The 144,179-nt window shown below is 41.0% G+C and overlaps 3 protein-coding genes across 3 annotated transcripts; all 3 read right to left on the minus strand.

Annotated features, from left to right (window-relative positions):
• Window positions 1–20,552: 20,552 nt before the first annotated feature.
• On the minus strand, window positions 20,553–76,554 carry LOC135486229 (uncharacterized). Its single transcript, XM_064768890.1, has 4 exons — window positions 76,310–76,554; window positions 56,261–56,389; window positions 55,887–56,029; window positions 20,553–20,701 (listed from the first exon to the last, which is right to left on the minus strand). The coding sequence occupies exons 1-4, from the start codon at window positions 76,513–76,515 to the stop codon at window positions 20,613–20,615; spliced, it is 567 nt and encodes a 188-aa protein (XP_064624960.1). The 5' UTR covers window positions 76,516–76,554; the 3' UTR covers window positions 20,553–20,612.
• Window positions 76,555–77,670: 1,116 nt separating this feature from the next.
• On the minus strand, window positions 77,671–92,828 carry LOC135486686 (uncharacterized). Its single transcript, XM_064769698.1, has 7 exons — window positions 92,554–92,828; window positions 91,843–92,394; window positions 91,532–91,724; window positions 81,732–81,980; window positions 81,365–81,536; window positions 81,007–81,153; window positions 77,671–77,881 (listed from the first exon to the last, which is right to left on the minus strand). Coding segments are annotated over exons 2-7 (1,164 nt in total). The 5' UTR covers window positions 92,245–92,394; window positions 92,554–92,828; the 3' UTR covers window positions 77,671–77,880.
• A 36,054-nt stretch (window positions 92,829–128,882) lies between these two features.
• LOC135486754 (uncharacterized) lies at window positions 128,883–130,074 on the minus strand. The gene is made up of 3 exons (XM_064769852.1): window positions 129,783–130,074; window positions 129,404–129,566; window positions 128,883–129,270 (listed from the first exon to the last, which is right to left on the minus strand). Exons 1-3 carry the CDS (start codon window positions 130,072–130,074, stop codon window positions 128,883–128,885), a joined length of 843 nt encoding a protein of 280 aa, XP_064625922.1.
• Window positions 130,075–144,179: the final 14,105 nt, after the last annotated feature.

Below are 144,179 nucleotides of genomic sequence, written 5' to 3' on the forward strand. Positions count from 1 at the left end.
TCTAAAAATAGAACAGGATTCGTAAAAAGACCATTAAACACGAGGAACAGGCAGATCATAGAGCTAGCTCCATTGGCAGTTGAAGATGATATGGTCATCTAACAGCTAATAAACCAGGATTAGTTAATGAAAAGGTTTACTTACTCGCACGTTCTGGGGAGCATGGGCTCGCAGTTCTGCAATAACTTCGCCTTCAGCATCCAAGCCCCTAAAGTTGACCTCAGCTGGTAGTTTTCGTCCATCGCTGGAGACGGCCAAGGTTACCGTGCATCCAATCTTCCCGTTCCCTCTTGAGGATCTGATGTCGATCGAATGTGATCCTGTTGTAGCCATTGTGGTTTTCGGCACCATGTCAAAGTTGACAAATGTTTCATCCATGTTGATGATCACATGGAAATTTCCATTTTGGATGATTTGAGACGTTTCCCTACGATAGACGGCCGCTATTTCCATAGCGTTGTCGGGGAGGGTTCGCGTGTCCTTATTCTTTCTTCGATGGCTTATTCTTTTTCTGAAAGGAAAAGGAGACCACTTTTAGCTTTGAAAAACGTAGCTTACTCCCCCATTACTGTCCATTTCTTGGTCATTGGGCCCATTATTCCATTATGGCAGAACAAAAGTTGTGAGAGAACCCAACCCAAGTGAGATACCAATTTACGAAATGGCTTCGTTGTTTTTACCTTTCTTTGAATCGGGTCAGCCAGTGATCTGACGCTCGGAAATCCTGATTGCGAGGCCTTTGCGCTCTCGTCTGCTGCCTTTGTTCCTCCGTCAGATTAGTCCACCATTGTCTGTATTCTCTGGCTGCTTGTGACTGGAGATCGATCCCGGATACTGGAATTCCATGCTGACGGCGTTGAATAAACCAGTCGTTGAGCTGATTTTCCATGTCTGCCCAAAACGCTGAAAAGGACAAACGGTAGGCCTATCAAGCAGACGGTGAAGGGATGAATCGGAGGGGGAGAAGAGTAGAGTATGCCTGAAATCTAAGAAGAGTCCCTGAATAATGTCGAACTATGGATAAAACCTCATTTCACAGTGAAAGCCTGAACTCACTGTCGCGCTTTTGCGCCGCGTTTTCACCGAGGCGCGGAAATCAATTGTTATTCATTAGGTGAACAAAGGATTCCCCGCCCGGCGGTGAAAATGCGGCGGAAAAACGCGTCAGTGAGTACAGGCCTTAATCTTATGGGCCTACTTCACTTAAAATTGTACATCTTTCGTAAATTCCTGACAAAAATGAGTTACCTTGTTCATCATTGCCATGCTGCCGAATCCTCCGCCGTCTCCTCTCAATTTGGGTGCACCTGTCGCGGCGTTCCGACATCTCTTCATACTGGTCTAGCCATCTTGAGAATGTCCTTGGATGGATGCGGTGATGTACGGCAAAAGAACGACAAGACCGGGCATGCGCAATGCCCATCGCATGGTGCAGCCTAAAAGTATCCACGTAGTCCAAACGCTGATTCAAGCTGTAGCCATGAAGATGTCTCCTTTCTTGGCCTTCGTTAGCCGCACCATTATTACCTCCGTCGTCACCACCATCACCATGCCCACCATTACCGCCACCATCACCGTCGTCACCGTTATCCATCGAATTCACGACCCAAAATCCAATGGCAAAGCAAAAAATCCAAAACAAACGCATCTCGTCGATTAACAAATCGAACCTCTGACAAAAACATCAATGAGTACACAAGAACTGTCCAACTTCTCTTATACTGTTTTGGAGAATACGTAATTGTTATGTCACTGAGGTCATCCGTAACCTCACCCGATTAGGCCTAGTGTAATTCTTTGCCAGGCTCTGGGGTGTGACAAGGAAGTCGACAGAACAATTATAATATTGATCCAGGGCATTCTGTTTCCGACCATACCCCACCCCATTTTATTGGACTTAGGATTTTCTGATGATTTTCCGGGTTCAGGAATGGGACAGGTAAGTGGGAGATTAGAGTATGTGAGGAGTGAGAAAGTCGACATGTCTAGTAAGTGAGATGATATCTCCTTACATCAATGAAGAATCTCATAACTTTCGTTTCGTATGAGAAGAAGCATGCTATGGTGTTAAAGTTGAGATGAAATACAAAGTTGAAATTACAATCAAGTGAAAAAAAAATCAAGCGAACCTCTGGCGTGGCTATGAACGGCCGTAAGTTAACGCTTGGAGGGGCCCCCTTTTAAATTTTATCAAACAAGTTTGTTATCACAACATCTGGCTTTGTTATGGAGTTTAAAAAATATTATGAATGCTGATCACCGGAGCACGACCAGCCTTTAGAAAGTTTCATGTGAATGGTGTGGGTGTGTTCACGTGATATTCGTTTGTTGCTGTTTTTGGAGTGGGAAAGTCGGGAATTTTTGCGATTTGGATGTGGTGGATTTGGAGACTAACGTTTTTGGAGAAGGAAATGGTTTTGCGGACTAATCTGGACCTATTTTTGGGAAATTTAGGATTGAGATAATTCAGTGTTTTTAGGCTTAACGGTGAGGTATAAGGAATCAGCGTTGCCTAAAGTATGCCTTTGGAGTATGAAAAGTGGGATCGGCGACCGGATACAGGGGTAGATTATCATTTTTTTCAATTAATCAGCAGGCTGGGGAGGGGGTCAACGCTGATTCCTTATACTGTGTGGGAAAGGATCTGGGTATTCATAAGTCCACAGTAACGAAAACTTTTGCGAAGGTGTTACCGCAAATACTGGCAAAAGTAGATATAAGTAATAAGTATGTGGATAACATTTCCCTCCTACCTCTACGACATAAGAAAGGCACAAAGAGCATGGCAAAGCAGATTCACTATTCCAATTGCAATTGGTGCACTCGACTGTACCACTGTAATAATTATGAAACCAGGCGGAAGAAGAGGACACGCAGATAAGCACATTAAACGAAACGGTGCAGCTTTCCTCTAAGTTCACGCTTGTTGGATCTTGATTTGATGTCAGTATTCATATTGCTGATCTTTTGCTATGCTTGCTTCATGCTGAGCTCAAGCCAGTTGCTCTCTTGTATTTTGTTATCAACGTTGGCATTTATTTGGCCTACTTCTCTTTCACACTTGGTAGCATGATAGTCTATCAAACAAAGAGTCATGCAACTAGGCAACACGCGGTTTCAACATCAAAAACCACCGCCCGTTTCGAAAGACGTGTACTGGGACAGGGATCTCTGGGGTCACACGTTGACCCAAGCCAATCCCGCACAACTAGAACTTGAACAATAATTTTATCAGCTGAACAAGGTCATTTACAAATGCTCCGTTTTAAAGCAAACGCCTGCTTCAAATTCACCAATTTCTATAAAACTATCCAGATCTAGAGTCAAAGACAACATTGATATGAACAGCGATATGTTTCGTATTGACCATCTAAGGGTATCATATTGACCATCTAAGGGTATTATATGGACCATCTAAGGGTATCATATTTTTCCATTTGTTGTCATCTAATGGGATATTCATAGCTCATCGATTTTGACCGATTAAAACGAGTTTTATAAAAGGTTTTAATTTCGCGTTCTCGGTAAAAAACGAGAAAAAAATATGAAAAAATGCAAAACGTCTCGACTTTTTCTGGTCAAACGTTCACATATTTGGAAATCACATGTTTAGTTTTCTTAATTTTTTAAAAATTTAATGTGACTGTTATTGATTAATGGGAAATTAGATAGTTTTGTGATTTTGAAGCCAAGTTTCTTGGTTTTAAGATTAGAAAACGGTTCATTTTACCATCGATGAGCTTGTTTTGGTGAAGTGGTGTGAGGTATACCGTTTCAATATTGTTTAACATGCCATTTGGCTTAAACCTTGCATACATTTATGATATGTAGAATTTGAGTCATCTCGTATGATACAACAGCATATGTGCCTGTCACGCGTTTGCCTGGGGGGGGGGGGGGGGGATATTTTGAAGGGCGGCTAGCATAAAGCCATGTTCAGCCCTGCATGTGGAGAAGGTTTAACTTTGAAGATTGGAAGTAGTACAGTCTGGACAGTGGCAAGGAGGCAAAGGGCTCGGTGTGTCAATGTATGTACATGTATAAGCAATTTGTAAATGTGCGTATTTGCATTGAAGTCTTTCCCCATTGTGTAATATGTTGTATTTACTTTGTGGTTTGTTATGGTAGTGTTTGGCTGTGTTTTTTTTATATTTTATTAATAGGCTGTGTGTGAATGATGATTGCATTGGTGTGATGAAGGGATTAACCTGGTGACTGGCAACAATCCAATCAACCAGTTTCCCTGAAATGAGTGCTATTTTTTTTAATCCATGAGTAGTGCTTTTCCAATTGGTGTATGGCGCAGTGGATCGCGGAGTTTGAATGGAAGTCTGTCTTTAGCTTGATTGATGAGGGCTTGAATTGACGGCGCGCGTTTGTTGTTATTCACGTACTTTTTGGCGAGATGTTCGATTCGGGCCCTTGGCGTTTCGTTTGTTGGCATAGAATCTGCGACGTATCGACTGTGAAATGATTTTGGGATACCGTATGCGATTTTATAACTCCTAGTTCGTAGGTTTTCAAGCCTGCCGTACTCGTCGTTATCGAAGAAAGTTAGTGCAGTTGGACAATACTCCATGATTGGCCTGATCATAGTTTTATAAACACGTAGAGTTATCTCAGGTGGCGCGGGTGGCTTGTAGTATGAACCGGCGATGGCTTTCAGGAGTGGAATGCGTTTGCAGACTCGGTCGTACATCAGCTTGAAGTGTGGTCTCATGGTGAGCCTCTTGTCTATGGTGATGCCGAGGGCGATGACAGTGTATGTAGCATTAATGCGCACGTTGCGGACGTAGATGTAGGCGGCGTATGGATTTTGGAGTTCACGTTTTGATATAGCGATGAATTGCGTTTTAGCGGCGTTGTATGTAGTCCTCCATAGGTCACTCCAGACGGCGATTTGATCGTTTTGTTCTTGGAGCATGTCCCTAGCGACGAAATATTCTTTATGAGCGGCCCATGCGGTTAAATCGTCGGCGTATTGTTCCTGACCGTTGTTTCCTGGCGGTGGTGATGGAATGTCATTGACCCAGAGAAGAAATAGCGTAGGTGAGAGAACACTTCCCTGAGGTGTCCCGGCTGGAATTGGGAGTCTAGCACTATGATGTTGTCCTACTCTGAATCTAGTTGACCGATTTGTGAGAAAGTTTCTGAGGAGACGTATTAGACCAGTGGAGAAATTTTCGTTTGCGCTAATTTTATAAATTAGGCCATCGTGCCAGACTTTGTCAAAAGCCTTTTCTACGTCATAAAACGCAGCCATGACGGTGTTTCCGCGGTGGATGTGATGACTGGCATGTTGTAGGAATCTCGTGATTGGATCTGCTGTGCTGCGGCCGTTGCGGTATCCCGATTGATATTCATTTAGTTTACCATTGTCCTCCAGGTGTTGTCGGAGCCTGATGTTTATTATGCGTTCCAGTGTTTTGCCTAATGCCGGGAGGAGTGTGATTGGACGATAGTTCTTAGGGTTTGAGTGGTCTTTGTTTGGTTTTGGTAGGAGGATGGTTGTGCCTTGTTTCCACAGTGTTGGGAAATATTGTGTTTGTATGCATGTTTGATATATTTGAGCGAGGAAGCGTAGTGCATCTAGCGGCAGATATTTGATGTGCGAGTAGTAGAGACCATCTTCGCCCGGTGCTGTATTTCGCGTGCTTTTGATGGCTGTCAGAACGTCTGCTGGAGTAACCGTGGTGCTGAATTCCGTTATCTTGCAGTGTTCAGCTCTTGTTGTTTTCAGCGAGTTGATGAACATCTGGACATCCTGGTTGAGTTGTTCTGAGAACGGCCTTGGATCTGAGATGCTGTGTATATCTTTGTAGAGGTCATAGAAGCAGTTAGACTGTTCCTCTGGTGTGGTGAATGTATTGTTGTTGTGATGTAGAGTTTGAGTTGCTGGGTGTTGTTCCTTTTTCATGAATTTACGGACTGTGTTCCAGAAAGTTTGAGGGTTTTTGTGTGTGAGATTTTTCCAGCGATTTTCTTCTGTGATTTCTCGATATTTGTTGATTTCGTCGTGAATCAGGGATCTGAGTTGGTTGATACGTTTCTTTAGGGCTCTATCGTGATGTAGTTGGAACCTTCGTTTGAGATCTTTGCGTTCTTTGATGAGCTTGACAATGTGGGCTGGGATAGGTTGTCGACGGCGTTGGAACGTCTTTGGGATGTGGTTTTTGTCCGCGGCTTTGATGATGTCTGTGAGTGAGCGAATTGAAGCATCAACTGAGACTCTGGTTTGGTTGACAGGTGGAAGTGATCGGATTCTTTCTGAGATCTCGCGTTTGTAGGCATCCCAGTCTGCTTTGTCGAATCTTGGCTTTGGTTTGTAGGTGGCGCTCGGCTTGAAGGGGGCTGTGGTGATGTTTGCAAGTATTGGACGATGATCACTGGCAACTGGATCCAGAACCTTGAAATCCGTTATACGTGGGTAGGTATCGTTTGTCCCAATGATGAAATCAAGCACTGATGCGATTTGCTTGTCACATTGTGAGTACCTGGTGGCTTGACCTGGGTTGACGCTGTGGATGATGTTATCCGAGTGGAGGTAGTTGAGGTAGCGGCCATTTTGGTTGACTGTGCTATCACCGAATGTAGGATGGCGGGCATTAAGGTCGCCAGTGAGAACTGTATTTGGGTGGTTTGTGAGTTGTGTGCTGAGGAAGTTGTATGGGAGTTTGGCCTCTTAGGCATAGTGTGTTATGATGCGTAATGGTGTTGGTTTGGATATGAGGAGATCTACAGTGATGCAGTTTGGAGGGTAGTTTGATGGTATGCCTGTACCGGTGAGACGTCTGGCTGGAATATTTGATTTGACGAGGAGTGTTGTCCCAGCTTCGCCGTTGTAGTTTCTTGGTACGTGGTGGGCGGTGTATCCCTGGTACTGTGGTTGGGATGGACCTTGTCGCCGTGTATCCTGGAGGCTGACGATATCTGGTTCGTGTTCCTGGATGTGTAGGTCCACATCGGGTTTCGCTGTTGAGAATCCCTGGCAGTTGAGGTGGAGAATACTAATCGAGTCCTTCATGATGTATTAGCTGCTGTTTGGTGTAGGTGTTGTGATATGAGTTGGTGTTGTGATATGAGTTGATGTAGTTTACTTGGATGGGGCCTTGGTGAAGTTAGCAGTGGCTTTGCCTGAGACGTTTAGTTTTGCTTGTTTGCTCCTTGATGATGTTATATCTGGGGATCTCTGTGCGGGTCGCTTGGCCGGGTTGGGTGTGGGGTTTCTTGATGATGTTGTTGCTTTGGGAGTTTCTGTGGATGTTTCTTTGCGTTTACCAATTCCCATGTGCTCCATGATGGCTTCTAGGGTGGATGTTGTGTTTTTCTGGAATTCCTTTAGTTCTCTGATTTGAGATAGTGCTGGGAGGACGTGCTTGGCGAATGCTGATTCCACTGTTTTATGCAGTTTAGCGTCGAGCGTTGAGAGTTCTGTTTTAATTTCTTCTTTTAGTTCGAGACGAAGATCTTCGATGTCGTCCTTGACCTTGGCAATGTCGCACATGGTGGCGGCGTTGACGGATTCACCTTCGACTCGTATGGTAAGTTTTTCGTGGCTGGCCTGGAGAGATTCAATTTTAGTGTGTGTTTGTTGTTTGAGGGTGCTGACCTCTTTTTGTAGGCTGCTGACTTTGTTGTTAAGTGTGAGCACGATGTTTTTGTCTGTGTGTTGGCTAATGCTTTGTTGTTTTGTTACCTGTACCTTGATACGCTGCGTGGCTTGATTTTCCTTAACCTTGGTGATCAAGGCTGGGCATTCCTTGCTGTAGGCTGCGTGAGGTTGGCCGCAGTTTGCGCAGAGTTTAGCTTTAATTGGGCATTTAGTGTCTTTTGGGTAGTCCTCGGAGCAGTCGGGACATCTACGCTGGTTCTGGCAGGAGCTAGCCCGGTGGTCAAACCCTTGGCAGTGAAAACACCTCGTGGGGAGGCTGAATCGATGTGGCTTTTCCGTCGGGAAGACTAGGGCCCGGTTGTTCAAAGCCCCCGCTAAATTAGCCGGTCGCTAGCACTAGCCGGTCGCTAAAAATGCTATCCGGTCGCTAGTTATCCGGTTGCTAACTTTGAGTTGTTCAAAATGCTTTTCATCCCCTCGCTAACTATCCAGTGGCTGAACCCTTGCTATCTCCCATAATTCCCCAAAATCTCACTTCCCATAAAGCAAACATGGCCGATTTAAACAAATCAAACCCCCTGAGCTCTGCTCAACAAAACAAAAAAAGGGCCCGATCCGAGAATTGGAGCCCTGATGAAAAAGCTCTGCTTGCGGAGATGGTTGAGGAGAATTTCGGTATCCTCCTTAACAAAAAGACAAATGTGGAAACCAATGCGAAAAAGCAGAAGGTGTGGGAGGGCATTGCCCTTGCTGTCACTGCACTTGGGACTAGCACCAGGACCTGGGACCAGTGCAGGGACAAGTGGCACAAGATGTGTACGAGTGGGAAAGAGTATATATCGAAGAAGAAGAGAGCGGCCAGTAAGACTGGGGGTGGCCCAGCTATGGAAGAGGACACCGAGGACCCTCTTTTGGAGAAGGTGGGTGCCCTCCACAAAGGCAATCCATCTTGGCATGGCATTCGAGGAGGGAGTGAGACTGGCCCCACATCATCATCATCAGCAACAGCCCTACCAGCACCTCGTCCAAGTCCACAGGCATCAACATCAGCCACTGCAGCAGCCAAATCTGGTGAGTTTCTTCAGGTTTTTATTAAAATTGGCCTGCAAAAGGCTAGCCAATGCATGCATTGAACACTTGAAATACATTGCCGTGTACATGATGTATGTAGCATGTACAGTGCAGTACAGTGACAGAAAGCGTCTGCTATTTTGACCCAATTATAAACATTGGCACAGAGCCATAACCTGGCAGACATGGCATGGCCGCCTCCATTTTCACAAGCATGGGCTGTTCAACTGGCATCCAAAAGTGAGCCGTTGCAGCAGACAATAAAATCATGACAATCAAGTATCAACATCACTATGATCACCTGACTCTGCTTAAGAATATCCACTAAGTCATGATCCATGACCAACACCATTTGAGCAGAAATATCACTTTTATGCGACCAGTTTTGGGCACACACTCAGCCATGTTGCAACTGGGCGAGATCCGCTTTTATTTCATGCATATGGGATGCCTTCAAAGTAAAAAAAATGATAAAAGAAGATCTCACCATTTTTTCAGAATATGCCTACTATCAGAAATCTTTAAAAAAAGAAATCGCAAATGAATGGTATCAGGTCCCCTCCGGATCATGGGAGGGGACCTGATAACATTCAGTTATTGGCGGGGGCATGTCCTGGGAGGGACCTCTTAATTACCATGCATGAATCAGCTTTAAAATTCACACAATTCTTTATTTTTTATTTTCAGATTATGTTCCCGTGTGGGAAGTAGGCGACAACTTGGATGAGCTGGAGAGGAAGTGCGCCGAATTAAATGCCCAATTCTCCCCTGTGACAGCTGACAAGTTTCATGTCGACTTCCAGCAATCTGAGCTGAAAGATCGTGAAGATGATGCCGGGGAAATGTCAGCAAGGGATATGGCAGCGTACATTGAGGGCAGAGGGTCAAAGCTGAAGTAGAAGAAATCAAAGAAGTCAGCTAAGAAGACCAGCAATGCCAAAAACTCTGAAAGTGACATGGGGTGTAAATGCTATTGCCCGGTGCAGCATGCCTTTCTCGTACAGGAGCTTAAGAACGCGAAAATCAAGGAATTACTTTTGTTGGCAGAGCTTGAGAAGATTCGGGGGAAGGACAGCATGCAAGTGAACAATGAACAATGAACTGTTATTGAAAGAGTTAAAATTGGTTGATAAATATTTTATTAATTGACTAGAGTTTTAAGCAAATTGTAAATACAATTAAATGTTGATCCATCAATTTATGCGATAATATCCCATTGCTCAAAAGAATGTGTTTGACACATATTCCCTAGTGGCTCGTCCATTCTGATGTCCTTGATAGACCTCCTCCTCATCACTACTACTGTCATTGCTACTGCTGCTGTCACTATCACTACTGTCCTCTAGTATGTGCAGCCGCCTGTCTACACAAATATTGTGAGGTACCCCACAAGCAACTATTATGTTACACACCCGGTCTGGCTGCATGCGTATCCCCCCTTTTAATACATGGAATCTGCGTTTCATAATCCCAAAGGTCCGTTCGATTATATTTCGGCCCCTGATTTGGGCCCTATTGTACCGCCTCTGACTTGGGGTCCCTGGGTTGAGATATGGTGTCAGCAAATATGGTTTACATGGGTACCCACTGTCCCCCAGCAGATAGCCTTCACGTGGATTCCTCTCTAGGTGCTGGGCAATCTCACTCTCTCTGAAGATATGGCTGTCATGGGTTGCCCCTGGCCAGCGCGCTACTATGTTGGTGAGCTTTTCTGAAAAGATAGATTGAAAACATATTGTCAGATTAGCAGCAAAAAGTTTCAATTATGTTATTTATCCAGCACAATTAACATTAATTGAAAAAAGGCCACAGGGTGCATGTTACTATGTGACACTCTGTATATCATATTTGAAATTATTTCAATAAAGGCACCCCATATGAAATATAGGTCATGCTGGCAGAATTGATGATGTCATCATTTTGTACTGTAAACAACTTTATAAACTTTTTATGAAGTACCACTTTTCCAGTTGAAATTCATCAGTTTATTCATTAGGTACACCCCTATTGAGTTTGGTGAGGGGTAGGTTACATACTAAACCCAGACCTAACCTGTCATTAATTTGAAATCAGTGAGTGTTGTGTTTTTGGCTGAAGAGTTACTCAGTCAGTCACTGATCAGCCACGCAGTTGATCAGTACACTACAGTGTACTGTGTGCTGGCCTACACACACTACAGAGAAACAAACACTGCCGACAGCAGATATGATGATAATCCATGATAATATAGCACTACAACAGGCCAGTCTAAAGACAGTGGCTTAGAAAACTTTTCTCTCTCTCTCTCGGGGGGGGGGGGGGGTAGCTATAGGATGCTACTCACCTTCATGATTGCAAATGCCCTGTACATTTATTGAGTAGAAATGCTTCCTGCAGAAAAAGGCAGCCTCATACAGCATTGGGTGAGCCATGGCCTCAGCAACTTCTCTTGGTGGATAGGGGGCTTGGATTTTGATGTGGGTCCCATCCACACATCCAATGACGTTTGGAAATCTGTATTTCTCCATAAATGTTTGCCTGATGTGTCTTCGCTCCCCTGCATCAGGCCACCTGATGAACCTGTCTTTTTGTTCCACCAGGGATGCAGCCACCGTATGGATGATTCTCGATACAGTCCCCTTATCTATGCCAAAAATGTCACCAACATCGTCCAGAAAAGATCCGGATGCAAAGAATTTGAGGGCGACCAACACCTGTGTTTCCACATTCAGGCTGTGATTTCTGTCCGTGTCCCTCATCAAATCATCCCTCACCAAGTCACAGATGAAATGTATGCCTTCAGAATTGAATCTGTACTTTTTCTGCAATTTTATCTCACTAAATTCCTCCAACGGCAATGGTCTGTGGCGGAAATTACGCTGAAATCTGCGATTTTGGTCTGGAAAGTCCAGGAGCAGCATCCTGTGCGCAGCCATCTTGGATGATAGAGCAGACGACAAATGCTAGCGGTGGCTTAGCAAGGAGATATCGGTGCCCCCTGGGCCCGCTAAATATGACCAGATTTAGCAGGGAGATAATGACCCGCTAAGCAAAAAAAAAATTTGAACAACCCAATTAGCGACTCGCTAAAGTTAGCAGGGGTTTATCCTGTACCTAGCCAGTCGCTAAGAGTTAGCGGGGCTTTGAACAACCCAGCCTAGGTGGTTAACTTTGATGTGTCCGGCGGTTAACATGGAGTCGGCCGTTGACTGATTACCTGTGTATACCTTGCATAGGTATGTGGGAATGTTAGTTTTTCTGTTGTGGATGCGTTCTATTTTTGTTATGTTGTGTTTGCAGTGAGTTTTTATGTGGTCAAAGAGATATTGGGGATCTATATCTGGGGCTTCATTTTTGAGGATGACTGTATTTTGATTTTCGGTATCTCTGGATTTCCTGCGAGGTGGTTCTAAGCGGGACCCTTGTATTTGACCCTTGTAGTGCTTTAATGCAGAGTTGGTGTGCTGTTCTGAGTGAAAGAGGATACGGTAAAGCTTACTGTTTAGCTGCGTCACCGTGTTGATTCCGTTGTCCTTCCCCAGGTGGTGGTTGATCTCGTGATCAAATGCGATGGCGTTGAGCGGCGATTCCAGATGCATGAAGGCTAGGCAGGTTGGCTTGGGCTGGATCTTGTTGAAGCTGGCCATGTTGAGTTGAGGAAGAGCTGTGGAAGAGTTGTGGAAGAGTTGCGGAAGAGTAGAGGAAGAGTTGAGGAAGTTGTCGCGGAAGAGTTGAGGTAGATGAAGTCGTCGTTGTCAATCCAGATGCACTATTCTGAGAAGAACTGTGAACGTATGACGATAATCCTTTGGATGTATAGCAAGAGTTCGTAGTAGTAGAAGGCCTATGCTCTGGTTGATCAATGAAGGGCGTACAATGGCAGTGTGGTAAGCGTCGTGGACGTGGTCAATGAATGGAATGAATGATGACGCGTTTGCCATTGATTACAACATAATTATTGTTTTTGCAAACCAATGAGTGAGTGCATGCATATTAATTGCGGTTTGATAAACCCTTTGTTAGGCAATTGGCAGCTAATAGAAATTTACACATTAGCCGAAATTGTTAGATGGTTCAAATCATAGTAAGTCAACGATTTATGTTGTATGCATTCGTAATCCGATAAATCATATCACATGTGCAGAGTATATTTTTTCGTTAAATTTGTGGTCGCTCTATTATTGGTTTGCACCTCAGTTCAGTTTGTAGCTGAATTAAAATGGGCTTCATCATGGCTTCCAGTTAATTGCCAGAGAAAGCTGTGGGATCAAAGTAAACTTGCCGTGACCTGACTCATTATTTGAAAGACTGTGGTTGAGCACTCCATGGTGAAACCTTTGACCAAGGCCTTTTAAGTGTCAGTCCATGATACCACCATGCAGAGGGTGGCAAGGTGGGGGTCAACCGTTTTTAACGAGATTAGGTATGCAAGATCCTTCCACTAAGACATCATTACACAGCAATTGATGACTCTCAAAAATCACTAGCAACCGAGTTAGGGGCAGGCCTAGTTAGGGGGCTTGTTTTAGCTTTTTTCCCCCTATTTTTTGTGTATTTTTTTGGTCAATGTTGGGTACTCCTGCAGAGACTAAAAAAATAGCTGGATTTTCCCAATTTTGTGATGGAAGTATTTGATGAGATCTTCCATTCTGCAACAGGTCATTGAGTAACACTTCATACTTTGGTCGTACTAGGCCTAGTAATTATGCATACCTAAGGGCAGTGCTTAGGAAGAGCTCTCTATCGACGCTCATATCTCCAACACTGCAGGTCTTTGAATGTTGTGGCTTGCACATGATAAAGGTAATGATACCTACTTTCAAAATCAGAAATAAAATTTCCGGCCGCTTTTACTGTTTTCCCAGGATAAACCAAGGAAAAAGTGCTATTTTCCACCAAAATGACACTCATTGGCTAGTGCTGCCACCTTGTGTACACTTGATGAATTATAAAATAAATGCATAATGAACACATAATTTATGCTTGGTGCTGGCCATGAGGATTAGTAGTTACTGTCAACCACCATGATCACCCCCCCCCCTTATGCCTAGGCCTACTAACCTATTTTAAGTAGGCCTACCGGTAAATAACTCCACTTCCATTTTTCCCCCCAAAAAAGAACAAGCTCATCACTACAAATTTGCCCTTGATGAAAGCCCTTTGGGGAATTGGGCCCCATAGGTCCTGAAATGCTGATTTGAATTTCAAATAACATTTCGGCCTTGGCCTACCTGATGGCAACGTAATTGAATAAGCTACATGTAGGCCTTCTTACAGTCCGAAAACCTAAAGAAACCCCCCTGTTGGTGAGGATGCTAATGTTGACCCATTCATTAGCCTGTGTCATGCTGCCAGAGCATGTTGTAAGGGTTGGACCCCCCCCCCCCATGGCTAAGGCACCTGAAGGGCATGTGGTATGACCTACTAATACATCTTTATCAACCCATGCAGGGATCATCCTGTTCCTAAGAACCTTGCAGAAGTGCTCATTTCACATACTAGTAACACCTTCCATTGCTAAGGAGCCAATTGACCAAAGGTGCAGTTCCTACTGTAATTACTGTTTGATGAGGACAACCCTGCAGTTGGCTGCACCGTCAGAGTACTGCTATTGGAAGTTTTTAGCTCCTTGGTTGGCGGTGAAATGTTCTCCTGGAGTTGCTCTAGCATTGGCTAAATTGTACATATACATGTACTGGAATGGAGAAGTTTTTCATGAACTGAGTTACGGTACTGTCCAGTCCCTTAGGAGAGATCACAACTTTCCACATGCTACACTTGTACCTGTCTGCAGAGGACAGTGCTGCCACCTAAGAAGCAGGGACACTTTTTTTTTTACAAATGGGTGATTTATTTACAAGCTAATATAATGATACATAGAAAAAGGCTATTTTGCAGACAATAGCCAAACCACTACTAACCACTTCTAGGGAGGGACCAATACTAGTAACACCTCATTTACGGTACTACATGTCAGGCCCAAGTGCAGGATATTATCAGGAGAGAGTCCCACTTTCCAGTAGCAGGTTTGGTTGTTCAAAACTGACATTTAGCGCTACTAAGTATACTGACATTAAAAATCTATCTTGGCATTTACAATTGTTTACTGAAAGCCAAAGTTCAAATTTATCCCAAGATATCGCTATAAAATCACTTTTTAACCAAGCCCCGCATTTTACCTGATGAACCATCCGCTAGATATACTAGAACATCAAATCTGGATGTCCTTCATATTGCATGTTATGTTAGTCAAGGGAGACAAAAACACAGCATGTAACAGTTTTAGGAAATTCACCATGTATTTTTTTTAGAAAAAGAGAGATGTATTGTAGAATGCGAACAATGCATTTGCAATCAATGGCGTGGAAAATCTCAGGTCAAGCCTGATGAATGTTCATCCAATAAAGTCGTACCCTTTCATTCTAAATCAAGAATTCTTGATGTGTAGCTGACAACTTTCACTGGGCTAATTCTGCCCAGTCATGACACAAAGACCAACATTTCAGAAAATCTGTCTCCACCCTCTTATCATTTCTCTCTCCCAGCTCAAGAGTGCTTGACCAGCAGTCCTTTATGATACTGTTGCAACAACATTACCCATCAAATTTGCCCTTCTGTCCCGTCTGCTGGGTTTTCTAAGGCGTCGGCTGGTTGAGCAGAGGAAGAGGCAACAGCGGACTGAAAAAAGATATTGATGGAGAATCCTGTTTGGCTTAGAATCCCTCATTGCCAAGGAGATGGGAGCCAGAATGGCATCAAGGTTTTCAGCTTAGTCCCTCCTCTCTCATCAGTGACCTTCTTACATGTAAGTCAGTCGCTGCAGGCAGAATTAACCAATATTCACTTTGGCTTGCCCCGAATCTTCTCCCCTTTTTTTTCATTCAACTCACCTCTGTACCCATGGGTGCTGGTTCTACTTCTGGTTCTACATTTGCCACAGATACTCGATGTTTAGCCTCACATCCTTTACACAGAGCTGAAAAGGCACCAGATTATGGGGGTAATGATAATATGATGTGCAATATAATAGTGTGAGGACATGATGATGATGATAGACTTGTTTTGATAATGCGACCGGCCATGCTGATTTTGTACGGCAGTGAAGCATCACCTCCAGTGGCACTGGCAGGGAATCATAACTGGGACTTCCTGATCATCAAGCCAAGGCTCCAATCAACTTTCTAGGAAGAACACAAGTGAAGTGGTAAATCGTTATCACTCAATTGGTTTTGCACCAAAGTTAGGTTTAGTCAGAGTGGGTATCATTACAGGCCTACTGCTTCTTTTCTACTTCAGTGATTTTGAGACTGATCCCTTACCTGAGCCAACTGGGACAAAAACTCCCCACTTGATGTATATTTCCCGAGACATCACTCGATGAACTGAACCACCATCTTTTCTGGGCTTCCGACTTGTTTTAGAGGGTTGATGAAGTGGGTGCTGGCATCTCCTTTGCTGATTCCATGATAAACTCAACTTGTATCGGTGGTTCGGGCATATTGTGGTGTCCAGAACTGCAGAACTCATATCAAACACGCCAGCACGAAGTGCTATGAGCTCCCATTCACTTTTGACTTGACTGGCTTTCCTGGAGGACATCCAACGCACCAAATGGGAGTGCACGTCCTTCTTACATTGTTTCAAGGGGATCACACTCTTGTCATTGGCCATTGGGGTATGAAGCGCCAGTACCACACTCGATATCCTTGGATATGACAGCAAATCCACATTTCAACTGTGATTTTTCAGGTTCCATTTTCAATAGACTATCACACAATGTACACGTGCATGTACACAATGCATTGTAACTGTAACTGTTGTTGTTGTTGTTGTCGTTGCTGGTGTTCGTTTCCGCCTAGACCGCTAAGCCTCCACAGGGGTAATAAAGGCCTCTAGGTTGTTTGAGGGAGTGTGTGGGAGGGGCAAGGGAGAGGGGGGTTCACTAACATCTAAAAATGTAATTTTATTTGGAAAGCATGTGTATTTCGTCAGTTATCTGAGGGAATGGGCAAAAAATGGGCACCAGTGAGAAGGGCGCGACTCGACCCCCTCACCGGAAAACCGTAAGGGCGGCCGGATTTTTTTCTTTTGCAAATTAAAAAACAGCATTCTGACTTCCTTACCTGGAAGTGGCATCACCTAAAAAACTGCAGTGTTGGAGCTAAAGAAGAGTTAAAATTGCCTTTTTACTGAAATTTGAGATTGCATTGTTTTTGGGACGTACTGTACCTGTCATTAAAATGTACCTGGGGCAAAACAAAAGGCATGAAAAGGTAGCTCAGATCATGTACTTTTAATTTCAATAGGCGGTGTTTAGTGATAATTCTGTTTGATGCACGAAAATTGACAAAAGTCTTAGCCTATTTTAAGGGATAATGCATGTTTTTTTAAAAGGAAAATGAGTAGGAAATGGTTAACAGCCGTACCCCAAAACTGTGGGGTTATTTTCGAAACCAATCCACCAGCCTTCATAGTACCCTAGGACAGGTCTGTGGTAGAAATTACAACTAGTTCTGTTGACCCCCCACCTTGCCACCATTTGCATGATCCTGCATGGTGGTATCATGGACTGACACTTAATATACAATGTGTGTTGTATTATGTGCGAATGTATGTGATATTTCTCCCTTGCAGAGGTTACAATCAATGAATAAATAAATGAAATAATTAGGTCTTCATCACTATGAAATCATACCATGTATACGTCATCAATTAAAATGACGTGTGTGTAAAATCCTGGTGTTTTCTCAGATTCCACCACAAAGTCTTGTTCCATGTCATACATAAAAAAATCCCAGATATATTTTCCGTTAGTGTGCCTAGTCAAGATATGATTGGTCGCCCACGGTTTCATTGTATGTGAATTTTCGGCCGGGTGTAGAAAGCGCCTGGTTTTGGGTCTTTAGGGATGGCTTCTTTATGGAAAAGTATCGATGAGTGTTTCGAGCTTATTCTTAAATGACTCAATGGAGTGATTCCGCAAGCGAGTATAGCACTAATAGGTTCATCAAGTTGGCGGTAGGCTTCCGTCACGTAGTCAGCTCTGTCCATGATGACCATATTGCTACCCTTATCCGGTGGTTTGAAGATCATTGTCGGATAGAGTTTCAGGTGTTTTATGACATTACGTTCCTTGGTAGTGAGGTTGCATTGTGTTTTTCCATCTTGAGGTTTTCTTTTTCGGTTCAAGGATGGTCTCAGTAGCCGCAATCGACACCTTACTGTTAAAAGTTTACGACCAGGACTGGGAGTCTATCTTGAGGGTTTTTTTTCGGTTGAAGTAGGGTCTCTGTAGGCATGTCGTTGTTGTTTACGGCCTCATTTTTTTTCTCGGCCGTAACCGCCATCCACACCTTACTGTTTGTAGTTTCGATTTAAGCCTTTTGGCAGTTAATTCGTTAATGTTCGACCGCGTCGCATCAAATACTGTGTAGGGTTTCGAATCTGAAATTTGAATATAATATTTCGGACAGTCGGGCTAATAAAAATTTAAACTGGTAGCTGTGCACGGAAATTTGTAGATAATGGGACAAATTGGTACACTGATGATATTTCGACCCGTTTCAGCCAACTGGCGGAAAAAATCTCAAAACCAAAGCCAAATTATCAAAAATCTAAATAAATGTTTTCATCAAATAATCTCGTTATACTGTAGACTTGCCACACCAAATATTTTTTCAATGCTTCTCCAAATATGCACATGACAGTTACATACTCGCGTCTAACTCGTTGATGCCGCAAACCGAGTATACTCGGTTTTGCATTCAGGACGCTGTAGAAATGAATGAAGTTTATAAGATTGGATCACAGATGTCACTGTTGTTTCACTATATGGTCTGGGCTAACCAAGTTTGGGACTACAGACGGCATACTTTTGGAACAGCAAGGGGTTGAATTGAGGGTGACGGCCGCCCCGCGGGGGTGCAAAAATAGGGGTAGCTGTGAAAAAAGTGAATAACTAAGGAAATAGATAAGTGTTTTTACCATTTGTTTTGTAATTGTAATTGTAATTTGTTTTGTAACTGTAATGTGTAGAGAAATTTGAGGCAAGTTGGACGACTTTCAATCCATCTGTGTGAATGAATTGGCCTGGTTTCTGCTGAAAAAGGGTATCCGCCAATTAGCGGGTTATTTTCAGGGGGGCGGAAATTATCGATTTTCAGAATTTTACAACTCAAAGATGAACAGAGCGATTTGGAAAAACAAAGTTGCAAATCAAAGAGTTAATCAGTATCTCTCTATATCTGCAGTAAAAGAACATTGGATTATCAGTTCTTTTTTTAAAATCCAGAAAAAGGCTTTTTTCAGATTTATGCCGCGGCGTCAAATAGTTCTAATTGATAGGTCTTGATCCTCCTGTCTATAAATATGCAATGGTTGTCTTGTATCAGACTGCTGCGCTTTACTAATCACTTATCTCACGAAGAAATTACCAATTTTGTTATTTTTAAGATTTGTCAGACTATCGATAAATTAAGAAAGGAATGCATTGAATTTGGGCAGGTTCAGGTCCCGTGTCTTGTTACTTTATCATCACTAGCAGAGGGGAGTAGGAGTCACCACTCTTCGATCATCAACGCGTTATAATGACGTCGTGACGTTGTGAGTTAAATATTATACTGCATGGCAAGATATTCTAAAATACCTTGGTACCGTAAAGTCAACTTTTAAATGGAAAATGCATAAGCCTCGTTCTGAGAGCGGAGTGTTTTGGACACGCAACCAAGATGCTCTACCAAAGTTCCCTCGGGTTGCACTAAAATGTGGAACCATGCACACGTCACGTCAATGGAATTTCGGCTCACTTCAGAAGTTTGAGGCTCTCAAAACACTGCTTCAAACACAAATCAGTCAAGGAAGCATCAACCACCCTAAGTTTTTTAATGAGCACTACACATATTTGCCGAGAAAAACGCTCCAAATAGCCCATTTTAGCATCACTTGAGCGAGCCGATGCGGACTTCCTATGCGCGCTGTACAAAATGTACATGTCTCATGTTCTGTAACGTTGCCGTAACATAATGTAAACAATGGCGCTACCGGCGCTCCGGCCGGGCCGGCGATGGATGGAATTTGCCAAATTCGCACATATTCAAGTTATTTTCGTGGCCTATCTTTTTAAGTTTGAGGTATTTTAGAATAGAAATTGAACCCTCGGCTTCGGACCTTGGTTGAGTTACCAAGACACTCTCGGGTGGAGCTAAAATTTCGTCCAAACCCTCGCCTGTCGGCTCGGGTTTGGACTGTATTTTAGCTCCACCCGAGAGTGTCTTGGTAACTCAACCAAGGTCCTCCGCCTCGGGTTCAATTCCTTAAATCAAAACGTTCCCGATAAGTGTCGAGCTGGTGACTTCGGAAGATTTGGTACAAACTGATTTTCTTCCCAATTCTATTTGTCACTTACTGTAGAACGTAAAAAAATCGCGTGCTGGATATTTTCGCGCATTTCGCGAGTTGGTCATGCTCGCGAAAATATTCTGCCACAAAAATGTCTTGCTCTTCAGCAAGAAATTCAAGTCATTGTTTCCACGTCTCCACATGCATTGCATCCATTTCGTCTCTCTCTAAGCTTACTTAACCATTAAGAAGTGATTAATTAGAGACCATGTATACCCCTTGCAATTATTAGCGAGTATATCATTACACCTAACAAACACAAATTCCACACCTCTTCAATGACTTTGTACAGACACGTACACTTCAGCACCAACTAGTTATGATAAGAGGTTGTTGCTACAATCTTACGAATTGTTTTACGATGCAGTCCATAATTATGAGTGCGCTGCTTCAGCGTGGTACTCCTCCAAAACATACGCATGCGCCATATCTCATCATCGCAAGTGCCATAGAATTGCCAGTCAAGTTTGGAACAGAAAAAGAGGTGCACCTGTTCATTATTTAGAAATGTATTTATTTGTTTTTTGATGATACATTACAACTGCGATATTTCCTACAGGGTGAATCCGTTTCCACCCCCAATAAGACCAGCATCGATTAGCTCTTTCAGTGTGCCAATGTTTTCCCCGGCTTCCTCAAGACCTGCAAGTACAAACATTGAAAAACAAGTTACAGTAACTGTATGACTGATCAATAAGATTTGTGAGAACCTTTGGTACCGACGCGCACCTGGTCGGTCCACATATACCATAGTTTCACACAGCCAGGGATGCCCCGTTAGTTCTTAAAATTTTCCTCAGATCCCAAAGGCCTCCTCACACCCGAGGAACAACTGCAATTAGCACCAAGAAGGTGCAAATGGCATGTTTTACAAGCCTTTAGGTGACGAAGTTCAGTTGGCGCGGGCAGTTCGACGGGAGGATGAATAGTCAAATTAGTCAATCATTAGCATGGTTGTCATGTTGCGGAATGATACAGTTCCTTTGAATGTTAAAATTACAAAACAAAACCGACTATCTTAGCTTTAAGGCTCTATAGGGAGGTCAGTAGGTGGCAATATCGTGATATAGGTACCCATTACGTTTTTTCTGATGATGACGTCATCATTGAGCATCGTTAAGTGAAATAGACATAAAATATGATAAAATATATATACGACTGTGTTCCTACAAGGTATGGGACTTCAACGAAATAAAGAAGTTCGCAGATGATTGATGAAATTCTATCAAACTGTTCATATACTATCAATCCTGGCCCTGACCTTTTATATAGGGTTAGGATTATAGGGTTAGGGTTTGGGTTAAGATAGCTATAACCCGAACCCGAACCCTAACCCTGATGCCCTTAAATATGAAATGCAAAATCCTAACACTTTGAACGGAATAAGCGATAGGCTCATCCACACTATATTACTTATTTCGTTAAAATAACACAAAACTATCGAGCCATAAAATATATTGAACGATAATACATGTATTAACAATTCAAAGGCAAATTCAAAACACCCACACACAGAATAAATTATAGTAAATCAGTGAGTGGGAATAGGTCAAAAGGTGATGGATACTCATTCCCTTATCCAACAGAAACGATGATGGTATACTCGTGAAATAGGTACTCAAACCTGATCAAGCATGATTTCTAATCTTTCACCCCTAAACAATTCCAAGTGTTAATATTCAATGTATGCTCCCTGATGGACGTCAGGAGGAAGAGTGTTGGGAAGAATATTTGTGTCGTCATGTAGTTTTATCAGCGAATTATCAAGTAGAAGTACCCCGATACGTTTGTAGAAGTTCTCCTGAGCTGGGCAAATATGGCGCGCAATTCTCTTCAGATGTGGCATGGGTATAGTAGCTATCAGCTAGTTTTCGGCAAAAACCCGGACTTGCCGAATGTGATGTCAGAATAACTTCCTGCGTTGCAGGGTACTACAACTAGTGAGGTTCTTGCAAAGCACTTTAACGCTCTTCATGCTAACAGGCAGGCTTCCATCGAGTCTGAAGTCGAGGAAAGAATTCGGCGTGCTCTGCGAAACAAAATCCGTGCATCTGAGCAGGTGTTTCGCAATAGAGATCGAGTGTTCTACAAAAGAGAAGGCCAGGAACGACGGCTAAAACCAGGGAAGGTTGTATTCCAAGACGGCCGTGTAGTGTTTTTGCGACACGGTGGTACTTTTGTTAGGGTGTCGCCGCATCGGTTAGTGCACCGCAAGTGCCAAACCTACACCGGTGGTTTCGGAGAACATTGACGGAGCCAGCCAAGTTTGCAGGTGCATGGTGAATCTAATCTGAAAAAGAACTCGAGGATACAATATAAGATAAAACCTGAGAATGACTGGACAATGGCTATGGTAAAAAGTAGGGCGGGTAAACTCAGTGGACTATACAGTGACCGGTACAATGTGCGCGAGGATAACAGTGAGATTGATTCCAGCATTGACCTGAGGCAAGTATACACTTGGGGCAAACTGGACAACTTTGAGAATGTGAATGCGGCTATGATCCTTAGGGCAAAGCATAAAGATGAATCTTGTGTTACAGCCAAAAAGGAAGAATTACATTAGCTGAGAGATTTTCAAACATATGAGGAAGTCGATGATGTTGGGCAACCTAGAGCCTCTACCAGATGGGTGTTAGCTGAAAAATCTGGCAAAGTCAAGGCCAGACTGGTTGCCAGGGGCTTTGAGGAAGACGAATGCGTACAAAAAGACTCCCCAACCGTCTGCAAGTGATCAGTGAGAGTAAATTCTTGTTGCTGCCGCAAGTAACCAATGGGCTGTTAAAACGACCGACATCAAATCTGCGTTTCTTCAAGGTAAGGCTTTGGATAGGGAAGTGATTCTAGAGCCCCTAAAAGAAGAAGCTCGTGCGGAAAATTTGGCGGCTCAGGCACTGTCTGTACTGGTTGAACGATGCTGCTTGGCAATTTTATCATAGCGTCAGGAATACTCTCCTGGGGATCGGATGCCAGCAGTCAGTGCATGACCCTGCCGTATTTATCCTGATGAAAGATGGACGGCTACTGGGTGTAATAGGGAGTCACATTGATGACTTCATCCATGCAGGTTGCCTTGAATTTGACACGTTGGTGATGGACAAATTGCGTGAGCGCTTCCTGGCGGGTCGTATTGAAAACACAGCATTTACATATGTTGGGTTCAATCAGAAGATAGAATTCTGTTGGATCAGAGCGAGAACACAGAAAGTGTTGATCCGATAGAACTTGCTGCTGAAAGACAGTGTGGATGAGTTGACTAGCAAGGAGAAAACAATGTGCAGAAGTGTTGTAGGTCGCCTAAATTGGGCTGTTCAGGGCACTAGGCCTGTTCTTGCATTCGAGATGATTGATCTCAGCACAAAATTCAACCAGGCTAAGGCGGTTGACATATTGCAGTTAAATAAGGATGTGAAAAAGTTAAAATCAGAAAGATCTGAGCTGTAGTTCCCTACGTTGGGGAATCATAGAGAATGGAAGATTGTGGTGTTCTCGGATGCAGCTTTGGCTAACCTTGGTGACGGCATCAGCAGCACGGCAGCGCACATTGTTTTTCTGGTAGGAAAGGACGGAAAATGCTGTCCACTAAACTAGTCTGCTGCTAACAAAATCAAACGGGTGGTTAGATCTACAATTATTGCTGCTAAGGCGCTAAGTTTGCTATAGGCGTGCGATGACGCTGTGTATCTCAGAGATCAATTGCAGTATATTTTGGGACACAACTTAAAATGCGAATTGAATGCAGTTGTTGACAACAAGAGTGTAGTTGCGTCATTGTGATCAACAAAATTTGTTGATGCTAAGCGTTTGCGCCTGGATGTAAGTGCTATTCAGCAGTGCATCAAACGAAAGGAGATTACCAGGTTGCAAACTGTGTGACGAAGAAAGGCGCATCCGCTGAAAAAGTTGTTGAATGTGTTGAGAACAGAAAAAGACTACTGAGTGAGACAAAGTGTCAGTGAAGATTAAAGCGTGTAATAGACAATGCCTGTGATAGACAATGCTTTGAAGTGCTGTGTAATTGATTATTCATTTTAGATAACGTGTTTTAGAAGTTTACTGTTTTAAAATTTTAGCCTGCTTCACTTTCTGTTGTCAGTTCATTTAGTGGTTATGTTGTGCGCACGTTAATATGTGTTGACTTAAAAAGAATGGAAAACGAAATTGTTATAAATTTTAATGTTTAATGTATGCTCCCTGATGTGACGTCAGGAGGAAGAGTGTTTGGAAGAATATATGTGTTGTGTCGTATTTGTGTCATAATGTCATGTTTTATCAGCGAATTATCACCAAGGGCCTATTGTTTAAATCCCTCCCCAAAATAAGACCCCTTCATCGCAACAGAAACATTGACGGAGGTTCCTCGCTACTATATATACTCGTGAAATAGGTACTCAAAACGTAGCAAACAAAATTTCTGATCGTTCGCCCCCAGAAAATTCCAAGCCCCTATTTCTAAAATCTCTCCCCACAGTAAAACCCTTTCATCGCAACAGAAACATTGATGAAGGTTTCTAGCTAAACTCGTGAACGAATCGGTTACGGAAATTATTGACGGTAGGTTCATCGCTACCATGTATACTCGTGAAATAGGTACCCAAAACTGGGCAATCAAAATTTCTAATCTTTCACCCAATATAATTCCAAGCCCATATGTTTTAATCTCTCCCAAAAGTAAAACCCTTTCATCGCAACAGACACAATAATGAAGGTTCCTAGCTATAAAACTCGTGAACGGATCGGTAACAGAAACATTGACGGAAGGTTCCTCGCTACTATATACACTCGTGAAATATGTACCCAATTCGGATCGGGAACAGAACCATTGATGGAAGGTTCCTAGCCACGACATAATACATGTATACTCGTGATATTATAGGTACCAAATAAGGCATCGGGTAGAGACATTGATGAAGGTTCCTCGGCCTATTGACGATATGAAGGGCACGTTATGTATATGATCGACATGGCATTTCCAAATCATTCATTTTGAACCTATTGAGGCCCGTTTGAAGATTGCACGCATCATGCCATTTCTTGGTCAATTATTTACCATTCTCAGGATCCAAGAGGTGTCAGAGGTGGCGCAACCTATCGGTGTACTTATGAATAAATGAAATGAAAATGCTGTAGACTTCTTCTCTAGATTCATACGAACCCAGAAATGTATATATTTTGGTGCCTGTGATGTATGATTAGGCCTCAGCAGGAAATGAAAGACTACTTTTCACATCTAGACAGAGATCGGACAAGAATATGATTCTGTTCTATTATGAGATTAATAACGGCATCATCTGAAAATATTTTTCGTGATATTTTGGTGATGTGATATTTGCATTTATTTAGTATGCAATTCCATTTTGTTTATTTATCATTAAGAAAAGTGTGTTTAAACTTAAGGTCATGTATTAAACTGAACAGTAGAACTGCATGTATATGAACACGACATCGTATAACCCGTCACTGTGCAGAAGTCGGCACCTGCTAGAAAGTCACGTATAAAGATGTATGAATTGATTTCATAACTGGTCTTACTTCTAAATCCTTATAAACATGTTAGTCCCAAAGGTGCCGAGTTCCGCAAGTTTTACGTTTTTACTTTATTTCACTTTTCGAGTTTTTGGTCTCCCAGTAGCCAAGTCGAGAATCACAATGGACTAAAATTTGTTGTAGAGATCCACTAACCTAGTTAGTCACGGTTAGAAAGTCTTAGCTGCTAAGAAACGTGCCATAAGGTGCCTTTTAAGAGTTTCCGTGGATTCATCCGCCCTGTTTCTAGAAAATGTTTGATTTCTTGCTGCCTATTACATATGGCACTAATCCAGCACCTGTACGGGTTGGGACATGTCATACAGACTTTCAGAAACCGGGTGCACTGTTTAATAATGAAGACATTATCGTAATGATTAGGCGTATTTTTCTCTATAATATCCTGCTTGAAGAACCTTATTACCAGATGAACACAATAATATTATTTCGTTTAAAGACCCCAACAACACAGTTTTTCTAACATTATTGAATAAATTTTCCTTTCCCAGGACTGGCAACTGGAAGGTGTGATAAGATTCTCGGCAATCTTGGGACTTGATTCACCAGGGTGGTCACAGTGTATGTCAATTGACCTCTGTGACATTGAAAACTAGATCAAATCTAAAACACGTATGAGATGTGTTGTATCCTTGCTTGGAGTACCTACCAAAAACCTATTATCGACAACAAGTCACTACTACTAAGCGAGATATTGTACTTTTTTCCTTCGCAGTTTCGACCCCTAGGTGGCCTTGTGGAGCATCAGGTCGGACCGAAAGTCGGTGTCAGAGGTTTTCAGACGTACGACTCATTTGTTTCGAGTTCATGTACACAGCTTTAGCTGTTAAGAAATGTGTTATAGTTACATTCCGACGGGTAATTTACCCCATTTGAACTCTGTGACCTTGAAACGTAGGTCGATTAAAAACCCTTATGATATGAGATGGATCCTTTCTAGTAGCACCTAGCATAAACGTTGTATCGAAAAGGATTCACTAACAAGCGATACATCGCACTCTGTATGATTTTACATATCGCCTCCTGGTGACAAGAGACGGGGATGGATCAATGCTTTTTAGGGCGTTGTGCACATCAGTGGAGGAGTACAAAATATGTGGCAAAATTTCAAGTTGGTACATTGAACGGTATTGGGGGGAGATATTACTTTCGGACGGACCGACAAACGGGCCGACTGCCGGTCTCACGGCGAATGGTGATACAATACCTCCCTCGATCCTCAGGAATAGGGAAATGAAGAGCTCGGACCAACGCACGACTAGCACCGATTTCCAAGCCTTCTGGGGCGGGTCGGTTTCTTTCGGAACGAACGTTCAACAACGAAAGCCGCCCGTCGATCACCCACCTTACCTCCCAGGTACTCCGTTCCGCCTCTTCCCAAATCAAACTGGAGGGAAAGGGGCCTCACGTGCTTCTTTGATGTCATCACTTTGGAATAGTTAGTATCTAATGTGATTGGCCGTATTCGTCTGGGACCCGAAGGGAAGAGTTGGAGTGTCACGTGGTATTATGTCATATTTAAAATGTCGTAGATTTACTATCTCCTGATTGTCGAGTAAAGGTATGTTAGTTCTGTTGATTTAGTTTGAAAATAATTCATTTAAACTAATACGATGGTCCTTGTTAACATAACTATTATCAATTTTTACGAAAATGTACTTAGTTTTAGCCAATGAGTAAAATGAAAAAAAAGGCATAATTCTCTTGGTCTTTGTTCATCTTGTCATGTGCTCCCACTTACGGTCACGTGACTTCCTCGGATGGGCTCCTACCGTATTTGAGGGTCGAGTACGCATGGCAAATTTATTTGAAAATGACTTCGCGAGACGTGAATCGGGAATAAAATAGCCCAAATTGCTCATGCAAAATTAAACATTCAGTACTCAAATTTCATCTTCAATATTAAACCGTTATCTAAATAGTAAAGTTAGTTACGTTTGGCTTTGAAAAAATCCAACATACATACGCAACAGTGTTCGTACCGATCCGGGGACCCGGTCCGACTCTTCGCGCCCAAACTCGGGTCATGGCCGTCAAGTGCAGTCACGCCTCGGTCTTTAGGAGTTGGCAAATTAAGAGCTCTCCCCAACTGCCGTCCTAACCCCCATGGGATTTCCGTCTTGGCTGGGCAGATGCTACCGCAACAATTTATAGTGTGCAGTCTATTACACCCAAGTCTTCTCAACTCTACAATGTGTACAGGAAGGATGTACTGCGCGATTGACCAATTCAGAGTCAACCATTCGCTCCATGCCCGTCGTCACTCCCATCGCTCGCGATAATTCCTAACACTCTCACCAAACACACGGTATTAAAGTTATTTGATGAGCATGCGAAACTCACTGAGGCAACAGACTTCTGCTCAAATTGTCAATCAATCTTCCGTCCAGTTTTCTACACGATATTGTTTCCTAATATAGCCTTCAATACTTGGCACAAACAAGAAACAACTACTGTAAGGGTAGACCCCTATATCCCTGCCTTCCACGTAGATTCAATGGTCCTCTAGGGTCGATATGGCTGCCCCAGAAGGCAGGCTGAATACTCTAAACATATTTAACTCGTGTAAATCTACTCTGCATAATAATGGCCGAGTTTCCCACAGAAACCTGAGTTGTGATCTCTTTGTGCTTTACTCCTTGTCATGACAAAACCTCTTATGTGCAGCTCCGCCTCTGTTAGTGTTACTTTGAGTAACGGAGTAAAACACGAAAAAAACACAGTTTTCATTACGATAATAAGCCTTACGCCCAGGTCAACCGTCGCGAAAGGGTTTGCGCTGACAAGTGCACTCGCGAGATTTAAACAGGTAATGCGGCAGCCATCTTGGATTTTGAGGCGTTGACCTACATTTCGATAGGGTGCTTACTAATTCTTATACGTACCCACACATCAAATTTGGCTTTGATACATCGCTGACTTCTCTAGATATCGCTCTCATTAATTCTACTAAAATCATTTAAGATAGCTTTAAAGAGTTTCCGTGGATTCATCAACCCTTCAACCTTTAACCGTAGTTCCAAAAAAACCCTTTGGATTACCTGTTGCCTATATATCACATGTACGAGTGGGGACATGTCATGCAGAGTTTCTGAAACCGGGAGCACTGTTCAATAGATTGGTATAAAGAATGAACACATTAGCGAGCTTTCGCACCGGCACGGTTAATAGCCAAACGACTGCACTTAGGTCATCAGAATTCACGCTCTAGTAACGTGTACACATCCGCTTTTCGGATAGTCTATCCGCAAATAGCTCATTATGCGTATGTGAAAAACGGATAATAAAACAAGAGTAAAGCTAGAATTACATTTATACGTTTTATAGTCCGTATATCGTATGCGTTTAACGCATCCATCCAACGAAAATTTTTCAACACATGCTTAACCATTTGCGCATTCACATATCTCCGACAACTGCATAAAACGGGTGCGTTTAAGCGCATACGTTGGTCGAATCCAACGCATCCGTGCTATCAGGTACGTGAACGGATAGAAATTCCTTTGAAATGACGTCATTTTGGGATATACTTTCCTTGAAGTCGACCCTTGTCTACGAAACCATGCCGAGGAAGACAGGGTTGAAGAAAAATTTCGTGGAGGACTTGGTGAACGCTGTCCGAGATCGTCCGTTCCTGTACAATCCGAAGCATGCTGATTACCACGATTCAAAAAAATGCTTTAATGCATGGAATCTATAGAAAAGTTTTGCCCTTAATAAAGCGCTCGATATTACGTATAAATGTGTATCAGAAACTCGGATGCTGGAAATGGAAACGCATCACGCATCCGTTTCAACGTATACATGTAAATCTAGCTTAAGGTCGATATATTGGGGAATGTACGAGACTCATGTTCGACATTATACACGAACTTGATAAACGAAAAGAGGTTTAATTCTCTCTTGAATTTTCAGAGGGCCTTCGACACTCCTTTGTAATCGAAAGGGTACAAGAATATTTCAACTTTTGTGTAACTGTAGAAAATTGATTTAAATATTGTCATTACCTTTCTAGAGCCTTTGATCCTGATTCGGTTTTTATTTTATCTTGCCTCAAGATCTAACTTTGTTTCCGACCGAAGCGTGAGCCTAATTCCTCAACCCCAAAACAAAGGAAGGAGGCTGTTCCATAGATCAGCCTCCCTCCTTATTACTGATCCAACAGTAGGCAGCAGGGTTTAACGAATCTAGGTAATAAAGGCACTGGAAAAAAGGCACTGGAAAAAAGGTACGGAAAAAAAGGCACTGGTAAAAAAGGCACTGGAAAAAAAGGCACCGGAAAAAAAGGCACCAAAAAATCTCTACCAAGGTAAAAAAGGCACTCGGCCCAAAAAAACTTTAAAAATCAAAACGAATTTGGTGAATCATTGTGTCCTTGTATGTCTTTTCTGTAATTTTTTCCCTTCATTTTTCCTACTTGGATATAGGAACAGCCTGTCAAAAATATAAAAGCCCATATCTCAAGCACCAAACAGAAACACATTTCCCAGGTATACCGTTTGTGTCTATACATTGCATACATTAATTTGGTATGATTAGGGTTGGCCAAATGTCTTTTTTTTTGGCTGGTCCAGATACGGGCTTTTATATTTTTGACCGGCTGTGACCGTAGTCCACCTGCTCTTGTTGTTCGTTATCAGCTCCATGATCGTCACAGCACTCTGGTTTGTATGATACTGAATGGCTAACTGATGCCCACCTTATATATGTTTCTGTGAAGCCATCACTTAAATTGCAGTAAAGAAGAAAGACGATCTAAAACAATACATGCGAAACCATGAAAAGAACTAAACAAAGAAATTTCTGGGAGGCCAGTCAGGATCACCAACAAAGAATCCATGATGAAGCCATCACGAAAATACACATACAAAGAAACTCATGAAGATTACATGGAAGCCATGAAATATGAACAATTAACAATTTCTCTGTTTTGGAAGAATGGCCTCCGAAGTTGAAAAAGAACTGTTTTAATATTTAGAACATGGTTTCAACTTTTGGGAAGGGCATAAGCCTGCTGTACATACTCGACACCATAAATACTGCTCAGTCAACATACCTTTCTATTACAGTAAATATTTCGTGGTAGAAAAACTCATCGAATATACATGTACAAGTTACTGTATGCCTAATAGCTACATGTAAGTCATTCAGTTAATTAATCAATTAACAGGTAATTATTTGAGTTGAGGTTATGGGTCACTGCTGCTTAGTGTGATTATTACATAACCAGAAGTGTGTAAACAATCCTATTTCTAAACAATGCATTCTCTGTCACCCCAGGTAGAGATTAATTACCAGTATTTTTATTTATTTATTTAAACCTCCAAACAGGAGAACAATGACAAGTACAATAGATACATAAAAGTTCAACAAATAAAAAATAGTACATGATTAAAAAGCTCGTACCAAAAGTTTGACCAGCCCCCTCTCGCGCGACCCCGGGGAGCAGTATCTGTCGTCGAGGAGGAGAGACCTAAGAGAGTCAATTACGCCATCCTCGCCAACAGAGGCCACGCCAACGGGGCAGAGCGAGCGGGGACGGTCTGAAAAAGCAAGAACAGCAGGCGACACGTGATGGGAGACATCGTGCAACAGTGTACCAGCAGTACAACCACGCCCCGTTAAAAATTCAGCCAAAAGAACAGCGTTAAGAGCACTAGCCGGGGACCGACGTTTAAAAATACGGTTAAAAAGTAATAACTTACTATTGAGGATCACAGAGGAGACAGGATTAACAGAAATGGCTTTCAGAAGCTTGCCATGGTGTGATCGCTTCGGTAAACCGAGCACCCGTTTAAAATTATTACTCTGAAAACTGTTTAAAATAGTCAGATCGTGTTTGTTCATATACACGCTAGAACATCCAGAGATTGCAATAGGTAAAATAGCGGTTTTCCATAAATACACTTTGGCAGCTGAACATAGGCCCGGATAACTGAAACCTGCACTTAATAGACTGAAAGCTCGACGCTGAGCAGCAGAGACCCTCTGCTCTACATGAGATGGTGATATCAGGCTTGTACAGAACTTAACACCAAGGATGTCTACCTCGTCATCTACAGAAATTACATTGTCATCTAAATACCAAACTGGAGTCTTGGATAAGATTTCTTTACCAAATATTATACAACGTGTCTTCTTAAAGCCAAAGATGAACCGCCACCTATTGGCATATCTTGAGCAAATGTCAATTAGACCCTGTAACCCTGGGGCACTTAAGATTAACATCATCCGCATATGCGAAGTTATTAAATAAATACTGGGATACACGCAATCCAAGGCCAGAGTTGGAGAGTTCATTAAGTAAGTCATCTGTGAACATTATAAAAAGGAGAGGTGACAGTATACTACCCTGTCGTATGCCTCGGGTTACTCTAAACTTAACACTGTGTTGACCGTTCCACACAACCAGTGCCCTCAGGCGGGAATACCACTCATACAAAATGAGCCAGTGATTAAGAGGGATACGGGGTAATAACTTGTACATGAGACCATCATGCCATATCCTGTCAAAGCATTTTTCTGCATCCAAGCTACAGGCATAAACAGGGCTTGAATTGGAATTGAAATAAGCTACAGTATCATTTAAGAATGCACATGCCTGATCAGTACCAAGGCCAGGCCTGAACCCAAATTGAGTTTCACTACAGTTATCACAGTCAGGTTTGATGAGACATTCCAGCAGTTTAGAATAGCAAGTGCTCACAGTTATAGGACGGTAATTACCCGGTATATTAGGGTCCAAAGTAGGCTTCTTTAACACTGGTACAATAGATCCAGTTAGCATGTCAACACCAACAACATGCCAACTAAGCATCACAGTAATAATCTGGCCAAGAACGCTACAGAGCACTGGTGAGAGTCCATACTGCAGGTGTTCTGAGCTGATTAAATCAACACCAGCTGCTTTACCCTTTTTCAGAGACAAAATAGCTGCTTCTACTTGATATTTAGATATTTCACATTCAAAATAGTCATTGCAGTGCGAACGAAATTCATTTCTGATAAAGTTACTGATCTCAGTTTGTTCCTCATCCAAATCTAAAATATCAGTCATTATATCACTGTAATGAGCACCAAAATCGTTGGCAGTGAGAGTGGATGAGCAGTTTTTAGCATTAGTTTGCTTAAGAGTGTTCCAGAACCTTCCACTATCTCCGGAGCGGAAAAGCCCGTTCAGTGTCCGAATGGTCTTATTACACACTTTATGGACGGCTACTCTAGACGCTTTGCGGAATTGTTTCTTAGCATGTTTCCAGCATTCAAACACGACGCCTTCTCTAGGCCTATCGTTCATCACCCACAACCTCCACCAGAATGACTTGATATCGCGGAGATAGCTCAGGTCCGCAGACCAATGAGCCTTAGGACGAAATGCGCTAGTCGCACAGCATTTTGACTCTCGAGCTGCGGTGTGAATGCTATCATTGAGGACAGCAAACATGCTATCAACGTATTGTTGCGCCGTCTTTCTGTCCAGATGACTAGGAGCGCATATATTAACACATTTTAGCTTGTCCTCAAGAATTGATCGATATTTGTGACGATTGGACGGCATCTTCCAGTTACAGCGGCCCATTTGGCCACTTTGCTTACTGCTTTCAGTCGTTCCAGAATCATCAACGTGGACGTTAAAGGAGTACCGCAAGGGGAGGTGATCACTCACATTCCCATCTTCCAGCGGCACGATCACGCAATCACAGCTATCATATCTAGGCGTCAACACATGATCAATCCAGGTGTATACCCCACGTTTAATACAAGAATACGTGTACTTTACTGTCTGCGGCGTTCCTATGTCAGCTGCTGTAAGGTCATTCGAGGTGATGAAGTCATACAGTAGCTTTGACTGCTTGGAGAAGCCTTTGGTTCTGTACCAGTGACGCGAAAGGACGTCGCCATGAGGCAACTGTGCATTAAAGTCACCACATATTCGAATAGGAGAAATAGGGCCAAACTTATCCAGACACGACTGCAGCCCGTCTAAACACTCAATAAAGGGGGCTAGGCTATACTATGCTTGATATATATGTATCATTGTTCAGTGTAGTTAGGACTACTTTGACTGGAAGTATGGTTGATTTTTGAAAATAGTGACTTTGATGAACAAATATTTTACAAAGATTGTAAAAGTTATTTTGTTCTTAGGACGCTTTATGTTTTGGCTAATTTTGATGGAATTTTGACAAACTGATTATTAGATATGTGACTACATGAATATATGAGCAGTTTTTGCAGTGAAATGTCTTATATTACAAAATTAGAGGATTTGTTAGCACCCTCTTTTCATAAATCTACAAAATACATTGGGGTACGCTAACTGATCGGCAATGCCGAGGCGCTTCATCAAGCGATGAGAACCACGCGAGATCGACAAAAATGCCTTACTTTTATAGCTCTATGGGTAGAAGTAAACAAATGCAACGATCTCCAGTCTAAGTCTATTCAGACGTTTCGTTAATTGGTACTTTTTCAATGAATGACTTTACAAATTTGATCAAGCAGGTTATATACTGCTGTGAACAGAGATTGTAGTTTACGCTACGCCACGACTCCTCATCGTGTCGGGTTTGTTGTTGTTTATCTGTAATTTCATTGGCTGAGGTTCGACGGAGGCGTTGCCTCCTAGAAATTTAGTGCGTGATCACGGCCGATAGGTGACTCTATCGATGTGCGTTCCAGAAAGCAAAATGGTGGTTCAAGTGAATGATGCGGCGAGTTACAAAGACATAATTTTACGAATTACATAAAAATATGAGCTGAAAGTAACTCCACGCCATTTGAAAAGGTTGGTAACGAAGCCAGGCATCCGAAAAATGTTCATTCGATGACTGATAGCAGTAGGTCGATGACATTTAGACCAAGGGGACGAGCGGTTCGCAAAGTATAAATCCAGTATGATTCTTTGGCTAGCAGACGATTTTCTAGTAGGCCTACATAAGTTCTCTCTTTTTTCGTTTGAGGTAACTTTTCAAGTCCATAGATATGGAGGTCTTTAATTGAGTGATTACTGCTATTAAAGTGTGAGCCAATCGATGTGGGTTTCTTATTGTATATGCTAGAGTGATGTTCATTCAATCTGGCTTTGAGTTTCCTTTTAGTCTGGCCCACATATACATTTGGCACATTCAATGAGGTAGATGAATGACCCTTTATGAGTTACACGTTATGTTTTGTTTAACATACTGTTTTTTGCCGGTGACTCTACTGGTTGCTGAGTTTGATTTCTGCATATATTTGCAGTTGGCGCATTTGCTGTTGTTGCATTTGTTGCTGCCTTTTGTTGGTGGGGGTGCAAACAGTAGGAGGGTCTGTCTTCCTATCTCATTGATTGTGCCAGTGTTGCGACTATAAAGTTTATTTTCTTTGATATCGGCTCCTGTCAGAATGTCTCTCTGGTTTTTACATCTACGGTAGCTGATAAGTGGTTTGACTGAATTAAGGGCAGTCTTGAGTTTATCAGAGCTTTCTAGGACATCCCCGTGTTTATTCACTATTTCTCGTAGATTCGGAAGTGATGGATTGTACCTTGTAACTAGAGGAATGACAGTGTCTCTGCTAGTTGCTGTATATTGTTTTTGCAGCAGTGTGTCTCTATCTAGAGACCTGGCTTTAGCTATTGCTTCATTGAAGGACGCTGTTAAAAGAAAATGTTACGGTTTTCGAAACCGCCCTTACTTTGGATATGCATAGAAAATAGATTTCAATATTGTCATTACGTTTCTAGAGCCGTTGATACCTATTCGGTTTATATGTTATCTTCCCTCAAGATCGTCTATTGTTCCCGATAGAAGCGTGAGCCTAATTCCTCAACCTCAAACAACAGCAAGAAGGCTGTTCCACAGATCAACCGCCCTCCCTAATACTAATCCAACACAGGGCAGCAGGGTTTAACACCTCCTTCGAATTGAGGATGTGGGTCACTGCTGCTTTGTGTGATTATTACATAACCAGAGGTGTATAACAAGCCTAATTGTAAACAATGTTTTCTATGTCACCCCAGGTAGAGATTAATTATCAGTATATATACAATGCTTAATATATATATACATCATTGTTTAGTGTAACTAGGACAAATATGACTGGAAGCATGGTTGATTTTAAAAAATAGTGATTTTGATGAACATAAATTTTACAAAGATTGTAGAAGTTATTTTGTTCTAAGGACGCTTTATATTGTGGCTAATTTTGATGGAACTGTGACAAACTGATTATTAGGCCGGTGACTACATGAATATACGGGCAGTTTTTGTAGTGAAATGTGTTATATTACAAAATTAGAGGATTTGTGAACACTCTCTTTGCATAAATCTACAAAATACATTGTAGATTGTAAAACAAGCTTCATTCTAAACAATGCATTCTCTGTCATTCCAGATAAAGATTTATAGCTAGTATATATACTATGCTGAATATGAATATCATTGTTAAGTGCAGCTAGGACTACTCTGACTAATAGCATAGTTGATTTTCGAAAATATAAACTTTGATGAACAGACATTTTGCAAAGATTATAAATGTTATTTTGATCTTAGGGCGCTTTATATTTTTATCTACAAAATATAGTGTTTCAATATTGGTCTTGCCTAAATTTTGTTGAAACCATTGTCGGATTGATGACTCTGAACACTCTCTTTGCATAATCTACAAATGGAGAGCTAGCAAAGTAAAGAGGACATTCCACAAAACTTCTCCAACCTAATCTACAATAAAGCGCAACCAATGGACATTGTGATATAGTCAATGGTATCCGGTAATAAAGGCACTGGAAAAAAAGGCATTGGAAAAAAAGGTACGGAAAAAAAGGCACTGGTAAAAAAGGCACTGGAAAAAAAGGCACTGGAAATAAAGGCACTGGAAAAAAAGGCACCGGTAAAAAAGGCACTGGTAAAAAAGGCACTGGGAAAAAAGGCACCAGAAAAGCTCTACCAGGTAAAAAAGGCACTCGACCAAAAAAACTTTAAAAATCAAAAAGAATTTGGTGAATCCTTGGGTCCTTGTACGTTCTTTTCTGTAAATTTTTAAGTTTTTTCCTATTTGGATGTACAGGAGGTAGGAACTTAAGTAAACTTAAAGGAAACAATAATTTATTGTTGTTCACGGATTTGCCTAATTTTTTAACATACTAGACTTACATTTTAGTCTAAGGGTTATATGGCGGAACGGAGAAGGCTAATTAGGAAGTCACCTTAGATATAATCAACCATAATTACATGTTAATTGATTAATTAACTGAATGACTTACATGTAGCTATTAGGCATACAGTAACTTGTACATGTATATTTGATGAGTTTTTCTACCACGAAATATTTACTGTAATAGAAAGGTATGTTGACTGAGCAGTATTTATGGTGTCCAGTATGTACAGTAGGCCTATGCCCTTCCAAAAGGTGGAAACCATGTTCTAAATATTAAAACAGTTCTTTTTCAACTTCGGAGGCCATTCTTCCAAAACAGAGAAATTTTTAATTGTTCATATTTCATGGCTTCCATGTAATCTTCATGAGTTTCTTTGTATGTGTATTTTCATGATGGCTTCATCATGGGTTCTTTGTTGGTGATCCTGACTGGCCTCCCAGATATTTCTTTGTTTAGTTCTTTTCATGGTTTCGCATGTATTGTTTTAGATCGTCTTTCTTCTTTACTGCAATTTAGTGATGGCTTCACAGAAACATATATAAGGTGGGCATCAGTTAGCCATTCAGTATCATACAAACCAGAGTGCTGTGACGATCATGGAGCTGGAAACGAACAACAAGGGAGGCCGGAAGCTCTGCTTCAATGGTTTTATGTACAACCAACAGAGACAGTCCAACACGTACATTTACTGGCGCTGCACAAAAGTTAATACTGGCTGCAAAGGCAGATTGAGATCAAACTTGAATATGCAAAATCTGCATTTGTCTTCACAGCACAACCACGATCCAGACCAGAAGAACGTTCATGTAACCAAAGCAAGAGCCCAGATGAAACGTTTGGCCGCAGACAGCGACAGCAAGCCCAGCCAGATCCTTTCAAGAATCACGGTAACCGTACCAGCAGATGCACAAGCTTTTTTGCCGCAGCCAGATACCTGTAAGAGAACAATCAGAAATGAACGTACCCGCCACATCCCCGTTGAGCCAGATGATATCCGAGACTTGGTCATTCAAGGAGAGTGGGCTTTAACGTCAACTTTAAATGATGCTGCTCCCGAAGATTTCCTGTTGTTCGACAATCAGGATGACAACAACAGGATTATCTGCTTCTGTTCCCGCGTCCAGCTAGAAGTCCTCGCGAACGCTGATAAATGGTTCCTAGATGGAAATTACGCAATGTCGCCCAAAAACTTCATGCAGGTTTACATCATTCGGGTTCCAGCTGGAGAGGTTAACGTGTTGGCGGCTGGTGTGTTGCATCAACGAAAAACTACAGAGACTTATGCTGAACTATTGAATACAATCAGTGACAAGTGTGAAGATGCCTTTGGGTACACTCCGAGTCCCAGAATTTGCATGATAGACTTTGAGTTAGCCGCGGTAAATGCATTGCGTGATGCCCTTGGAGAAACGGATGTAAAAGGGTGCTTTTATCACTTGACGCAGTCCACTTGGAGAAAGGTACAAGAACTTGGACTTGTAAACCGGTATAAGGATGAGGAAGATTTCCGACACTTCTGTGGAATGCTCGATGGACTCGCTTTTCTGCCTGTTGGTGATGTAGAAGACGGCATGGACTACATTCAACGCATTGCTCCAGCAGAGGCACAAGACTTAGTCGACTACTTCAACACAACGTATGTTTCCGGTACATACAGGAATGTTCGTGTGCCTGGTGGTGCAATTCGCCTTCGTAGGGTCGCCCCGACTTTCCCGCCAGAACTTTGGAACGTACATGAGACCGCTCTCTCACTGATGACCCGCGAACAAACAACGTTTGCGAAGCTTGGAATAATAAATTCACGCACATGGTCGGCCACACGCATCTAACTATTTGGAAGTTCATCAAAACCCTGCAGCTGGAGGAGCAAGCTGTTCGAACCGTTCTTGCACAAAACGCTATCGGGAACCAACCCAGGAAACGAGTTCGTCGTACGGTTCAGGAGCACCAGAGGTGGCTGCAGAACCTATGCATCGATTACACGGCAGGAAGGAAGAACATGAGGGAATTCTTACGTGGCATAGGACATTGCATTCGAATCGGGAATATTGCATAGACTATTAGTCCAAGTGTATTGGCATGCCAAATGACAGTCACAGCTTTAAACTTTGAAAATATAATGTGCTGTTCGTACGACAGATAGGTTGAACTGTAACTGCACATTATTCCCGTTTGGAATTAGATTTATATTGCCTAGACCTTTTCATGACATTGATTGTATTAGCATCGGGAATAAGTATAGACTTATTCCAACTTGCATATTTGCATTTGAAATACAAAACGAGAATGACAGTAGAGAGGTTGTACTGACACTTAACATTACCTGTTTGAAATATACTATAATGTCCTGGTTCATATGTGCTTGCATGGTTTTCAAAGAAAAAGATAATTTGTTCATAATTGTGAAATTTAGGTTGCTCAACCTTAGGGTAACTGACTTTAATGAATAAATTTATTTAAATACATATTTCATCTATAAACCTTTGTGTTTCAAGTTTTGGCCCCCCTGATGGCCAAGTTGTGAACCCCCCCCCCCCCCCCCCCAAACAATAAGTCCCCAATTGCCTCTTGGATTACCCTTTTAAAGGCCAACTTGGGCAAAAGATATCTTGGTTTGTATAAATTGATTCTATTTACCTATCCACTGGAGCCTCGCAGATAACATATTCAATTGCTGCACAACGGACACGTTCATAAGAAACGCGACTTTAACCCCTTAAATGCACCCCTTCCAAGCACTACCAGCGCAGAAAAAACCCTCTGGTGGAGGGACGGGCCTATAGGTGTCTGATGCTATGATTACATGCTGCTACCCAAATTTACAAAAAAACACCATCATCATATTCATCAAAAGACCACTATAAATATTGGCCACCGAGGAAGGGATGCATATGTTTTATTAGCTCGCTCCTAAAATGGCAACGATACAATACGGTATGGTGATTTCTGAAAGAAAAAATGCCGAACCCTCATATTTTGGGGGTCAACAGCAAAACAAATCACGACAGGCAGATCCCTGAAATACAATATATTTAAGTTCATTTACTTGTTTATTTACTTTAAGGCGCAGGTGGACTACGGTCACAGCCGGTCAAAAATATAAAAGCCCGTATCTGGACCAGCCAAAAAAAAATGACATTTGGCCAACCCTAATCATACCAAATTAATGTATGCAATGTATAGACACAAACGGTATACCTGGGAAATGTGTTTCTGTTTGGTACTTGAGATATGGGCTTTTATAGGCTGTTCCTATATCCAAGTAGGAAAAATGAAGGGAAAAAATTACAGAAAAGACATACAAGGACACAATGATTCACCAAATTCTTTTTGATTTTTAAAGTTTTTTTGGGCCGAGTGCCTTTTTTACCTAGGTAGAGATTTTCTGGTGCCTTTTTTCCGGTGCCTTTTTTTCCAGTGCCTTTTTTACCAGTGCCTTTTTTCCAGTACCTTTTTTTTTCCAGTGCCTTTTTTACCAGTGCCTTTTTTTCCGTACCTTTTTTTCCAGTGCTTTTTTTCCCAGTGCCTTTATTACCTAGATTCATTGTCAACATAGCAACACATAGTTGACATGTGACCCTCTTTTCCAAAATCGATGACATTTAACTTGGATTAGATTAATGAGGATAAGCCTTCTCAATAAAATCCACTATTACAGAACATTTTAAATTCCATTTAAAGTATAAATACTGTAAATTTTACAAAGAATTTTAATTTCACATTTCCAAAATATTGTGCACTATATACTGTATAACGGAAAAAAATCGCGTGAAGAATATTTTCGCTGATTTCGCGAGTAGGTAATGATCGCAAAAAATATTCTGCCGCGAAAATCTCTTGCTTTCAGCTTGAAATCCATGCCATTGTAGCCATGTTTCCACAGAGGCACTGCATACAGCTTGGTCCAACGAAGGCCGACGTGTAAACCCCGCGCAATTAGCACTTGTCATAATTACACCTAACTTAAACAACTTTTGCTTAATTATTGCTCAGATTATGTTAAGTAGGGGACATTTTGCACTACAGTCCCCATACACTAAGAGCTTAGAGTTAAAATAGATAGTTTAAATTTTCTTTGAAAAAAATTCTTCATTTGCGAAAATATTCTGCCGATAATAATGTCCATCGTGAGGCATTTGCGAAGATTTTATGCCGCGGATATTTTCCGTTCTACAGTAACAGCTGCGCACGGCAACTAAACACGTTTGAGTGATCAGTCTGGGTGCGCAAAACACTGCGACTTGCTCGAGGCAGAAGTATGCTAACGGATCGGCGAAGTCGCGGCGCTTCATCAAACGATAAGAATCAGGCGAGATCGACAAAAATGCCTGACTTTTATAGCTCTAAAATGGTAATTCTTCATTCAATTTTTAAAATCTAAACGAGCTATTCGTGATAGAGATATATTTGCTGGTGAACTGTCCGGTTCCCAAAAGCGACACTGCACAATATTTCATCTTTTATTTCTTTAGTTGGGAGGAAATATTCCCGAGATACACAAACTGAACGGCTAATCCCAAGGGTCATTAAGCCAATCTTGGTAAAATGGACCCACTGAAAGGGCTAAAAACGGGGGGTCCTTATGGACAAATCATCAAGGGCAGGGAAACGTAACGGTACACTCATAATGAAACCGGATAATCCAAATGCTTTTTTATCAACATGTTTCCAAGTTCAACGAGGCGTAAGACAGGGCGACCCCCTGTCACCTTACCTTTTTATCTCAGCAACACAATTATTGACAGCTGCCCAGATGTAAAAGGTATAACTGCTGATAATTCTGAATTTCTCCTCAGTCAATGTGCTGATGACGCAGACTTGTTTCTTGAGAAGGATGAAAAATTGTTTGACATGGTATTCAGCATTTTAGAGGCATTTGCAAACTGCTGGGGTCTGAAACTCAATTATGATAAAACAACTATTGTACGAATAGGGTTAAATGATGCACTTGGCTACCGTCAAGATTAACCTCTCCGCTGGCAAACACGTGGGTCGTTTAAAAGTCTCGGTATATGATTCGACCTAGATAGTGATGATTACACTAAAGTGAACTACAATGTACAACATAAAACTTAAAGGTTTCCAGGAATCTCAGAATGCCTGGACAGCGAGACAACTGACAGTATTTGGTCGTATTGTCATTGTCGAATCTCTTGCATTCTCCAAACTCGTACATATTTTTACGGCATTACGAACCCGCCTAAATACTTTCTTGACGAACTCCAGAGGCGGGTTTAAGAATTTATTTGAGCAAACGCAAACAAGAGAAACAAGGTCAAACGTACAACTATGTTTGGTAGTTATGACAATAGTGGTTTCAATGTTCCCAATGTTCAATTATTGTGTCAATCACTTAAATTATCCTGGATTAAACGGATTACGAGGAAACGACTCCTCTCCATCCTTTTTAAGTAAACTTAACCCTTTCTGAAGGGTGTCTATAGTGCATTGGTGTGTCTTGTTGGTAGCGAAATCGATAGGAATCCTAGTGCCGAGGAAATCCTACAGCAGCCTTTATTTCACAACAAATTTATAAAAATCAACCAAAGAAGTGTATTTTACAAGCTTGGCCTATTGTGATGTACGGTTTATCAAAAACATTATAGGCAACGAGGGTAACTTTTTACAAAGGAATAAGTGGTTGTCCGAATTCATGATTGATAATGTTAACTTTCTTCAGCACAGGGCGCTTATTGATGCCATACCAAGAAATTTGAAAAAGCGATTAATGGAAGGTTGATGTAGACTCTCTGAATTTATGCCAGACAATATTGCAGCAATCAAAAAATATGCCAAACCAAACCAAATATACCATAACGCATCCAACATATCAGCTCATTACCAAACAATTCTAATACCACTTCAAACTCAAACAATGGCAACCTTTCTTTAGAAATCTACTGTCTGTGATACGGTTTACTTCTAAATTTGTAAAACTCTACTTCAGGCTTGATAAATATTTGGTAAGGTGGGGATTTCTTGTAGATGTCCAAGAACACATAAGCGTTTGAATTTATTATAACTGTATACACTCACTGCCTAGGACCTAAATCTTAGCAATTAAATTACAATTTAGTTACTAATTGAATTAGCAATTTATCGGTAATAAATTAGTAAGAAAAATCTTAGCAATTAATTTATCAGTTATTTATTAGTCAGATAAATCTAAGTAATTAATAAATTGGTAATTTCTTTGTAGATAAAAATTAGAACAAAAAAATAGTGATTTTTATCTTAGTAATAAATAACCAATTTATATCTTGTCAATTTATATCTTGACAATAATCTTATAAGAATAATCTTACTAAGATTTTAATTGTTGACTTATTGGCAAAATAATCTTATTAAGATAAATTTTACCAATCAATATATCAATTGAAAATTATTAAAGCTCTGTACACACTGACAACATTTTCGGTAACATTTTCGGAAACATCTCGGCAACACACCTGGGCAACAAAAATTTGGCCCTGCATACACATGACAACATTCGACAACATGTTGAGCAAATTGTTATCGAATGTTTCTGAGAAAATGAGGATTTTGGACGGAAATTCATAAACAATGGAAGATTCCAAGAGAAGAAGATGTATTGTCGTGGGCTCTGCCATTATTTTACGTATCCTGATTTAAAGACGGCAAAGAAGACGTAAAGATGAGAAAAGAGTGTGGACAAGACCATGGATATATATAAGAGACCAGCATGGGGCCTACAAACTGTCTCCTGTCTACTGTCATCCCATAAACAGGCACAACTTTCCCATACTACGATAAGTTGTTCCGACTTCGCTCAATAACCATTCCTTGCTGGAGGCTGCTATTTTGACTACATCACATGGCTTCAGGTAGATCATGTGATTTGTGGCCTATTTCTGATTGGATAAAACTCGACAACACTCGGCAACAAAATTGATTTTGTATTATTTCGACAACATTTGAGCAACATCTGGCCAACATGTTACCGAATGTTTCCGAACTGTACACACTGCCAACATTAGCTCTGTACACACTGACAACATTTTAGGAAACATGTTGGCCAACATGTTGTCCAAGTGCGATGTTAGTGCGATGTTATCGAAAATTTGGCCCTGTATACACATGACAACATTCGACAACATGTTGGACAACTTGTTGTCGAATGTTTCCGAGAAATGAGGATTTTTGAGGGAATATTTTGGAGGGAAATTCATAAACAATGGAAGATTCCAAGAGAAGAAGATGTATTGTCGGTGGCTCTGCCATAATTTTACGTATCCTGATTGAAAGACGGCGGAGAAGACGTAAAGATGAGAAAAGAGTGTGGACAAGACCATGGATTTATATGAGACACCAGCATGGGGCAAATTTTGTAGCTATATCTAGAGTAGCAGCTTTCTTTTAGTTCTTGTCTTTATATTCCCTGGATGTTACATCCCATAACCAGGCACAACTTTCCCATACTGCAATAAGTTGTTCAACTTCACTCAGTAACCATTCCTTGCTTGAGGCTGCCATTTTGACTACATCACATGGCTTAAGGTAGATCATGTGATTTGTGGCCTATTTCTGATTGGATAAAACTCGACAACATCATTAGCATCTCGGCAACAAAATTGATTTTGTATTATTTCGACAACATTTGAGCAACATTTGGCCAACATGTTACCGAATGTTTCCGAACTGTACACACTGCCAACATTTTCGATAACATCGCACCTGGACAACATGTTGGCCAACATGTTTCCCAAAATGTTGTCAGTGTGTACAGAGCTTTAGACATTTCTTAGCTGATAATTTCTGATACACAATAGACAGGCGATATGAGAGTGGATCTCATTCGACCCAAATAAAGTACTTGTCGGCTCCTTTTCTGATTCTCTCTTCATTTTTATCTTGAAGTGATTACGACACTTGTATGTCATAGTTACCTACACTTATACACTGTCGCTCTGCGGACTGGCGAGCACAGTTGCATCCAAGCATACCGGGTTTTTTGGCGAAGTTCACATCGCAGCTGATTGTAGCCGCATGGAGTAATTAGCTTTTAAGAAAAGCTTACTCTTTGACACCAACAACTGAATTCATACTGCGTGTTACTACTTGACAACATAGCTGATTGCATGTAATTCAACTGCGCGCTAATCTTGAATTACACTCGGAAATAGAAAAAAGTATGATGAATTAGTATACTCTACGGGGCCGCAGCAAGAGAAGATGGAGCAATTGCCGTCATAAAAAATTGCTGCTCCACAGAACAGTAGTACATGTACATGGTGTTCAGTTATCAGCAAGCTTTCACACCGCACGGTTAGTCAAGCCGACTACATTTAACCGGTAACACGATTTGTTTTGACCCGTTTCACAAATAAAGCGGATCAGGTCTAGACGGATAGTAACATTGTTGACGACCATGCTTGCCTACCTATCCTATCAGGTCGATTAGTCTCTAAAGTTACTTAAATTTAGTTTACTGGCTTAATCAATTCCTATTTTTTGCTACGGATTTGATCTAATGAGACATGGTTTTTGTCATCCCAGTGGTTCACAGCACTCGTAACCTTCCGTTAATGCACACTTGTTATCGCGGATAACGAGCAGAGCGCTAGTTCTCGATTTCCTTCAGCCTGAAAGGTCAACTTAATTTGAAAGGGCAAATACCAATAAGGCCATTTTGATCAGAGAAGAAGTCACATGCATCAACCTGAGGTCTATATCAACAAAAGCGATTGAGAGCGTTTCCCGGCGAAGACACGGTTTTTGTTCGTTGGCAACGCGGTGTAAAATAACAAATGCCTTGGAAAAAACTCTCAGAATCATTTATGTAGGTATTTTCACGTCCTCTCCCATCTGATGTTAAATATATAGATACAAATACTATCATGTCATGAATGACAATAGCATTATCAGTAAACGGCAGGCTTTGTATTCTTTGACAAATAATTGCCGGCCCGTTGTGACAGGGTGAAAGTCATGTTTTAACGTGACACATTTGTGTAGAAGCGCCAAATGAGATATTCAATTTCACATTCATACAAGAAATTGGTTACACAGCCATAAACCCTGAAAAAAAATTTGTGAACAATAGGGTAGGATTATTAACACCTTGGGTCCATTATTACTTTCGCACCAGAGGTAATGGGACGACTATGGAAAAGAACAAATGCAGTGAGACAGTTATTTACAGAGATGTATTTTCCTTACACCGCTATCTGAATGAAAAATGCTGTCCCGTGGCGCAGTCAACGCAACAAACCAAGGGGAACTTGTTTAGACGGTTAAAGCTTACATTTCAACGGCAAAATGTGACAGTTACAGTTTCAACGACCATAAAAAAACCAACAGCAAATAAAACATAGGGGTATTAAGAATCTCTTTCCGAAAAAGTTTGATCTCATTCTGACTTGGAGGGATACCGTAGATGATTTCTGTAACCATTTTCAACAAACGCGTGCGAAGCTTGGTAGACGTCGGAAATTAGATTGCGACTTATAAGGCCTGAACTCACTGTCGCGTTTTTACGCGGCGTTCGACGTTGCGTTAAAACGCCGAGATTAGCGCCACAAATGGTATCCATTGAATTCCATAGATGTTCCCACTTGGGCGAAGCGACAAAATACCTTGTTTTGGACGCGGCGTTCCACGCGCTCGGGCAAAAGTACGTTGCAAAATTAGCAACCGAAGCGTATAATTGCCGCGAATTATAACATCATCGTGGGGTCTCGTGATATAAATTGTAAGGTTGACAGAGGTTTAAATTGTGGTATTAAGATAGGCATTTGTCACTGCAGTGCCGGTACATGTGTGCAGTTAGGAATTGTCTCCCAAACCCATTGGCACCATGTTATCAGACCTGATAGAGAGATTGATAATTCAAATCGAAAAACATTCTTCGATTTATGACAAATCCTTGTCAGAATATAAAGATGTTGACAAGAAGGAAGGTATCTGAAGAAAAAAAGTGCCTGCGCTTTCTTTTTCTTTTCGCATATAGGTACGACACCATGATTTCGGCAAAATCCGAATCCGAGTCAGACATTGTTGCAACACGTCTGTGCCAGCTGTTTGGTATGGAAAGTCTACACCCTTGTCTGCACCCTTTCACCGCCAGCGAATATACGCTTCAGTGAGAACAGGTTACGAAATCTCTGTCGCAACGTTTTCCCGTCGCGTGAAATCGCAGCATTTTTTCCAAGGCGTCAAAACGCGACAGTGAGTTCAGGCCTATAGGAACATGTACACACATCAAAAGAGTACCCGACGTTGAGTACTCCCAAACCCATTGGCACCATGTTATCAGACCTGATAGAGAGATTGATAATTCAAATCGAAAAACATTCTTCGATTTATGACAAATCCTTGTCAGAATATAAAGATGTTGACAAGAAGGAAGGTATCTGAAGAAAAAAATTGCCTGCGCTTTCTTTTTCTTTTCGCATATAGGTACGACACCATGATTTCGGCAAAATCCGAATCCGAGTCAGACATTGTTGCAACACGTCTGTGCCAGCTGTTTGGTATGGAAAGTCTACACCCTTGTCTGCACCCTTTCACCGCCAGCGAATATACGCTTCAGTGAGAACAGGTTACGAAATCTCTGTCGCAACGTTTTCCCGTCGCGTGAAATCGCAGCATTTTTTCCAAGGCGTCAAAACGCGACAGTGAGTTCAGGCCTATAGGAACATGTACACACATCAAAAGAGTACCCGAAATGATTACCCGAGGCTGGGTTCACATAGAACTATACGGTATTCGGTATACGCTATTCGATATACGCTATTCGATATTCGCTATACGCTATACGGGCACGGCGACTCACATAGGGTAGCATGCGTGCGGTATTCCGTCTTTTGGCGCCGATCAGATGGACAGTTCAGACGAAGAAGATTTGGCTCTTCTCCTCTTAGCCGAGGATGAAGCTGACCAGGCACAAAGACCAAAGAAAGAAACAAGTTCGCTATATGTTAATTAAAAGAATCATTTAGTTGATTAGTAATAAAACATGTAATGAAGGCCTGTACATGTACTTAGAAATTGCAATAAAATGAGTAAAAATGAGTACTATTGTTCCTAACTTATCCTATAGTATGCAATAAATCGTTTAATAATTGTGATAGATAACATTAAAATGCATTTTCTTACCAATTCCTCTGGTCACTTCTGAACAGGGTGGTATACGCTGCACGAAAATCGAACGCGCACGATTCCCACTATACTATACTATACGCAGGTATACGCCCTCTTCGAATAGTGCCCTCTTATGTGACCCGGTATTGTGAAATTTCCTTGTTCGATTTCAGGTACCCGCGTGCCCTGGCAAAACGTGCACCGAATACCCGAATAGTATAGTTCTATGTGAACCCAGCCTAACGGTAGTCGATCACTTCACCAATCACCTGTGCGGAATGCCCAGTCTTGTCAATGGAAACATGCCTTTTACGCGGATAGGCCATTCACTACAAGAGGACAATATAACATCAACTGAATACAAAACATGAAATGTGTCATTGTATGAATAAAGAAAACCTAAACGAAAATGCTGTGTGAATGACGACTCACTGGTTGCTTGCAAGACTTAAAAATACTCTTGTTTTATCATCCGGTTTTTTTTTACATACGCGTAATGAGCTGCATACGGATAGACTATCCGAAAACGTGTACGCATCACTAGAGCGGAAATTATTATGACCTAAATGTCGTCGTTAGGCTAACCGTGCCGGTGCGAAATCTCACTATTTTGCTATACGTTCCAACGTAAGTGGATGTTTATAAGTATATGTATGAGTTTTGCTATAAGTTGCGGATCTCAAACTCTCTATTAGGGAAATGATGGCGGCGTATAGTAGGGGTTTGCTGGATTGGAGTGTGTGTCGGCCGGGTGATCAGCATCCAGAGGAAATCAGGGGTTAATGTTCGCTTCCCCGGGCCTGCACACAAACCACTGAGACATTAGCCCTCATTCGGTGAAGTGCAACTTGTCTCCGCAAAAAAACAGCTTCTGCGGCGGAAAATGTCAAGGTTTTGGGTGAGTAGCGCAGTGGAAGAGAGTCGGCCTCATGATCAGGAAGTCGTGGGTTCGACTCCCGGCCGAGTCAATGCTTAGTTCCCCTACTGGTCGAGTTCAAGTGAGCACCTTCTGGGGTTGCTCCTTGAAACCCCTGATTGATTTCTGTGGAGACCGGGGTAATAATATGCTATCCCCAAGGTCTTTGAGCGGCCAGTTAATGGTTGGATACTGCGCTATATAGGACTCGAATTATATATATCTCAAAATATTAAGGGTCAAGACCTGGAAGTGGGAGAGAATCGTTGATGAGGCAGTTCGTGTTTCCTGGCGTGTAAGTGGCCTTGTGGCAGAAAATGCCAATATCTGTATTAGAGACATAGTTATTGAAGTTGAAAATGAGGATGAAGTTGATGGGATAGAGTTTTTTTCTGACCCCAAAAATGACGAGTAGTCTGCTGAGTACAATGGTTTCGTTACCGCACAATTTGCTTGAATAAAATCTAAAAATAATGTATTACAGGTTAAAGTCATCCCACAACAAATTGTTTCATGTCATAAGGTCATTCATTGAGATTTATTTCATCAAGTCGTCCTTTACCAAAGCCTCGTAACTATTTGTAACGATTACTTCAATAGTACACCTTGATCTGGTTATACAAGATATTCCATCTACTATTATGCTATACCACTACATGTACTACGAATCAGTGTTTTTGTATAACAAGAAGGATGTACGGCTTCTCCGTGACAAACCAAGTACCTGTTTTAAAAGATTTCCCAAAGTAGTTTCTAATCTGCGTATGTCAGTTTTTGAAATATACATGGTTTCACAGCCAAACATAAGGCAGGGCATACATAAAGACTTCCATAGGTAAACCTTCGCTGCGGTACACAGACCGGGGTAACACAAACCTTTGTCATTCTGGCCATAGCAAGCTCCACGGCATTTTTTAGTTCTATTGTTCACATGGTCCGTACTACTACCCAGTTTATTGAAACTGACACCTAGTATATCAAGCTGCTCCACCGAACCGAGACAGCTACCATAACTCTTCCATACAGGGTCTTTCTTAAAGTTTATATGCTTACCCATAATGAGGCATCGGGATTTCATCACATTGAATTTAAAACGCCATCTTATGGAGTATTGACCACATACACTCATCAAAGAAAGTTAGGGACCACTTTTTATTTTTAACATATTTTTTTACAGCGCATATTAAGGACTAGAAAATGCCTAAATATGAATGTCCTGTATGACCTCCACGACACAGTCATCAATTTCACATGTTGTTTGTTCCAGTTGTTGCATACCTTCTTTCTAAACTTGTCACAACCTGAAAATGGGTGTTTTGGTGTGTCAACTTTTTCACAATTTTAGCCTAAATCATGTCTTGTCATCAATGTCAGCATGGTCAGTAGCGAGTGTGGCCTCCCCCTGCTGCAATAACAGCCTGACACCGCTGTCTCATTGAGTTTATCAGACGATTAACATCCCTGACATCAATTGCATCCCAGGCAGCCTCCAAGGCCACACCAAGCTACTGCAACCCATTTGGCTGCACCTCAAGCGCTCCAAGACTCCTTCCCATCATGTCCCAGACATGTTCTATCGGATTCAAGTCCGGGGATTTCGCTGGCCAGTCCATACGCTCAATTCCATGATCCGCCAGGTGTCACCACCCTTGCTGTGAGGGGACGGGCGTTGTCGTCCATGAAAATGAAATTTTCCCTAGTGTTTTCTGCAAACGGAACCACAAAAGGTTCCACGATTTCATCTCTGTACCTCACACCTGTAAGTGCTCCCCCTGGGACCACATAGAGGCGAGTGCGTTGACCGTAGCTGATTCCGCCCCACACCATGATGCTGCCTCCACCATAGCGGTCATGTTCAGCGATGCAGCATCTGCAAATCTCTCTCCCTGTTGTCTCTTGACTCTAACACGTCCATCATTGTGGTCCAGGCTGAATCTGCTCTCATCTGAGAACAGAACACGGTGTCATTGCTGGTGGGTCCATCCCACATGACAACGAGCCCAATTGAGACGGATTCTTCTGTGAGCAGGAGTTAATGGGATGCATTGCAGTGGCCTCCTGGCATGGATGTCGGCTCTGTGAAGTCGGTTACGGATGGTTTGATTTGAAACAGTCGCCCCAGTTGCAGCAGTGAATTGGTTATTGAGTCTGCGAGCACTACTGAAGCGATTGCGACGACAAAGAGTCACTAAGTAGCGGTCATCCCTCGCAGTTGTTGCTGATGGGCGGCCAGTACAGGGTCTCTCTGAGTATCGCCTGTCTCCCGGTGTCCTTGGTTAGCACGATTGGTGACACTGTGAGACACACCCATCATCTCAGCTGCTCGTCGCTGACTGAAGCCAGCTTCCAGCATCCCTATGGCTCGTGCAACCTCAACTTCACTCAAGTGGCATCTAGGCATCTTTCTTGTCAGAATGCTGCCTGAGCTTGGTGGGAAATGCAAGGAAAAGCACTTGCATGGACTTTTGTACCACTTTATGTGGTCAGCTGACACACCAAAAACACCCATTTTCAGGTTGTGACAAGTTTAGAAAGAAGTTATGCAACAACTGGAACAAACAATATGTGAAATTGATTACTGTGTCTTGGAGGTTATACAGGACATTCATATTTAGGTATTTTCTGGTCCTTAATATGTGCTGTAAAAAAATATGTTAAATATAAAAAGTGGTCCTTAACTTTCTTTGATGAGTATACATCAATCAATTCTTGGAGACCACTGACTGTCAAGCTCAATAACGTTACATCATCCGCATAAGCCGTCGAATTGTAATGGTCCTCACCAATACAGAAACCCCGTTTGGCATCGGCAACCATAGACAACATATCATTCAGAAATATCTTAAACAAAGTAGGAGAGAGTTTACTCCCTTGTCTAGTTCCCTGGAGCACACTTATCTCCCTACTACAAGCAACATTCCATCTTACCATCGTCTTCATTTTACCATACCACCTATACAAGAAGAACCAGTGATGATTAGGGATTTTATCCCACAGTTTGTAAAAAAGGCCATCATGCCAAATGCTGTCAAAGCATTTATGTGCATCTAGCGAACAAACAAACAAAGGACGTTTCTTGCTATCTCGTTTTATCTCGCACCGTGGTACTTCTGGCATTAGCAGTGCGCGAAATAAAAAGAACAGATAAACAGAAAAAAACGCGTTTAGGCCTAAAGGTCTTTGAAAGCACATTTCGGATGATTTATTCAAAAAAGGATATATAAGAGGGATATATCCGAAATGTGCTTTCAAAGACCTATAGGCCTAAAAGCGTTTTTTTTCTGTTTATCTGTTCTTTTTATTTCGAGCACTGCTAATGCCGTAAGTACCACGGTGCGAGATAAAACGAGATTGCAAGAAACGTCGTCCCTAAGATCCGTAAGCCAGGCAAAAAGAAGCTGGGTGCTGTTTTCTAGTGTAATGGCACCCAGGGTGCTTATTGTCCAGTCGATCTCGAACCTGGGTACCATTTGTCGGCACCCAGGACGACATCCACCCTTTCAGCATCAGTTAACCCTTTTGCAGAGGGAATTGTCCTAGAATCTTTACAATCATCATGATCTTGATAGCCGTGTTTTCACTATTGAAAACCATAACGGTATACTGGAAATTTGATATACCTATTTCTAAGGCCTATGCAATGCCTATGCAACAAATAAAGTTAAGGTCATGAATAGAAAAAGAGAGAATTCAAATGATATTTAAAAAAATATTGTGTACCTTTTTTACCTATTTATGCCATTTTGTGTACCTATTTTTCCAGTACCTTTTTTTCCGGTACCTTTATTTCCGGTACTTTTATTTCCTGTACCTTTATTTCCTGTACCTTTATTTCCGTACCTTTTTTTCCTGTACCTTTTTTCCTGTACCTTTATTACCTAGATTCGTATACGACAAGCCTATGATTATGATTCGTCATCGACATATGTTTTGATGGTGCACATGTATTTTTTGGATGTTATTATTGCTTGGTGGGGTTATTGCAAAAAAAAAAAGATGAAACCTGGGTAATTGATGAATTATGAATTAATGATAATTAATGAAAAATTAATTTTCGCTAATAAAAAAATAGCACAACTAAAGTTTAAAGTAGTTGTATTCCGAGTTAGCTTTATATAACCTGAGATCATATAGTACAAAGTTTCTTGCGTTTTGTTTGTTATTTATTCACATGTATGTCAACAAACCACACAACGCAGTGCGTACGTATACAATCTAAACCATAGGAGAAGTGAGGTGTAGAAATGAAGTGTATAAATGTTACGCTATTATGTATGCCAAAGCGGTATACGTCTGTGACGTGCCAAAAATTAAGGAGTGGCTAAAACTTCGGTTTTCGCCGTTGCCAAACCTACGGCAGAGTTGCCAAAACTTCGGTCCTTTCTTGTGGCCTAACCTGTGGTTAAGTGGCTAAAGCTTCGGTTGTATTGACCATTAGAGTTACCTCACCCAGCAAATTTAAGGTTGGGGGGGGGGGGGCGTGTTCCGCCTAGTTATTTTCACCCTAGCTAATTACCCATGGAGCGGGCAAATTGAAATGTGATAGACCTTGAATTGAATGGGCACAATGATTGAACTGCATTAAAGACCGAACGTTAATAGTTTCATCAATTAAGAGATGCCTAGTTATTTTCATATGCCTAATCTGACAAGTATCACAAGCAAAAAGAGGTGTGTGTGGGATGATCTTCAGTGCGCGCGAAAGCCATCGCCAAAGTGTACTCATGGCATGAACCGGATATGCTGTCTTAAACTGAAGCGGCCATACGCAGCTCAACACGCCGCCCAACCTTAAATTTGCTGAGTGATATTCATAAACAATCGAAATGTTCGAAAGACAATTCGGGTCAAAACGCGAGATCAAGTCAAATGGATAAGGAGTTATTGATGCTGGAAATTCTTCAACTTCAGGCGGCTATCGAGGCATCGAACCAATCATATAAAAAATGAAACGTAGAAGACGAATCAATGATTCCTTGATTGAAATAGCAAAGATGCAGGATTCAGATTATATTTCTACTTTGGACCTTGGTGAATCTGGAAATTCTGTGAATCTTGTGATAAACAATTCCGGCAAGCAATGGGCCCGCGAGTTGGAAAAGACCGGTGTATTTCTTAAGACAAATTTAGGACATTATGTGATTTCCCCAAACCAACATGGCGAGTTCTTAGATTTCCGCAATGGTCTTAGCTCAGATTACCTGAACAAGCGATCAAAGTATACTATATTAACTCTTTGGATGAAACATTTTAAGAATGGCATATCCTTTAAAGAAGATGACGAAATTGTGTTTCTAGATTCAGCCTCTGCCAATGAATTTGAACTCTGGAAAAGTGCAATCAGTAAGCTTGGCTAACTCCTATGCAAGAAAAACAATTGCCGCTATTAACATTAAAAATAGGTACTTTATGTATACAAGTATATATTCTTACCGACATTTTTCACTAAGATTTACAATCACTGTAAATCACGATATAATAACAGTATTATATTCTTATTGTTTTTTTTAATTTGTAATAAAGATATGCATAGAAATGTGCATGCAATATATTCATCTTTTTTGCTCTTTATATTTCGAATTGTTATCCGGATGCGGTTTATGTTATATCAGGTACTTCTTGCCAGTTGCCATTGAAACACAGACACTGCGATTTTGTCCAATTCTATGGATAAACGAATAAGAACAAAATCTTAAGTAGGGTACTCGACCCGTGGCATCCAGACGACAGTTCCCGTTGGGAAGGAAGGGACCTTTATCAAAATCATCGAGCTATCTTATGACCACCCGAGCTCACAAATTGTAAAGCTAAATGTTGACGTTGATTCATTGAAGCTTGTCTATAACCGCGTAAATTAAGGTTTGGCACAGAACTTGAAAAGCTTACCAATATCGACATTACAGACAATATGCTAATAATTACTGTTAGCAACTTCCTAGTCTCAGACGGTAAGATGAGAGAGGTGAGCCAAGCAAGACGTTGTGCTTCTGGGAAACACATGCTGGCTGAAGCTTTAGCCACTTAACCGCAGGTTTGGCCACAAGAACAGACCGAAGTTTTAGCAACTCCGCCGTAGGTTTTAGCCACTCTGTAGTATTTGGCACGTCACATACGTCGAGCATTCTGATTCAGCTACAGAAAATGCCCTTACAGTTTTAGTTACAGCAATGCCCATTGGCATGGCTAATCGTCCAGCCGCACGAATTCCCGCTGTTTGTGGCAGTCCATAAGGAGATCCAATTAGGATGACGCAATGGACTGCCAAGGGAGTCTAGTTAAATGTAAGGGATTTTTTGTGGTAATATAATCGAGAATGGTATAAACATCATAAAGCGTATACTGACCGGTGTGAGGAATGAGTACGTATATCGTTGAATATCACCTATCAGCACAGCAAATGTGCCAAAAGGGCCAAAAGGGCCAAAGTTATAAACCAGCAGTGTAGCGCTATGCCTTATTTGGAATACAAATTGCGCTTGTTTCTAACACATCTGCCTAATATGTGATGACTATTGCACGGGCTGTGTTGTGTAGCATGAACACCAGAATAGGAAGATGTGATAACAAGCTCTCGGCTTTAAGTGTTCTATAAAAGGACTTAAAATACAAAAAAATAGAAGGCAGACAGTCCGCTATGGTTACACATAGCGTAGGGCTAAAAAAACCACTAATTTCCCCTGCTTATTCATGACAGATACATTTATAAATCTATTACATTTAACAGACATGTTTAAGCTACCATCTGGAACTACCAACTAATAAATCCACGTCCAGTGCCATAGAACAGGAAACGTTCGTTGCTGAATCTGCCTGTGCTTTGAAATTTGTTTGCTGTCGTCTGCCAGTGCATTACTGACACTATCCGAATCCCAACACTGGTAATACAATTGTCGTTATCATAAAGCTCAATAAGAAATGCTTTGCTTGATGGAGCGAGTTTTTAGAATTACGTTGAGCTCATTGCTTTTCAAAGGGAATAAAACGTTCATTTATTCTGTTCCCGTGAGCAAACGACAGAAAATGCCTCGCTTTGACTAGATTACCAAGGTTTTCAATGTAAAGACTAACCATAAATAACCTTAAAACAATATATGATGGTATATCTGAATTCAAAGCAAACTTACTTAGACAGTTATCCTGTGCAACGAGAACGAATCCCTTGCAGCACTTAACGTGTTTGTCTGGGCAAGCATCCTGGTCGGGCACCTCATAGTAGTCCACGTAGTATTTGGATTGTTGTGTATATCTCATGTCGTACAGAGAACACCTAAAAAAAGAAAATTAAAAATGTTATGTCATCCTTTCACATTTTTCCTTTTTTCAAGTCCTTTTTCTCTATTAAATTAACTATTTTAAAATGAATGTAACGCGGCTGCACAGCCTGTAGAGTCCTTCAGATACTTTCTAATTATGTTGCATCATCTGATTTCTCGTAAAGGTTTCACAATTCTGTTTGACATTTTCTCATTTAAAGAGTAATCACGTTTTTTTGTTTTACCTGGTAGCTCCGAGGAATCCACAATCAGTGTAACCAATCTTGACCTTCTCGTGCACCTTTACCATCTCCATCATAGTCTTGCTCCTCTGGACAGAGTTAACAGGCTGGTCGTTGGAGCAGCACCAGTTGCTAGTAAATAACAGGTCGAAGGCTATCAGTAGTCGTTTATATTATCAGTCGATGTTCTGGACGGGAAACGCAGGTGAAATGAAACCTTAGGATTGGAGTTAGATATTAGGGCCGGGTAAGCTTGAACCTGTCTCACTAGATTTGCCACAAGCCCCAAATAACGAACTTATCGGGCATGCCCAGCGCCCATGCAAAGGAATTAGTTGAAGCAAAAAAATGCAGCTTCAAGAAATATGGGATAAAGTGTAGTAATGCGGTAACTGCCATGATGGACATTTTGAAAATAAGTCCTTTACCGTAGAGCTTTAGAGGAAATTTGCGGAAGTGACAATAATTTAATCAGTGATTGATATTCAACAGCCTCTGAAAACTAAGATTGATCCCCTTCTTTCTGTGTGTTGTTAAAAATGGAGAATATTTTTTTACTAATGATCTGTGAAGAATCTGTACACCACTATCAACACAGGATAGAATAAACTCTAGAAACATTGACTCAGACCCCAAAGGGCGTGGGGTCGTGACCTCCCCCCCCCCCCCTGCCCCTAACAATCAAGATTACTTTTTCAACGAGATTTTTGTCCTAAAACGAAGATTTCTAACCAAAATTTGTGTAGACGATATCGTTTAGAGATTCCCGCTATCCCGTTTCCGGGATCAGGATCAGGATAGGTATCAGGTCGCGGATAGGATCTTACCTGAAAGCTGCTATTTCATTCCAATGGCCTGCTTGAGGAAGAGAGACAAAACGCAATTGTCTCCACCTCTCGCGGGAATTTAATAAGCAAGCAAGGCCTATGTCGTGTTGCACTACCGAGATGCAACAGTTCTTACTCAGGCAGACAGGATTGGGATAGCCAAATTGACGCAGGAAATGATGAAGTCACGACATTGGCTAGTGGAATTGACCTTACCAATTCATGTCAGTTACGGTATTCTGATCATGACAAACAGTTTATGTGAAACCTACAACAAGGTCCACACCTTGGTCACAATGGCCATTTATGAGGGGATCACAACGTATGTCACATTTCATAGATTTATCGCAACCTGAATTCATATCCCCATCTCATCTCGGAACGTCGCAGCCGAACCTCTCTTAATGAGACGATAACCCCTATACCGTGATCTAGAGAGTAACGGTCACGAGTTGCCATCTTTCTTGCTTGACTTTGGGTCCAAATGTCCCGATTTGAATATCCGATGATTTTTTAGTGCGAGCCAGTGAAGTATCTCATCGCCAAAATTTGTTAGTTGATACCGACATCAAAACATGGTCGCATCAAGGTTGTGGTAGCACGCCTCCTGCTAACACTTTGGGGGGGGGGGGGGGGGTGAAAATCTGAAAAAACATTTAATGTTTTTCGGCCAACACAATTATTAAAAGATTTTGGTAAAATGAAAAACTCTATGGAATGGTTTTTGAGATTGTTTAAAAACCTCTTAGGGTTCGTCACCCCAACGGAGTGCGTATTTTGTTGGCAAAAAAACATTAAAGGTGTTCCAAAAGCTCATACACCTTTATCGACCTGGCCCTCACATGCTTGGAAAATGCCGTGCATCAACTCTGGTCAGAAATCGAAAACATTTCCATGACAATGACCTCCTGGCCAGATTATGAACCGGTGCTTGGGTGCCGGTGTAACAGTAACAAATATCCCCCTGGAAAAAGTGTCCGGCCCTATTGTATTCTGCAATATGGTTCTATAGAGACCCTGACCGTCAATAGCTCAGAGATTGAAGCGCATAATAGAATCCTTTATTTCCCGGGCATTCTATCCTAGGACATTTTAAACTTCTACACCGGTGTAAAAAAGCAAGTCCCCGGAATCTAAGTCCGGTCCTTTTGTTAAAGTGAATAGAGTCGCTGAGTTTCTTTTTTGAAGATAACCCAACCAAACCATTAACCACATTCGTTGACAATAACACAGCTATTGTATGGGGTCCTGCATTCCTAGGACTTCCATTCCTTTTACACCGGGCCTTCGCCGACGGATTTCGTAGAATCTCTGACTTCGGTGCTTGGACTCCAAAATTTTCAGATCGTTCCTTCGCCCCTGCTAGTTTTTTACAAAGACTCAGAGATTCGTGTGAATTTCACTGGATGGCGTTTGTCCGGCCAAGAAGTGATTACCGCCGGCTCACTCCAGTTTGATACTGAGACGTTCGGAAATCTAATCTACGACCTTCTTAATTTCAAAACGTTCGAAGTGAGCGCCTAGACCTTGCCCGAGGACACACAAAGTTTTATAAATAAATATTGGAAATGAATTCAAATAATTCAACTTCACAGAATAGTATTCGTTGCTTTAGTCAGAATTGATTCAAATTGTTTTAGAATGTCCCATATCAAGAATTGGGGAATTTGTGAAGCATATGCATCAAAACAAATTTTGCCCTAGAATATGAAAAATTAATATCTTACATATTTTTGAGAGTACAAAATAGTATCATATTTTGTGGTCAAAATTGCTTGAAATTGTTTTCAACTATGTTATATGCAGAAATATGCTGAAGTTACTTTAAAGGTTGCATTTAAAGTAATATTCGGTATGAAAGGAGTGTGGCAACTACCACCACATTTATTAGGGGAAATACAGCACTTTATACCATCCTCATAGACCAATATCAAAGACAGATTACACATGTACTTTGAAAAAACCTGTAGCCGGGATTTCCTAAATTTTTGAATGAAAATTGCCATTTTTCAACCCCACCTGGCGGTCGCAGTTTTTGAAGGATTGTAATGGTTAAGGTATCCAAATGACGCTGATGCTCTCCCCTTAAACATTAAGTGATACAATTTATCACCAGAATACATTATATTTATAAGCACATCAGTCTGTTTTTAGCAAAAACTGCCTGAGTCTGCCTGAGGAGTGCTATTAAACCCGGACCTAAATCGTACCAATTAAATTACAATCAAATTACTAATTGAATTAGCTATTTATTAGTAAGAAATTACCAATTGATTTCTCAGTAATTTATTGGTCAGATAAGTCTTAGTAATTAAACAAATTGGTAATTTCTTTGTAATATAAAAAAATATAACAAAAAATTAGTAATTATTTTCTTAGTAATAAATTACCAATTTATATCTTGTAAATTTTTTTCTTGCAATAATCTTATCAGAATAATCTTACGAAGATTTTAATTGCTTATTTATTGGCAAAAATAATCTGACTAAGTAGATCTTACTAATTATTATCTTAATTCAAAATTACTAGAAATTTATTAGCTAATAGTTTCTGATATACAACATTTTTATGTCATAGTTACCTACACTTATTTTTATTTATTTATTTAAAACCTCCAAACAGGAGAACAATACAGTTGATACAGTTAAACATATATATAAAAGCACATTAAAAAGCTCGCACCAAAAGTTTGACCAGCCCCCTCTCACGCGACCCCGGGGAGCAGTATCTGTCGTCGAGGAGGAGAGACCTAAGAGAGTCAACTACGCCATCCTCGCCGACAGAGGCCACGTCAACGGGGCAGAGCGAGCGGGGACGGTCCGACCACGCAAGAATAACAGGCGACACATTTTGAGAAACATCGTGTATCAGTGTGCCAACAGTACAACCCCGCCCAGCTAAAAATTCAGCTAAAAGAGCAGCATTAAGAGCACTGGCCGGGGACCTGCGTTTAAAAATACGGTTAAAAAGTAAAAGCTTACTATTGAGGATCACAGTGGAGACAGGATTAACAGAAATGGCCTTAAGAAGCTTGCTATGGTGTGATCGCTTCGGTAAGCCGAGCACCCGTTTAAAATTATTACTCTGAAAACTGTTTACAATAGACATATCGTGTTTGTTCATATGCACGCTAGAACATCCAGAGATTGCAATAGGTAGAATAGCGGTTTTCCATAAATACACTTTTGCGGCTGAGCATAGGCCGGGATAACTGAAACCTGCACTTAACAGACTGAAAGCTCTACGTTGAGCAGCTGAGACCCTCTGCTCTACATGAGATGATGATAACAGGCTTGTACAGAACTTAACACCAAGAATGTCTACCTCGTCATCTACAGAAATTACATTGCCATCCAAGTACCAAACTGGAGTCTTGGATAATATCTCTTTACCAAATATTATACAACGTGTCTTCTTAAAACCAAAGACGAACCGCCACATTTTGGCGTATCTTGAACAAATGTCGATTAGACCCTGTAACCCTGGGGCACTTAAGGCCATCAGATTAACGTCATCAGCATATGCAAAATTATTAAATAGATACTGGGATACCCGCAGTCGAAGGCCAGAGTTGGAGAGTTCCTTAAGTAGATCATCAGTGAACATTATGAAAAGGAGAGGTGACAGTATACTACCCTGCCGTATACCTCGGGTAACTCTAAACTTAACACTGTGTTGACCGTTCCATACAACCAGCGCCCTCAGGCGGGAATACCATTCATACAGAATTAGCCAGTAATTGAGCGGGATACGAGTTAATAACTTGAACATGAGACCATCATGCCAGATGCTGTCAAAGCATTTTTCCGCATCCAATCTACTGGCATAAACAGGACTTGAATTGGAATTAAAATAAGCTACAGTATCATGTAAGAAAGCACATGCCTGATCAGTGCCAAGGCCAGGCCTGAACCCAAACTGAGTTTCACAGCAATTATCACAGTCAGGTTTGATGAGACATTCCAGCAGTTTAGAGTAGCAAGTGCTCACAGTTATTGGACGGTAATTATCCGGTATATTAGGGTCCAGAGTAGGCTTCTTTAACACTGGTACAATAGATCCAGTTAGCATGTCAGCACCTACAACGTGCCAGCTAAGCATCACAGTAATAATTTGACCAAGAAAGCAACAGAGAACTGGTGAGAGTCCGTACTGCAGATGTTCTGAACTGATTAAATCAACACCAGCTGCCTTACCCTTTTTCAGAGACAAAATAGCTGCTTCTACTTGAAATTTAGATATTTCGCATTCAAAATAGTTATTACAGTGTGAACGAAATTCATTTCTGACACAGTTACTGATCTCAGTTTGTTCCTCATCCAGATCTTAAGTATCAGTCATTATAACACTGTAATGAGACCCAAACTCATTGGCAGTGAGTGTAGATGAGCAGTTTTTAGCATAAGTTTGCATAAGAGTGTTCCAGAACGTTCCACTGTCTCCAGAGCGGAAAAGCCCATTCAATGTCCGAGTGGTCTTATTACACACATTCTGGATGGCAACTCTAGACGCTTTGCGGAATTGTTACTTAGCATGTTTCCAACAAACAAACACGGCACCGTCTCTAGGCCTATCGTTCATCACCCACAGCCTCCACCAGAATGACTTGATATCGCGGAGATAGCTCAGGTCAGCAGACCAATGAGCCTTAGGACGAAAAGCGCTAGTCGCACAGCATTTTGACTCTCGAGCTGCGGTGTGAATGCTTTCGTTGAGGACAGCAAACATGCTATCAACGTACTGCTGCGCCGACTTTCTGTCCGGATGACTAGGAGCGCATACATTAACAAATTTTAGCTTGTCCTCAAGAATCGATCGATATTTGAGACGATTGGACGGCACTTTCCAGTTACAGCGGCCCGTTTGGCCACTATGCTTACAGCGTTCAGGCGTTCCAGAATCATCAACGTGGACGTTAAAGGAAAACTGCAAGGGGAGATGATCGCTCATATTCCCATCTTCCAGCGGCACGATCACGCAATCACAACTATCGTATCTAGGCGTCAACACATGATCAATTCAGGTGTATACACCACGTTTAATACAAGAATACGTGTACTTTACTGACTGCGGCGTTCCTATGTCAGCTGCTGTGAGGTCATTCGAGGTGATGAAGTCATACAGTAGCTTGACTGCCTGGAGAAGCCTCTGGTTCTGTACCAGTGACGCGAAAGGGTGTCACCATGAGGCAACTGGGCGTTAAAGTCACCACATATTCGAATAGGAGAAATAGGACCATATTTATCCAGACACGACTGCAGCCCGTCTAAACACTCAATAAAGGGGGCTAGGCTAGCTCCGGGCCCTCAAAATAGGGCATATAGGTGTCTGCCGTATACCAGCTCGGTTGTTTAGTGACACAGCGATAATTCTATCATTGTCAACAGCAATATCTTGCCAGGAGAGACCTGGGAGTTTCTTGCATATTACAGCTACCCCACCATATGGGCGGCCAGAGTGATGCTGCACCACGTCCGTCATGCTTGATTTCGCAAACACCACATAGGATGATGGCTCAAAGCGCGAGTCCACCGTAGCAAGGCATCCGGAATCGAAGACAGTTCACTGGGCGTTAGCCACGTTTCGCACAAACACATGACAGAGCAGTTCTGAAGCCTCTCGGCTATATAGGGTGCACTAGCTTATAAACCCGTGACAGTTAAAAGTTTCACAAATAACTTCTGCGGAATGCTTATCGTTCTCTCCACGGATTTTCGACCTGGGTATACCAGAGTCCGCGGTCGTAGTCACAGTCCTGGGTATATATTGTCGCTCTGCAGACTGGTGAGCACAGTTGCGTCCAAGCATAGCGGGTTTTTTTTGGCGAATTGCACATCACAGTCGATTGTCTCCTTATTGAGTAATTAGCTTTTAAGACATGCTTACTCTTTGACACCAACAACTGAATTCATACTGGTTAATCGAAATTGGTAACACCACTACAGTTGTTTACTAAGGTGGGGGATTAAGAAAATAGGAGTGCAATGCTATTGTTAGAGAGCTATGGTTGTGGTGTATTAAAATGAAGTTGTCTGTCACACAAATTTACTTACCAGGCACCCTAAGTGGGCGAGCGGATGCAAAGAGCAGAACGGCATTGAATGATCAGCTATTCAGAAACATATGTAGTCTGTGGGGTGTGCCCCAGGTAGACCTTTTTGCTTCTCGCCTAAATTTTAAGGTGTGGCCATATGTTTCGTGGCAACCGGACCCAAAGTGTTAAGAATTGCATGCTTTCGCAGTGTCGCGCTCGGGCGATTTGTGTATGCATTCTCGCCATTTTGCCTCCTGAATAAAACTCCTGGCAGAAGGGGGGGGGGGGACTATCATAGTCTTCCCGCTTTGGCCGACACAACCCTGGTTTGCTACTGTGTGTAGGTTACTTATTGACAACGATTCTCCTTACCAGCAAAGAGAGAGTACTCGCCTATCTAGGCCGAGTCAACAAGCTTCCGGACAGGAGAATGGTGGCAGCACTCGTAGGCGACAATACAGTGGTGATTAGCAGCTCATGGAGACAGCCAAGACTATTTTTTCAGCGTCATGGCGAGCAGGAAAGAAGCAGTAATACAAAATTTATCTGCATCAATGGTTCACCTTTTTGGTTGCAGGGGTGTGGATCTCATGGTACCAGATGTTGACTTAGCAATTAAGTTATGGACACTGCTATACAGCAAAGGGTTAGGTTACTCAGCTATCAATACTGCAAGGTGTGCCCTTTCAGGTATCATGACGGTTGAGGGAAAGCAATTTGGAGCAATGAAAATGTTATCCGTGTTCATGAGAGGCACTTTTAATCGCAGACCTGCCTTACCTAATGTGGTCTTGACCTGGGATGTAGGTCTTCTTTTGAAACTACTAAAAACGCTCTCACCAGTTGCGAAGTTATAGCTCAAACAGTTTTCTCTCAAAGTGGTGATGCTCATGGCTCTCCTCGCAGGAGCCAGATTTGACACCGGAGGCACAGGAGCAACATTACGCTCACTAAGAATGCTTTGAGGGTGCGTTTCGGCGACTTGCTGAAGCAGTCTCGGCCAGGTCACCAGCAAGACGAGCTTGTGATCACGGCCTACGAACTGGGTAGACAGCTTTGTGTGTGTACAGCCATGTCCGAATAATTAAGCGAACAGATCCGTTGAAGGGAAAGAACACCAGGCTATTCATTAGTGCAATTGAGCCACATTCAACGTGTCAACAGATACAATTGCCAGGTGAGTGAAATAATGTATATAATAGTCCGCATAGTGTAAGAGCTGCTGCTACGACAAAGGCCAAACTGGTGAAAGTACCCTTGCTTACCATCTTACAGACTGCAGGATGGAGTAGTGAAAGGACATTTACTAAGCATTATGAGAAAAAGGTGGTGAAGGAAGGACTGTTTAGGACTAGTAGGGTTAATTAAGGTCAACTAAGGTGCTGCCACCTCTTGGTGTGTTTTTACATACTGGAACTCACCAGTCAGTGAGCTGAGAGCCAACATGGAAGGTCACCACCTATTTCTATCTAACATTTTCCCCATATATCTCTGTTTTTAATCATAAATTATTCAAACAAATAAACAGCATTATACCAGGTAATATCTTAGCTATATTCAATTGTAACCGTTTGAAAGAGGTGATATTTTTTAGACCTATTTCACTAGTTCTACACATTGCCACTCCCTTCCCCATACACGTTCCTGCATTATCTGCAGCATGTGCAGTGAGTATGTACTGTATCTATTCAGTCCAAGTTTAATAATAATTTATAGTAGATTTCCTCTTCTCTTCACTTGCTCAAATGTACAACTTGCCAAGCTCTGGAGGCAATCACGTACATTAAAGTTTGAATAATGGTATTTATCTCAATTTTGCATTTCATGGGGTGTGGCCCCCAACAGTGCAGTGCATTCGAAGCACGCCCGTGCACACATCAATGTACAGTCATGCACACTCAGTATTAAAATTTCTATGCTTTCAGTGCATTCTCTATCAGTGCAGTGCAAATGTGTACAGTCTTTGTTTAAATCCATGTACAGACATACACACTGACTATTGGAGTCCGTAGATAATTTCAGTGCATTTCACTCCGTGTCTAGCCTACGTGTACATTGATGAACATAAGCATAAGCATTTATTTTTGTGCGATCAGAGCACTTGAATATCACCTTAAAATCAGTCTTTAGTATTTGCTGATTCGTTGTTTGAAATAATTTCTCTCTACAATATTCACATTGGTTCCCCAGTACTCCAGCTCACTGGCTCACCCCTTTCATCATCGAACTGATCAAGATAGAGCCGTCCACGATATCAACCGTTCAAGTTAAACAATGCCGGACGGGTCAGGCAAGCGCGCCCACACGTTATATCAACAAGGCAGCTGACGGCATTCAAACCACAGGTCAAAGACCTATATCCGTGCTTGTAAAGAAAACATCGAGTCATCGTTTAATATTGTCTCCGACACGAACAAGCTGTACAGAACTTTGGTCCCATCTGATAATGATATTGCTAGAGAATGGTTGTGTTATCGAGAAAAGCAGGCCAATAAACTTTTGCTGAACACTGAATTCTACCTTCTCCAAGATGATGTACATTCAGTCACTGAGGCATCCAGTCATCGTGATTCCACTTCACAATCAAGTACCGCAAGTAAAATGGTAGAATTGGAAGCTACAAAATTGGACTTAGAGAAAGCCAGACAAAATGCCGACGTACTAGAACAGGAGGCCAAGTTGAAATTGCGGAATGAACTTTTACAAATTAAGGGTGATAAACAGAAGGTAACCGAACAAGTTCAGGCCAGATTTCAATCCCTAAACGTGACAACTGAACAACAACGAGATCTGATCGATGTCACACTGTCTACCGAACTAGTCCATGAATGGTTGAATGCCGATACCACTACCAGTCCTCAACCTCAGAATGATCCTATTGTTCGACCGAGAGAAGCATTGAACCCAACCGCCCAGACATACCGACCCAAGGAAGCGGTTGATGCATGGATTGACGCCTTGGTTCCGGGACAAGAAACAATCATAGCCACCACCACTCAACGGGAAGGTGATCAACTGATCGCAGCCCTGCTGAACCTCGAGTGCGAAAGAGGATTGCTGGCGATCGAGATCACTACCTTTGATGGGACAGCTCTTTTATGGCCCAAGTTTGTCGAACAATGTTATACTCCTGTACATACTCGGCTGGGTATGAATGATGCCAGACGTATGGATCTACTACAGTTACATCTGAAAAGAGATGCCAAGAAAATGGTACAAGGAATTGGGTACAGCGGAAGATGTTACGCTCAAGCTCTTCAGGAACTGAAACATGCTTTCGGACATCGCCACAGTTGCACGCGCATATCTTGACAAGATTTCGATAGGTTCCATTCTACCGTCACGCAACTCCGCTGCTCTCCGTCAATTCTATGTAGACATCAGATACTGTATCACTACATTAACCCAGTTATGCTACACGTCAGATATAATAGGGACAGATATCTTATGTTTCATACGTTTTGGAACAAGCACGTCACGAAGATCATGAAGAAGAAGGAACCATCATTGTACGACTTGCGCGATTGGTTGAAAGAGTGTGTGGAGGAAGACTAAAATCCATATGCCATCAAACTTGATAGAGGAGCCTCAAGGGAAAAGGCCGCTTTCAATAACACAGTTACAAAGCCCCCTTCTACTAAGCAAAAAGTGAGACAGGAACAGTCTTCCAGTTATAATCAGAATGCCAAGGATAAGAATGTCAAGTATCGGTATTGTGGGGATGCGCATTACTTGTATCGCTGCTTTAAGTTTGTGAATAACAGCCCAGAGGAGAGACGACACATCGTGACCCAAAACAAATTATGTATGAACTGTCTAACGCCCGAACACAAAGCCGATGCCTGTACCTCTGGGAAGCCGGGAAAAGAACTGTGAACAGAAACATCACACGCTATTTCACGTTATTGCAAAGAGCATGAAAACCGCATCAGCTGATGGAGATGGGATAGCATCCAAAACTGGTAGAGGTCCACCATCAAGGTGACAATGGTAGAAAAATTAAGACGGTCACTTTGTTGGCTTCTGCCAGTGAAGTCACTCTCCTCCATGAATCAATCGTGAGGGAGCTGAGATTAAGTGGAAAGAAAAAAACTCGTCCTCAAGACTATGAATGCAGAGTCAACTGTGGAGTCTAAAATCGTATCATTGCAACTCAGATGAACCAAGAGGTTCGAGAAGAGACAGCCAAGCGAGTCAATTTTCTGTTAAACAAGACCACCAGCTTCAAGAACAACTTGAGAGATTTTGGAGCACAGAGTCATTTGGGGTGTCCTGCAATAACCAACGCCTGATGTCAAAGGAAGGTAAATGAGCCATGCAAATCCTTGAAGAAAGCACAAAACTTGTCAATGGACAGTACCAAGTGGGGATGTTATGGAAATCACCATCAGTCGAGTTGCCGAATAACGCTTACATAGTCAGCCATAGGTTCTATCTACTCCAGAAACGTTTAGAAAAGGATCAAAACTTCAGAAATCTCTACTCAGCCACGCTCAGTAGGTATATCGCGAAAGACCATGCCAGAAAGCTGTCTAAGGAAGAGTCGCAAAGTCTTACTGAAAGAACGTGGTACATCCCTCACCATGGAGTCCAAAATGTAAACAAGCCAGGAAAATTTCGCGTAGTATTTGATGCTGCAGCACAATGTCAAGGCACCTACTTGAACCAGACCTATTTAACAGCCTGTTTGGCATCTTGCAACGATTTCGTCGATATTCTGTAGCATTATCAGCAGACGTTGAAGGATTCTTTCACCAGGTCAAAGTTCCAGAAAAGGATTCAGATTCTCTTCGCTTCCTCTGGAAAGAAGATATTGAATGCCCAGGTCATCCAGATATCTACAAAAGGACAGTTTATATTTGCGCTAGAGAGAACAGCATTGGATATTCAGCAATTCAGCAAGCAAGCCGTTGAAACAATTGTCGCACACCGGTATGTTGATGGTGTGCTTACATCAGTTGATACAGCACCAGAAGCCATAGAGTTAGCAAGTGAAACCACTGAACTTGTCGCAAAAGGTGGTATGCGTCTACGTGATTGGCAGTAAAACTGTAGATAAGTTTTGGAACACATACCACAATCCGAACGAAAGCTGCAAGAACTAGATTTTGTCACCTTCGAATCTACAGTACAACGATCACTGGGAATGAAATGGAGAGTAGATGAGGATGTCTTCATATTCGAGAGTAAACCAAAGGACATTCCTAGAAGAAAAAGGGGGGTCATCAGTACCATAAGCTCCATCTTCGGCTACATCGCACCCTTCATCTTGCTAGCAAAGATGTTTGTACAAGTGTTATGGCGACGTGGATATGGATGGGATGAACCATTAGACGATGCACTCAAGGAGGAGTGGGAATCATGGCTGTTTGAGATAAAATAATTGTCAAAGTTCAAATAACGGAGACATCATCTTCAATTTTCATCAACAGTACACTCTGTCCAGATTCACGTCTTCTCCGATGGTTCCGACGTTTGATTTGGAGCAGTGGCGTACCTGCGATTTGTAACTGAAGAAAATCGGACAAATGTTCTCTATTAGCTGCAAAAACCCGCGTGGGGCCGATCAAACCAACTCTTTCTATACCAAGAATGGAACTGCAGGGAGCGTTGAGGGTGCAAGACTTGGGAGTATTCTATAGAAGGAGCTGAAGCTATCGTTGTCATCATTCTACTGGTCTGATTCCACAACTGTACAGGTATATCTAAGCAATGAATACACACGATACAAGTAATTTGTGGCAAACAGGATCTCAGAAATACTTGAACATACGCAAGCAGAACAATGGCGATATGTACCTACACGCGTCGACCCAGCTAATGTCTGTTCAAGAGGTATTAAGGCATCAACTCTCTGCTCAAGTCAACAATGGTTTGAAGGTCCAAGCTTTTTATCAAAGGAGGAAGTAACATGGCGGAGTCATGTTCATCTACCAGAAATACCAGCTGATGACACTGAAGTGAAGAAAGCCACGCAGAAGTCTATGGTTCACAGCCTTAAAGCCGACCAGAATAGCCAGGCAACAAATCAATCAACGAGGATATCCGTAGAATTGAAAGCTGTTTTGAATCCAATTGACTTCTCATCGTTTAACTATCTTGTCCGAAGAACTTGGTTGAATCATGACAGTAACAACTTCACAGCTATAAAGGCAGGAATGAAGAAGATAGCAGTCCAAAGAGAAGGATTTACTGCAGCAGAATACATAGCAGCCTCACGCTATTGGGTTGCTCAAGCTCAACGAGATGTCTTTCCAGCAGAGACGGCGCATCGTAAAGCACAGCAAGCCATAAGTTGTAAGAGTCCACTCAAAGAACTGTCACCAATCTACGATGAAAGCTGTGGCAAATTAAGAGTTGGTGGCCGCCTCAGAAAGGCATTTATACCAGCAGAGTCGAAACATCAAATCATCTTGCCAGCTGAGCATGCCGTTACAAAAATGATGTGCAAAGATGCCCATGAGTGGAATACCCACAGTGGAAGAGAACATTTGGTAGCCGTGATGAGGAAAAGATATTGGCCAGTCAAGTCCAGGAGCCTCGCAAGAAACACCATCTTCAGTTGCATTGAATGTCGTAGACGTCGAGTACAGTCCAACATACCAATGATGGCTGACTTACCAAAGATCCATCTGTCTGTATCATCCGGCGCTTTCTACAACACTGGTGTAGACTACTGGGGGTTGATGATCGTGAAGGATCGGAAAATCTCGAATGCAGTGAAGAACCGACAGAAGTTGCTGAACCGTTGGGGATGTATCTTCACCTGTTTGGGAACTAGAACAGTTCCCCTCGAACTGGCAGATTCACTAGATACAGATGACTTCTTGCTATGTCTGCGTCGTTTTATTGGTAAGGGGGACATCCCAAAGCCATCTACAGTGATAATGGTACCAACTTTAAGGGTACAAACAACGAACTGAAATGCTGCCTACAACATATGAAGCAATCCAAGATACTCGATCATCTGACACCTCGTCACAGCAGCGCCACACTTTGGTGGAGTGTGGGAAAGCCGTGTCAAATCTGTGAAGTCGAGCTTGAAGGCTGTATTATCACAACAACCATTGACGGAAGCAGTGATGCATACTTGAATCGGTACTGAACAGCCGTCCATTGGGTGATATGAATAAAGACTAGCAAATGGTTTTATCTAAATCTCCATGTACATTTACACTAGGCCTTTATGTACAAAACCGGAGTAAAAGCATTTGCTAGTCTTTATTCATATCACCCATTGACTCCAAACAGTGCTGATCCAGAAGATTTCACTGCCCTTACGCCAAACCATTTCCTGATTGGTAGAGCTCACAACACACTGGCCCCAGATGAAGTTGCTGAGAGAGAAATCAACAGTCGAAGACGGTGGCGGCAAGTGCAGGTGGTAGCCGATCATGTCTGTCGTCGATGGACCAATGAGTATCTCCCGATGTTGACGATCAGAAGAAAATGGTCGAAAGAAGTACGTAAATGCAACGATTTGGTTTTACTGGTAGACAGCAGCCTGCCGAGGGGCGCCTGGGAACTAGCCAGAATCCTTGACATCTACCCTGGAGAAGATGGAAGAGTGCGTACAGTCTTAGTCAAGACGCCGAGAACAACATACGTACGACCAGCATCTAAGATCTGTCTCCTGGAAGAAGCAGCAAATGGGGAGGAAAAAACATTTCAACTAGATAAACTGATGCGTTTAACGTCAAGTAACGGATACGTCATGTGATCATAGGACATCTGTGCTGCAATTAAACTTGTGACTGTTTGAGATGTGTTCATTGAGTACTGAGAGCGCAAGTTATAAGCCCTTTTTTGGTCACTAATTAAGTTGCCAGTAAATAAGCTGGCCCAATTTCACCAGCTTTCTTTCACTAAATTTGGTTTAGGTTGTGCTCTCAGCTCTGTGACGTGTCTCTTGCCCTTTGTTATAATACAAGTATTAGGTACAAATATGAAGCTGTGGTGTTCAGAGTGATGTGCTGGTAACCTCTCCTCTTACACATTATTATATATTTCAAAAGGAGGACTCGGAATGGAATCGATTAGAACTCTGCATAGTGAAAATAATGCATTTAGTCTGTTGCTTGTCGTTGTGCGTGTTGGTAGATGAAGGGTTAATTTGGTTTTGTGCCTTGATCAATATCAGGGTCAAGCCCTACAACACACTATTCGAAATTTATCAGCATTGAGTTTTTACAACTAGTGCACCTAGTTCAACTCAATATTGCTTGTTTACCCTTCTACTGATTACTCACTTCGACAATCAACTTACTTGTGGTTCATTTGCATAGACTGTTGATGGTGGTCAGGACATTCAGATAGGACATTCCAAAGCTGGAAGCTGTGTCGCTGGTGGTGTATCGGAATTCTGATCTTTGCACCCGGGTGTATCCAAAATTAGCAAAATTTACATATTCAAGTCGACTATTTCAAATAAGATCAAATCTCTCCTTTTTCTCTGTCATTGAGCAGGGATCTGGTGCACCACTGGTCAATTCAGCTTACGTATGGACAAGACATTCAGACACTCTGGTGTGGGAGTTTTCTGATTGGACATTCATCGAGTCTGTTGAAATTCACAAGCTTCAGACTATAGTGTAACTCACGCCTTTGGTTCCTTTTTCTGGGTTGCGTGTATCACACATATCTATTTAAGGATGAAGTAAGCAAGTCATTACTAGTATCATCCTCTCTATTATATCCAACTGAATGTAACTGGCGCGCATCACAGACTCCGCTTCGGGTCAAGTTGATTAGACTTCAAATTTACACTCACTTGTGTAGGTGTATTAACATTGATTACTTCAATACTTTTCAACGTTCAATTCATTCCACACCTGATTTGACTCTGTTAGGAGGCGGCGATGTTTAGGACTAGTAGGGTAAATTTAGGTCAACTAAGGTGCTGCCACCTCTTGGTGTGTTTCACATACTTGAACTCACCAGTCAGTGAGCTGAGAGCCAACATGGAAGGTCACCACCTATTTCTATCCAACTTTTTCCCCACATTTCTCTGTTTTTAATCCCAAATTATTCAAACAACCAACATCATTATACCAGGTAATATCCATTCACATGTAACCATTTGAAAGAGGTGATATTATTTAGACCTATTTCACTGGTTCTACACACTCCTCTTCTCTTCATTTTCTCAAATGTACTACTGGCCAAACTCTGGAGGCACTCACGTACAAGGACAGTTTAGCAGAGCCATTTACCAAGCATAGTAATTCGGGATGGTGTAGTAAGGCCTGTAGGATGAGGACTTTTGAATCATGCCAGACGTTACTTGTGGCACCGTTGCGGGGGGGGGGGGGTAAACTGATGGTCAGTTGTTATTGTTGAGACACTCTATATAGGTTTTAGTGTTCATATATTAGGCATGAAGGCTTATTTTTTAAATTGCTTGATAAGATCCCTGAGTGTCACTGGTTTCTTTTATGAAATTGGTATATTAGCAGATTATCGGCTACAGTCAAATAAAATTGAGAGTATAGCCAGTCAATACGAGTATTGCAGGGTACCTGGCAAGGAACTATTTTGTCTTCTTACCTCTTTTAAATTTTCTTGAATGATAAGTTATCACTTGTTTTCAAAACTAAGAGAGGTGTTTGTATTGATGACGAGGGTATAATTCTAAAGCGTTTGCAGATGATGTCACTCTGTTAAGTTTAACTTCTACTGGATTACAGGCACTTGTTAATGTCTGCGTAAACTATTCCATTGAATGGCGTTTCAAATTCAATACTGTAAAATCCCAGTGTTTGATTATTGGGAAACATGATTTCAAGGAGGAGCCAAGTTGGTTAATGTATGGCACTCTAAACAGCTGGATGTGTTAGGAGTGCGATTTAATAATAATGGTTGTGGCAAAGATCATGTTGATCAAAGGTTAAGGAAATGTAGAGGAGCTTCTAATGCCAATACTGAGAATGGTTTGTGTTACCCTGGACCGTTGACTGAAGCGAAGGTGTATCTTTGGCGCACACTGTGCGCCCCTATCTTAATATTTGGGTGTGACACTCTATGTCTGACTAACGGTCAAATCAGTAACATGAATGTACTACAGGGCAACCTGATTAAAAAAACGTTAGGCCTTAGTAGAAGATGCCGGACGACATACCTGTTAAGAGTCTTGGGCATCCCAAATATATCGGACCTATCACTACAGACAATGACAATGTAACCTGTTTGGACGCATGGTGCGGGTTGAATCTACTTACTCAAGGTTTTATCGGTCCCTTCTGTCCAGATCTATTTTCACTGGTGCTACCTGCCCCAGAACGTTGCTGGGGCGTATTCTAAAAGCGGGTGTTTCCCCAGTGGACATTTTATTTAACAGGGGTGGGGAGGAGGGAGCGGGAGAGCCCGCGCCCATGTCTGACGGAGTCGTGGACTCTCTTCGATCTCTCCTCCGCTCCCCTACTTACAATAATGGGGGCACTGAGTTGGCCCTGACCAGACTCTCACTGAAGAGTTTTTAAATTTCATTATATATCTTTTATGTATATGGCCCTGACCAGGCCTTTGCACAAGTGATTTTGATTTACTATACTATGTACTGATACGTTTAAACTACTACGTACTGTCTTTGAATGTACTTGTATATTTCTTTTCCCCAATTATGAGGGTGCAATAAATATTATAAGTATTATAAACATGTGTTTATACATATGTTTGTCGATTCATTGTTGAATTCTTTTACTCTAGGGAAGAGTTTATAAAAGTTTTTGTGACACAGGTGTTTTGTCATTTGTGTTGGCTGATTAACGAATGAACACTGAACATCTCATGTAAACTTTGATCATCTCATGAGGGGCCGGCCGTATAGACTATGATTATCATCATGAGTAAAGTCCATAAGTGTTATAACTTAAGGGTCATCATCAGTCTCCATGTTTCTGAAGAAATTCGGCTGAGTCTCCTGAGGAAATTTCCAAATATATTCGATGTGCTTTATTATTTCAGCAAGTAAATGAACAGAAATTGGAAAATTAATTGGAAAATTACACGAAACATACCACGTTGACGTTTGATTGAAATCCTACCAAGCAGCTGACGAATGGAGATATTACATGCCACTCCATGGGTTATGTTACCCTTCCTGGTATCTCTCCATTCGTTGTTTGCACGAACCAGCTAGTTAAACGTTGCATTATTAGTTGATCTGCGTGTGCATCTCATGTAATCTCTCCATTCGTCAGCTGCGATGTAGAATTTCAATCAAACTTCAACTTCGTAAGTTTCGTTTAATTTTCCAATGAAACGTAGATGCCACTATTTTGGTCAATATTCAAGGGGAAGGCCCCCCCCCCCAAAAAGTCAGAACCGTCGGCGCACTGAACTTTCATGCTTCGATGCTTAGAAATCAGATTTACAGCCTTCTAAAAGAAATTATTTAAAAAGTTTATTTTGAAGCTGAGATGCTAAATATCTGGTTGCTTTTATAACACTTTTGGACTTTAATCATTATGATAATCATAGTTTAACCGGCCAGCATGCCAGCCTGGTTTTGCATTGTATGCGAAGCAGGTGAGATTATGTACATTCATATCATAAAATAATTGCAATGTAGACGGAACTTTACTTAAGAGTCATCATCGGTCTCTATGTTTTTGTAGAAATGCGGCTGATTCTCCTGAGGAAATTTCGAAATATATTCGAAGTGCTTTATTTTTTAAGCAAGTAAATGCTGTAGAATAGAATATTTTCGCGGCATAAAATTTTCGCGAATGCCGAGCGATGTACATATTCGCGGCAGAAGTTTTCGCGACTGAATATTATTTTTTTCCGATACATTTAGAATTGCCTATTTTGACCTAGAGCTCTTGATTTGGAATAGGCGCTGTAGCTAGGATGACAGCTGTATAATACCCAAATCTCCGCTATCAATAGGTCTCAATGTGTGTAGAACATGTAATTAAGCCTATAGCACACAAATATGCGCTTTAAAGAGGTGTGGAATTTGTGTTTGTTTGGTGTAACTATAATAATACGTGCTAATTGCACAGTGTATATGCAGTCTCTTTAATAACTCTTTATACAGTTTACTAAGCTGAGATCGACAGAGAGCCTTGCTCGATGCTATGCCTTTGTAGAAATATGGTAATAGTTATACAAAATTCTTGTTGAAAAGCGAGAGATATTCGCGGCAGAACATTTTCGTGAGCAAGACATAATTGCGAATTTCGTGAAAATATACTGCACGCGAAATTTTTCGTGTTTAAATACCGTCAATGATATGCTGAATAACGACAACTGCTTTACACTAAGTTACCATTTGATCTATAATTACTTTTCATACTTGCTAATTCTGAGTTCCGCTATAAAACTCTATTTTTACAGTTTTTCAAGCAAATGATACAAACTGTGCCAATGTATTTTCTACTTTTATTACGCAAATATACACAAATGTGGCAAACTTTAGTATAATGTTTTGCAAATTCTATGGTAAAGGCCTAATTAAGTTGCAACAATTTTCACATTTTAAAACAGTTTCAAGCACCTTTGCCAGCAAGCAATGGCACTTCTTTGTGAAGATAAATTATCTAAACATATGTACGAGGAGGTAGCTTGTTCAGGCATTTCCTATTATGTATTTGGATGTCCAAGATATCAGCTGCAGTCCGAGCCGCAGCCTTCTCTTTCCTCTCGTTCCTCTGTTTTGACTTGCAAGCGTATTCGCTGAAAGAAATTATCATGCTTGGCCAAAGTCCCTTTAATAAGATCAGTACTATGCCTACTTGACACTTCGAATTTGGCTTAACGGTCGAAATACTTATACTATAAAGTAAATCGCAATCTGCTTAAATACAAAACCTAAGAACTATTTCATTCTTCTTGATATTATTTTCACCCTTGACGGTGACGGTTAAAGAATCACGATATTTACACTTTTGATTCTATTGCGACTGAATCAAATGATCTTACGGCAACCGTAAAATGTCAGTGGGCCTGAAACACTGTCTTTGATAGATAGCAAGTGACATGATACGAAATCACATAGAGGATGGGCTTGGCACCGATGGAGAATGGGTTCCAATCTGGGCTGGGATAAAGGCATATATTGTAAGGAATAGTGACATATTGCAGCATGATCATATGACTCTCACGAGAGATTTGAAGACCAAATATCCCACTGGCCCCGTCGTGGACCAGCCAGCAACCATGGCATGGAATAGCTCTGAATTGGCTCACCTGTTTCCACCGTCTGTGCTACGACTCGGCTGGTCAACGCTGATGTCAGCCTGCCTCTTGTTGATCTTGGATCGTCTGATTGCATTCTTGAGGCCCTCTGGAAGACTCTCATATGGTGTGTCAGCAAGGATCTGCAGTTCATAAGGTGTTGGCTCCCATGCAATGGAAGCAGTGACACACACCAGTAAGAGAGCTAGGGTCTGCATTCTTAGATCTGGTTAGACAAACAACAGCTATAACAGTCAAATAAATTAAGTGTCTAGTTTTATTCATAGTTATCGATAAAGCTGTCCTATCTGTTTCCGATTTGTATTGGTATAACCGCAAATAGTAAGTGCATAATTGAAGTTATTAAAAAGTATTTAGATTAATGTTCGGTTATCAATTTCCGCTTGCCACACCTGCAAATGTATCCGGGTGTGCGAGGACTGAAATGGTGTTTATGGAGCTTTTCGTGTATTTTTATAATTATTATATGGGGTGACTTTACATCATTCACGTGGGTCTCTGGCCAAACAGAATATTCGAATCCAAATATTACACGAAATACCATACACCTGATGCCGTGTTCTATTTCGAGCGAGTCCTACGCTCCCCGGTACCGTGTTCTCCTGTTACCACGTTTCTTGAGGGGGTTCTATGATCCCCAGGTCTTTTATTCCCAAGGTTCTATGATCCCCAATATTAGATCTGTATGTTTTAGGTTTTGTTGTGTGCGATTCTATATTCCCTGTGTTCCCTGGTTTCTACGTTCCCCGACAGAGAGAGGGCAATATGTTCATCGAATTGGTGCTATGCTTCCCTGATATAAAGAGAGTTACCAATATATGTTCCCCAGATCCTTTTTTCCTCAGGTTTTATGTTCCCAAATTATAGATATATCGATCTAAGGTTTCGGTGCGTGCTCACTATCTATTCTATTCTTCCATTTACCTGTCCCACTTCCGAACCCATAATTATTACACCGGAGTCCAATGTTGAGGAAAATGGGGTTGGAGTATGGTCAAAATAATGCTATGTTATAGTTGGATAGGTTAAATAGTCGGCGTCCATGCACGGAGATGTAAACTCGATGAGGTAATCGGTATGTAACCCGGCAAAAGCGTGACAACAGCTCCTGCATTCTTTCCAGAGTTACAGCACAAGTTTGGCTTCACAGTTTGCACAGGGACACTAATACAGGGTTATCCAATCGAATTGTCTAGCCAAATGATAAGCTGTTATTAAGTTGGCCTGATCGGGTAATGGGCAGGATTTGAACAAATGAATGGATTAAACTAATAAACGTTTCTAAAAAAGATTTATTTTAAATCATTCATCATCATCTACATCCGATTCAAACATCAACTCATTATCATCCTCCTCCTCTATCAGTTCGTAATTTAATGGAGGCCGGATCACTGCGCCCTCATTTCCGTCAGGAAGAAGCCCGCTCAGCCATCATCTACTGTCGATCACTCTTTCCGCCAATCTTTCCCAGCCGAGACTGATCATACAGACTTCTTCGGATCACAGTGACCTTCCTCACGAGCATGCTTAATTTCCCATGCTTTCCAATGACTTGAGGTGGCTCTTAAAAATGCGGTTAACCGTTAAGTCCAAAGGCTGAGGAAGGGAGGAGGGAGTCCTGTGTATATGCCGATGAGATTTCTTGACGGGACAGGTATTGGTCTACTACAATGAGGGGGAAGTTGGTTTTCCATCTCTTGACAGAGATGGAAAACATACTAAAAACATACTGAAATGAAACGGCCAGGGGCCATTGTGCTCACCGTATAGATATTTGGTGCTTTGGAATTCATCCAGGTTAAGAAACATTGTACATGTATAGTATATAGGTCAAACCAAAGTCGGTATGACATGTGATGTATCGTCGCTTGGAGTAAGTACCATTATGGTAACCATAAGAATATCATCAAAAACAAGTCGCTGATAAACGAGATATTGCACTTTTTACCAATTTTAGTTTTGGCCTCTTGGTGGCCAAGTTGAGTACCAGATCAGATCGAAATTCGGTGTCCAAGGTGACATGACGTAGGGAGTCATGTGCACCAAATTTCAAGTTCATAGCTATAGTGGTTAAGAAACGTGCCATAGTTACACTCAAACGACCAATCTCATATGATATGTGATGTATCCCTGCTAGGAGAACCTACCATAAAAATGTTATTGAAAACGAATCACTAATAAGCGAGATATCACACTTTCTAGGTTTTCATTTTTGGCCCCCTGGTGGCCAAGTCGAGAATCAAACCGGACTGAAATTCAGGGTCAGAGGTCAGCTGACCTAGAGGGTCCTTTGTTCAAAGTCTCAAGTTCATAGCCTTAGGGGTTAACAAACGTGCCACAGTTACGCTTAAATGGCCAATTTAAGCCGTTTGACCTCTGCGACCTTGACAAGAACGTCAAATCAAAAACCCGTATCATATGTGATGTATCCTTGCTAAGAGTATCTACCATAACATTTTTACGAAAAACGAATCAGTAATAAGCGAGATATGGCACTATTCAATTTTTTTTGTTTTGGCCCCCTGGTGGCCCAGTTAAGAATCAGAACAGACCGAAAATCAGTGTCACAGGTCATCTGACCTAGGGAGTCATGTGTACCAGGTTTAAAGTTCATAGCTTTAGTGGTTAAGAAACGTGCCATAGTTACACACAAACGGCCAATTCACACCATTTGACCTCTGTGACCTTGAAAATAAGGCCAAATCAAAAACCGTAGGATATGTGATGTATCCTTGCTCTGAGTACCTACCATAAAAATAGAATTGAAAACAAGTCACTATTAAGCGAGATATTGCACTTTTTACTTTATTTTTAGTTTTGGCCCCCTGGTGGCCAAGTCGAGAATCAGATCAGACTGAAATTCGGTGTCAGAGGTTAAATGATGTAGGGAATCAGGTGCACCAAATTTCAAGTTCATAGCTTTATTGGTTAAGAAAGGTGCCCCAGTTACACTCAAACGGCAAATTTACGCCATTTGACCTCTGTGACCTTGAAAAGTAGGTCAAATCAAAAACATGTACGATATGTGATACACCCTTGCTAGGAAAATCTACCATAAAAATTTCATCAAAAACAAATCACCAATAAGCGAGATATCACACTTTTTAGATTTCCACTTTTGGCCCCCTGGTGGCAAAGTTAGGAATCAGATCGAACCAAAATTCAGCACCAGAGGCGATGTGATATAGGGGGTTATATGTACCAAGTTTCAAGTTCATAGCTTTAGTGGTTAAGAAACATGCCATAGTTTACACTCTAATGGCCAATTTACGCCATATGACCTCTGTGACCTTGAAAACAAGGTCAAATTAAAAACCCGTATAATATAAAATGTATATTTGCTATGAGTACCTACAACAAAAGTTTTATCGAAAACAAGTCACTTATAAGCGAGATATCACACTTTTTAGATTTCCACTTTTGGCCCCCTGGTGGCAAAGTTAGGAATCAGATCGAACAAAAATTCAGCACCAGAGGCTATGTGATATAGGGGGTGATATGTACAAAGTTTCAAGTTCATAGCTTTAGTGGTTAAGAAACGTGCCATAGTTTACACTCTAATGGCCAATTTACGCCATATGACCTCTGTGACCTTGAAAACAAGGTCAAACTAGTATTGGGCAATTCGCCTAACAGCAAATTGCAGACCATATCCCTGGTGAAAGTATTTTGTCATGTTGAGAAATTAGGTTTGCACCAGGATATAACCAGATAAATCAGAGGCAAATAACCCTGAATAACCAGCTGAATTAGGTTGTGACAGTAGGGGCATCATAAATACTAGAATTAGCGATGGTTCTGGGACTGCAACAACTCAGCATATGGATGGTCAGAATCCAGCAGACAACAAGCAAATGTAATCTGAATCTCAACATCTTTCGTATCTTTTGATGAGTTTTCTGGTCGAGTGAGGGAAACCAGTTGGCCATCTGATATGGCTGGTGGGGATGAAAGCTCCCAATGTTGGGACGACCAATAATACATTGCGTCTCCACAGTATTTATATTATAATACCTCCCTCCATGCACACATGGTTCTGCTGCCAATTTTTTCTTCAAATGATCTAGGTGTCAATCATGCACTTGTGGGTACTGGCACCACGTAGGTAACTTCTGATCTGATCTTAAGTGGCAGGTTTTTGGTGCTTTGTCCTGGTGCTCATTTTTAAGATGACAAAACACTATCACCAGGGATATGGTCTGCAATTGCTGTTAGGAAAGTCACAACCTGGGGACAAAAAATAAATGTGATTTAGACTTCGCATTCCTTTGAAGTGTAGGTTGCAACATCCCAGGCCATTGATGCATGCATGGTCACAACATAGGGGCAACCGGGAATCATGGCAAGGATTTTTACAACCATTCTTTTGAGGTGTAGATTGTGATGTGAGGGAAGTGTCTTGATCTCTACATAAAATTCCTTCGACATGGTGCAACAAACCAGTCCAGTAGATATATACATGGTCATAGCATACGGCATCGAGACAACCAGTATGCAAGGTTACGGCCAGGCCCAAGGGGTATGACCGATCAGCACTAAGAGTAAAAACGTAAAATGCAATAATATCTTTTTAAACTAACTGCCACAGTAGGTTTATTTATTCAGTCTTTTTGAAGTATTGCTATCAGATGGCTGCTTGTTTATATGATGTTAATTGTTATAGACTTGGCAATGTCAAAGGGACTTACCAAATGTTGGAACCCTTCACAGGGACCACAATGGAACGTCTTTCTCTACTCCTTGGATTCGTCATGTTGAAGTAAGGTTTTCCGTCTTTGGTGATGCCTTGGTCTCTGCCTGCGTTTTCGTTGAAGTGCATTGCGGCTATTTGTAACCTAAAAAAATGATTTGAATTGACATGCCAATTGGAATTGCAGAGGTTTTCTCGGTATTGACCCAGGTTGTCCTTTGTTATACCATAGACCTATGAATAGTAGTGAATTGGAGTGTTATGACTGTCAAGACTCTCCACTAAAAGATAGTAGCAGGTGGTGGCATATGTGAAAAGATGAAACCATGATGACATAATAAAATAACCAAACTTACCTGCTGGTCATAGCATTGTATCCAAAGTGATACATCTTGGGACAAAAATGTAGCAGACAGCTGTGGTAACCTTCGAGGCCTGAGGTCTGTCCTTGAGGGCTCAATTTTGCCACACTCTTCAGGAGGTCTTTGTTCAGGAGCACCTTGCATAACTTGTCATGATCTTCAGAACCTGAAATCAAATGGAGGAAGTTATCTTAACCTTGAAATTGACATCAAGAATGCATAAAGTGATATCACATGTCAATCCCATTTACGGTAGAAACCTAGCACAATCCAAGTTGTCAACCCAATACTTAATGTGTACTCACTGATGCACAGGATGACAGGGTTGTATTATTATCATAATTGTACTTCTCTCACTTACCTGCTTCGAACCATTTCTTTTTTCTACCACGTTTGCACACACGGTGACTATGGAGGCATTTGGGGAATAGTTTGCTCTCGTGTTTATGGATGTTGGCTATGTGGTTAGCAACCGACTTCCACTTTTCAATCCTTTCATCAACATTGTCTCCAATTGTTTTCACGCACCAGTAGAGATGGTTGACAATGCTTCCCTGCCACTGATCCACCAAAGGACACTTCTTCAACGTTTTTAGCTTCTTCGTTATGCCTAAAAGGAATAATATATCAGCACTCAATGCCATCACTAAGCATACTATTAGTAGTAACGGCCTAGTGAGAATTCAGGAAATGTACCTTAAACACACTTCATCAAGATGAAATGGCCAGGGCCATTGTGCTCACCTCATGTGGAGGAAAGATCGATAAAGAGCATGGTATTGTTTCATGTAGTGTTAGGTTTGATGTAGGTCCAAGCAATTACAATTTCCCCAAAATGGCCAATTTACAGTACATTCGACCTCTGTGACCTTGAAAAGTAGGTCAAATCAAAGAAGACCCGGGTGACACATTGAATGGTTGTTAGAATTAGATCTACCTATGATATAAAATTGGTGCCAATCGGGCAAGTCATTACTAGGAATAATGGCATTTTGAAGAATTTAGGATTTGGCCCCCTCCCTGGAGGCCAAACGGCAAATCAGATCGCACCAAACTTCGGTACCTGAGATCACCTGACCAAGGGGTACATGTGTACTTATTATATATAGTTTATTTATCGTACTCTTGTACATTTTACAGTATTGTGCATTGTGCGCTTACAAGAAAAGGTGCATTGAACAAGACAAGAACGTAAAAACAAAATACATGTATCAAAGTCTATTTATGAAAGAAAAATTCTCATGGATCCTCTGCCGCGGGGGGGGGGGGCAAAGGTCAACTTATCATTCGCATGCTAGATGCGTAATAGTATCTGACAGCTCATCTCTATCAAAGAGGTGATAGTCACCCCTGTCTCTCATCAGTATAAGATCCCTGATCACACTGCCTATGTCATTCGTTTCGATATCACCAACTTTGTTACCCCTTCTAATAAGGTTGTCCCTATCGGTCCCTATCTTCTCACATAGTACATTGATGTTTCCCCCGACGGAGGAACTACTTCCGTAAATGACTAATTTCGCAGACAGTTCAACCAGTTCATTATTACTTCTCAGAGCAGTCTTAAAAAATTTTAAAAACCTGCTGTGCATCTGAAATTCCGGATTGATATCCCGGCATATAGTAGGCAACAAATTTGAGTGTGTCCGATACGGTAATTTGAATAGTTTCCTTATACATTTCCTCCAGGTCGTAAGCAGTCTATCCATGTGCCTAGAAGAAAAATCCCACAGTACGCTGCCGTATAAACACATGACATATGTTTTGAACAGGCGATATTTTACATCAATGTCGCAATGACCAAATGCAGAGACAAGTGCATTAGTTCGGGCAATCATGTTTCCAATAGCTTGATCAATTAGTGTCTGCTCGGCGTGGGGGCCTATGATATGGCCCAGGTGATTTGCTATATCTTCTACCTCAAGTCTGTTGTTTTGCCACCTTAAAAAAGTATCGGCTGCTTCTTTTCCAAACAATAGGAAGTGTGTTTTAATGACATTGAACAATAATCTATACTCCTCGGAATATCTATCACAAATCTTAAGCATTTCCTGCATGCCATGTCTAGTGGGGCACAATAGAACTACATCATCGGCGTACGCCAATGCCCCTACAAATTGTTGGCCAATATAACATCCGTAACTCGACTGTTTCAAGTCCAGTAGCATTTCATCCGAGTAAATGCAGAATAAAATAGGGGACATTACTCCACCCTGCTTTATACCATTTTTTACATTAATTACCCTACTTAGAGTGTCCTTCCATTTTACTTGGACATATTGACACGTGTACAGCGTTGCCAGAAATTTCACAATCAGTGGACAACATTTCTTTTTTACTAACAAGTTGAACAGCCTGGTGTATTCAATCCTGTCGAATGCACGACTGGCATCTAATAACGTCACGTAAACATTACTTCCATGCGAGAGATAATAATCAATAACTTCTTTGAGCACAAATGTACACTGGGTGGTAGAACTCTTTTTCTCAAACCCAAATTGCAGATCAGATGTGCAAAAAACCTGAGGGCATTTTTCCATAATGATGTGGTCTAACACCTTACATAAGACACTACTTAATGCGATTCCTCTATAGTTATCAGAATCGTTAATAGACTTTCTCTTGTTCTTGGGGATAGGAATTATAATCGACCTTTTGAACGCCTCTGGTATGTAAGAATGGGACAACATGAGCGTGAAAAGCTCCGCTAGCTTCTTGTCGAGTACCTCTGTACCATGTATCAAATGGTCACTAAATAGAGTCTTCCCACCATCATGTTTTCCTTTGTTCAGTTTGAAAATAGCAGATCGAACTTCAACTGCTGAGATAGTGTGGCTAATGCACCCACATCTGTTAGTTTCACATCTAAAGTCTATGTCGTTGTCCAAGTCTTTAATTATATCACTCATCTGATCCTCGTCGTAACCAACCGATGAATATAAAGCCTCATATTTAACAGCAAACCTATCCGCGATGGATCTGTCATCCATAGCATCATCAATTCTCACCGCGTAGGTCTGTTTCTTCTTTTTTCCCCTATTGATCAACTTCCAGAAGTCGCTGTCATTCTTTTCCAGGTATGCCATTGCTATTCTATTACTCTCAGCTACCTTATTCTCCTTTTTGGAGAGTTTGACGGCATGGTGGTATCTCGCCCTAGTCGTTTTACGGATCTCGAATACGACCCCTTGCCTTTGCGACCCCCCGGCCTTCCAGATGTTGTGCCAAAGCAGCGCCCTTTCTCTAAGCTCTCTAATGTTTTCGTTCCACCCTGGAAAAGGTTTCCGACCTTTTGCCTGAGCATTGACCTGACAAGGAAAACATTCTTCCCCTGCAGTTAAACATGCACTAATGATATCATTGTGTAAAGCCTCGATCCCTTCCTTGTGGTCATTACATTTGAATATATTACAATAGTCGCGTGCCGTTCTTTCAATGGCGTTCACCTCCCTGTCTAGATTAAACTTATATTGCACAATGTCTTCTGGGGCGAGTGAGTCCCATTTAGGCACATTTCCTCGGGCACCGGCTGACTGCCCTTCATTATAAACATGTTCAATCTGCATGTTAAACTCGACAGAAAGTGGCGAGTGATCTGAAAAGTTATCGACATCGTGAGTCACTCTATGGTCAGATATGTCCCCCAGAAGATTCTCTGTGATATAGAAATGGTCTAACACTGACCTGCTGTTGTTTATCTTACTCTCGAATGTAAAATCAATCTCACCAAAATCGCTGATAGTCTTCAGTGACTCTGACTGCAGGAATATCTCAAGTTGTTGAGTCGTGTTCAGATGCGTTCTGACCCAATCTACATTAAAATCTCCTCCAAGAATTATTCGGTCAATATCTTGTTGAGCAAACAGAGCATTCAATTCTTGTAAAGTGTCTTCGTACTCGGTGGGGTTATCGACGCCTGGCATATATACATTGCACATAAGTATTTTTACCGAGTCAGTTAATTCTACAACAATGGCGCAAAACCGGTTCGTTTTGAAAGTAACTGGCGAGATTACATGCCTGATACTAGTCTTCCAGAGGATGGCAGTGCCACCATAAGGCCTGCCCCTCGTTATAACGCCAGGCTCCATCCCAGATACCGCGTGGGCATTGCATTCGGGAAATCTACTGGTCAACACATCAAAAAGTTCGCACTCGTGAAGCCAGTGTTCTTGCACAAATATAAAATCGTATTTGTCAGAAAGGATTGTCAGGTATTCAACTCTCCCAGTACCAAGTCCCTGAGCGTTGTAACTGGTGATGGAAAGTGGAAGTCTATTGCCGAACGACTGTGCCATGATTGGGAATAGGATACAAGTAAGAATGAAGTAATACGTTAGAGGGCTCTTGTTCATATAACGGATTCTTTTGTGGCGCGATCCCGAGACGGGACGATATATTTTCTTACCATTAATTTGTGATCAATAGTCATTGCAGTTAAGAAACGTGCCATAGTTACGGCCTGACGGCGAATTTATGCCATTTGACCTCTGTGACCTTGACAAGAAGGTCAAATTGAAAACCTGTGCGAGAATACCAAGATGGCTGCCACGGCGGTTGTTTCGATTAGCCTGCTCTGATAAAAAGTGGTTTATCGTGGAAACGCCTTGTCTCCTATTGACTGGATGAGGAGGAGACATACGTCGTACATTATAGAAAATGTGGTAATCTTCTTGAAGGAGGTTCCATTCCTACTTCTTTGGAGAAATAGCGAGGGAAGTTTATTTCCCTGAGTGTGAACTGGACTTATATACATGTACATGTACATTGTATATGTATGCGTGTGTGTATGTGATCCGAAAAGAACAGTAGTCACCATATATAGCCGGATTTCCGTTCCGCTCTAATGGCTTCAAAAACAATAACCGATCACTTTTCCGGGACCACAGAAACACCTAGACAAGCTGGTGAAAAGTGTAAAGGAAATCAGCGTTCCCCACAGGAGGGATTAGGAAGTCCTGACCTGAAAATGACACGAAGAGAGGGAGATCATGTTGACAAGCACGTCGAATCGGGGGAATCAGAACTCACCGAGAACGATGCAGTGTCGCCGAAGAAACAACTAGATACCGCCCCACAGGAGGAAGATGCTGGCCTACCATTCATTGATGATCCTGTATTGGCATACATTGTATTTGGACAACAAACGGGTACGAATGATAATGTACGGAAAGCAGTGGTTGGTTATTACTCTGTTAGTCAGATTCGTGTTGCAAAGGATAAGTTATGGGGAGCGAAACCTAGTCTGTGCGATGTCATTGGTGACTTGCAAGTGCGCAAGTCATCTTCTGTGAGGCCAGAGGAGGAGGCGAATACTAGTGATATCATTGCCGCACTGAGAAAGCTTGACAAACTGAACAAAATGCCGAGAATCGTGATTTCGGCAACTAGGCTTGCGGAGATTCCACGATCTCCTCCTGAGGAACTGAACAATATATCGTTTGCTGATAGATTATATAGTTTGGAACACAAAATGAGTAAGATGCAAGAGATGGTAGAAAAGTGTTCATATGATACGAGAGAGTTAAAAGCAAATGCTGATAACAAACCACACGTCAAATCAAATGCAGAAACATTAAAGCATAAAGGTACTGTCACTGACGATGACGAGAGTGATGCGATGTGTAGGCCTACTGTGCCGACCGTTGAGTCGACTCAGTGTGAATCGATATGGGGTGATACCCGGACTACACGTAATACCGAAAGCGGAGTCACTGGCCAGATGACTTTTAACAGTATATATAGTTCGAAATCCAGACCGACGAGTCGGGGGCGGGGTTCTAGAGGTTCGCGTGGCCAAGGGCGCACTAATCCGCCTATGCCCCAAAACGTGTTAAGATTGAGGGGAAGTTGCCGATCCCTGAGCGAAACGAGTGCGGATGATTCTGAAGGGGAATATCGAGTATCCAGTTATGAACAGAAAAAGTTAAAAAGGAGAGAGAAATCGCGACAGAAGGTGATCACAGGCATATCAGCTGTGAATTGTGGTTTCAAAGGTGCTTCTGAACCCAACAGGGACTTGTTTATTTTTCGGGTTGACCCCTCCACCGAGAAGGAGGACCTTAGGAAACATCTCGCCGTTAACAAGATTGAAATCAGGGGATTACAACTCGTGTCGCACGCCAATGCTAAGTTTAGATCTTTCCGACTAACTGTAGCGAAGTCCGAGTTCGGCAGATTATTTGACGATGCACTGTGGCCTGAAGGCGTACGTGTGAGAAAGTACAATGTCCCTCCCAAAAAGGAGGATGAAAACACCGAGGACAAATCATGATATATTTGTTTTCAAAGTGTAGTGTTAATAGAACAAACGCCATTACCCAACTCTTTCTTGTTAGTTGTATGATCATGGGCCTGCTGAACTTTACGTCGTACAATAGCAATGGACTCGGATCAGGGCGAGTTGAACACATGTGTGAACTGAACGCATGCACTGACTTTTTATTACTGCAAGAACATTGGCAGTTTGAAGAACAATTACAAAAACTTAGAGGTGAATTGGGTATGAATATGAACATTCATGGTGTTACTGGTATGAACATTGATCAATTGCTAGTTGGCCGGCCGCACGGAGGCGTGGCGATTGCTTGGGACCAAAGCATGGACGCGGTTGTTACACCTGTACAATGGGTTTCGAAACGTGTATGTGCTATTGAGGTTAAAAGTTTAAAATCAGAAAACAAAGTTATATTGTTAAATGTGTACATGCCGACCGATTCGGGAGGCCACCAGAACCTTATTGAATTTAACGGTGTTCTGCAAGAAATCTCGGCGATACTTGCAGCTGCAAATACCCCGGATATTATAATTGGTGGTGACTGGAACACTGATTTCAGTAGAGCTGAGTCAGCCCACACACGAGCTCTCCTAAAATTTATGGATGATGAGAGTTTGGTTTGCGGAAAGTCGCACACTACCTGTGACGTAGACTATACATATGAGAGCAAAATAACAGGTGACAGATCACTGATCGATCATTTTCTGGTATCGGAGAGTGTTTTCAATAGAATCAAAAAATATAGTGCCCTGCACAAAGCAGACAACCTCTCTGACCACTCTAGTTTACAACTGGCTGTTGAAGTAAATAATCAAACTGGTAAAAAGTCCGATACCAATGATAGAAAGCCGGTAAAAACCCAGTTATGGGACAGTGTCGCTCAAGACGATATTGTGAGGTATCAGGAAGTATTAACAGCCAAATTAGGCGAAATAAATGTTCCTTTTCAGGCACTAAGGTGTAATAAGTACTCGTGTACGAACCACACTGGGGATATAGAAAAATTCCACGATGATATAATATCGGCATGTGTAAGGGCAGGGGATGAAACTATACCTTATAGTAACAATAGTACCTTTCGCGGTAGAGCAGGTTGGGACGAAGAAGTCAGTGAGCAAAAGAGACGGGCTTCGTTTTGGCATGAGTTATGGAAAGAAAATGGGAGACCAAGAAATGGTTACGTCGCAGACATACGTCGCCACACTAGGGCACAATTTCATTTAGCGGTAAAACGGGTAAAAAAGAATCAAGATAAGGTAGCTGCAGAAAAATTAACAAACTCAGCTTGGGGTAAGAGTAGTAAGGAATTCTGGACAGATGTGAAGAAAATAAAAGGTACAGGTCGTGTGACACCTAATACTATGGACGGTGTTGAGGGGAGTGAGGCGATATGTCAAGTTTTTGCAAATAAATTCAGAAGGTTATACAACTCAGTTCCGTATGAAGTAGATGAAATGCATGAGTTGAAAAGGAGTCTAAATGATAGTATTTTACAAAATTGCTGTGTTGGTCAATGCCAAAATGATCATCGAGTTAATGTGCAGGAAGTTATTAAGGGGGTGAAACAGCTAAAAGCAGGAAAGAAAGACAGTATTTCAGACATTAGATCCGATCATTTTATCAATGGTGGTCCTAAACTTTATACATATATATCGTTTCTGCTTAATTCGATGATCTCACATGGTTACTGTCCTACTAACTTTACAAGGTCTAAGGTAATACCAATACCTAAAAATAACAGGAAGTCTTTATGTTCATCAGATAATTACAGAGGTATTTCTCTGAGCAGCATTATTGGCAAGGTTCTTGATAACATCCTATTAAAGAAGTACGATTCTGTTTTATCTACATCTGACTCCCAGTTTGGTTTTAAGGCTGGGATGTCAACTGCTACATGCAGCACTGTTGTGAATGAGGTTATAGAATATTATAATAGCTGCAAAACCGCCGTCTACTGTGTTATGCTTGATGCAAGTCGGGCCTTTGATTGCGTTCATTTTATTAAATTATTCAGGGTATTGATGAAGAAAGGCCTGTGCCCTTTAATTGCACGACTTCTGGCCAACTTATATACAAATCAGATCACGCAAGTACAATGGGGTGAGGTTTTGTCAGTGGAATTCACAGTTAGGAATGGTGTGAAACAAGGAGGTGTCTTATCACCAGTATTGTTTGGTATATATCTTGACGAACTTTTAGATAAATTGGGTAAATCTGGGGTAGGCTGCCATATTGGAAACATGTTCTTGGGCGCCTTTGCCTACGCAGATGATGTCATTATTTTAGCACCGTCATTATTCGGGCTTAGGAAAATGCTGAAGGTTGCTAGTGAGTTCTCGCTTGAGTATATGATTTCGTTTAACGCGTTGAAAAGCAAATTTCTTGTATTTGGGTGTAATGACCCTCCGCCTGAGGTGGTTTTTCAAGGTAATGCAATCAGAGTATCCCAAGAGGAAATTCATTTAGGGATACTTCTGGGTCATGACGTACGACGTAGGTGGATACAACTATGTATAAATGATCTTTATAAACGCACGAACATTTTAATGTCTCAGTTTAGATTTGCCAACTACAGCACAATATATAGACTATTTAATACCTTCTGTATGTCCCGATATGGCTACCAACTATTAGATATGTCAAAACCTTATATGGAAGATCTTTACATCGCATGGCGTAAATGCATCAGACAGGTATTGTGTCTCTCTTACCGTACTCATAATGAGTTACTATCAGATATTATTCAAGATTGCTGTATTCAAAATCAATTGGAAAAGAGAATGGTGAAATTTGTATATGGCATGTGTGTTGCAAAAAACATGTACACTCGGAAATGTTTTCAGTTAATAGTTGCAGGTAGCAGTTCACCACTAGGGAAAACTTTTACCTTCATTACCCATAAATATAGTTGGAATAGGTACAATTTGCCACTTGTAGGACATATGATACATGATGTTTATAAATTGCCAGGTCAAACGAGGGTGGGATTTCAAATCAGGGAACTGTTAGAATAAAGGGATCAGGGGAGCAACTTTTTGTCGTGTGCTGAGATCAAAACACTTCTAGATTTTTTGTGTACAATGTAAGTGTCTGAATACTTTTATTGTTTTGTCCATAAGTTAAAAATTATGTCGAGATTTCGGTGATGTTCTTTTGTTGGCACCCGCACAAAATGTTCATGCACTTGCACAATATTTCTGTACTCTTAGTACGAATAAACATACATATATATACTGTATGGTGGTTAGATGTACCCATGATATCAAATTGTTGGCAATGGGGCAAGAAGTTAAGGAATAATCACATTTTTAAGGTTTTTAGATTTTGCCCCCTGGTGGTCAAGTTGTGAATCATATTGGACCAAACTTTGGTCCCTGAGATCACCTGACTAAGGGGTAAATGTGTACCAAATTTGGTATCAATAGTCATTGCAGTTTAGAAACGTGCCATCGTTACATCCTAACGGCCAATTTACACCATTTGACCTCTGTGACCTTGAAAAGGAGGTCAAATCAAAAACCCGGAGGATATATGATGCACCTTTGCTAGAAGTACCTACCATATTTTTTTCAAAATTTCCCGACTACTATTAAGGGAGATATTGCATATTTTCACTTTTAACATTTGGCCCCCTGGTGGCCAAACCATGAAACGAATCGGACCGAAACTTGGTCTCCAAGGTGTCATTACATAAGGGTACATGTGTACCAAGTTTCAACTCAATAGCTCTAACAGTTACGAAACGTGCCCTGCTAACGGACGACGGACGACGACGACGACGACGGACGACGGACGCCACGGTATGGGATAAGCTCACCTCTGCTAAGAGGTGAGTTAAAAACTAAAGTATTTTGAGTACGTAGTTAGTACAACAATATATTTACCTTTAGCAACATGCCATATGTCTAGGTAGTGAGTGATTGTTTCTGATTTATCCTCTCGAAGCCACTTGGCAATGGACTTGTGCCCGTCAGTTGTCAGCTTGATCTGGACATGGGGAAGTGCTTGCTCCACATATGTCAACGCCCTGTCAAGTCCCTCAAGCTCCATGTGGTAGCTATTTTTCACTTCCGAGACCTGAAAAATACAACATGCATAAAGTTTTGCTTTTTATTGCTTTAAATTGTAGCTTCTAAATGAGACAAACATTTGTTGTCACAGGAGCAAAGTCTTATGAAGAAAATCATGAACTCACCTGCACCAACTCCATTGCTACTATCTTGTTCAAGTCAGTGTCATGTAGAGAGTATGACCCATACTTTGCGCAATGGCCCATGCTGTCACATCGGGCGTCTCCTGAAAACTGGACTGAATCCTCCAATTTCGCAAGGCAGTCGATACTCTCGTCTTCCCACAGATTCCTCACTGCTTGATGTATAAATCGTCTCTGGTGATTAAAGTATGTCGACGGGTTGATGCCATACAATCCCCAAAAATCCAAAGTTCTGAGAAATCGTAAGGGAATTGCCCCAGTGGATATCATGGCCGTTGATAACTGTATATTCCCCAAAGGAATTGAATTCGATGCAATCAGTTCCTGACTGTACCATCTCGTGGTTGTGGCGCAGTCAATACACAGCTGCTCCACTGTTATCATCGTTCCATTGCGGCTGCAAATGTCTGCTTCAGTAGCACCGCTTCCACAGGCCAGGCAGCGCTAAAAAGTCGCATCAGGTTTGTTTCTTGCACAACAAAAAGTTTCATCGTTTCAAGGACTAATTGCTGCGGTGAATCCACGGATGCATTCCTGCAAAATAGTAATTTGTGGAATGGTCATTAAATCATCAGACAATAAAGCAGGTGCAAGGCTTGAGACGGAAACAGTGAAACCAGCTATAGCATATTTTTTTATGGACAGTTAAGATTCTCCAGGTCCATAGACAGAGTTATCAATCAAAATACTTACACATCATCATCCTCCATATCAATATTCCATGTCGGATCCTTCTTTTCGTTGTCGGCATAGGACAGCGAAGCGTCAAACGGGACAGAGCTGTCGAGGTTTTCAACCAATGGCACGGGTGGCTCTGACTTCTTTTTCGGCGTCGAACTTATAATTGGCTGCGGCTCCTCAGTGATATTCATAGGACGAGGTGGGTCATGATCCATTTCATACTGCGTTGCCTTGGACCGTTTTGGAACACGGATTCTCACCTGGGTGCCTTTATTTGAGACAACTGCGGGTGGATATTCCACACAAACAACTGGAGTACTTGACAATGTGGGAGAAATCGGGAGAATATCTTCATGCCAAACTGCAATAGAAATAGAATTTTAAAAATTATCATACGATATACTACATTCACAATAATTGCCCAACCAACATAGAAAAAAAAGAGAATTATGTATGTTACTGTCAGTTGCTCTGATGTAGTACGCTATATTTTCATGTAAAATTGCACTTTAGAAACTAGTCAAAAAGACGTCTTTCTGACATCTTTATTGCCACTTTGTGACCAGATGACGAGTGATCAGTTTCCAACGTGATTAATGGGTTGTGAACTTACACGCTTTCGCTCTCTCTTTTTGACAACATTGCTTGGTTCAGCCTCCAAATGATGTGGCTGGTTAGGAAAGAGGATCTTCGGAATAGCATCTTTCTTCTTGCGCCATGGACCACTGGAAATCGAGAGGGAAATGGAAATTAATCAAAGACTGAGAAGTTTATATTTTCAAAATGCCCTCCTATACTGCATGGCCCCGCACGCAGCCAGCCCTTTCCCTGCACGCTGTACCTGCATGGCCTCGACTGACTGGCATTGAGTGAGCAGGGCCGGGGTAGGCCGAGGCATCAACATGATCAAATAAGCCTAGCCCTAGGGAAGGCTAGAGGCCTATACCATGCCTCATCATGCTCATGGTGTGCTCAGCATGAACAGTGACCCTACCCTGGTGACAGTGCAGGCCTCCTACATAGTCCTACAGTGCCAGCCTAGTCAGTAGACCGGTCACATCTACACTGTCAGTAGGCCTAGTCATCGTATGCATGTGCATACCATCATGTACATGTACACATATCATGCACATGCACTGACAATGCCAATGACCAGCATCAGTGATCAGATCCATAGATTGGGCCAAATTTATTCCACTCAAGGACAGAAAATTATTGACAATTACTAAATTAGGATGCACCACAAATTACCTTTTCTTATCTCCGAATACCATAGGTGGAGGAATTAAATTACTGTCACAGAAATGCCTTGGGCAAATCACCGATGATCTGTTCCCAGCTGCAGGTTCGACGAATCCAAGGCGAGAACGCTGCACGAATTTCACCCACGCACGCCTGATTACTTGATCAGCAGGGAATGCAAACGTTGATATCCCGAGATGTGCATCCGATACGTTCTTGCACCCCCAACAACACAATAGTTCGGCATTTTTCATTGAATAAATGTCATCAAATCGGGTCAATTGCTCACTCGATCAATGCATCTTGTACACAATGGCGTACAATAGCCCCTTTCTTGTTCGAAGGGATCTCCCTGCAATGACGTCACGGCCGAATACTTCCGAAGATTTCCGAGTGCTTCCTTGGGAATTTCTTTTTCTGCTAGACCGGAATTTTATGCGAATAAAGTTTCCGAAATATTGACAACGACGGAACAAAATGTATTATCAAATGTCATTAATTGATGTTTGATATACATACTTCCCATTGACAAATTGCACTATTGGTATACGACTTTAAGTGTTATTATGAGTTAGGCCATACTGTTTATTTAGGCCTCGTTATAAGGTGCTTACATGTTTGTTATGTGTGTTGTGTGTGTTTGTAATTATTTTATGTGATCGTGTACGGCTTATATATGTTGGGATTTAGTGAATAAAGTCAGTTGTGACTACGATTTGATACAAGCAGGTCGTTGGCTTTTTTACTTGTTATGTACATGTACAGTCCTTCCAGAGCCAACGCCCACCCCAGCCTATAGAGTTCCGTAAAAGCACCAGAATGGGTGGTCTTCCTAAGCGAGGCGCATATGGCAAGCGGAGTGTCCAAAACCTGGTTTAAATATAGGTTTTTTTAAAACAACCTTGTTTATTAGCTAATAAACCGAGTTTCTTTGATAAAACCAAGTTTTTTACCTAATAAACCTTGTTTCTATCCACAAATGTCAAGTTTAACAAATAAACTTGGTTTTATTCCCTAAAATATAAGTTTTTCATCCAGTGGTAATATGCTTAGTTTTATAGCAAAGAATCTTGGTTTATTAACAATAACTGGACAAATGGCTAATAAACCTACCTTTTTACGTAAAAAACTTGGTTTTATACAAAACAACTTAGTTTTTTGCATTAAAACCTGGTTTTATTGTAAAAATGTAGGTTGTTTTGAATAACTGGACAAACGGCGTGCAAAAACCTACTTTCTATCGAGAAACTTGTATTTTCTACCTCGCCCCATGTATACAAATCCGCGATGTTATCGGGACGAGGATGGGCAACCTCGGCACCAAGTGGTACTAATGCTGCACTGCACTGCACTCTGTAAACTAGTTAGTTAGACCCTAACCTCATCCCAGATAACTCAATGTAGGTAGGATCGAGGTTTAAAAATGTAAGTTTTCTAATAAACCAGGTTTATTTTAAAAAACTAGGTTTATTAGTAATAAACTTAGTTTTTTTTAAAATAAACTAGGTTGTTTTGGTAATAAACCTTGTTTTATAGAATAAATGGACATTTCTGTACAGAAACTTATAAGATTATGTGGTAAAAAACCAAGTTTTTTAGGTAATAAACCAGGTTTTTTAGCATAAAATGTTAGTTTCTGTTAAAAAACCTACTTTATTAGGAAAGAAAGTAAAAAAACTTGGTTTTATTAAAGAAACTCGGTTTATTAGCTAATAAACAAGGTTGTTTTAAAAAAGCTATATTTTTTCCAAATAAACTTAGTTTATTAGGTAAAAAAACAGGTTTTTTTGAATAAATCTAGGTCTTTTTAATTACTGGACACTCCGCTTGCCATAGGCGCATATAGAGTAATACGGCTGAGACATTTTTGGGTGTCAAATTTCTGCGTTTTTGGTGCAGCCGTACACTCAGACACAAAACAAACAATTCCTTTGTGTGCTTACTTATGCCTCGCCTCCTGTAATGACGTGGTCGCTTCGGCTGTCTAAAGCAAAGTGACGTTGCCTTTTCTCCGGTTCGTTCTTAAGAATTAACTACAGGCACCTCATGCAAAAATCTCGAAAATGCCACTGACTAAAACAGCTCACAATGATATTCCACTCCACTTGAGGGCAACAGTTTCCCGTCAATTCATGACAAAACATTGAGGTACCTTGTTCATTATAGCCATGCTACCGAATTCTGCGTTGTATTTTCTTATCTTGTGTGCATCGATCACGCCTTTCTGTCATTTCCTCGTATTCATCTACCCATCTAGAGAAAGTTCGTGAGTGGATACGAAAATTGTTCGCAAATGAACGCATATAGCCCGGACATGGTCGATGCCTATCGCATGGTGCAGCCTGAAAGTGTAAACGTAGTCCAACCGCTGATTTGAGCTCTAACGATGAAGATGCCTCCTTTCATATCCTGCCTGCTCATCCGCCGCCCTATCGACATCATTTTCGCTCGAAATCACCACACATATCCAAAATGCAAAGCAAAAAGTTAATCCAAAGTAACTTCAGCTTGACAAATCGAACCACAAACCACAACATATACACTCTAGGCCTTAGCCTACTACACCATAAGGTCCAACTTGTATTACATTTTCTGATGTAACTTAGGCCCTTCTATGTCTTGAACTCTCTCCCATCAAAATAGGCCTTCTTCGGACTTTGTAGTTATTTTGCTATGTTCGGTAGTGGGACAGGTAAATGGAAGAATAGAGTATTTTCCCATTTTCTTTTTCCCGTGAGTTCTATGTTCCCCTGATATCACGATTGTTAGAACACAGTGGAACTAAAATGACTTTGTCAGGGAATCCCGACTAAAACATCCTTGGCTGAGTTGTTAAAAAGGCCGTTACCCCTAACGGCCCGTTATCAAGCCGTTAACATGCCGTCAGATTGAACGAGACCTTATGCTCAGTTGCTAGAAATACTTTTAGAATGATGGTATGTTACTTTAGCCCAAAACATACCGTCATATTTACAACTCAAAGGTGCTACGTAAGCAGCCGTTATCTCTAATCCTAGCAGAAGATAAAAACAAAATTGCTGCACGCATGATATTGATGTAAAATCTGGTGCAGAGATTTTCGAATCAACAACACCACCGAGTTTTTAGGAGAAATACCAGTCCATCAGATGAGTAACCAGATCATGAAATACTTCCCCAAGGGGGATACAAGGGGGATACAAGGGGGATACAATATATTTTTGAGTTGGTGCAGGAGGATTTGCAACGACTGTCGGCGCTTCCGTCTTCAGTTTATATTTGCCACCAACAAAAGTCGGCCTAACTTCCTACGTCACTTTCTCAGTTCGAGGCTCCTGGCTTTTGACATTATTCGCCTTCTTGGGTGTACTTGTTTTTCTGTGCCTCTGCAGAAAACTCTCCCTTTACCCTTTATACTACCGCTAACATTATTATGTGCCGCCTTTTCTCTCTTTTCTTTACCACCCGACAATTGGACGCCCTTTTTTGCTGTACATCAGAGTTGTACCGGTTTCTGGATAGATGGCGTCACATGAGAACGACTATTTTTCTTCACTCATTCGTGTGTATAAACATGCTTTGGCCTTTCAGTGATAGTTTTAATCTTTCTTGCTGGAATGTGGTGAACTGTTCACCTGCTCCTTTTGCAGATTTGCAAAGGTTTCATTACTATTTTGTGATTATTTCCTGGGAAATATCACTCCATTATTCCTGGTAATTCTACCTGTATTTCTCACAATTATCATGTCTTTCTTGGGAACTCTCTGGCTCCACTGATTTCTTTCACTGATGGTTCCATGCATTTTACAGTGATATACTATTTTATACTTAGTTCCGGTGCAACTTGTATCCTTTCAGTTAAACCGAAAACCAAGATCGACAGCCAAGATTGCAGATAGGAGTGTAACAACCAAAGGCATAACATCTACCCGGCCTGGCATAGCCATGGTCCTTCAATAATCGAAACTGAACTAAAACTTCTTCTTCAAACGCCATGTTTATTCGTTCGACACTCCAGCAAAACTGTTTTCTTTGGACATTTGACATGCTCATATATAAATAAACGTTGAAAATAATCCAAACTTGTATTTTCGAAGTAAGAATCATCGTCCGATCGACAGAAATCCGGCACAAAGTTTAAATAACATCTTTAACAACATATCTTGCTTCAATAGTTTCACCATGGACACTGCTCAACTCGAGCGCATGAGTTCTAATCATGCAGGAGTCCTGACTCGCTACCAAAACAAGGCATTGAGAGGAATTCGGGATGATCGATCGAAGTGTCATCTCAGGGAATGCAAAGAGTGTATATCTACCTCCTTAGCGCTTTTGCAGGAAACTGACTCAATGCATAGAAATCGTCTGACTGATTCTGAAGCTGTTGTTGCGAATCACTGGTACCTCGAGGGGATAAGCGCCCTCAAAATAACCAGGAGTTCCTAATGTAGATCTTGCCCGCTTAGTGCCGTGGCGATACACTAAGTGGCAAACCAACCTCCCTCGTTCCAAACACACAATTAATGCAACGACTTATATAAACATCACACAAATATATTTAAAACCATCAATTTCGCGAGTAACAGCAAGAATATACAAATGACAATCATCGGTCTTACCTTACTATGGTTGGGAAATTTCTAAGGATGAAAATATGCAGAGTGGAATAAGTGATCTCTTTCAGCTTCGAGTGTTGCGTGGTCTCCTGATATGACCAATAACCCCCCCCTATATCAACCCTTTGGCGCCCACGTGACACCCCTGGCTCGCCCTGACTCCGGCCAATCGGGGAAGGTGGTCACCATGACGTTGATGGTCCAGGGAATGACGTGGTTGTTTCCGGTGCTTATAAATTTAAAATATAATTGACTTGTTTACGAGCGACCATAATTACTTCTCGACAAAACACTTATTTCATAATAGGCCGCTGAAACCTTTATAATAGGCTATCATGCCCCTGCTAACGAGCTTAATAGGATGCGATGGTCAGAGGTGACCCTTAACGCAGATACTAGCGAGCAGGGATCTCGCACTTTCTTTGAGAAACGATTATGATATCATATAAATTATCACGGAATGATGTAAGAAGTGACATTGTTCCGATGACAGGCTGGTTTATGAGGTGTCACAACCACAATAGGCTGTCCAGCTACCGATAACGAGCTCGTAAATAAGGTGTTACAACGCTAATTACTGGCGCGTGCATAACCTGGATCTGGACAGGATTATGAAATGTTCGAGGGCCAAAATATTGCTTCACGGTTTGAGACTGAAAATTCCAAAGTCATCCCTAAATAACAGTTGCAAATACAAAATAATATAAGTTCAATGATCCAAACCTCAATTCAGTCGAAATAGTAACATTCCAAACATCTCGATTCCGGTCCCACGAAATGTCCTCCGTTTGGGCCAGCCAAACAAAAGCCATCTCATTAAGGATTACCTAAGACAAGCCTCAATCATGAGAATACGAAATGTTTGGACGACCATAAAACAACTACATGTACATATAAATATTTTCACATGTTGAACTGCCATGATACATTTTTGAAAAAGATCTAAATATAGTTATCAATTTGATACAAATTGGCTAACTGTAACACTGTCACGGATGCTACAGAGTGGTTTGCTTGACGCAAATAAATTGCCTTGACTGTACTCGATGCTCTTAGGTCTCGCATTAATAGTAAAACTTTGGCTTCAATCAATGAAAATTCAAGCGAATACACAGACTGTTCTAATTCTACAGAGGCTATTGTTGAGGAGTTGCCCAACCCCCAAGAACCACCCAATGTTCAGACTGAATTCAGTAACGTACAGTCCAAGGTGTCCAGACAACAAGATCGGTTGATGAAAGTCAAGGAGGAACCTACTGGTGTGATACCCCCGGCGCCTCAGACGGACGTTCCTGGTCAAGCAACAGGTGAGAGGCTACAACTCGTTCATGACAAGACTGCTGAGATTTGCATCGGTGATAAACCAGGGGAGGTTAACCTGCCGCCAACTTATGTCAACACCAAGACTCCTCGCTTCGTCAAAGAAATCAACCCGAGAAAAGCCGAATGCAGCTGCCTCTCATCAGCCTGCCACCCGAGAAAAGCCGAATGCAGCTGCCCCTTGTCAGCCTAAACCTCGAGAAGAGCCTCATGCATACGCTCTCCGTGGGCCTACAAGATCAAGACATCATGAGCCCCGTGTCAGCCATCCACCCCAACCGACTATGGGTCTACAGGATCAAGCATGTTGTGGAAGACTGAATCCCTTGGCTCGGGAATTGGAACCCCCAAGAACTCAGGCCCCAGCTCGGTCACCAGATAGATGGATTGATTACTTGATCTCTGGAATCGAGACGATGGATCTCCCAAGGACTGGCCAAGGTTTATAGAGAGATTTTATGAACAGGTACACAGTAGGCCAGGCATTTCGGACACTAGAAGAATCGATATACTACAATCACACCTGATCGGAGATGCTAAGAATTTTGTCCAAGGGATAGGATTTAGTGGAAGATGCTATGCTGATATGTTACAGGAGCTCAAACGGATATATGGACACAGAAACAAGGTTGCTCGTGCTTTCGTAGACCAAGTGACTTTAGGACCGGTAATAACATCTCACAGTGTCTCATCTCTCAGATCCTTCTTCGTTCATGTCAGAGACTACATAGTTACGCTATATCGCCTCAGTTACACTGACGATCTTCAGGGAACAGATGGGTTGGTCAAAGCAGCTCGTAGGATTCCGACCAATAAAATCAACTATTGGAACAAATATGTTGCGAACATTTCTAAGTATCGTGAGCCAAACATCCACGATCTCAGGGATTGGTTACAGGAATGTTTGATCACGGATACCAACCATTATGCTGTGTCGTATGATCGAGCTAACCAAAAGCCAAAGCAGGGGAAGCCGGTTAAGACGACCTCCTCCCAAGGGTCGACGCTGTGCAATGCTGTGACTACCAAATCAGACAAGAAGAGCAATGCCATGGACAAGATCGTTAACCCTACCTGCTGTCTCTGCCAAGAACAGCATAGTCTGTACAAATGCCCGAAATTTGCGATAGTGTTGCAGAAAGGCAAGAGGCAGTCAAAGCAATGAAGTGATGCCTCAACTGCCTGACACAAAAACACTTTATCAAGGATTGCACGTCAAATATATCTTGCAGGGAACCCTCATGTGGCAAACGCCACCACACTTTGCTGCACTTTCCCGCCAGGGATGGCAAGCGGAAGGATGAGAAATCAGATGTCGCCCACTGTGGTACCAGAATATATGTATTGTGGTGGTAGGAATCTAGGTAATTCTAAGCTATTTTAACAAAAGCCCTTACAGGCCTTTTTGTCTCAAATTAGCTTAGAAACCCCTAAGAACCAGACACCACAATACATATATTCTATCATTCATTAGATTCCCAGTGAAGCGTTGCAATGAAATGGTCAGTGAAGCGTTGCAGTGAAATGGTAAGGGAATACTAGAGTTCAATGGGTTAATGTAATCATGACTTACTGTATTCCAACAGAAAGTACACGTCAATAGCTTTCCAAGGATACATCATTGCAAATATCCATTGAGAAATGGCAGAGAAATGAACCCTTGAAGTTCGCACATCTTGACAGTCCCAGCGTATTCCAATAAATGCTGTAGGCCTACAAGACAGCTGTTACAGTGATTAATCATTGTTGCTTGAATCTATTGAAAATAATGTTGACAGTGTCTGCATGTACATGGTAACATATGTTACCAAACAATACTCACGTCCCAAAGTATTACAATGGTCTATTGTTCGTTAATGCGTTTATCCGACAGAATTTCGAGACATTATTTTAACGACGCAAAAATAATTTTCAGCGCTGAAAATATTTTTCGAAAATTCTGTCGGATAAACGCATTAAGACACAATAGGCCTTTTCATGTCTTTGACAAGCAAAAATAATTAATGATTGCAACATCTGATATGGCCATTGTACAACTTAATATCACTATGGTTTAAAGGCAAATGTTATTCTGTCCATGGAGACATGATGTTAACGTCACACTTCCTCCATCTGGTGAGATTATTCCATTAAAATAAATGGCCTTTTTACTGTCTTCATTAACCAAAATTCAAGGAAAAAATTCAAGTAAATTAAATGTATTATCCAATAGCAAATCAACATAAAAGTAAATTCACCTATGACTTCTTTAATTTAGAAGTAACTGTTAATACTAATAACTTCTTCAGACTACAAGAAACTAAGATAACACCTGGGTTTTTGAGCCTGAAAAATAAGAAAGACTGTCTGCTACTGGAAAAGAATCCATTATCGTTTTACCAGAACCAATTTAACATGGCTGTTTGGTTTGCTACAACAGGTTGTGGTATTTCAATAGACGATCACTTGAATCACAGTGACCCATTGTTAAGGTCAATTTACAGGTTTCATGTTTACTATCAAATTTTGAAGATCATGAAGAATCTAGAGATACCAATTCCAGGTGAAAGTGATTTTAATGAGACAAACAATAACATTAACCGTAGGAAACTAGGAGGGTTATTGAGTGAATTTGGTTTAAAAGACGAGTACGATTTCTCGGTGTTTGAAAATAACGGTGGTTGGAGGTCATGGAATGTACCGGATTACAACCCGAACATAACTGATCCCGGATATTACATCAATGATTCTAAAATCAATTTCTTCCTCATGCAAGTTCATGAAAATAGAATGCCACCGATGTTCAGTAAAGACTGGGATGCTGGAATGGCTAATTTCAAATATCCAGATATTTTCATCAAGGATCATGTCAGGAGACACAAGAATGTATTTGATGTAATTACACAAAATGAATGTCAAACCTATCAACAATTCATGATATTTAAATCAAATGGTTTCTCTAATCCTGGAATAGAGAGGTTAAATGATACAATAAGAACATATGTTTACTGTATTCTGGGTGCTCAGGCGTTGACCAGAACACCAATAATTGGAGTACCGGGTACAGAATTGGATGCACAGAAGGAATTTAACAAACTATTAAAGGATTCGATTAATCAACATCCTGATATTCCCACTTCAATTCAAAGATACCAAAAAGCAGTGAGTGACACTCATACAAGACTAGATTATGTAATATCACCAGGATTGTATGTCATAGGATCAAATATGGTACTCGTTATTGGTAAGCTGGATAACTACAATAATAACATTTTAATAGCACCAAAAAATGCTAAACCCGGTAAGAATGACATTAACCACAAAAAGACCTTACCACCACCACTGATGGAAGGAAATAGTTCTAAGAAAATAAGAGTTAAGAGTAGCGTTGGTACATCAATGACGGACTTCGTCCTGAGAGCAAAGCTCGAGACCAGTCATAAACCAAAGAGTAATGTTGATACACCAAAAACAACTGAAACCTCAAAGAATATTCCTATTACTACTAAACTTGACACCAAAGTTGAGAAGGAGGATGATACTCATAAAACAATTAAATTCATGCTTTACTCAGTTGTTGGTACATTGATTGTTTTTATGGTTAGATAAATAAGTAATTATGGCTGAAGGAGGTGAAAATTATGAAATGGATGATTACGATTCACAATCATCATCATCATCATCAGGAACTTTTGAACAAATTCTAGAAATGAGAAAGAATGATTTAATTAATCAATATATTCACGCAAGATACAACACAGGTGAAATCAATAGAACTTTTCAAGATGACGGCACAACATACAACACAGGAGGTGAATATATCCAAATGGATGAGATAGATCCTAATACAGGTGAAACCAATAGAACTTTTCAAGATGACGGCACAACATACAACACAGGAGGTGAAAATCTTACTGATGAAACTTCATTCAGTACACCAGAAAGAGTAAGAGGTATTGTCCCTGAATTGATGGAAAAGGAGTTAAGTTACGATACAATAGAGGATAAACTTGATAAAGCATTGGGAGGATCAATCTGGAATTATGACAAGAAAAAATTGAGTAATCTTTCACCACACATTAGTTACAATGGAAACAAACTTTATTACAATCCGAGAAATTCTGAATTTGATTTGATAAAAGATAAACGAGGAAACAAAAATTTATTTGAATATTCTGATAAAAATGGAGAAAAGATAAAGTTAATTCCTTTAACTAAGGATAATGGAAGCTTCTATGCTGAAGGCACATTAAAGAATAAGTATGGTCTGAGATTTGCGGACATGATTAGAGGTATGATTGCACCTGACCCACCAGTAAGGGAACCTACATTAGTAACCCCTGAAACACAGGCAGTAATTAATGAGGTAAACAGTTCAAACAAACCAATAGATAAACTGATAGATTCTAATGATGATGAACTTAAATCACTGGGTTTTACTGAATATGCCTTGAGAGAACTTAGAGGGTTAAAACAGGCTGGTGATAAACTAGCTGCAGTAAAGAGGGATAAGGACATGCAAATACAAGAACTAGAAAATCAACTTCATAATTTAACAAGAGACTATGTAAAGTCTGTAGAAGAAGATTCTAAAGACACGGTGGAGTTGAAAAAGCAAATAGATGAACTAAATGACAAATTGCATGAGGAACAGTCAAAGGTATGGAGGTTAGACAATGACAGGGAGTCACAAACTAGAAGAATTAAACGTTTAATTGTTGATGTTCTAAAGAAACCAGATTCAACTATTCCTCTGAAGGACAGAATAAAGTTACTTTTTAAGACATATGGTGTAACTATTAGCGCCATAATAACAGCTGTTGTAATGACATTTACAACTCTAGGTCTTAGTATCAGTAGTGCTTTAAGTGGTGCCACTAAATCTGTAAAACCAACTCCAGGACCAGACCCAACTCCAGGACCAGACCCAACTCCAGGACCTACACCAGAACCAGGACCAAAACCATCAATACCAGATAAAGTAAAAGAAGGTCTCAAGAAGTTTGCTGAATGGCTAAAAGAACTAGCCAAGAAATCAGCTGCGGCTTTACCGGGAATCATCGGTTCTATCGTATCATTTCTCCTGAAAACAATTGGTGCAGTTGTTGGCTTTCTAGCTGAACATCTGATCATAGCAGTTATTGCTATTGTGAGCTCCATAATTTATGGTTTAATTGGGGGTGTTAAAGCCTTAAAATCACGTAAAACAGTAAAATCACGTAAAAGGTCTTAGGTTACCTTCTATCAAAACAATGTTTAAAAAATAATTATTATGTAAATATGAATAAATACATCTCATTAAAAGACTATTATTCTAGTGAGTCGGACTTCGTCCTGAGAGCAGAGCTCGAGTGGAACAATGAGAATCTTAAAGGATACATTCGTCCTAGGGTTATGGATCGAGCTATGCTCTCAGGACTGCGTCCGACTAGAAATTTTAGTGAAGAAAATGTCAGCAAGAATTATGACAGTGGGAAATTTGATAAGCCTACTGAGACAATCAAAGTAGTCCTGCCAAAAATGAAAGAATATGACGTCAGTACCAACACTAATGCTCAATTCTGCCGTAATTGTAAAAGGTGGACACTTTTTGAGTATCAAAAAAACTTGAATTCAGCAAGGTACGCAGCTAAAACTGTGAAGTATCAATTCTGCACCAATTGCAATTCGACTACTTACGACGATGATTTTAAAACTCTTGAGATCAATATTGACAACAAGACACGTTACTTTGACAGTATTCTAAGGAAACTTGGATGGAGTCGGCTGTCCGAATCGGCAGTTAAGTATTTAAAGGACTTTGTGGAAGGGTATTTACAGTGCTACTTTTCAAGTCACAGAAAATGTCTTAGTAAGCAGAGATATGAAAGTACTCTTCAGTCAGCCCTAAAAATGGGTATTAACACTCTCCCCTCTAAGTTATGTAACCAAGGGTTACATGGTGAAGCCATGCTTTTTAAATTTCACTGTGGGGAATATGATTGGTTTCTTGCCATTGAATTTATTAACAGGGCAATTGGTAAACCGCAATTAACCGATGAGAATATCACTGACCTTAGACTAGTGTACTATGCTTTCCTTAGATTTCTGCATTACTGTGGTGTGAAGGTCACCATTAACTACAAGGTATTTTTACACCAAGCCTTTAAAACGCTGAAAATTGATTATGTAATATTTACACCTTTTTTAACCAACAAGGAGCGAGTAAATGATTTGGAGAGATTATGGTATGATTTCACTCAAAGTATTTTCTTCCAGAATTACAAGGTTGAGAAGGAATATGACCTGGATATTGACAAGCAGTTTGACGTTTTACTGAGTGCCAGTGCAGGTCGAGACATTAACTACATCAGTAATATTAAGTTTACACCAGCCGGACTTCGTCCTGAGAGCACAGCTCGAGCCGGACTTCGTCCTCAGAGCACAGCTCGAGCTAGTGTTAAGATGCAATAAAGTTGTGAAAACAGCATTTTGCACTCAACAGTCATTTTTCCATAATTTTAAATGAATAATCAGCAAATGAATAGTCAGACATCTGCAGTGATTGAACAACAGATGAAACAGATTGGTGTTATGAGTCCTGAGAGCTTAGCTCGAGTTGGGGCTTCTAACCAACAGAATACTGGTAGTTACCAACAAAACAGAACTAACTTTCAACAGAACTGCTCTACAAATCAACAAGTTTCAAACAAGCAGTTGAATAGTTCAAATTTAGTTAATCCTAGTCAAGGAATAGTTAATCCCAGTCAAGGAATAGTCAATTCTAGTTGCCAACTAGGCTCAACTCGAGCTACGCTCTCAGGACAAAGTCCGACCAGCAATCAACAAAATTTGAACTATTTGACTGATAGTGGCCTTAAAGCCAAACAAGACTTAGAGATTCTAGTTGCAACTGGTAAAAGCAAGGATTTCCTTAATAAACAAATAACTTTTAATGACTTAGATAATATGACTGAAAAAGAAATCTTAAAACACCATAGAATGTATGAAACAAAGATGGCTGCCAGACTTAATGATTCTTTGGGTAAGACAGTAATTAAAGCTTACACTAAATTATCAAGGTGGTTATTACCAATAGATGATGAAGATAATCTTTATCATGATCTTAGAAATGATTATTTGATAACTAACGAGTTGGATAAATGGCTTGGATGGTTGAGTTTGAGAATGGGACCATTAACTGCACTTGCCTCAACAACACTTATTACTTTAGGTCATTGTCATGAGGAATCATCTATGACTGCATCGAGTATGACTGCATCAAATATGAATACACCAAATATGACTGTCTCTGAATGTGACAAATCAATAGATGAAAGTCTAGATATCACAGGTAGTGATGATAAAGAAGACTAAATTAACCTGGTTATGAGAACATAGTTCGAATTAAATTCGGCCAAGATAAATGGAACTTGAAACTGTAACTGATACTACTCGAGCTATGCTCTCAGGACAAAGTCCGACTAAAGTTTCAGTGTCTAAGAAACCTCGATCAGAGAAACAATTAGCATGGTCTAGAGAACTGGGTAGAAGATCTAAGGAATTTAAGAGGATAAAAAAGGATAAGACGACATTTAAAGTACAGGACTCCTCACCAAACAACAGAGTTGTGGAAAAGGAGGAAGAAGAATTAGAGGAAGAAGAACCACAATCTCAAAATACTGATGTATCACTGCGTGAATCTAGTAGTAATACTTATGTCTATGTACTAGGTTTAGGTGCAATTATTTTAGCATCATTTATCATGTTTAAGAAACTTCCTAAAAAAGTAAGTAAAGAGCAGCGATCAGGCTTGAATCGAACTTTGTTCTCTGGACAAAGTCCGAATGAAGCAGTCATGAAGGGATCAATTAACCCTCTTGTTAAACCTGTAGTTAAAGAGAAGAAATGTACTATTCCTTTAATGGAATGATCTCATCAGGTGGTCAAGCTTTGCTCTCTGGACTTTGTCCTAGTCCGACTTCGTCTTGAGAGCTCTGCTCGATTCTTAACTCTAAAGAAACCTCTGTTCCTCTGAAATTAACTAGCTTACCATTCTCATCAGTGATTTCGAATTTTATGTGATTAGTACACTTATTTATCGTTTTCTTACAATTCGGTTCGTATCGCTGCATTTTTATTTGGTCACCATCTTCTACAGGTATGATGCAGAAAATGTTAGATGGTTTATTGTTGTAGAGGGTCTTAGCTTTGTCAACCAAATTAGCTTGCAGGAATAGATATTTCCTGTAAAAGTTGAGTGGTCTTGTGGAGTAGTATTTTCCTTTCTTGGTGAATTTAGTTTGCTTAAAGCCAAACCACTCATTCACCACTGTGAGCTGTTTTTCTATCACCTCTCTTATGGTTTTGCTTATTTGAAAACCTTCTGTGTTTCTCTCAATATTGATTTTTTCATTTTTATCTAACTTGTCTACTTTCAGAGGGTACTCTTTATCCTCTGTAAGTTCAAGGGTTATGTAATTATTGTTATCACAGTAAATTTTCACATGGCTAATTCCAATTTCTTTTATGTATTTTTGCCATACCTCACAAAACTCACTTAAACTAAAATGTCGAGAGTATGGAAATGTGTATTGAGTAATGGTGTCTTTAGTTGTGGTAGATTCATTTTCCAAATGCCGTTCGCAAATTTTCATGACTTCCTTTTCAAGTGTATCTGTTTCAAGTCCAGGAGCAAATAATGTCCTACACCATAATTGTTTATCTAAGGGCTCATGTGTTGTAATTCTGGTTATTTCGACTAGAAATGAGAAAATCCTGACTCCCTCTGGTAGAAAATCACCTGTCCACCATGAATTGTAAAAGGTTATCGATTTCAAAGTAATGGATTTTATGTCTAATTGGTCTGTTAAGTAGTACTCAAATTTGGCTTCATTACATTCTTGTTCATTGATTATGAAGTCCATTTCTATTTAATTCAAGATATTTATTGAATTTAATAAATTTTAATCTAATAAATAGAATGACTGATAAGAATCAGAAAATACTTTGCACTACATGTGACAAGTACATATCCTACAATAATATGGCTATTCACAGGAGAACCAAAGGTCACTTAAGTAAATTAAATCCGGATTATGTCCCTATTGCTCAACCCCGAGCCCCATCACTGATCCCTAAAACTATGGATAAGAAACTTGCATTTGAGGAAAATGAGCTAGATGGCATAAAGAAAGTGAGTGGAATAGAAATAGTAAAACAATTTGGCAAGCCTGTAGTCACCATTAGTTTGAAGATTGACAGAGAAGCTAAACAAGTGTATGAATACAGAGATAAATTAGAGGAGGTATTATTTCAACTCAATGATTACCATCACAAAATTAGCATATCAGTATTTGCTCAGTTTGATCGTCAGGGTGAAAGTGTAACACACCCCATACAGTCTCCAATGGAAAGCATAATTTCAAGGAACCAGGCAATTTATGCCATAACCAACCAGTTAAACTACATAAAGACACAGATTGAGGAAAGGTACTTTCAAGGTTCTGGACTTACTTTAAATAAAATAGAGTCTTGTAACATGACCATCTGTTCTTACAAGAGGTGTAAAGGTGGTCATTACACTAAATTACCATTTAAAACAAAAGCAGTAATAAATGTGGAATCAAATGACAATAAATGTTTTCTCTGGTCTTTATTGGCCGCTAAATATCTGAAAGAAAATCCAGAGACGGACTTTGTCCTGAGAGCAGAGCTCGAGAGTACATTCAATATCACTACCGATATGCTACAAATGACTTCGTCACGAGAACAGAGTTCGAAAACTACTGATATCAAAATCAAATCATTTCCTGTATGTATTCAAAAGGATATCCCTAAGATAGAGAGTGATAATAATCTCAAAATTAATGTGTTCAAGTTAGAGAACGAATGGGCTAAGAGCACCTGTGAGGCAAAACTAGAACCTCTCTACCTGTCCAAGAATTATGATGATGATGATGTCATCGATCTGTTGTATTTCAAGGACCATTTCATGTACATAAGAGACATCAATCTTTTCTTCAGGACACTAGCTCATAGAGTGTATCTTTGCAGGAGATGCATGAATTACTTTTACAGGAAGTCAACACTAGATAAACATAAAAAGAAATGTGGAGAACACGATTACTGTAAGATTACTTTGCCTCCACCTAACAGTAAATGGTCACAAATTAAATTTGAAAAACACTCATTCAAAAATAGAGTTCCGTTTGTGATCTATGCTGATTTCGAAGCGATAAGCGAACCTTGTTCTTCTGCCGAAGGCAACATACCAGTAGTATCAGTAGAGCCACCTATGATGAAAGAACCGAGTTCAAAGAACCTTTTTAAACAAAATGCATCAGCTGTTGGTGTTTATGTTCATTCAGACTACACACACCTTTACAGTAGCCAGTATGTGTCTCACAGGGGTGCTGATGTTGTAGATGTGTTCTGTAATTGGTTAATCAGGATGGAAGAACAATTCTCTAATTTATTGAACTGTAACTTTCCTCTAACAATGACAGATGAAGACTGGCATAAATATCAATTAGAAACACATTGTTACTATTGTAATCAACCTTTGGGATATGACAAGGTCAAGGATCATGATCACTACTGTGGTAGATATCGAGGTGCTGCTCACAACTCGTGTAATTTGAATGAAAAGAAAGCTATGTTTGTTCCAGTGTTTTTTCACAATCTCAGTAATTACGATTCTCACTTATTTATTAAAGAATTAATGAATAAGCTACCGAAGTACAAGAAACTGAAAATACTTGCCAAAACATCAGAGGAATACATTTCATTTCAGTTCGGTTGTTTCAGGTTTTTGGACTCGTACAGATTTCTGCAGTCCAGTTTAGACAACATAACCAAATCAATGTTGGATGATGATTTTAAAATTACCAGACAGCTGTTCCCAAATACCACTGACTTTAAGCTATTGAGGAAGAAAGGTTCAGTACCTTACTCTTTTTACACATCACATGAAAGCTACAATGTTACTTACCTAGAAAAGTCTATGTTTTTTGACGAATTGAAAAATGAAATGGCACCTGATTCTGCCTATGATGAGGCTAAGGTAATATGGGATCATTTCAAGATCAGGAATCACGGTGAGTTCATTGACCTCTACCTCAAAACTGATGTGATCCTTTTAGCTGATTTATTTGAGAAATTCAGGGATGTCAATTTGAACTACTTTCAGATAGATCCATGTCACTGTTACTCGGCACCAGGCCTAACCTGGCAAGCTGGTTTGAAGTACACAGGAATAAACCTAGAACTACTGACTGATACCAACATCTTACTTACTTTTGAGAAAGCAATACGAGGTGGAATTTCGGGTGTTATGGGAACAAGACATGTAAAGGCAGATGAACACCACAAACTACTCTACATAGACGCAAATAATCTCTACGGCTGGTCCATGATGGAACCTCAACCCTATGGTAGTTTTGAAATGATAGATATTGATCCACTTAACATGAATGTTATCAGTAAAGAGCAGATTATGGCAATTCCAAGTGATAGTGAAGTAGGCTACTTCTTAGAGGTTGATTTGGAGTATCCAGGAAATATTAAATTTAAGTCAAGGAACTTTCCATTCTGTCCCGAATCTCTCTTTATTGAAGATGATGAATTAAGTCCTTACCAGAGAGAGTTACTGGGTGATGATAAAAGATCAAATGTAGAGAAACTAATACTAACACAAAAGGATAAAACTAATTACATAGTGCATTACAGAATGCTACAATTTTACCTAAAGCACGGAATGGTACTTAAGAGGGTTCATTCAGTGATAAGCTTTAAACAATCAAAGTGGTTAGCACCATACATTGATTTTAACACTAAAAGACGTATGGACTCTAAGACTGATTTTGAGAAAGACTATTTTAAACTGATGAACAATTCTTTTTATGGAAAAACTTGTGAGAACATAAGGAACAGGGTTGAAATTGAATTTGTATCGGACGGGGAGAGAGCCAGGAATGTAATGGCCAATCCCAGGTTTTCATCGATATGCGTATTTGACGAACATAATGCTGCTATTAGCATGAGGAAAACATCAATGAAATTCAACAAACCAATCTACATAGGAGCTTCAGTACTTGAATTGTCTAAATTATTAATGTATGAATTCTATTATGAAGTTCTTCAACCGTACTTTGGTGAGAAAAATATTGAACTGCTGTATCTAGATACAGATTCCTTTGTACTTAACATTAATACTGATGACTTAACTAAAGACTTAAAGGAGTTGAGACACTATTTTGACTTCAGTAATTATCCAAAAGATCATACACTCTATGACACCAGTAAGAAGAAGGTACCAGGCTACTTTAAGGATGAGCTAGGAGGAGTAGAGATGACTGAATTCATTGCCCTGAGAAGTAAGATGTACGCTTACAGGACCAAGACTATGTCTGGAGAGCAAGGATCGACAAAAGATTACGATTCTAAGAAATTGAAGGGTATTGCCAAGAATGTAGTAAGGAGAAATATCTCATTTGATGACTATGTTGATTGTCTTGAAAAGAGTAGGTCATTTTACCACAAGATGAGACACTTAAGATCAGATAAACACCAAATCTATTTGGAAGAAGTTGACAAAAAAAGCCTCAGTCCTTTTGATGACAAGAGGTTCATACTTGAAGATGGAATAAGCACCTTACCATTTGGAATGTATTATGAAGGCTACATAGATTACAGCGATTCAAACTTCGCTTGAGTACGACTACGTCTTGAGAGCATAGCTCGAGTTGCAAAAATCATTATTCGGACTTTGTCCTAGTCGAGCTTTGACCTGAGAGCATAGCTAGATTAAACTAATGAATAGGGTGGTGCTGATGGTAGTGTTACTTGGTGAAATTCATCCCTAACACCGAAGTCATGATAATAGTGATAGTGATACACCACATTAGGATTAGGACGTAGTCCGGGTCCGACTTCGTCTTGAGAGCATAGCTCGAGTCGAACTTTGTTCTCTGGACGTAGTCCGGGTCCTGTTTGATTTACTGAACTTTTAGTTTTTCTGGCATCTCTGTCTGTGCTAGTTTTTTTCCTTCTTCTAAAAAAGTCTTCTTTAAAGACTCTACATCAACAGCTGAACTTGCCTCCCTTTGTTTTTTCCTAATGGCATTTTTCATCGAAATGTATTTCTCCTTCTCCTTGAGAATCAAAGTAAACTCATCTGTAGATATGTGAGAATCGGTTAAGGCTTTACTAACCAAATCATTGATTGTGTTCAGTTTTGAAATTGCCAACATTCTGATATTCTCATGCTTTTCAATTTTCTTAAGAATATTCTTTTTCTCCCAGCCTAAGGCTGATGAAATAATGGCACTACCTATTGTTACGCCACCCAAAGCTAAGCCTATCGGTGCCGTGATGACACCAGCTAGAGCGGAAACACCAACAGATCCGGCTGCTACGCTAGTTAAATTAAGGAAATGGCTAATGCCAGTAATTACGCTAAATGCTTTTTTGTACTTTGAAAATATCTTTCTTCTAAATTCAATCTCGCTTTCTAAGAAACTCTTAACCTCACATATTTGTTGTAGTCTGAAAGCCTGAGGGTTACTTTCTGTATGCTTTTCAGACCTTTCATAGTTCAAATGACTTTCAGAGTTTAAATTACTTAAATCTGGATAAACCTTATTGTCTCCATCCATTTAATTAGTGGGAATAACTAGAATCAGTTGTTCTGTCATTTCTAGTGTTTAGTGTTGATCCTACAGACACTACAGGTTTTTGAAGTACATTAAATTTTAAAGGTTTTTCTGTCCCAACAGGTTTTTCTGACCCAACAGGTTTTTCTGTCCCAACAGGTTTTTCTGTCCCAGCAGGCCCAGCAGGTTTTAAAGGTTTTTCGGGACCAGGCTCCAACTTTGACTCTACTTCTGCCTCTAATTCTCTATGAAATCGTTTTAATCTTTCTTTCCAATTACGTGGTCGTTTTGTGTAACCCCAAGTTCTATTCATTTAATTAAGTAAAATAAAATCAATTCACTGCAAAGAGTAAATTTCTTTCAAGTCTATTATTCAACTTAATCATCTCGTTTATGATTTCTGTCTGACTACATATGTTAATGTTCTGGTTCATTCTCATGTTATTATTTAAATTCGATAATCTATCAAGCAGAATCATATTTTCATCACGAAGATAATCCCCGAAATGCTGTGATATCACTATTTTCCAATTTGGTATTACATCCTGGTCTCGAAAGACAAACCAGTTTTCACTTCTCATTTTTACCATGAAATCCATTGACCTATCCAATTGATCCTTAAATAGTGTGTAGTCTACTTTAGCACTCTTCTGTCTGTTTTGTGTTTTAGATATTGGTCTAATGTTAAACCAAGCAAAGCACAGTTCAGGTTTATCTTTGAATTCCTTGATTGGTAAGACATGATCCAACTCTTCTTCTACTATTCGAACTCTTTTCTCGGGATTTTGTCCTATTGGAGATAGACTCCTCTGGTACTCTAACCACTGTGAGAAGAAACTGTCTGTACATCCTAGATTGAATGATGAATTACCGGTACACTCTCCCTTAGAAATGCGGTTTAGACCAACTCTAATTTTGTGTCTGTCTCTATTACCATTTTGGTCAAGGTAATCCTTTTTGTAATATGAATTAAAACATGATCTACAGTTACCTCTATTTCCGTCTTTACCAAATTCACCATCACTTAGTAATTTATTTTCATAACATTTATTACAACCCTTGATTTTACTTGAACCACATTCTTTACAGTAATCAAGTAGTTTATTACGCCTGTTCTTTTCAAATTCACTTTCAAGTTTCTTTTCACAGCACTTAACACAATAAATTGTAGGTTGATTTTCCATGTTTTGATTCATCATATTATTCTGATTTTCCATATTTTGATTCATCATATTATTCTGATTTATCATATTTTGATTTTCCATGTTTTGATTTAAGATAAACTGATTTATCATATTTTGATTTAACATAATCTGATTTATCATATTTTGATTTAACATATTATTTTGATGCAAATAATACAAAAACTTCTGAATATTCTGATTCATCATATTATCATGATTCATCATATTATTCTGATTCATCATACCATTTTGATTATCAAATATTGCTCCATCCATTTCTTTCTTTATTTAGTAGGACATTTTTTTTTTAAATTACGTTTTTCGAACTTGTTCTTGTGACTTAAGTCACTTTAGAGACTTTATTTCATTTCAATGATTTGATATCAGAAACTGGTAACCATTCATTGAACTTATCACTGTAACCCTTCCACTTCACTAATCCGTATTTCTTGCCTTTACTGGTCTTGTACCTTAGGATTTTCTCGATCTTGTACTCTAGCTGGTCAGGATAAGGAACATAGCTCAATTCCTCTTCATAGAAATATCCTTGAATTTCTTCTTTGTGGTAATCCTCAAGCTGGTAGACGATAGGGTGAGTAAATATGATCTGTTTGATTTGGAACACCTCCTCAGTGTAGTTGGGCATGTAACCTTTACCGAAAATGGACTTGTACTTTGAAATTCTTACACTGTCACCTACTTTGTACTTTGGATCACCAAATGTCTCTTTGAGGTGAAGACCGTAAAGATTGTACCACACTGTTCCTTCGTTTTCCATCTTTCTGGCGTCTACAGGTTTCATACCTATTGATGAGTGAAATGTGTTATTGTAGCCGCTGACCAGGTCATCCAGAACATCAATCCACTTGTCAGTCTCCTTAGCGGTGAAATAACGCCACATTTTTTCTTTAAGGGTTCTATTGAATCTCTCTACTACTGCTGCCTTCTTATCAGATTTTGTGGAGAACCATTCTATGTCATTTTCTGTTAAGAGTTCCTTGAAGTGTTTGTTGTAAAATTCTTTACCGTCATCAAACTGGATTTTCGTTGGTTTTGATTCTCTGAAAATCAATTTGAATGCATCTCTGATTTCTTCTCCCCTCTTACTCTTAACTGCTAGAGCCCAAGAAAAACGACTAAATAGATCTATGACTGTTAAAATGAATCTGAAACCCTTATTCTGTTTCTCAAATTTTTGCATGTCAACCAGATCAGCTTGCCATTGTTGATCGATGTACGATACCATTGTCTTCCTGAAGGTGAATTTCTTAATGGCCGGTTTGTGTAGTTGATGAGTTGGTAGTGTTTCTAGAAATTCTTTCACTTCTTTTTTTTTAATAAGTTTTCCTGAGCGGGACTTTGTCCCTAACAACGAAGTTGTGCTCTGCTCTCGTGACGAAGTCATATCTTCCTTGACCTGTTTCCAGATTTTACTCAAAGAACTGTAAGCCACGGGACTCTCGGGGTTGTAGTACAAATCCCTTAGATACTGCTGTTTGTCATCCTTTACATTCATTTAAATGAGTGAAGTATTTATTTACGAGCCACACAATATGTTAATTTCTGGTGTTACCAATTGTGGTAAGACATATTTTGCCCTTGACCTCTTAGAAAAGGAGTATCGGCACAAGTTCCAGAACATAGTCATTTTCTGTCCAACATATTTCAACAATAAGACATATGAAAGGAAATGGATTTACCAAGACAAGAACGTCTACATAGTTAATCCCGAAGCTGTGGCCAGTAATTTGGACCTTGTGCTTCAGTTTGCTACTCTGACCTTTGCTGGTTCTAACACATTATTCCTCATTGATGACTGTGCTAATTTGAGAGACACAAAAAAGAAGGTGTCCGAGTTATGTAATCTTGCCTTTTCCGGCAGGCACTACAATCTCACTGTTTGGTTACTAGTTCAGAAGTACAATTCAGTTGTCAAGGACTACAGAGAGAACATAAGAATTTTAGTATTATTTTTTAATAAGGATGAATCAGCCATGAAAGATGCCTTAGAAGAAAACAGTGTTATTCCTAAGGAGAAACGACAGTACTACATAGAAGAACTTAAGATGAAAAAAGGATCAAAACTGATCATTAGACTACAACATCCATTTGGATTTACTCTTTCACATCAAAAATCTTAGTCCCGCTTCTCATCATCAGGACTGTGTCCGATCAGTTGTCTTAGTCTTTCTAACCCTAGTAAAATAATAAATTATTAACCCTAAACCACTAAGTCCTAGGATAATCCATAGGTACTCGTATTTCTTCATTTCATCACTAGGTTTGTAGTAATCACTTAATTGTGGTCGCTGAGGTAGTACAATAGTTCTTTCTGGATGTAAATGATTGTAAACAGTAAGTGCTGAATAAGTATTGTTAAAATCAATAGAAGCGTCTCTTTCTCTCTTTAATTCAAGATTAACAAAGTCAATGGTACTTTTCCTATGCTCCTCCCATTCGGTTGAAGCTTTTTGTAATTGCTCCTGAGCCAAATCATGTCTTTTCACTTCAGTCTCATAGCCATTCTTGTCTAGTTTTTTAAAAAGGTAACCGGATCCAGTGAATGCTAATCCATTGATTATTGCAGATCCAAATAACATGCCAATGCCAGCCATTTAATTCCAATGAATTTTAATTTCAATGATGTGTCCCTGAGAGCATAGCTCGAGTTAATACCAATTGGTACTGTACATTATGACCATTAAGATCGATGATTTCACCTTTTTCATCAGTTAAGCGAATATTCAGCTTATTGAATCTTGGTTTACAGGGAATTGCTATTGGTTTCTCAAATGTGTATGCTATTAAATCCCCAAAATTAGCTTCCTTTATTGGTCTTGTGGTTAGCACATCAGATGCTTCACCATTACTTAATACACTATTAGATTCGATTATGTCACAGTGAAAAACAAAATGGTTAATTGGTCTAAAATTGATGGGTTTCTCGCTTACAACATCATCCTTACTTTTATTGTCTAAAGGGTAAGGCCATTCTGATTTCATGCCAAATAATTCATTACTTTTACCAATAAAATAGATCTGATAATGCGCCTCATTTTTTCTCTTTAGGAAGTGTAAGATGGCCTTACCTGTTGGTTCTTCAAGGTCAAATCTGACAGCACCTCTACTCATACTATTTTCTTTCAACTTATCCGCAAATACTTTTGAAAAGCTCTGTAGGTCATAGAGACCATCTGGTAGCGTAATCTCTGCCACATCAAAACCCTTAACTTTGATTCGGTTATTCTCCCTGGCTGCACTTATGTTGTAGAATGTACAAGGTATTACTGCAAAAGTTAAAGTGATGCTACATGCATCCTGAATTTCAGTCTTGAGATTGACTGTTAAATCACTTGAACTCTGATCTGGATAGTCACTTGAATCTATGTTCATTACAGTAACCATTTACTTAAGCAAATTTTCGTTTTCAAATTTACCTTTTATCAAATAAGTAAATTATTCTTACTTCATAATATTTCTGGGTAGGATTCCTTGATCGTAAAGGTACTCTAATGTTCCATTACTAATAGCTACAGTTCCTCCCAGTTTAAGAATTTCCTCTAGGTTGGCCTGACTTGGGGGACCAATATTGATTCTCAAGAACCTTTTCAGTAACATAGAGTAACCAATTGTTGTTGATGCCAACAGTAAACTTTGATACAGTGTATTTATGATATCTTTCTTTCCTGGTGTATCCATTTAATTACTTAGAAAATCACTAGTAAAACTCATTTATCTAGTATTCAGTATTTAATTTAGTGTTGTACGAACTTTGTTTCAGTGTTGGAGCGAACTTTGTTCTTGCAGCACCTCAGTGCTGGAGTGAAGCAATCTGAGAATTCTGGATGTTTACCTGGGCGTCAGAAACCACGAATATGTGCATTTTGTATGGTCCCTTTCCAGATTTCTTTGTAATAGATAATTGAATACCATCTTTTGTGTTCTGGAGCTTCTTTCCTGATCCGTGAAGGCGATTATCCTCAGAAGTTCTCAGGTCCAACCATAAACCATAGTGATTAGAATCACCATAGTATTTCTCCATGGTCATGTTACAGTCATGAGTTTTCTTCAAATCTTCAGACATAAAATGTTTCTTGATCTCCTCCCATTGATCCATCATTCTCATTCCTTCTGGGAACACCTGATTGGCAACACCCTCTATTGTGATCTGCACTTTACTTATGTTAGGGTTTTCAAACTTCTCTGAATCTCTAGCTCCATCTACATAGTCAGACACAAATAGTAATAATAATCCTTTAATAGACATTCTTGGAAAGTTGATTGACTAGCAATCATTTTGTTGGTTACGGTATCATATTCAAAACAAATATTCTCTAGTTTGTAGCCCATGCTAGCTGTGGTTGTGGTGACTATGATTTCCTCCTTTGGTGCTAAAGTTATTTCAATAATCACATCTTCTTGAATTGGAAACTTGTAAAATGGAGCATGATGATGGAATAGTTCAAAATCTAATGGTATTTTGTACTTCTTGTCAAACACTTTCTTTAAAGTCTTTTCATTAGCTGTTTCTCCAGTGACATCAGCTTCAGCGACTCCTGATCTTAATTCTCTAAGATTTTTTGACTGAATACCCTGAAAAACTCTATCATTTCTTTCTTCTTCTGTAAACCACAGATCTTTAAATGTAGAATAATGACTGTATTCGTCAAGGTCAAATATCTGCTCTGTTCCCCACTTAACCACCATCTTTGAAATCAGGTTTCTACCAAGATTATTTACAACACTATTTTTAGAATCACCAGAAATGGTTACATCAGCAGACAGATAAAGAGATTTAGGTACAAAGAATGTATTCTCTCGCAATGCAGGTATTCTAACATACAGTGTTTCTTTGGGGTTAGCAGATGATGGGTTATGAGTAATGATATGATGCTGCCTCTCAGCTTTCAAACCAAGTGGAATCTTATGTGCCCTTTCGGTATTTAATAAATATCCTGTTGCCATTTTCTATTTATTTACTAGTAAAATTATGTACATGCAGTGAACAGTGCCAACATCATATATCAGGTAAAATGCACGGAAAAAAGCTATTGACGTGTACTTTCTGTTGGAATACAGTAAGTCATGATTACATTAACCCATTGAACTCTAGTATTCCCTTACCATTTCACTGCAACGCTTCACTGACCATTTCATTGCAACGCTTCACTGGGAATCTAATGAATGATAGAATATATGTATTGTGGTGTCTGGTTCTTAGGGGTTTCTAAGCTAATTTGAGACAAAAAGGCCTGTAAGGGCTTTTGTTAAAATAGCTTAGAATTACCTAGATTCCTACCACCACAATACATATATTCTGGTACCCAGTCGACCGTGGTGGGACAGCCTACATTCGTTCAGCTGGTTCCTGTCTACATCAGTGGTAATAATGGACCTACCATCGCAACTGTGGCACTACTAGACTCGGGGAGGCGATTTATTTTTTCACACCAGGCTACGCCATTTTGTTTCCCATATTTGGCACACGCGTCAATATTTATTCATACGAATGAGGTTATGGGAATCCTCATTTCGTCTCGCATGTCTCAGTGCGTGTAAGCTGAGAGGCAACAGGCGAACGAGGTTGACAGAGATAATCAACACTAGGTACCTTGTCTCCAGGTACTTTAGTCAGAGTTCACACTGTATGACCTACCTGGAGCGGTTCTGTTGTTTTAGCGCGCGATTTTAACTTGACTCAGCAGTTTGTCAGTTTCTTGTTTTTAGCCATTGGAAGGCATCGCTTACTAATTTTTCCTGGAATTTTTCGAAAATGGATCCTGTTCCTTGTAATGTTTTAGTCTTGGTCTTGGGACATAACTGCCCGTGGTCAAGGGCGTGGCCCGGGCAGAGGGGGGGGGGGGCGTGGTCAAGCGTATCTCAGTAAGGATGTCAATTTCCATAAAAACAACATTTAACATTAATTTGGTCCAACAGTAACGTTCTGCGAAGAATACTAGTACGTGTTTTTCTTTAGTTTGTGGACACCCAGTGGCCTCTGTTTGGCAAAAAAATATGAAAGTTAAACAAACTTTGGAAGTTGCAGAAAAACCGCTAAAAAAACCTCCTTGGGCACAAAATGGCTTTTGCTTTGCTTACCGGTAGAAGCGTGAAGCGCATTGCACACGCACGCACACTCCATAAAGTTTAAATAAGCCCTAAGATATAACCAGAAAGGAAACAATTACAATTACCATGGTTAACGACCTTTAGTGATGACTATTTTCGTAAGCTGCAGAGTAAATCAAATGGATTTTGTGATGGGAGGCCCGCTCGCGAAAGTTCATGCGACGAGGTGCAAACGCCCCGTAAAATACCTGGGAACAAGGTGAAGATAAGGAAAGTAACCTTGTCCACCCGCTGCATCAAGCACAGGTATGTCGATCTACGTACATTCTACATGCAATGACGCTGCGGCATAAATTATGCAAAATATGGGAAACAAAATGGCGTCACCTGGTGTGAAAAAATAAATCACCTAGGGGAGCCAACTGACGGTGATACAGAAGTCATTAGCTAAGGAGCTTGGCCTGAAAGGAGTACAGACGAAGCTAGCCATAAGAACAATCACAGTCAACTGAACAGTCATACAGGGTGTCATTTCGTGTCAGATCACAAGATTCAGCCCAAGCTGAAACTGTTCACATTATGAGTGGCAGAACTGTTGATAAAGACTCCTTTGCTTGTTGGGAGCAGAAGTTAAATCCATCTTGGGACCATTGCCGAGGATTGGGCATCCCCAAAGAAATTAACCCCTCGTAGGTCAAGCTATTGATTGGAATAGATTGCCCAGAAGCACACCTCCAACTTGAAATAAAAAAGGGAGAAGAAGACCATCCGCTCGCTATCCGTACCAATCTTGGATGGGGTCTATTGGGAGCAGACAGATCTAACGTGGACGAAGCGATTTGGAGGCACACGTGAATTTCATCGAGACAGAAGAGCAACAACTTCATCCTTTACAGCAACAAGTCGAGAAATGTTGGTCAACTGAGTCTTTCGGGATACAGGCCAGCGTCAACCATCCATCATCTGCTGAAGACAGATTACCATGCAAATATTGGAGGAGAAAACCCAGTTAATTGATGGTCATTATCAAGTCTCGATGTTATGTAGCAATGCCCAAAAGCAGACAAACGGCTCAGAATCGTTATGACACGCTCTTCCGCAAATTCAACAAAGATGCTAACTACAAGAAACTGTACACTGATACGTTGAACTCTTACATAGAGAAGGGATATGCTCGAAAGATGGAACCTGCTGAAGTCGTTAAAACTGGACCAAAGACTTGGTATTTGGCGCATTTTGGGGTCATGAACGTCAACAAGCCAGGAAAAGTCCGAATAGTTTTTGATACCGCTGCAAAATATCAGAACCAGAGCCTCAACGACAATCTAATGATGGGCCCAGATCTGTTGAACAGCCTCTTTGGAGTGTTGCAGAGATTTCGGCTTTACGCCGTGACTATATCAGCAGAGTGGATGCCATGTTTTACATGGTGAAGGTTACTCCAGAAGATAGAGACTCTCTACGCTTTTTATGGAAGGAAGACCCTGACGACCCAGGACCGGCAGATACATATTCCATGACAGTACACATTTATGGTGCTACCGATTCCCCTGCATGCGCCAATTATGTCTTGAGGAAAACTGGGGAGGATAATCGAGCAGACTTCAGTAAGCTGATGCGATGAGCAAATACTTCTTCATGGACCATCTCCATAAGGCATTAGCTGTAGTCTGCCAGACGATAGATTTCGCCAAGGTAATAATCAAGCTGTCAGAGAAAGGAGGTTTCCGGCTGCACAAATGCGTCTCCAACCACCAGGAAGTCATCGCCGCCATCCCAGAGTCAGAATGAGCAATTCAGCTGATTTATTTCGACAATGAAGAACCGAGGGTTCAACGCAATATGGGGATAAAGTGGAACATCAAAGAAGACTGCTATATATTCGTGTGTCAGCCCAAGGCACTGATACTAACCAAGAGAGGAGTAGTCAGCCTAGTCAGCTCCATCTATGACCCAGTAGGACATTTCTCCTTTCACCGTAAGGGCTAATTTCCTAATCCAGGAGTCGTGGAGGATTGGCCTGGGGTAGGATGATCCCCTGCCTGATTTCGTCGAGAAAGAATGGGGGAAATGGATATCTGAGCTCTCGGATTTAAACTCATTTAATCTCCAGAGACATCATCTTGGCTTCCACCAAGGAACCACAGGGATTGAAATGCATCTTTTCTCGGACGCTTCTGAAAAATGTTTCGGAGCGAGCACTTTTCTTCGTTATGACCTGGAAGGGAAGAAAGCTGTATCTTCTTTGGCATAAAAGACACACGTTGACCCGCTCAAGGCTGTTTCAATCCCTAGGCTTGAATTACAGGGAGCCATCCTCGCTTTGCGTCTGTCAAAGACACTCATCCGGAAACTCGACATATGCGAGCTGAAGAGAAAATTCTTGACAGATTCTGCGATAGTACTGCGATACGTGAAGAACACCACCAAACGTTTTAAGCCATTTGTCGCTAACAGAGTGGCGGAGGTCCTCAGCGAGACTAGCCCCAGTGAGTGGGGTTATGTGCCCACAGACACAAGCCCGGCAGATAACTGTACCAGAGGGATGAAAGCAGCAGACTTCAAACCAGGCCATGGATGGTACCAGGGGCCAGACATTCTCTGTAAAGATGAAGCGATGCCTGATGATGGAGAGATTTCCATTCCTGAGATCCCGCCTGATGTCAAAGAGGTGAAAAAACGGGGTGAGATGCCAATGCCTGTCTTCAACACACAAGCAGCAAACGGCGCCGGCCCAGATTTTAAGACTCCGGATGTGACCGCCTTACTCACGCCTTCAGATTTTGAAACGTGGTATGATCAAGTGAGCAGAACAGCTTGGATCAACAGAGCAGAACGCAATCCAGTGGCAGACATACCTCGGTACGCAGGACTCGAGAAAATCAACAAGGGGCACCTGACCGTCAAAGAGTACAGAGACGCCGCCATGTGATGGGTGCGTAAAGCCCAGCTGGAGAAATTTCTGGATAAATTGGAACGTCTAAGAGAGGGACAGACCATCACTAGCAAAAGCAACATTGTCCAGCTATCTCCATACTTTGACGAGGAGCAGCGATGTCTCAGACTCGAGGGTAGACTGCGGGAGGCCAAGATCCCAGAGGAAGCCAAACACCAGATAATTTTGCCAGGAGACCACATAGTATCACGCCTAATAGCTGCTGATATCCACTCCATGAGGCTGCACTGCGGCATCGAACATCTCATTGCCGGGCTTCGCCAAAATTATTGGCCTACAAAGGTGAGAAACATGGCTAGGAGAGTCATTGCTGGATGTCTCCTTTGCCATCGTCAATGCGTTTAACCATCCGTGCCCAGGATGGCCAATTTACCGACCTGTCGATTAGCAGCAATAGCCGGACCATTTGCTCACACCGGCGTCGATTATTCAGGTCCCGTGAAGGTCAAGGTCAGGAGAGCCCAGCTGAAACGACGGGGATGTCTTTTCACATGCATGAGCACCCGAGCGGTACATCTCGAGCTGGCGGACTCGCTCGAGACTGACAATTTTTTGCTATGTACGCCGCTTCATCGGGAGGAGAGGAACTTTGACTTGTTCGTACAGCGATAACGGCAGCAATTTCCGTGGCTCAGACACAGAACTTCAGGAGAGTCCACAACAACTAGATCATGCCAAGATTCAAGATCACTTGACACCAAGAGGGATCGAATGGCGATTTAACCCCCTTGTTGCGCCTCTTTGGGGAGGCGCGTGGGAGCGTCTGGTTAAATTAGTGAAGGCTGCCCTGAACGTCAAATTGAGAACGATGCTAGTCTCTGATTCTGTATTGAGGACAGCCTTGTGCGAGGTAGAGGCAGTGCTGAACAGTAGGCCTTTGACCCACAACAGCGCGGACCCGTCGGATCTTACAGCATTGACGCCTAATCACTTCTTGCCGGGCCATACAAGCTCATGTTTAACTCCAGGAACGTTCCAAGTTCGCGAGATAGACAACAGGCGTCGTTGGCGACTGTGTCAGGTGGTAGCTGACAGAGTACACAGGCGCTGGCTTCAGGAGTATCTTCCTAAGTTGACCGTCAGAGGAAAGTGAAGAGAAGATAATCACCGTGCTATTGCAGAGGGGGACCTGGTCCTCATAGTTGATGAGGAATTGTCACGCGGACACTGGCAGTTAGCCCGCGTGGTGGAAACTTTCCCTGGAGATGATGGGAGACACGCGTTGTAAAAGTCAAGACCTCGAGAAACACTTTGGTCCGGCTGGTATCCAAAGCGCACTTTTGGGGGAAAACTATGCCGCTTTGGAGGAGAAGTTCACCATCTTAAGGGATAGCCAAGCCAAAGAGAAATACTTGTCATCTAACGATAACGACTCGAGGGAGAAGGATTTGGCCGAGTAGAACAGTCAACGTCTTCGTTCGCCTCGGAAAGAAATTTTGGACACTCTACTCACGTTTTGGATTATGTGATCGCTTTGGCGCACTAGTTTCAAATTTTTTGATGTGCTGGTAATCCTTCACCAATCAAATTTAACCCTTGTGTTTTCTGAAGCTTTTCCTTCCTTCTCTAGCGCTGCCTTTAAAAATTCTTATTTCAGGGCTCTACTTTCCCTGACCTGAGACAATGGTTTATTGGGTTTTTCACTACTGGTAATGCTGAGAATTTCCTACACTTTTATAGTTAATTAGTAAAGCAGGGAAATTCCTACACCTTCTATGACTATCCACTTTTGGTTCAGTCATTCCTTTATTTCCTGTCTTTCAAGGCATTTTCAAAAGTGCTTGGTTTTCGGTGGTGAATTTTGCTCTTTAGGTCTTTTGTCTCAGGCTGGGTTTGGTTTATGCCTTTCCTACTCTAATTTTTTAAATATTTCCTTATGGTCTTCGCGGCAGAGTGGTACGGCTTCGGGAAATACTTTTCGAGATATTTCTTGGATCACTTTCAGGACAAATTCACATTTAGGATGCTTGAGCAAGTGTGTGCTTATCTGCTCTTGACTGTTTTCTGCTTCTCTGGGAATTTTGTGTCTGGTTTTACTGCAGTTTTTCTGGGGTTCATATGTTTTTTGCTAATCGTTTCCGCTACAGTTTACAATTCAAATTAAAAATTACTACTTTACAATTTACAAAAAACAAAACAAAACATGAAATTAGTTTTTAATTGTTCTCCCAGGTTGTCTTTGTTTGCAGTTTCTGTCTTGTTCGTGACTGACATGGACTATGGAGAGACTGCCATTGAGAGACTGCCTGTGTTATTCGTCGGAAAGCTCTCATCATAGCTAGAGTTTCTCTATATTAAGTTACTTCATTCTGGGTTTCTTGTGCTCCTTTAGCGGGCAAGAGTTCTACATGTATATCAGAATACATGTTTTAAGTTATAGCCCTTATCTTTGATCTCTTGTCTGCTTTTGGAGTACTGGGGACTCCTTTGTGAATATGTTAGTTTTTCAGGTTTTTTTCAATGGTGCACCTTCCTTTTATGGAGCAGCCCTGGGCTCTCCATGGGGGGAGGGGAGGGGGGGGGGAGTATGTCGGCGCTTTCGTCTTCAGTTTATATTTGCCACCAAAAATAGTCGGCCTAACTTCCTACGTTACTTTCTCAGTTCGAGGCTCCTGGCTTTTGACATTTATCACCATTTTGGGTGTACTTGTTTTTCTGTGCCTCTGCAGAAAAACTCCCCCTTTACCCTTTATACTACCGCTAACATTACTATGTGTCGCCTTTTCTTATTCGTAAATGTCCCAGTTACCCGGCACGATTTTATGTGAGTATTCTAGCTCAGTGGTTTTACAACATTTGACCTTGGCTTAACTCGGCTCCGCTTGTTCACATCTTGCCGGAGGCCAGTTTTTTTGTTTTTTTTTTGTGGTCATTGGGTCCCCCTCCCGGCTTCGGTGTCTTGCTCTAAGAAGTTGACGTTGTTTTTGCCTTCTAACACTCCACCATTACGCTGGTCGATGTGTTTGCCCTCATATATAACCTTCAATCCTATCTAGACTGCACTGTTGTAATTTGCTAGAGTGTCCGAATACGGATCAGTACTTCACACTTTGTGTTATTTTACCGTCCGACAATCGGACGCACTGTACATTGGAGTTGTACCGGTTTCTGGATAGATAGTGTCACATGAGAACGACTATTTTTTCTTAACTCATTCGTGTATAAACATGCTTGGGCCTTTCAGTGATAGTTTTAATCTTTCTTGCTGGAGTGTGGTGAACTGTTTAACTTCTCCCTTTTGCAGATTTGCAAAGGTTTCATTACTATTTTGTGGATATTTCCTGGGAAATATCACTCCATCATTCCTGGTAATTTTACCTCTATTTCTGACAATTATCATGTCTTTCTTGGGAACTCTCTAGCTCCACTGATTTCTTTCACCATAGGTTGCATGCATTTTACAGTGGTTATACTACTTTATATTTAGTTTCGGTGCAACTTGTAGCCTTTCAGTTAAACGGAAAACCAAGATCGACAGCCAAGAATGCAGATAGGAGTGTAATAACTGAAGGCGTTACAGCTACCCGGCCTAGCATAGCCATGGTCCTTCAATAATCGAAACTGAACTACAACTTCTTCTTCAAACGCCGTATTTATTCGTTCAACACTCTAGGAAAACTGTTTTGTTTTCTTTGGACATTGGACATTCTTATTTCTAAATGAACGTTGAAAAAATACAAACTTGTGTTTTCGAAGTAAAAATCATCGTTCGATCGACAGAAATCGGGCACAGCGACCTACCAATAGAACTTCGAGTTTCAGGGCCCGGTAGCTCAATCGGCGTTGTGGATCTGGGCCCGTATTCATATAACTCCCTAAGTGAAATAAATGTAGGTTGGGTACCTATTTCGACGCCTAAGTGGGGTACCTATCATAAGGTCAAATTCATAAAACATCTTAGCGTTGGCAGGGTGCCTATATATCCCCCTAGATATAGGACACCTCTCGAGGTGGTATAAACTTAGGTAAAGGAGGAAATAAATGTTAGTTGTGTGCCATACAGTGTAAAATGGCAGTGCTAATGATAGGAGCGCAGATTGAAATACAGAGAAGGAGAGATTTTCGACGCGAGAGAATATTTCGTGACCGACTTCACCCTCTAGATGTGTACAATGATAATGAGCTGTACGAGCGATATAGGCTTGATCGTCCAACGATTTTAGAAGTTACGGATCTCATTCAAGAAGATATTGAAAGTGCAACCTTACGGAATCATGCAATTCATCCAGTTTTGAAACTCTTAGTAGCGCTTCGTTTTTATTCGTGTGGAACATTTCAGAAAGTATGTGGGGACACTGTGAACATTTCACAGCTATCTGTTTCTCGCATTGTGTCTCAAGTGTCTTCGGCATTAGTACATTTGATGCCAAGGATAATCCGATTCCCTTCTCGAGAAAATACTCCCAATGCCATTGCAGATTTCCATGAAATTGCTGATTTCCCAGGCGTGATTGTCGCGGTCGATGGAACACACATTTGGATTGCTACGCCTTCAGACCACGAGGTACGATTCGTTAATCGAAAATATTACCACTCGATTAATACTCAAGTTACCATGGATGCACGGTGTAAGCTCAATAATGTCGTTGTAAAATGACCTGGCAGTACCCACGATGCTGTCATCCTGCGCGAAAGCGAAGTTCCACTACATATGCAACAAAGAATACAAGATGAAGTTCTATTGGGCGACAGTGGCTACCCACAAAAACCTTGGCTAATGACACCTTTCCTGCATCCACAAGGTGATGGACAACGTCATTACAACGTGGCGCATAAGAGAAGCCGTAATGTAGTTGAAAGGGGCATAGGGCAATGGAAACGGCGATTTCACTGCTTGCACCTTGAGATACGGATGAAGCCTCAAAAGGCATGCAAAGTTATTGCAGCCTGTGCTGTTCTGCATAACATTGCAAAAATAATGGCCTACCTGATTTTGAGGATGAACCTGATGTAATTCAGCCCCAAACAGATGATGACATTGTTAATGATGCAGATGGTGGTGGTGCCGTCCGAGATTATATTGTCGAGATGCATTTCCAGTAAATGTAAGTAGATGTAGCCCTATCAACAACATCAAAATGTATGATGGTATGACAAGAAGGTACCACTCGGGCAAATGGGGCTTAAAAGCACCAAATAAATGACGAGACTACATATTTTCAGGAATAGTTAGGATATTTATTCAAAAATAATTTTCATAACAATATTGTAATAGATCAATTCAGTAGGAAGTAAATCGTTATTTCAAACTCACGGTAAATTATGATATCATAATGCAGGGTAGAAAATGAAACCATCGGGATTTTCATGAACATAATGATACTTGCTGTTACTCAGTTTGTTGTACAGTAACCTATTTATCTTACATGTTCATGTATCTCGGTGGTGGATATGTTGGCCATGTTGCCATGCGGCCAACATTTTCACTCTGGTCTGTTTCAAGTTCAAAACCATGACCATTCTTTTTCCTGTTTAAGATTTCAATTTCCAGAGCTAGTTTTTGTTTCTCAAGCTTTAATTTCTCTATTTCAAGTGTAGCTCTTTCCTTCTCTAGAACTAATAGCTCCTTCTGCAAAACAAGTAGGTCAGCGTCACCATCTGCAACTCTCTTTCTCTTTCTGTTATTTTCAGATACGTTGCTACACTGGGCAGATTTGTAGCTTGGGCCAGGTATTTCGTCGTCGGGTGATTCTATTGCGGTGCCAAGGTCTGCTATGTCTGGAGCCGGGCTCGTGGGAGTTGTGGAGCGACTGAATGATAAACAAATATTACACCATGAACTGTCCATAAATGCATTTTCTAAGAAAATTTTTATTTAATTTGATTATTTCAGATTTTTTATTTTGTTTTATTTTTAATTTTGTTCACTTTTTTATATATTACTTGCAACTTCCTTTTTCTGGGGTTGGTACTTTCCCCATTCCTGTAGAAGGATTTATACTGTCTATGCCACCCTCAATTCCATATAAAGAAGGATCGTCTTCCCCGAGCAGGCTGTAAATCTTCTTTGAGATAATTGACGGTTCGTTTGGCGGTGGTCCTCCTCCTACAAGAAGTGATGAAACAAATATCTTCAAGTATAATTAGTTGTTTCTTATTTTTTGCATCAGTCAAGAAAGGGTTAACTGTAAATTGCACACGTGATAAAGCAAAAAAATGTGCGAAATGTTTACATTAGACAATATGTAAACAAATTATATATATGTACTTCTTAAAGGTAGATGACCTAAAAATGAATCAAATATAGAAGAATTGTACAAACCTGTCTTTTGGCTTTCCTTTCTATGTTTTCTGTACTCATCCTTCATAGCACTGGTGAGATGTTGCCATTTCTTTTGGATCTCTGCAACCGTTCGATGCACCAACGTGTTTCGGCTGTTGAGTGCGCCAGCAATCCTTTGCCATGCCTCATGCTTTTTTCGTGATGTCACATTAGTTGAGAATTTAGCACTAAGTACCACCTTCTCATGTTCGTAAGCCTCAATAAGTCTTATTTTTTCCGTCTCACTGAAATTTGGTTTTCTCTTCTTCCCGTTATCCTTTCCTTCAGCCATATTTCTCAGAAGGTATCGACTACCAATACGCCTAAGCACATGGAGCAAGACAGTTTACACTGTACACTTAAGTATGATGCAAGCTCAAAATGTATGAAAACCATGTAATTTTGATTACATAAAAGGAATAAGGCCATAGCAACGCATTACGTGGTGTACCTACCAGCATAGGTGGACTGCCAAGTTAGGTGGGACCTTTTATGAATATAATTTTAGGCAGACCACCTCCATAGGTAGGGTACCTAGAACTTAGGTGCACCTATGTTAGGAAGTTATATGAATACCGGGCCTGGATTCTCAATCAGCAGCACCTCCGGAACGGAGTATTAGACTGATGGGTTGATTTGCGTTATAGCGGCGCTGTTATTGGAGTGTTCTAGTCTTAAGGAAGGCTTTAAATGAGTCTATTTTTACTACCTCGACTAAGTTCTGATGTAAATTGTTACACGTCGAAATCGTTCTAGGGACACACGCAAAGTCCTGATTACTTTATATTTTCTAGTACATGTATTTGTGTGTCGTGTTGCTACCGTCCCCTTGAATAAGTCCACGGCTTCCTCCGGCACGGCAAGCACCCCCTTAGCAATCTGGTATACCAGGCATAGTCGCTGGTCTTCCTTGCGGTCCTGAGGGATCTCCATTCCATCTCAACCAGTAGGGCAGTTACACTCTGGGTCCTCGCAAATATGTTTGTTGCAAATTGCGCTGCACGGCGTTGTATCTTCTTTCCACGTCCTTTTTCAACTGAGGATTCCAGATCGCCGCTCCATATTCGAGGTTGGGTCTGACCATCGCAAAGTAGGCCAGTTGTTTTACCTCAAAGGGTGATCCCCTTAGGTTCCTTCGTACAAATCAAAGTACACTTTTGTTTTTTTTTTGGTTTTCTCGTTTATGTGAGAGGTCCATGATAGATCGTGTCTTAAAGTTACTCGAAGATATTTCACGGAGCTGACTTCTTGTAGAACTTGGCCTGAAAGTGTGTAGAAGTATGACAACGGTTGTTTCTTGAGTAAAAGGAAAGATGATGTACGACAATAAACGACTTTTTTAATAACAGGCCTAGAAAACATTCGTTTTCTGGCGAAATTTAAGAAAAAGCCCATTTCTAGTCTTACCACTGTTTTCTTTTATTAGGAATTAGCTTATGTTATTAGTAGTGGTATCAAATACTAAACAAGTTGTCTAACACTTAATAAATGATTTATTATCCTATAGCAACACAACGTAAGGATATTTTTACATATGACTTCTGACGTCTTTAACTTTATGTTTATGTTACCCATAATAGTTTTTTTCACTGTACAATATTATAACATAACTCCTGGGTTATTAAGTTTAAAAAACAAAAAGAAATATCTAAGACTGATGAAAAACCCACTATCGTTTTACCAGAATCAATGGCTGTATGGTTTGCACAACTGGTTATGGGATTTCAATTAAAGACCTTTTAAACCATAGTGATACAATGATAAGGTCATTTTGCAGATTTCATGTTTACTATCAAATACGTAAAATCATGAAAAACCTAGAGATCCCCATTCTTGGTTAAAGCAATTTCAATGAAACTAAGAATAACATAAATAAGAAAAACTAGGAGAGTTAAGTGTGTTTCGATTAAAAGACGAGTATGATTTCTCAGTGTTTGAAAGTAATGAGGGTGGACTTCCTGGAGTGTACCGGATTACAACCCCATCATAACCGATCCAGATTATTATATCAATAATTCGAAAATTAATTTCTTTCTGATGCAAGTTCTTGAGAACAGAATGCCTCCAATGTTTAATGCAGATTATGATGCAGGTATGGTTTATTTCAAGTACCCCGATACCTTCATCAAGTATCATGTTAATCAACATAAAAATGTTTTTAATGTGATAGAACAGAAACCATACCAACAATTCATGATATTGAAGTCATCAGGTTTCTCAAATCCTGGGATAGAGAGATTGAATGATTCTATCAGAACTTATGTTTATTGCATACTTGGGGCACAGACACTCACCAGAACGCCTATTATTAGGAGAACAGGAACACAAATAGATGCTCAGAAGGAATTCGTCAAACTTCTGAAGGATTCGATAGACCAGCATCCTGATATCCCCACTTCTATTCAAAGGTATCAGAAATCATTATCTGAGACACATACAAGACTTGATTATGTAATTGCCCCTGGACTGTACATCATTGGTTCTAACATGGTAAGGTAGAAAATTACAATAATGATATCTTAATTGCACCCAGTAATGCTAAGTTTGGTAAGATTGATGTTAATGGCAAAAATACTCTACCACCACCAAAGATGGAAGGACCAATTGTTAAGACAATAAGAGTTAAGACTAATGATGTCATTATGAAACCTAAGGTTGAACATAAAATTAAAAAAACCTGTGTGTAAGATTGAGAGTAAGATTAATAAAACTGACCACAGCCATGTTAATCACAGTCGTGTTGATCACAGCACAGAGCTTGATAATCCTCCTATTGCTAACAGTCATGCTACTGATAAATCAGATGACTCACATGATACCATTAAATTGCTATTGTACACGGTGGATGGTAGTATAGCGGAGTCCCAGTTGCAGCATCCTGGTTGCAGCAGAAACGTTATAGGCCGTAGATCTTGCTATCCTCAATGTGGGATCCATGGGGTCTGCCTCAAACGCGCACCAAAGAATGAACAACAAGTCCAGGTTCTATTGATACGGTTTACTGAAAAAAGTAGAAAAACAAATAAGTGACGATACAGAAAGTAAACAAAGGAAGAAACACATTCAAGCAATGACAACAACAACAATGACCTCAATTACTGTCCCCTGGCCCTGTGCCAAAGTGAATACACACCACGTAATTATAGACCCCACATACAACAAATGTGGGGTCTATATTAAGATTACTAGTAGGAGAAGGTACTAGGCTTCTGCATTCTTCCAAGGTTATATTATGGAGGTAGTCCAGCAAAACTGCTATTTCAACTGAAAAACTGTCACCCTGTCCCATCAAACTAAACTCGATCTAGTGCACCTGGCAAAGATTTTTTCGAAATTCGGATAATTTTGATGACTTTGAAGCGTTTTTATGCGCCGATTTTCTGATTTGCTTTCAAATCTCCGGCACGATTCTGTCAATCACACCTATATTAGCATAAGCTCCGCCCCGTAATGGTGACGTCATATCCTCATGCATCATTGCGGCGGTATCTCTTTGCCGAAGTGGCGAGCTGTCGAGTATTTTGAGCAAAGAACGACAGTTGACATGGATGAATGAAGGAATAAAGTAAAGGAATAGCCTTAAATGCTTATCGATGATCCATCCTGCCCATCTGAAAAGGTTAGGGTGCTGTTTAAATGTCACTGAGCGTGTGATTTTGAGAAAGCGCGAGCGTGTTTGTCCGGAAATAGATCATCCGCGAAACGGAATAGACTTCACTCCTCCATACGTGTACTGTGTGGGCCCGTGGGGGCTATCAAATTTGCTGAGAAGCAAATTTCAAATTTCTAGTTACCACTTTAATTGAAAGAACCAATACTGGAGCCCAATGTTGATAGAGACACAGAGTTACCTATATTACATAACAATTGGCCCAATGCAAACAACTGTCCTCAAACTAACACAACAGGTTCCCCAGTCATCGACGTACAGTCCTTCAAAAAAGTAAATGGACACACAAAAATCAAATTTTCTTGAAAACGGCTGGTGATAAATCGATGCGGTTTGCTGCATTTGATAGGGCATTTAGTTGTGCATCATGATATCTACCACTTGGAAATTTGCTATTTTACCTATAAGTCATTTTTTTCGATTTATGAAAGGTCCCAAAATCAACTTTTTTATCACGCATTTTTTGGGGGCAAATTTTATATTGACTGGAAGCAACTGTTGAGTTATGAGTGAATATCTAAGAAATTCCACAGTTTTCACTTGAATCTGCAACTTATTAACCCATTTGTGCAAAAGGGTTTTGTTACCCGGTCTTCTACTGCGGAGATGCCCCCTTGATATTATTCACCTGGCCCAGACAACCGGAATCATGTCACCATTTCAATGGCCTCGTTTAATATGCCTATGAATAGCTCTCCCAGGCCTGGATTTGGCAGCTGGACAATGGGTTCACCAATATTACTTTACCCTCGCGTTTACAATACATCAATGTTAACAACATTTCCACCCCCATTCAAAACCTCAGCCAATAAGGAATTAACACTCGGGCTGCATGTTGAAACTGACATAATTGGCTATGGTCGACTTCTCCAAAGTAATTCCAAAGTCAATAAACAAGGTGCAAAATTTTGACATAAAATGCTGTTTTCCCACCAATTAACACAAGATATTTTCATCACCTTGATGGGGACGTGGGTTTTTCATCATGGTGATTCATCCTATCAAGAAAAAGTACGAAAAAAATCGGAAACGAAAAAGTTGATTTTGGGGCCTTTTGTAAATCAATAAAAGTCGGTATTAGATAAAATGGCTAATTTTTATGTGGTAGATACCATGATGCACAACTAAATGTCCTATCAAATGCAGCAAACCGCATCGATTTATCACCAGCCGTTTTCAAGAAAATTTGATTTTTGTGTGTCCATTTACTTTTTTGAAGGACTGTACATGTGCTTCAGCAGCGTGTCCGTGACATCCTTCTCATACAGTTCCTGATTGTCTAAAGCGGTTTGTCTGAGGGCGTAGTTGGCACAGCTAGCCGACGATGATGCTCCAAACAGATGGACCATCATCTGGTACTCAACGAGTGGGCCGGAGGTGTCTCCATCTTTCCAGTACAGGAACCTCAGGAAGCTGGCTTGATCAGGTGGAACACGGACCTGATAAAACATAGACTCGACATCACTTATGACCTCAACGCTGTCCTGCCTAAACATCAACAGGGTGTCGACGAGAGTGTTGGTGAGGTTCGGACCCTGTAGCAGTTGATCGTTGAGAGACGTCCCTCCAAACCTCGCAGCGCAATCAAAGACAACCCGAAGCTTCTTCTTCTTTGGATGGTACACCCCGTGGTGAGGCAGGTATCACGTCTTACCATCACGTTGGTTCAACTGCTCCACCAGCACTTCTCGAGCATAGCCCTTAGACAGTACATTGTTCATAAAGGCTTTGTACTCCTCACAGAACTCATCATTCCTGGCGAACTTCTTAGCCAGAGTCACAGCACGCTGCTCCACTTGTGATCTGTTATTCGTCATGACAACAGAATCACTCTTGAAGGGAAGACCAAGGACGTAATGACCATCCTCCATACGTTTAGAGCTCTCAGCTAACTCCAAGAACCTCTGATCATCACGCGATAACTCCTTCTCATCATCTGCCAGTTGCTCACTGAAGTCCTGATTAAAGTACTGATGAAGCTGCTCCTCTAGGTTGCTCACTTTCTTGATGGAGACGTGAAAGCTGCTGAGCTCATCTAAGGGCTTGCCAGGTTTCACTAGGCCATTCACTGACCAGCCTAACAGAGTTCTAATAGCGTAAGGACCATTCTCCTGGCTAAGAATGATCTCGTAAGGCTCCATAGCCTTCGGTGCATTCGAGCCAATCAACAAATCGATGTCAGCATCTATCTCAGGAATGCTTACTCTGCTGAGATAATGCCATTGGTCAATGTCCTATTATATTATATTATTATTATTTATTAAATCCAAATAAACAAAATTACATATTGAGACAATTGCCAGGGCTTAGGCTGAAAGCATTAATAGCCCTGGTTACAATGGTATACAAAGAACAAGTTAAATCAAGATAAGGTAACATACTTTGAATGGAAAGAAAGGGATGCAAGTAAAGGTAAAGTAACACAAATAGTTATAGTGTGTACAAAGGTAGTGATTGATGAGGGGTTCCATTGATCTGGCACTAGTTACCAGAAAAGGCGATAATATTACTGAGAAAAATGGCTGTTTTTTCTACAACAAGCCTGTTTGAAGTAAGGTCCAATGAAAATTGACCATTAAGAAGAAAATGGAGCCTCTCATCAACACGAAGATTGAAAAACCTAACAGAAGTAAGGTGTGGCAGCAAACCAGGATCATTCAAGAAATCGTTACGTAAATCATTTAATTAAAGAGAAGGTGTTTAGTAGATTGGGAGTGAGCCCCGCAATCACAAGATGGACTTAAAACGTTGGTAAAATTGTGGGAATAAAAGTGACACCGAAAAACTAAGTCACACCTTGTCCTATTGAGTGAAAGTTCATTTTTACGAGTAAGAGCCAATTTTGTAGAAGTAAGAAGGTTATGTTTACCTCTCAGAAAAATTCGGATATTGTATTTAAATGAGTTTCTTGAGAAGCAGTTTTTTATATTGACAGGCACAGACTCCCAATCTCTAATTACAAATGGCACAGTTGACTTGCTAAATCTTGCAGATGATCTAGGGGGAAGTACATAGTCTCGCTGGGTCCATAAACGGCCAGGAGGCGCCCGATTACGATAAATGTCAAAGATTGTCCTCAATGTCCTCCTGCTTGGGAATGTCATCTTTCGTGACGGGTAACTTAGGCTGCGTGTACATCTCAGGGAGTTCCGTGAAAACACCAGTATTGAGGCCGCTAACTTCAATTCCTTTCAACAAGTAACTGGTTGTCGGCTTTGACTGATCCGACATGGTTGACAGGTTAATCTTCACCTTCGATCTCCTCAGATTAAGACGTTTCATCAGCCTCTCAGTGCAAAATGAAGCTGTACTGCAAGTGTCAAGAAACGCGTAAGTCCTGACCTCCTTACTGCTGCTGATCGCCTTCACTGTCACCGGAACTACAGACATAGCGCAATCTGACATAGCTGTAGAAGTAGAACTGTTCTTGATGTCCGCTGGCTTAGCATCCGCGCTCTCAGCCCTATGTAACACGGTTGGATGGGACCCTGAACATAACTCGCACTTGAGTCTCTTTACGCAGGTTTTACTGACATGTCCATCACTGGCCAGAGTCAAACAACCGAAACAAAGGTTATGGGACTGCAGAAACTTGATCCTCTCAGAGTTTGGCTTGTAACGTAGGCGTCTGCAGACTTCCAAGGTGTGGTTGCCCTGGCAGAACAAACACGACTTATCGGAGGCGGTGGATTGGCGCTCTGGCTTGGCAGCAATCTTACTCGAACTGGAACTTGAACTTGACCCTGCACTGACGCTTCCGATCGTGGCAAAGCTTTCCTTTGACTTGGGGTTTGAACGCTTCTTGAAGTTCGATTTCGATTTCTCAACGTCTTTCTCCACGATACAGCCGAAGACGGGCTCATTCAGCAAGCGCGACTGCTTGTCAATGAACTTCACGAAGTCCTCAAACCTGACTCGACGACTACACTCAGAGTCAGTTATGTCCAACGCTCGAGCTCTCCATCCTGACCGCATCTTGAAGGGTAGCTTGGACTGCAGTTCCCGTAGGTTCTTCGGATGATCTAGCTCCTGCATGTAATCAATGTCCTTCATGGTACTGAGGCAGCCAAGAAGGAATAACGCAAACTTCTTGGTGCTTGCTGCGTCCTCTGCTTTGATGTTGGGCCATCCCATTGCTTTCTCAACATACGCCGTTGAGATCCGATACTCGTCTCCAAAGTTTTCCTTCAGAAGCTCCATGGCCCGACCAAAGCCTCGAGCTGGGTTCATGTGTATACAGCTCCTCACGAGCTCCTGAGGCTCACCCGTGGTGTACTGCTCCAGGCAGTATATGTGATCCTTCGGGTTCTCCGTCTTGTCGATGACACCGTGCTCAAAGGCCCGAACGAAAAGCCTTAACTCCATCGGATCACCAGAGAACACAGCGATGTTGCGAGCTGGCAGTGTGGTTCTCAGGTTTTGCCTCACCAGAGCTTCCGTGATTGTATTCTGTTTCCTCATGATGTCCTGAAACACTTCCATGGCCTCAGCCATGCCCTGAGCCTTATCCCACTTGATGGACTCCTCATCTTCAGGCTCGGTCTCATCGTCACCCTAGGCACGCTGTGACGGTGTCTTAGCCTCGTCGAAAAGCTCCTTGGCTTGCTTCCTCACTGATGACTTGCGAGCAGACTTCATTGCCTGCAGCTGATCCTCGATCGCCTTTTGCGAAGGCTTTCGATCCCGAGAGCCCCGACGAACGGGCTTATCCAAATCGGCCATAGCCAGTATCCTATACCGTAGTCGTAATCGTTAATCGAAACTGCCGAAACCTTGACCTTGACGATTCCAACGTGTCTCCTTAGACCGGGTTGATGTCCTCAAGCGGCAGCGTGGTTGTCCTCAAGCGTCAGCGTCGTAATTCTTAAACGATGTGGGAGCCATGGGGTCTGCCTCAAATGCGTACCAAAAAATGAACAACAAGTCCAGGTTCTATTGATACGGTTTACTGAAAAAAGTAGAAAAACAAATAAGTGACGATACAGAAAGTTAACAAAGGAAGAAACAGTGACGATACAGAAAGTTAACAAAGGAAGAAACACATTCAAGCAATGACAACAACAACGATGACCTCAATAACTGTCCCCTGGCCCAGTGCCAAAGTTGAATACACACCACGTAATTACCATTATAATTGAAAGAACCAATACTGGAGCCCAATGCTCATAGAGACACAGAGTTACCTATATTACATAACAATTGGCCCAATGCAAACAACTGTACTCAAACTAACACAACAGGTTCCCCAAAGATAGCATAATCACGTGACCCACATACAACCCAAACATGATTTAAACGGACTAGAACAGGTGTAAAAAAGGTCGCACGCACACACACACATGACACAGTACATCAATGCATGTAAAGCACATGAGAAAATACAGGGTAAACAAAAGGGCCTAAAATACATAGAAAACAATATCACTTACAGAATGTGTAACGACCTAGAGTCTGACCATGACTCCACAGAACACAAAACTAACGAACTGGGCCACTTTGGCCAAAGATGTTTGATATATCAGTAGATTACAAAGAGATAGGGAAAACCACTTTGGCCCTATCCACCATCTTGGAAATAACCACCCTTTTTAGAAGTATGGAAGACCACACATACCCAACATAACTTCAACGTTTAAGGCGGCAAATTTGAAACATGTAAACATTGAAAAATGGCCTTCACACTCAAAGATGATGGAAGTACAATGAGTCAGCAGTTGTGTGTGTAATTCCATGCAGAGTATATAAATCCAGACAGAGTATGATTATATAAGGTTACCAATTTATTTCGACGTCCGTTCGAGATGTACATGTAGTTATGGCGGCAAATTTGAAACATTGAAAAATGGCCTTCACACTCAAAGATGATGGAAGTACAATGAGTCAGCAGTTGTGTGTGTAATTCCATGCAGAGTATATAAATTCAGACAGAGTATGATTATATAAGGTTACCAATTTATTTCGACGTCCGTTCGAGATGTATATGTAGTTATGGCGGCAAATTTGAACCATGTAAACATTGAAAAAATGGCCTTCACACTCAAAGATGATGGAAGTACAATGAGTCAGCAGTTGTATGTGTAATTCCATGCAGAGTATATAAATCCATACAGAGTATGATTATATAAGGTTACAAATTTGTTTCAACGTCCGTTCGAGATGTACATGTAGTTATGGCGGCAAATTTGAAACATGTAAACATTGAAAAAATGGCTTTCACACTCAAAGATGATGGAAGTACAATGAGACAGCAGTTGTATGTGTAATTCCATGCAGAGTATATAAATCCATACAGAGTATGATTATATAAGGTTACCAATTTATTTTGACGTCCGTTCGAGATGTACATGTAGTTGACAAGGCAGAGTTCATACAAGATGGTTGATACAGAAGTGTCAATGAGCTGGAGCAGCAGAATAGGTTCCTATAGCTGGGTGTCCAAACCAAGGATGTAGCCTATACGCTTGCTATTCCGGAACTCCCAAGCATGATCACAGCACGACATTATATAGTCTAGCAGTTATGAAACAGTTACGAAACCCCAAACTGTTTGCTAAAAACGATCACAAAATAAAGTTATCATACTAGACTTGCTTCAAGAACTTTCAAACCCGTCAATCATGGACCTACTAGACAGGGAATAATTGCATTAAACATGTAAAATGTAACTCAAAATGGTCCCTTAAACGACTTGCACCCATTAGCTGGTCACGGACTCCTATGTCTTAATCATTAAATTCCCAAATAATCACATTTGGAGCGAAAACCTGACCAAAGGAATGTTATACCCTAACGACAAGACTTTAAGTCGCCTTATGTTTTAGACTGCTACTGAGAAAGGCTTCTCAGGAATTTTATAAACGGTGATAAGACCCTTTTACACGACCACAATTTACGGCTATTAAACAATCGAATTTGATAACTTAATGAAGCCCTAAAATCCCTGTCTGGACAGTAAGACCGGCATTAAGAGTTATTACATCCAAACGGTCAGCCTAGACTGTCTTAAACGGAAGTTACGCCTACGTACATGTTGAACAGGAAGCGCCTGATCATTCGTAGGTTCTTGTCCTCTCCCAGGTCGATGGAATACCGGGGATGGACCGGTGATGTGTTCACAAAAGTGGCTCAGACTCCCGTGAAAGTGTTCAAACAGTGACTAAATCAACTCAGGATTGCGCCAATATATATATTAAAGAGTTGTGGAAGTGATGATATGTACATGCATGCATTTAAGGATAGAATCAGGCCTAAATTAGACATCATTACGATTTGAGGTCCTACCTTGATAAAATCGGGAAAAAGAGAGCGAGAGCGTGAATTAATTATCTCGGTCGTCATGGACACAACCAACGTCATCGAGAACCCTTTTTCAGACCCCCGTAACACTAGGATGTGGATCGAACCCTTTACATTTCTTTCAAGTTGGGTGGAACGGACTTCGCCGGCCACCCGAAGGGTCCAATCAGCATCAACAACGCCCCGACATCCCACAATTAACCCAGTCTCGCTCTGACTCTACATAAGAAATTATATTATTTATGTATATACTGGCGCTTTAATGTAGCCCAACAACAGATATGTTACACGCCCCCCCTCAAAAAAAAGTTCTCTCGTCCCCGAGAGAAAAACACCAAATACTATATTGTCCATAATCCGTCGGAAAATGTTCGAAGTCCAGGGTCAGATCCTGGTGGCTTCCACGCTCCGATAGCGGCATATCCAGCCTTTCCTTCAATCCTCTATATATATGTAATAAGGTGCCTGACGATTTTCCAGTACTTGTGGCGCTGGCAAAATTAAATGTAACTTTGCCAACACAGGAACTTTCCATGCTATTTCATCAAACTCGGCAGACATGCGGTTAAGGACATTTATGTATGAGCAGAATTTGCGAAAAAGTATAGGAGTCCTCGGTCGCCCTTCGGAGTAATTAGTGTTTATTACATTCAGGAACAATAGGCAGGAATGTTTCTATGTATCGATCTCTCACGTCCGTATAGGTTCGGCCAATTGCAATATTTGGATATCAGTCGCACTCCCACGGCTCCATACAAAAGCTCGCACTTTTGTTAATTATATCAGTATCGCAGAGTTATGTAAGTGTCTTACACATGCGTGTACATGTATCATTTATAACATGCTCTGCGATGACACACTCGTATGATATGGCATAGTAACGTCCAATAATAATTGTTCACGAGTTTGACTGACCACGGACTACACCCGGGAATAAGAAACGAAACTGTGTCCTCCAGGTGAGTAAAAATGCGTATAGCAGGAAATTGACTCCTGCCACTTCTGGCGCAATCTATACGTATATACGTCACACGGCGTATAAAATCTGTACGGCCCAACCCTGGCATGGCTGTACATATCGGACGGACTATCCGATATTTCACTCTTCTTCCGCCTGCGTTCTCAACTCTATACATAACGATCCTTAAAATTGGTTCTGAACGTTCCTTTAATCCAACAACTGCTGGTAATCCGAAATGTACTGTGTCCAATTATGACATGCACACTTGCATATAATAGAAAGACGACGGTACGCCGCACTGAGAGTCCAGGAAGCCACCTCCACAATAATAATGCAAGACATGATAGGTTGATCCTCTATGCTGACTGTCGTTATCCGAGTGAATATATGTCCCATCCCAACCCATTTTTTTTTCTCTGTCGAACATGAAGGTTTACCGTTTTCTTGGATCCTAATTCACATAACCCAAAAGAAAAGGATTCTGCCATTCGCAGATTTTATTCGGTCCTCGTATCATTACCGTCATCACCTTCATGTTCTCTGTTGGCTACTTCTATTTTCTACAAAAAGATTAATTATATTATACTAATAGTACCTATCATTACAGCGCAGTTCTCGTGCCTCGGTTTGGCCAATCTATATATCAAGATACATCTCAAGATACGGCATTCCAGATTGTGGCCTGGTCCTGTTTATATATATATCGTAACCATTAATACATAGTTCATTTTTGTAACCTACCGACACAAGGCGAGGGGCACATTTTGAGAAAGCTGGTCCTAGAAATTTAAATGGCAATTACCCAATGTAGTTATTTGCAAAGGTTCCTCTTACCAGAAATGCCGCCTCTTTCTCAAGGTTGACCCCGCACCTTGTTGCCGTGAGTCCGTTTTCTTCACTATTTCTGTCACAATCAATACACAGTTCTATACTGTGGATACGAATGCGCATATGAATTAAAATCAGATTAATCTTCAGAGTACGGAACCGGTTTCCTAAGAGTTCCAACTCCTTTATTCCAAGTAACTTTTCAATACTAAGTTAGTTCCCTCCGTCACTCATATACACCTAATATATATTACAATTCCCAACGTAATTCTACACTACAATCCAGCAAGCATTGCATAATTTCACTTCCTAATCCAAGCTACACCATTACGATCCTCCCTTGGCTGCAACTGGACCTGAAAGCAATACGTTATCATACCTGCGGATAAATTATATATTATTATTCTCCTACTTCTGTAATCAGTTGCCCTGAAATTACGACATATTACAAGCTGCAATGAAAGAAACTTATAATAGAAGGACCTAATTTTTCGGTGCGTTTTCTCCCTTCCTGTAGGTGGGCATTATGCATCTAAGCCGTTTCAACAGATTTTTGTTGTGTTCTTGGTCTGGATTTCTTTTTACCCAAAGGGTAGTAGACCCGACTATAATATAAGGATAAATTGCATCTATAGTTCCCGCTCAGTAGTTCTTCTATCCTGCTGATATTTGTCGACATCACCCGAGTCAACTCTGGGAGATCTATGGCTAAGCCTGATGGATTATGTATTAACTCAAAATCATCGGGCCACTGAAAATTCAGGAATGGAATGCAACTTCCGGTTTTGAAGACTTTCAACCTAACTATATCATTCAAGGAGCAGGCCGCACCTACTTCAAAATCCAATGGGTGGCCAATGACGGGTCGCAGTTTCAATTTTACGGCCAGTCGAGAATTAGTTATCTCCAGGGTCAGCCACGAGGTGCACTGATTTGTCTCGGAGACTACGAGTGCTCCGCATTTATACAACAAATTTCGGCGAATCTTCCTGAATATCACATACATCATCATAAAGCCCACAAGACCAACAACAATGCTGATCAGCACCCGGTCCAGATCAATCACGTCCTTGACGCCCTGTTCCAGTTCCACAATACTCTCCCGCTCGGCTTTCAAAATCCGGAATGCGAGAGTGGCAGAGCCATTCCCTGTGGTACGGTTCATCGCCCTGGCCATGGGTAAAGCATTCGCAACAGGCAGCATACCCGCCACCATCCTTCCACGGCACCACAGGTATAGCCCTAGCACAAGCGCTGTCACAGACACAACCGTATTCAAGGTGTTCCATACCCAATCACCAGAGGAAAACCCTGAAAAACTTAGAACAGATGGATTAGATAGAGAGTCAGCCAACATGTCGCTTTTGGATGCATAAATTTGTGTGGATTTAACTGTACTTGCAGCCACGTGTTTGAAATCCAGGGAAAACTTTCTCTCCCGCTGTGTAATTTTTGACCAATTACCCGATTTGATGTTGAAGGTTGGCAATTCAACCGGTATCGGTTCGCCAAAAGTGCTGCTACCCCTTATAGCGGAAAGATCCTTGTGGCTGTATAAGGCATGCAGTACAGGTAAATTGGTTCCATGAAGATACGTCAAGTTGTTCTGGTGATTTGCGTCACATTGGCTGGCTCTGGGAAA

Source organism: Lineus longissimus, chromosome 4, assembly GCF_910592395.1.
Source record: "Lineus longissimus chromosome 4, tnLinLong1.2, whole genome shotgun sequence".
NCBI lineage: Eukaryota > Metazoa > Nemertea > Pilidiophora > Heteronemertea > Lineidae > Lineus > Lineus longissimus.

Bases quoted from the DNA above. Each gene is read 5' to 3' on its own strand.
- LOC135486686 (XM_064769698.1), bottom strand. From the start codon at position 92,244: ATGATAACAGTGGAGCAGCTGTGTATTGACTGCGCCACAACCACGAGA. The intron at 81,981-91,531 runs GTAAATATATTG...TATTCCTTTTAG, and splicing joins CATATGGCATGTTGCTAAAG to GCATAACGAAGAAGCTAAAA. The intron at 81,154-81,364 runs GTAAGTTTGGTT...TCATTTTTTTAG, and splicing joins TACAATGCTATGACCAGCAG to GTTACAAATAGCCGCAATGC.
- LOC135486754 (XM_064769852.1), bottom strand. From the start codon at position 130,074: ATGGCTGAAGGAAAGGATAACGGGAAGAAGAGAAAACCAAATTTCAGT. The intron at 129,567-129,782 runs GTTTGTACAATT...CACTTCTTGTAG, and splicing joins AAAGGAAAGCCAAAAGACAG to GAGGAGGACCACCGCCAAAC. The intron at 129,271-129,403 runs GTAATATATAAA...TTTATCATTCAG, and splicing joins CCAGAAAAAGGAAGTTGCAA to TCGCTCCACAACTCCCACGA.
- LOC135486229 (XM_064768890.1), bottom strand. From the start codon at position 76,515: ATGCAGACCCTAGCTCTCTTACTGGTGTGTGTCACTGCTTCCATTGCA. The intron at 56,390-76,309 runs GTGAGCCAATTC...GTTATTTACTAG, and splicing joins AGCACAGACGGTGGAAACAG to CAACTGGTGCTGCTCCAACG. The intron at 20,702-55,886 runs GTAAGTTTGCTT...TTGTACTTGCAG, and splicing joins TGCACAGGATAACTGTCTAA to GTCTTGAGGAAGCCGGGGAA.